Source organism: Mustela nivalis (genome assembly GCF_964662115.1).
Source record: "Mustela nivalis genome assembly, chromosome: 10".
Classification (NCBI taxonomy): Eukaryota; Metazoa; Chordata; class Mammalia; order Carnivora; family Mustelidae; genus Mustela; species Mustela nivalis.
This window is the reverse complement of record NC_139029.1, coordinates 18,318,450-18,457,359: the sequence shown is the minus strand read 5'-3', so window position 1 is coordinate 18,457,359 and position 138,910 is coordinate 18,318,450. Positions and strand designations below refer to the sequence as shown.

The 138,910-nt window shown below is 49.5% G+C and overlaps 5 protein-coding genes and 2 long non-coding RNA genes across 40 annotated transcripts; 4 read left to right on the top strand and 3 right to left on the bottom strand.

Moving 5' to 3' along the window:
- Window positions 1-13,626: 13,626 nt before the first annotated feature.
- ZNF683 (zinc finger protein 683) lies at window positions 13,627-23,027 on the top strand. Of its 8 annotated transcripts, none has more exons than XM_082684824.1 (6): window positions 13,627-13,807; window positions 16,434-16,692; window positions 17,335-17,518; window positions 18,929-19,608; window positions 21,474-21,602; window positions 22,634-23,027. In XM_082684824.1, exons 2-6 carry the CDS (start codon window positions 16,579-16,581, stop codon window positions 22,847-22,849), a joined length of 1,323 nt encoding a protein of 440 aa, XP_082540950.1. In that variant the 5' UTR covers window positions 13,627-13,807; window positions 16,434-16,578; the 3' UTR covers window positions 22,850-23,027. The 8 variants fall into 8 exon arrangements, with proteins under 8 accessions (XP_082540950.1, XP_082540954.1, XP_082540955.1 ...); XM_082684828.1 differs by lacking the exon at window positions 13,627-13,807 and adding an exon at window positions 15,583-15,694 and having other exon boundaries at window positions 16,572-16,692; XM_082684829.1 differs by lacking the exon at window positions 13,627-13,807 and adding an exon at window positions 15,586-15,690 and having other exon boundaries at window positions 16,572-16,692.
- Window positions 23,028-24,335: 1,308 nt separating this feature from the next.
- CRYBG2 (crystallin beta-gamma domain containing 2) lies at window positions 24,336-51,216 on the top strand. 2 transcript variants are annotated; one of them, XM_082684729.1, is made up of 22 exons: window positions 24,336-24,362; window positions 26,654-26,723; window positions 28,255-28,946; window positions 33,360-35,988; window positions 36,436-36,483; window positions 36,592-36,704; window positions 36,868-36,997; window positions 38,890-39,029; window positions 39,816-39,942; window positions 40,185-40,220; window positions 40,545-40,681; window positions 40,840-40,966; window positions 41,262-41,401; window positions 41,499-41,625; window positions 41,843-41,875; window positions 41,970-42,082; window positions 46,178-46,307; window positions 47,796-47,935; window positions 48,297-48,420; window positions 49,431-49,589; window positions 50,767-50,926; window positions 51,022-51,216. In XM_082684729.1, exons 4-22 carry the CDS (start codon window positions 33,415-33,417, stop codon window positions 51,108-51,110), a joined length of 4,647 nt encoding a protein of 1,548 aa, XP_082540855.1. In that variant the 5' UTR covers window positions 24,336-24,362; window positions 26,654-26,723; window positions 28,255-28,946; window positions 33,360-33,414; the 3' UTR covers window positions 51,111-51,216. The 2 variants fall into 2 exon arrangements, with proteins under 2 accessions (XP_082540855.1, XP_082540856.1); XM_082684730.1 differs by lacking the exons at window positions 24,336-24,362; window positions 26,654-26,723; window positions 28,255-28,946 and adding an exon at window positions 33,120-33,229.
- A 1,340-nt stretch (window positions 51,217-52,556) lies between these two features.
- On the bottom strand, window positions 52,557-54,240 carry LOC309842222. Its single transcript, XR_014299569.1, has 2 exons — window positions 54,075-54,240; window positions 52,557-52,941 (listed from the first exon to the last, which is right to left on the bottom strand). It is a non-coding gene; the product is annotated as an uncharacterized lncRNA (long non-coding RNA).
- A 9,362-nt stretch (window positions 54,241-63,602) lies between these two features.
- Window positions 63,603-84,973, top strand: UBXN11 (UBX domain protein 11). Of its 20 annotated transcripts, none has more exons than XM_082684843.1 (15): window positions 63,603-63,848; window positions 67,551-67,656; window positions 68,466-68,494; window positions 69,122-69,220; window positions 71,624-71,724; window positions 72,208-72,262; window positions 72,719-72,795; window positions 75,046-75,172; window positions 81,430-81,644; window positions 81,937-82,014; window positions 82,958-83,075; window positions 83,206-83,309; window positions 84,430-84,503; window positions 84,575-84,715; window positions 84,795-84,973. In XM_082684843.1, exons 2-15 carry the CDS (start codon window positions 67,586-67,588, stop codon window positions 84,955-84,957), a joined length of 1,452 nt encoding a protein of 483 aa, XP_082540969.1. In that variant the 5' UTR covers window positions 63,603-63,848; window positions 67,551-67,585; the 3' UTR covers window positions 84,958-84,973. The 20 variants fall into 20 exon arrangements, 15 of the variants coding, with proteins under 15 accessions (XP_082540969.1, XP_082540970.1, XP_082540981.1 ...); XR_014299204.1 differs by having other exon boundaries at window positions 63,771-63,848; window positions 68,469-68,494; window positions 84,630-84,715; XR_014299205.1 differs by having other exon boundaries at window positions 63,771-63,848; window positions 68,469-68,494; window positions 83,167-83,309; window positions 84,630-84,715.
- Window positions 84,974-85,675: 702 nt separating this feature from the next.
- Window positions 85,676-88,136, bottom strand: SH3BGRL3 (SH3 domain binding glutamate rich protein like 3). The gene is made up of 3 exons (XM_082684946.1): window positions 87,007-88,136; window positions 86,219-86,386; window positions 85,676-86,097 (listed from the first exon to the last, which is right to left on the bottom strand). The coding sequence occupies exons 1-3, from the start codon at window positions 87,052-87,054 to the stop codon at window positions 86,032-86,034; spliced, it is 282 nt and encodes a 93-aa protein (XP_082541072.1). The 5' UTR covers window positions 87,055-88,136; the 3' UTR covers window positions 85,676-86,031.
- On the bottom strand, window positions 85,676-122,321 carry CEP85 (centrosomal protein 85). 7 transcript variants are annotated; one of them, XM_082684798.1, is made up of 16 exons: window positions 122,159-122,316; window positions 115,955-116,030; window positions 112,505-112,657; window positions 104,065-104,381; window positions 103,687-103,809; window positions 102,739-102,872; window positions 102,187-102,304; window positions 101,038-101,223; window positions 97,320-97,472; window positions 96,936-97,087; window positions 95,724-95,838; window positions 94,793-94,843; window positions 91,990-92,097; window positions 90,614-90,839; window positions 87,007-90,107; window positions 85,676-86,097 (listed from the first exon to the last, which is right to left on the bottom strand). In XM_082684798.1, the coding sequence occupies exons 2-15, from the start codon at window positions 116,007-116,009 to the stop codon at window positions 89,947-89,949; spliced, it is 2,052 nt and encodes a 683-aa protein (XP_082540924.1). In that variant the 5' UTR covers window positions 116,010-116,030; window positions 122,159-122,316; the 3' UTR covers window positions 85,676-86,097; window positions 87,007-89,946. The 7 variants fall into 7 exon arrangements, with proteins under 7 accessions (XP_082540924.1, XP_082540926.1, XP_082540925.1 ...); XM_082684800.1 differs by having other exon boundaries at window positions 103,687-103,794; XM_082684799.1 differs by having other exon boundaries at window positions 122,192-122,291.
- A 98-nt stretch (window positions 122,322-122,419) lies between these two features.
- Window positions 122,420-123,873, top strand: LOC309841665. Its single transcript, XR_014299237.1, has 2 exons — window positions 122,420-123,093; window positions 123,530-123,873. It is a non-coding gene; the product is annotated as an uncharacterized lncRNA (long non-coding RNA).
- Window positions 123,874-138,910: the final 15,037 nt, after the last annotated feature.

The following is a 138,910-nucleotide window of genomic DNA, read 5'->3' as shown; positions in this document are numbered from 1 at the left end:
GGACTTGATCCCAGAACACTGGGATCATGACCGGAGCCAAAAACAGATGCCCAACCAACTGAGCCACCCAGGTGTCCCTTATCATGACTTTTTTTCTCATTCTAAATAAATATTCACTAGGGGCATCTTGTTTTCCTTTGTTTAAAGAGGACCTCCTAAATTGTAAAAGCTCCCAGCCCAGTAGACCTGGATCTGCCCCAATAGGACTCCAGAGCCCCGTCTTCTGGCTCTCCCATCTTAACTAGCCCCTGAACCCTTCCTCTCCCTTTGCTCAGTCTCTCCTACCTCTGTGGTCTACACTCCCTGGGTGGATGGCTCATGGGTAATGAAAATGCCAAGGGAATAGAGCAGCCCTTTAGTTCCCAGGGAGAAGCACGTGGAGGGGTACACAGTGCTGAACTGCCCCATCGCCAGCCCCTCCTGAGCTGGTCCCCAGAAGAGGAGCCCTCTCGTACACTCCAAGGTCTTTAGGCTGAAATGAGAGACTGTGGGAGTGCTGCTATCCATCCTCTCATTAGTTCCTTCCCTCATCCTGTTGACCCATCCAGCAGCTCAAAGAGGCCTTTGTTGACTTTGACGTCCGCTTTACAGGTGTGTGCTAGTCCTGAGTCAGAGGCGTCTCAGACAGATCTATTTCCAGGTTGTGCTGCAGACAAAGGGGGCTGAGTCTTACTCACTGGAGTCCTGTAGATATTTTGAGATGGGGAGAGGGGAGGTGAGAATGGTTTGAATGATGTGATTTCTTAGGCTCTGAGCGAGGAGTGCAGCCCCAGCACTGGGGGATACTGATCCTTCAGACCCACAGGGAAGCGCCTTGGGCCTGAAGCTTGGAGATCTGGGTTCGAATCCACCACTAACTTAACAGCCTACAGAAGTACCCTCATTTCTCTAAACCCTTGGACCCACATTTGTAAAATAAGGATGTGGTAAGACCTTCTTTTTCAACTTCTACCTTAAGAGCCAATGAGATCATTGAGGGTCAAATGTTTCAACTTTTTATTCTGAGAGCATTCCAGATTTATAGAAAATCCGCAAGAAGAATAAAAGAAGTCCTGTCTCCCCTTTACTCAGATTCTCCAAATATTAAAAATCTACCTTGGTGTGCCTGAGTGGCTCAGTCATTAGGTGTCTGCCTTCGATTTGGGTCATGATCCTGGGGTCCTGGGATTGAGCCTGGCAGGGAGCCTGCCTCTCCCTCTCCCACTCCCCCTGCTTATGCTCCCTTTCTCGCTGTCAAATAAATAAATAAAATCGTTTTTTAAAATAAAAATAAATAAATAAAAATCTACCTCATTTGATATTTCCTCTCCTCTCCCACATCCTCTACACTTAACTATTTCAGAGTAAATTGCTGACCTCATGCCCATTGTCCCTAAATACTTCAGAGTGCTTTTCCTAAAAATGCAGGGACATTCACAAAGATAATCATAATACAATTATCAAAGTCAACATGCTATCATGCAATCTGCAGACCTTACTCGAGTTTTTTTTCAATTTTCCTACCAAGATTCCTACCAATGTTTCCTACCATTTCTAACAATGCCGTTTCTTGTCTAGAAACAATCCAGAATTTAATTTCCATTAAATTCTCAGACCTCTATCCCTTTAATCTGGAATAATTCTTCGTATTTTTTTGGTTTCTCATGACCTGGCATTTTAAGGTTTATTTTCCACCCCATGTAGGGATCGAATTCACTGAGCCTGAGAGATCAAGAGTCCTATGCTCCACCGACTCATCAGGAGTCCCTCACGACCTGAGACTTCAAAAAATTATAAGCCAGAGGGCGCCTGGGTGGCTCAGTGGGTTAAAGCCTCTGCCTTCAGCTCGGGTCATGATCCCAGGGTCCTGGGATCAAGCCCCACATCCGGCTCTCTGCTCAGTGGGGAGCCTGCTTCCTTCCTCTCTCTCTGCCTGCTTCTCTGCCTACTTGTGATCTCTGTCTGTCATATAAATAAATAAAATCTTAAAAAAAAAATAATTATAAGCCAGAGGGCGCCTGGGTGGCTCAGTGGGTTAAGCCTCTGCCTTCGGCTGGGGTCATGATCTCAGGATCCTGGGATCAAGCCCCACACTGGGCTCTCTGCTCAGCAGGGAGCCTGCTTCCCTGCCTCTCTGCCCACTTGTGATCTCTGTCTGTCAAATAAATAAATAAAATTCTTTAAAAAAATAATAAGCCAGTTATTTTGCTGAATAACTACCCTTCAGTTTGGGTTTGTCTGATATCCCCTCATGATTAGATTCAAATTTTGCCATTTGGCAGGCATATCACAGAAAAGATACCCCTCTCGCAGTACATCGCATCGGGAAGAAAATGAGATTTATTTGAACAATTACATGTTGAATTTGAATTGTTTGGTTGAGGTGTCAGATTTCTCTACTGTAAAATGCCTATTTTTTCCCTCTAATAATTGTGTAGGGACATATGCCAAGATGACATAAATATCTCGTTTAAAGATAAACTTTAGGTTTATTTTTATTTATTTATTTATTTATTTATATATTTCATATATAATTATTTATACAATTATATATAAATATAAATATATATTATTTATATTTATTTATTTATTTATTTATTTTTATTATATAAAGTTTAAAAATAAACTTTTACCCAGTAGTTTCAGCATCAGTTGGATGCTGAATTTTGTTTTGTTTTGTTTTCTTTTGTTTGTTTGTTTTTTTGTGATGGATGCCAAATGGTGATTTTCTTTCTTTCTTTTTTTTAAAAGATTTTATTTATTTATTTGACAGAGAGAGGGAATACAAGCAGGGGGAGTGGGAGAGGGAAAGCAGGCTTCCCACCGAGCAGGGAACCTGATGTGGGGGCTCGATCCCAGGACCCCGGGATTATGACTTGAGCCGAAGGCAGAGGCTCAAGGACTGAGCCACCCAGGTGCCCCCAAATGGTGATCTCCTAATTGCATTATATCCATATTTACTAGGAGAGATTTGCCTTCTCCCTTTGTTATTCACTTATTTGTATCAGAATGGACTCAGGGATTCCATTTTTCAATAGCCTGTAATCTATTTTTATCATTTATTTTGATGCTTAAATTGTCAGTTGGGCCAGTAGGAACTGGTGCCTGGGTCCAGGGTCCCCATCTTTCTTGGAGCACTTCCTTGCTTTTTGGCCCTTCAAGCCTTTCCAGGCTTACGTACACTTTCCCAGCCCAGTGCTGAGATCAGCTATCTCTTCAAGGAGCCAAGTGTTTAATAAACTGAAAGTGATTGGCAGGAGCTGTGTTCCTACTCATTTAGGACATTAAGTTTATAGGACTCAACATCTCAAATTTCTTAAAAAGCCTTTGACCTTAGAAAAGGGCTGAATTGGGGCGCCTGGGTGGCTCAGTGGGTTAAAGCCTTTGCCTTTGGCTCAGGTCACGATCCCAGGGTCCGCAGGGAGCCTGCTTCCTCCCCTCTCTCTCTCTGCCTCTCTGCCTACTTGTGATTTCTCTCTCTCTGTCAAATAAATAAAAAATCTTTAAAAAAAAAAAAAAAAGAGGGCGCCTGGGTGGCTCAGTGGGTTAAGCCGCTGCCTTCGGCTCAGGTCATGATCTCAGGGTCCTGGGATCGAGTCCCACATCTCTGCTCAGCAGGGAGCCTGCTTCCCTCTCTCTCTCTCTCTGCCTGCCTCTCTGTCTACTGTGATCTCTCTCTGTCAAATAAATAAATAAAATCTTAAAAAAAAAAAAAAGAAAAGGGCTGAATTTTCTTTTTTTTTAAGATTTTAGTTATTTATTTGTCAGAAAGAGAGAGAGCACAAGCAGGGGGAGCAGCAGGCAGAGAGAGAAGCAGACTCCCTGCTGAGCAAGGAGATTCCCACTGAGCAGGGAACCCTATACAGGACTCCATCGCAGGACCCTGGGATCACAACTGGAGCTGAAGGCTGACGCTTAACCGACTGAGCCACCCAGCCATCCCAGAAAAAAGCTGAGTTTAAAGTTTGCTTACTGGCTTTAGGAGCCTAGGTCATATGAAACAGGAGGAATAATGCCAAGCCCCCAGAATTGTTGTGAGGTTGTCAACTCCTAGAGGGTAAGAATCATAGTCTGCTCTTGACTATAGTGTCTCCAGCACCTAGCCAGGGCCGGTGTGCACAAGGAGCTTGAAGGGATGAGCTGAGATGACAGGTGTAGAGTGTTAGCATCGTGCCTGGTGCTCAGCCAGCCTACAGGCAAGGATGGCTACTTTGGTGTTGGCATGGTCTACTTTATGGACTGTTTGTCCATGCCTGGAGTTAGAGCTGATGGTCAGGAGTGCGCTGGTTGCCTCGAGTCCTCTGCTCCTTTCAGCCTGAGTGTGCTAGGAAGAAGGCAGGAAGATGGCTGGTGCAGTCCCGGGGAGGCTGCCGGTAGCAATGAGCTGGCAGAACTTCCAGAACTGGAAGCGGTGTGTCAGAGCTGGACCCGTAGCAGAGGACAGGGTGGAGGGCTCTGAGAGAGGCAGACTTCTGGGAGATGGAAAAAAGCTTTGCACTAGTGTTGGGGAAATATGTGGGCAAGGCTGCATTTTGGAGACCCCGTATTAAACCTCAGATTTAATGCATGACACAGAGCCCAACCCTGGGGGACCTCTTCATCCTGAAGGCCAGGACATGACAGTCTAAGAACTCCTGGTTGGATGGGGGAGACACAGACCCCACTCTTGGGGATCTCACACCCCGATCTTGTCACCACTAACCTTGCCCCCTCCTCCTCATTCTGCTTCCTGAGCCCCCCTCCAAATCTGATTGGACCTTCAGACTCTTGTCTTGTCCCCTATCTGTCCAGGAGGCCTTACAATCTTGTACCAGACAACATTTCTTAAAAACAGCCTCCTTCTCTTAGCTTCTGGGGGTTTCCTGGAAACGGGGTGGTGCTGAGTCGGCTTCAAAGTGGCCAGGGGTTGTTTTGGAAGGTGACACCTTCCGCCTGTCTACCACAGCCCCCTTCCAAAGCCTCTACTAGATCTTCCAGCACCCACAGCGGGGACCACAAGTGCAGAAGCTGAGTCATTTTGCTCAGGAAGGCCACAGGGGGAGGGGGGAGGGAGCTAGGTCTCGGCTTGGCATGTCCTAGTGGGCACAAGGTGGGAGATTAAGACCAGCACGGTCTGATGCTACAAAAGTAGTCACAGGGTCATAGAGTTCTCTGCCCAGGAGTCTGTCTCTAAGGGATGCTGAACAGCAGATCCCCAGAGACAGGCATGAGCCTCTCTTCTTTGCACCCATTTTAAGGTATGGAAACTAAAGAAATGACTTGAAGAAGCTCCCAGAGCAAGTCAGTGACAGAATTAGGCTAGCCCCCAGATTCCCACTCTGTCCTGTATCTCCTTTTCACAATCCCAATGATCCTCGGTTAGGAGTCCATGGAATTCAGAATTTTCCAAAACGTTTTTCGAGACTTCATGTAGTATTCTAAAACACAATAAAGGCTAGTGATACCTTTTCCCTTTTAAAATTTATCGGAAAAATATGTCCATAATATAAACGAAACACATTTCCGTGATTGGTCTTGCGGTGACATAATCCTTGCCTTTAATAAATGGTCGTGCATGCCCCAGCTGTAATGGCAGAAATCCCTTGCCACACTCTCTCCAAGTCCACGCTTCCAAGGACTTGCCCCCAGGCAGTGACTGAGGCGGCAAGAACTGGAAGCCGCGGACTTGGGAGATGAGAAGGTCCTCTGATGGGCAACTTTGGATTGTGGACATCCGCTTGACTCTGCCGAAACTTTCTTAGAATCGCACCACAGTCTAAGACTTTTTCTGCCAAACCTTCCTTCCTCCCTTCCTCTGTCCTCCATCCGGGTCTCACGGGCGCCATCTTCTGACAGCTCTCAGCTTCCTCCAGCTCTTTACCCATTTTCCCCGACAAGTCTTTTTCCCAATAAACCTATCCCACATCTAATCCCCTCTTGACATTTACTTCCAGAAAGGCCTGAACTAACACATCACTAACGCATCAAGAATTCCTACAAGTTTCATGAACTATTCCCCAGTGCAGAAATGCACTGTTTCATTTCAACAAGTATTTCTTCCCTTTTCTCTTACTGCATTCCCCAACCACATACTGACTTGCATTTAAGATATTTGATCGATTTACTGTGTCTTACAACTAGTCTTATCGTCTCAGTGATTGTAGTACTCAATGCTTACTGCCTATTCAAAATAGGGATACAGTTTTATCATTTTTTCAAAAAGGGTTTTATTTATTTATGTTAGAGAGAGAAAGCACAAGCACAGGGAAGGGGCAGAGGGAGAGGCAGAAGCAGAAGCAGAAGCAGAAGCAGACGACCCGCTGAGCAGGTGAGCCCTCCTCAGGGCTCCATCCAGGACTCTGGGATCATGACCTGAGCCAAAGGCAGCCGCTTAACCCACTGAGCCATACAGGTGCCTCCATTTTTTATCATTTCTGAACAGCTGTGACAGCTGTTTTGTGAGACTGTGGGATGTCTCCTTTAATCTGGAGGTCATGACCTTTTGGTAGTGTTCTAATATATTCTTACTTTATGAGTGCTCTACGGGAAAAGAATCTGTGAAGAACGGGCCCAAACCCATTGGGAATATGTATATCTTCTCAGTTCCTGACACTGCTCAGGGCAATGGGCTTTAGCTTCTTCTGGTCGAGGGCAGAGTCTGGCATTGCCATAACCCCCAGGGAACAAATTCTTCTAGAATCTGCCCATCCTGGGCAGAAAAAAGGATGATTTTGTCAGCCACCTTGTGTTGACCTTTTTGGTTTTCTTTGATGTGTTAAGAATGACCAAATCTAGTGGTATTAATACCGTTGAATGCCTTGGGGGTTTTGATCAAGATGAGGAGTTCTATTATTATTATTATTATTTTTAGTAAGCTCCACACTCAGTGTGGGGCTTGAACTTATGACCTTAAGATCAAGAGTCACATGCTCTATTGACTGAGCCAGCAGGGTGTGGATGAGAATTTTTTTTTAAAAGATTTTATTTATTTAACAGAGAGAGGAAAGAGATCACAAGTAGGCAGAGAGGCAGGCAGAGAGAAAGAGGAGGAAGCAGGTGCCCTGCTGAGCAGAGAGCCTTATTGGGGGGCTCGATCCCAGGACCCTGGGATCATGACCTAAGCTGAAGGCAGAGGCTTTAACCCACTGAGCCACCCAGGCACCCCTGACATGTAGGTTTTAATGGAGATTTCATTGAGGACTCATTTCTTGGAGCTGCCCTTCCCGCAGGAGGCATTTATGGGAAGCTCCAAGAAGACATCCCAATGTCAGGAAAATAAGGGTATACTCTTTTTTTTTCTTTTTCTTAACAACTTTAAAATACAATACATACATTTTGCAATTCATTTATTCAAAGTGTGTAATTCATTGGTTTTTTCGTGTATTCACAGAGTTGTGCAACCACCACGATCTATTTTAGAATTACTAAAAGTAGACACTCCCATTTGCACCCAAAGCCCCCTACCCTAGGCAACCACTAATCTACTTTCTGTCTCCATAGATTTGCCTGTTCTGGACATTTCACATAAATGGAATTGTATGTCACCTTTGTGTCTGGTTTCTTTCTTTCATTTCACATAATGTTTTCAGTGCTCGTATTGTAGCACGTGTAAACACCTCATTCCTTTTATGGTTGTAGAATATCCCGTTGTATGAATATACCACATTTTGGGGTGCCTGGGTGGCTCAGTGGGTTAAGCCGCTGCCTTCGGCTCAGGTCATGATCTCAGGGTCCTGGGATCGAGTCCCACATCGGGCTCTCTGCTCGGCAGGGAGTCTGCTTCCTCCTCTCTCTCTCTCTGCCTGTCTCTCTGCCTACTTGTGATCTCTGTCTGTCAAATAAATAAATAAAATCTTAAAAAAAAAAAAAAAAGAATATACCACATTTTGTATATCTGTTCATCAGTTCTTGGATGTTTGGATTGTTTCTACTTCTTAGTTTTATAACTAATGTTGTTATGAAAATGTGTGCACAAGTTTTTGTATGGACATATGTTTTCAATTCTCTTAGGTGTATCTGTCTAAGTAGAACTGTTGGGTCATATGGTAATTCTGTTTAACTTAACCCATGCTGGGTGTGGAGCCTGCTTGGGATATTCTCTCTCTCTCTCTCTGCTCCTCTCCCACTAAAAAAAAAAAAAAAAAAAAAAGGAGAGGGAGGCACCTGGGCGGTACAGTCAGTTAAGGGTCAGACTCTTGCTTTTGGCTGGGATTGTAGTCTCGGGGTCATGGGATCAAGTCCTGGGTCAGACTCCAGGTGGAGTGCAGGATCTGTTTGAGAGTTTCTCTCCTTTGCCCTCTGCTCCTCCTGCTTGTTCTCTCTCTCTCTAAAATAAATAAATCATTTAAAAAACTTACAGCCATCCTAGGGTTAGCGAAACAGTATTCATAGGGGTTTTGATTAGCTTTTTCCTAATGGTGTGTGACGTTGAACATTTCTTTATATTCTTACTGGCCATTTGTATATCTTCTTTGAAGAAATGTTTGCATGAACATTTCTCCACATTTTAGTTGGGTTGTTTGTCCTTTCTTTTTTTTTTTAATTTTTTAAAAAGATTTTATTTATTTATTTGACAGAGATCATAAGCAGGCTGAGAGGTCGGCAGAGAGAGAGAGATGCAGGCTCCCTGCTGAGCAGAGAGCCCTATGTGGGGCTTGATCCCAAGACCCTGGGATCATGACCTGAGCGGAAGGCAGAGACTTAACCCACTGAGCCACCCAGGCGCCCCTATTTATCCTTTCTTATTGAGTTATAAGGGTTATTGATGTACTCTGGGTACAGATTTCTTATCAGATATATGATTTGAAAATATTTTTTCCTATTTTGTGAGTTGTCTTTTCACATGTTTAAACACAATAAAATTCTGGGACATCTTGGTGTTTCAGTCTGTTACCCATCTAACTTCAGCTCAGGTCATGTCCCCAGGTCCTGGGTTGAGTCCTGCATCCCATGGGCTCCCTGCTCAGTGGGGAGACTGCTCCTCCCTCTTGCTCTGTCTGCTGCTCCCCCTGCTTGTGCTCTCTCTGACAAATAAATAAATAAAACCTTAAAAAAAAAAAACAATAAAATTCACATCACATAAAATTACCCATTTAAAGTGAACAATTCACTGGTATTTAGCACATTTCATAATGTGCGACCACCAGTTGTATCTAGTTCCAAAACATTTTCATAACTCCAAAGTAAGATCTCTTAGCCATTAAGCAATTTCTCTCCATTCTCTCTTTCCTTTGGCCCCTGGCAATGACCAGTCAGCCATCTCTGTGAATTTATCTATTCTAGACATTCATATAAATGGAATCATATCACATGTGACCTTTTGTATCTGATTTCTTTCACCTAGCATAGTGTTTTGGAGATGTATTCACATTGTAGCATGTATTAGTACTTTGCTCCTTTTTAATGCATGAATAATATTACACTGCTTATGTATACAACCACTATTTATCCATTTATCTGTTGATGGACATCTGAACTCCTTTATTTTTTGCTACTGTAGAAAATAGTAAAAAATAGACTTTATAAAATTAAAAATGTTTGTGCTTCAAAGGATTCTACCAAGAAAGGAAAGAGTAGCTGTAATTAAAAATAAAAGTAAAATAAGTGTTGGCAAAGTTGTAGAGAAATTGGAACACTCAGACATTGTTGGTGGGAATGCAAAATGGTGCAGCTGCTGTGGGAACCAGTTCAGTGGTTTCTCAAAAAGCTAAACAAAGAGGGGCCCCTGGGTGGCTCAGTGGGTTAAAGCCTCTGCCTTCAGCTCATGTCATGGTCCCAGGACCTGGGATGGAGCCCTGCATCGGGCTCTCTGCTCAGCGGGGAGCCTGCTTCCTCCTTTCTCTGTCTCTGCCTGCCTCTCTACCTACTTGTGATCTCTATCTGTCAAATAAATTAATAATAATAATAATAAAAAGTTAAAGAATTACCGTATGACCCAGAAGTTCCCCTTATGGCATATACCTCTAAGAAATGAAAACAGGTGTTCAAACAAGCACCTGTACATACATGTTTGAAGGAGCATTAGGATGGATGTAATTTAAATATATATATATAATAAGGGGAAGCTGGCTGTCTCAGTCCATGGAGCATCTGGCTTCTCTACATTGTTGCCAACACTTGTCTTTAATCATATATATATATATGCATATATATATTTATATATATATACATACATACATTTTTTAAGGATTTTATTTATTTATTTGACAGAGAGAGATCACAAGTAGGCAGAGAGGCAGGCAGAGAGAGGAGGAAGCAGGCTCCCTGCTGAGCAGAAAGCCTGATTTGGGGCTCCATCCCAGGACCCTGGGATCATGACCCGAGCCGAAGGCAGAGGCTTTAACCCACTGAGCTATCCAAGTGCCCCTATACTTCCATTTTTAAATAGTAATCTCTATACCCAGTGAGGGGCTCAAATTCATGGACCTGAGATCAAAAGTCAGATGGGGACATTAGTAATTCTTACTATAGAAGATTTTTTTTTTAAAGATTTTATTTGTTTATTTGACAGACAGAGATCACAAGTAGGCAGAGAGGCAGGCAGAGAGAGAGGAAGGGAAGCAGGCTCCCCACTGACCAGAGAGCCTGATGCAGGGCTCGATCCCAGGACCCTGGGATCATGAACTGAGCTGAAGACAGAGGCTTTAACCCACTGAGCCACCCAGGCGCCCTAGAAGATTTTTTTTTCAACCTTGAAGATTTTGCAGAAGATTAAATGAGATGATTGTCAAGCGGTTTAGCATGTGGGAGTCACTCAGTAAATGTACCCCTTGGCTTTTCCTGGCTGCACAGTATTTTGTTGCATGGATATACATTATATGTAACATTCTTCTAATAGTGGATAGGTGGACTTCAGTTGTTCCATTTCCTACAAGGGTGCAAAGGACATCCATGTGCACGATAGGTAGCATTGCGTAGTGGTTAAGAGTATATCAGTCCTACTGGGTTTGAATCCAGTGCACGTGACTTTTTTTTTTTTTTTTTTTTTTTTTTTTGCCTCTGATCCTCTTGGAATGGTTGAGATGAGAGGATGGGTGGAATGAATGCACATGTTGTTTGAAGACATCTCTTAATTTCTTATACCTTCCCCTGCACCCACCTAGAAGGTCACAGGTGGGTGCAGGGGAAGATACAAGAGTCTTGAGGCCCTTCTGCAGATGTGAAAGCTGGTGCACCCTATCTCAGGATCTCCCCACCCAAGGGTGTGAAGCCAAAGCGAACTCATTGCATTTGACAGACTGTCCAGGGAGATGAGATAAATGGGTGTCGTTGGGGGTAGGAGGTGTCAACCACAGAGCAGGGTGAGGTCAGAGCATGGAGCTCACCACCCTTAACCCTGTCCAGAGTCACCCACACAGCTGCTTAACCCTCTGAACCAATGACAGTCTCAGATCCCCTCTTGACCTAGATTCCTTAGCTGGTGTCCTTCAAAAGTATCCATGAAAAACAAAGCTTCAGGACCCATGCACTGAGCCAGCAAGGAGCTCAGCTGGCTGGCCTCAAGGTTGGCCATGTCCATCGTTGTGGATTGGAGAAGCTTTTGAGGTTTTCAAAGAGGAAGTAGGGCATTTGCTTGTGGTTCCATTGTTTCTCCTTCTTAATGCATGAGACAACTCGAAGCCCAGAGTAGAGTGTGCCTATCCTACTAATAATAAGTCCTGAGAATTGCATCCCACTTTCTATTTCAGCAACATTCAACAAGCCTTCTGATAACTGAGCTGTGAATTTCCAGGGATTAGGTCATATTTCCATGGGTGATAATCCCAGCGACTTGTCCAAGGCCTGAGACATAGTTCTCATAGTCCTGAAAAGAATACAGACTCTATTGTACCACACTGGTGGCTCTTTGTACATCCTCAAGGTGTCCCCCTAGCAATTCTTCTTTGAAATCTCCTTCCTCTCTGGGACATGGCAGTCCCAACTTGGGGCATGTGATCTTGAGTCAGTCACGTTCTTTCTCTGAGTTTCAGTTTTCTTGCCTGTAAACTGGGAATAAAAGCATTCATCTGGAGGGTCCTTGTGCCGATTGAGTTAAGCAAAACATGTCAAAATGCTTGGCAGTGTTCCTGGCACATGGTGAGCACCCAAATGCCAAAAGCTATAATTACTATGGTGTGCAGAGTGGCGTGGAGGGGTAGAACAGCATTGGGTGAGTACAGTGGTCTCCAACTAGGGGCTACAGAATAAAATGGAATGTAGTTAATCTTTCCAGGTTTGACGCTCAAATTCTGGTCCTCCAAAGTGAGTCAGGAACATTTGTCACTTTAACACTATTAGGAAGCTGACTTGCAGATACTTGCCTAACTAGGCAAAGATTAATGTACAATACTAACATTAATCCACATTTGTCAAGTGCTTTCTTTGGGCCAGGCACTATTCTAAGAGCTTTACATGAATTAACTTGAGGATTTCTCAAAAGAACGCTGTGAAGCAAATACTATTATTATCCTCATTTGACAGATGAAGAAAGAGGCACAGAGGGGTTAAGTGACTTGCCATAAGGTCACAGAGCTGGAATTAAGTCCAGCAAAGCTAATATTCTGCATCACTCCATGTATTACTTCCATAAGAAGGTCTTTTCCAGTCTTGCGTGGAACAGGATAAAACTGGGAGTCCACAATACAGGAATGCCACATAGTTTGTCCATCCCTTCAGAGGAACACTATATTGTCAGGAAAAAGGAGAAGGCAGTGGTGTATGTTCTTTTCTTTTTTTTTTTTTTAAAGATTTTATTTATTTATTTGACATACAGAGATCACAAGTAGGCAGAGAGGCAGGCAGAGAGAGAGAGGAGGAATCAGGCTCCCCACTGGGCAGAGAGCCCGATGCGGGGCTCGATCCCAGGACCCTGGGATCATGACCTGAACCAAAGGCAGAGGCTTTAACCCACGGAGCCCCCCAGGCGCCCCAGCAGTGGTGTATGTTCTGCATGAAATGATGGCCATGACAGACAGTTGGATAGAGAGAGCCGCACAACAGTGTATGTATGGTGTGATCCATGTTGTATAAAAATAAAATAAAATAAGTTCATTTACTTGTTTGTAAGTTCATACATAAATGTCTAGAAGGATAAACACCAAAAAATTCACACTGGCCATGGGGATATTGCAAAGGAGAGGAGCTTCCATTTTTGTCTTTTTATTTTCTGCTGTTTGAAATGTTTACCCTCAGTATGTTTTATTTTGTCATTCACAAAAAGAGGAAAAAGTAAGTGTGTATGAGCTGGGAGCCTGATGACCCCTGTCCAGCCTTCCAGCTCTTGTCGGAGTCCTCTCTGGTGTCTCCCGCTGACCTCAGAAGGACATGGAATCCTATTTTCTCTCCACAAGCACTTGCCAATTCCCTCTGCTCCCTGAGGACTTGGCTCAACCCGAGTCCAGGCATCTGTGCAGGTTCCCTGGCTAAGTGGCTGTGGTCCCCTGCCTGTGTCACCCGCCCCAGGGATGTCAGACATGGTGACATCACAGTTTGGCTAATGACATCATAGTGGACCCAGAGGCTGACAGGACAGAAGACCTAGCAGGTCCCAAGAGATGGGGGCAAGGAAGGGGTTGACAGGTAGAGGCTGTTTGGGGCGGGAACTTGAGGGACGGTGTCCTCAGCCCACCTCCCAGGACATCCTAGTCAGGCCTTTCAGGGGTTGGAGATCCAGAAATCTCCAAGGTCGATTCCCTTTTTGTTTCTAATCAAGAGGTTATCCAGACTTTTTTGAGAGTTGGGAGCAGAGTGTGATGCCAGCAGGAGATGGAGTTGGCAGGTGGAAGATGGGAGCCAATCGTGTGTGTGACTCCTCCTCGGGAGATGGGACTGAGGGCTTCTGTGGGTGCTCCCCTGTGATTCCAGCAAAGAGGTAAGGGAGGCAGGCCTGTGGCCTTGGAGGCTGGGAAGGCCCTGGCTTTTGGTGCATGGAGTTTGGGTGGATCAAAACTTCAGGGGGTGCTGCAGGAGGAGCTCTTCCTGCTGATTGGGGAAAGGTAGGAAGCTGTCTGTACAGCTAAGTCACCACTGACTGATCCTCGACTCTTCCAGACTGAAACCTGTGGCTTCATCTTCTGTGCATATATTATGCAGGATTCTCAGTTTAAGCTATAGAAACCCTTTTGGGAGGATTTAGAAAAAGCAATTCATTTAAAAGTTGTTGGGGGAAACTCACAATATCTGGAAAGGCTGCAGAGGCAGTCTTGAAGAACAGGCTGGGTCAGGGGAGGCTGGGAGTCCCAGGACCACACACCTCAGAATCAGCCTCGAGAAGATTCTGCCACCTTCTCTGAACCCCTTTCTCTCTGCCGCCGCCCCAGAAGCCCATGTGGCATCATGTGCAGAGTGGACTCTCCACGAAGCTGTCACTTCAGGGCCACTGACTTCTGATCCCATCTGGACAGGGGCATCCAATCAGCCCAGTCCATGTCATGTGTCTGTATCATGTGCTGGGAGTGAGAGGTCGGAATTAAGTGTGTGGCCACTGTGGCTTTTACTTTTTTAAAAGATTTTTATTTCTTATTTTGGCTTTTATAGTGGGAGTCGCCTTCTGCCTCCCCTCAGACTCATGTCAGGGAAAAGCTCCCCAAGCTGGGCATACAAAAAACCCAACAGATGTCTGCACAGGAAACAAAAATGCATAGACAGTGGTCCCTGTCCTTGAGACACTCCTAGACATGCAGGAGTCAGTTATGTGGGAAGATAATTATGATAGGAAGTGATGGAGGCCACAGTGGAGGTGGTCAGCAGCCAGGGGCTGGGCGGGCAGGGAAACACCGATAACATGCCCTGGCCTATGGCAGACAGTCCAAGATGTCCCCATGTGCTTCAGGCCACCTAGATGGAATGGCTGGGTGGAGTCTGATGACTGGTTGGGGCTGTGTGTCACACAATGCCAGACATTGTGTGACACAGACACACCCACTGGGCAGAATTTGAGTCTCTAGAAATGATGCACCTTTTCTCGCTCACAGAAATAATGAACTTGCTTGGCCTAAAAAGCTACTTCCTGGTTAATGGAGCTTCCCTTTCGCTATCTTGTCATGCCCTACAAGCATTTTGCAATGTCCTTGAATTACCTCTTGTCCCTGTTGGGACCTCAGTGCTGTATCTGGATTAGAGAAAGGCTCTTGGGATAGGCAGACCAGAGTTGGGACAAGAAAGAGGAAGGTGTATCTGCTGCCTCGTGGGTTTCTGCTCTGTGGCACCAGATTCCTACTCTCTACCCCATGTCCTTCTGGGTTACATGCTCTATCTGTGTCTGTGCCCATTCCTGTCCCTGCCTCACCATCACTGTCTTTGCCATCATCACCACTACCTGCCTCTATCTCGGCTGGGCCCCCACCTATAGAGGGACCCCAGCTCCAGCCTTTCAGCCCTGCTCTGTCCCTCTTGGACTCAGTCACATGGGTTCTCTAAGAACCAGACATAGCAATGCCCCTAACTCCCAACCCCCCACGCTGACCTTCCAGTAGCCCCAGCTCAGGTGGTCCAAAATCAGCACCTTGTCCTGTGGAGTTGCCACAGGTAGGCCAGGGCTGGTGGGTGGTTCCCTCTTACCAGGTCCTGCAGGGCCCCCCCTCCCCGGCCTGCCTGCCTACCCCCTTCTTCCTATTTGTGGCGACTTCAAGTGTAACACCTTCCTGTCATCTCTCATACTCCCTTGGGCCCCAGCTGCAGAGGCTGCCCGCCTGCCCACTTCCTTGCATCCCCCAGAGGGAACCTGTGCAGAACTAGGTGACGAGCCTCGTGCAGGCAGGTGACAAGCCTCTGCTGGGCAGGGCTGGGAGGAGTCCAGGAAGAGAAAAAGGAGTCTGGGTTTTGGAAGGCTGAGAGACCGGAGGCTATGTGCTAGGGTCCCGGGTGCGCTGGAGAAAAGAGGTGCGACTCCTGAGAATGGGAAGGAACCTGGGATCACTTGTTGAGCTGAGGTGGTCCCTGTGCTGTGTGGCCTGCAGTGAGAGAAGGTGGAGAAGGGGGCCGCTGGCCGAGTCGGCAGCAGAGGAATCGGCACATCATCCTGTCAGGCCAGTCAGGGGACCCAGAAGGTTCTTGGCCTACTCCCTCGGATGCTTCCTGCTGAGGGACCTGAGCCTGGGCAGTCTGGGTGGCAGGGCCCTAAGGGTCCCTCAGCTGCCCAGAAAAGTCGTGTGGATGATCAAGGGTGCAGGGGCACCCACTGGTGGGGAGGCTGTGGTTAGCAGAGTCACGGAGGTAGAAGCCTTTCCCAGCATGGAAGGGAGTGGCTTCTCAATTCCTGGTATTCTCCAGAAAATCTGGAATGTTCCTTCAGGTTTCTGAGTTCGTTTAGAAGTAACCTCCATGAGGATCTTCCTCTCTATCCTCCTCTTCCCTAGGGATGAGGATAAGGCCTGCTCTGCTCCTCACCTCTGAGTGTCTCCTTTCAGTCCTCTTCCAGCACCTACCAAGAGAGCTGTCACTGGCCTCTACATGTCAGTACAAGCCCTCACAACCTGTCCACCCCTTGTGTTTTGCAGATAGGGAAGCAGAGGCCAGGAGGGGCAGCAACTGGCTCAAGTCACATGATGGCTTGGTGGAAGGGTCAGCTCTAGAAGCCAGGCTCCTCTTTGAAGGTCTTTTCCTGCTCACTGGGACTGACCTGTCTTCCCAAGTAGTGAGGGCATGAAGGGGGAATCTGCTCCAGACTTGCACTGCTGCCAGAAGGCTCAGCCTCTAGGGCAGACAGGGGGCTCCCTGTCCTCCAGCCTGGACTTCCAGCTCTGCCAAAGTGACCAGGTAAGGAGGGATCCCAGCCCCCTCTTTGAGGTCAGCCTGATTATGGAAGGGAAAGGATGTCAGGATGAAGTGGGGAAAAATCTGAAGGAACCAGATTCCCATTGTTCCCTGGTCCTGGGCATCCCTACCCCACCCAGCACATTGTGGCAAAGGGCCCTTGAGGTGCCAGAGGTCCTCTCCCAGGCCCCAGGGGCTGGACTCCTCCTGTGGGGTGTCAGAAGGGATGGGGCCTGTGGGATGCTTGGCTTAGCATGTGGTCTGGGCCTTAGCACAGGGCCACCTTGGGGGCTTTCAGTCTTTGATGATAATTTTCTCCAAGTTCATCTTGGCTCCGTTCAAAGCAGAGTTGATGGTCTGAGACCCAGTGGGGCCAGGGTGGTCAGGAAGGGAGGGTGGGAGAGAGCACATGGCTAGTGAGAGGTTCTGGAGGGGAGGGGAGGGCAATCCTGGCATGGGCATCAAAGTCCCTGAGGAAAGAAATTTTCAGTTGAAGGTTGGGGAAGCCATTTGAGTGACAGACGTGGTGGAGGGCAGCTCTTAGCTTTTCTTCTCCTTTTGGACATCAAACTAGAGCTGGAACCACTCCGGGGACACAGGTACCCCAGCCCCACACCCCGAAGCCCCTTGCCTCCTGCTCTCCAGGTCTTCTCAGCTTGCAGGCCACTCTCTGACACAGTGGACTCCCGTGGCTCATCCTGGGCCAGCTGGTTGCACCCCTTGCCACCGGCACCAGCCCCCCAGGGCCTGGACCTGTACCTGTGGACCCTGGAGCTGACACCACTGAGCACAGCTCCGCAGAGTCTCAGAAGTGATGTCTTGAGTACAAGTAAGCCCAGGGCAGAGGGCCGCACCTGGCTGGAGGTGGGAGGCGGGGGAGGACTCCTAGGTTCCAGGACAGGAAAGGGAGGGGACCCAGTGTCCCCAATGAGGACAGAGCCTCAGGCACGCTTTACTTCCACATTTTGGCCTGGAGTCCTAGCCTTGGTGGGGGGTGGTTTCAGGGTGACACCTGAGCCACAGGCGGTGGACAGGGGCTTTCTCAGGCAGGGAAATCTGGAGTACATGTAGCCAAAGTCCCAGGCATTGACGATGATGCTTTGTTGGCCTAGAATGTGTGAGCGAGAAGGGTCCTTATTATAGGACAGGAGCGCGGATTGGGAGCCAGCGAGCGGAGGTGGAGTCCTGGTTCTGCCCCTTCTGGCTCTGTGACTTTGGCCACATCACTGAGGCCAGTTGCTTCTTGCGGGAGTGCAGGAGCTGTTCTAGATTTGTTGCACTGTAATGCACCTTTTCATTGCACACTTGTGAACTCGGGAGGGTGGGAACCATGCGGCCACGTCCCGCATTTCCCCAGCACCGAGCACAAGAGTTCAGCGAGGTTGGCTGAGTGAATAAACAAGGACCCAAGCAGACAGTCTACTTTGTGGCATTTTTTTCTTTTTAGTATTTCATTTGAGGTCCCTCCTCGCTTATTATCTCCCTTCTCCCTGGCTGTTGCATCTCCATCGCCCTTGCTAGCTCCTCTCTACTTAACCTCCTCAATAATGCCATGCTCCGGAACTCAGCCCAGAGCCTTCTTCCCTCCCCTCCCCTGCTCTGGTCTCCTCTCTCCCCTTCTTTCCCTCCTCTCCTGTCTTGTCCACTTCCTGGAGAGTAGCACGGTCTGATAGAACTTCCTGCAATCAGGGACACTCGTCTCTTCTTGTGCTCTTTGCTACCATACCTCCCGAGCCTTTTAAATGTGGCTAATATGAGCCAGGAGCTGAGTTTTTGGTTGTACTTATTTTAATTAATTGAAATGGGGTCACATGTGTCAAGCGACTACCCATTTTGGACACAGCAGATCTAGCTGACCCTTTGGTGGTCTCATCAGGCAGGGCCCCAGACGTATGTCTTCAGCTTGGACCTCTCTTTTCAACTCTAAACCAGCCAACGAACCAACCAAACTCCAAACCGATTCATCCAACTGCCTACTTGACTTTTCCACCTGGATGTCTAATAAGCTTCTCAAATCATTTTCTCTCCCTAAAACGCTTGAGCGCTGCATAAACACTAGCTTTTGTCGGCAAGTGCAGACCAGGGAGGCTCCGAGAAGGGGAACTTCTGTCCGAGTCCTCCAGCAGGCTGGCAGGCCAGAGAGCTCCCCCGCCCCCAGCTAGCTAGGGGGCCGGATAGATACGGAGCAGAACTTTCCATCAGGCTGCTGGGCCTTGACCGTCTTTCTTTTCCTGCTCAGAGCACCAGCCACCAGGGCTGCAGGCCGGCTCCACTGATGATGAGAAACTCACGGCCAAGTACCCTGCGAGCAGGGACAAGAGGGGAGGCCAGCAGGAAAGAGCTGGCGAGGGGGCCCTCTGCCCATCCCTCTCGCCTTACAGCGGCTCTTCCCCAATCCCCTGGCAGAACAGGAAGAGCCCCAGGCCCTTGGCCATCTGCTCCTGCCCACTGCCTACTCCCATCTCCGAAGAACCCCCATTCTGCCTCTACCCCTTCTATCCTGGGTATCCACTTCTGCCTCCACCTCACCTGTTCACCTATGGGGCCCCACCTTCTGTCCAATGTCCCCCCCTCTTCATGCTGCCCCCAGACCCCTCCTATGCCACCAGCTTGCCGATGAGTGCCAAAGAGGCTGGGCACCCCGCTGCCCAGAGGGAGACCCTGTATCCTTACCCAGGGGCCTCCCAAGCCTCTGGCCAAAGCCAACCTTCCCCGGCCTGGGATCGAGGTCCTGGAACTGCCAGGACTCTCTCCCCTGGGCCAAAGCTCGTGGGCAGGGCGGCTTCAGCAAGGCGGGCGCCCACAGGCTCCCGGCCAGGCACCACAGCTCTGCCTTACCCACTGAAGAAAGAGAATGGCAAAATCCTGTACGAGTGCAACGTGTGCAGCAAGAACTTCGGGCAGCTCTCCAACCTCAAGGTATCCACCTCCCGGGCTCTGTTGCTCCCCTCAGCATCTTTCCATGGCCCCCTCCTATCCTGCTTCCAGAATCAAGGACCTGAAAGCTGGAGCAACTTCTGGGCAGCCCCTAGGCTGTGAGCTAGAATGGTTCCCTGGGTCCCTCACTGTCATGTTTGCAGAAAGGGGATGCACGACAAGATGGCCACGAATGTCCTCTCCACCCTAAGACACTGTCTTTGAGCACATCTCATTTCAGTCAAAAAAGGGGAAAACTGAAGGAAAGGTTTGTCTGAGGTCACTTGGACTTCAGGGTGAGGTTAGGCCTTGATATTAGCCTCTCAAGGTCTACTGCAAACCTCTTTCCTGAACAACTACCTTTTTGGATCTCCTGTTAAGCCTCCTCCTGCTTATTTGTTTGAAGGTCCAGTGGGGGAGTGGGTAGATTTTAGTGAGTCTAGAGCATGGACCTGATGACCTGACAACCAGCCTTTTGCACCCTACAAAGCAGCGTGTCACTGTGGGCATGGTCATCCACATCGCCCGGGGCAGGGGCACCAGGGCCCTTGTCTGTGTGTCAGGGCTCTTTGCATGTGCTGGTCACACTGAAGTTGAAGAACGGCCCTTTGCGGTCCTCCAGGGTGTAAGTTCTTAAGCTTTAATGAGATTCAAACCTGGAGAGCTAGGAAACATGCAGATTCCTAGGTCCCAGCCCTAGAGATTTTGGATTCAACTGGTCGGGGGCAAGGCCTGAGAATGTGCATTTTCCACACACTCCCAGGTGATGCTGATGCTGCTGGTCTGTGGATCACACTTTTTTCCCTACGATTATTTGCATTAGGAGGCACCTGGGTAGCTCAGTTGGTTAAGCATCTGGCTTGGGCTCAGGTCATGATCCTGGGGTCTGGGATCAAACCCAGCTTGGGGGGTGGGGTTCCCTGCTCAGCGGGGAGTCTGCTTCTCCATCTCCCTCTGCTTCTTCCCTCTGCTCGTGCTCAAAAAAATAAATACATGTTTTTAATTAATTAATTAATTAATTAATTTAAAAGATTTTATTTATTTGACAGAGACAACAGTGAGAAAGGGAACACAAGCAGGGGGAGTGGGAGAGGGAGAAGCAGACACCCCACTGAGCAGGGAGCCCGATATGAAGCTCGATCCCAGGACCCTGGGATCGCGACCTAAGCTGAAGGCAGATGTTCAATGACTGAGTCACCCAGGTGCCCCTAAATAAATGTTTTTTAAAAGATTATTTGAGGGGTGCCTGGGTGGCTCAGTGGCTTAAAGCCTCTGCCTTCAGCTCAGGTCATGATCTCAGGGTCCTGGGATTGAGCCCCACATAGGGCGCTTGGGTCAGCAGGGAGCCTGCTTCCTTTCCTCTTTCTCCGCCTGCCTCTCTGCCTACTTGTGATCTGTCAAATGAGTAAATAAAATCTTTAAAAATATTTTTGAGAGAGTGAGGGAGAGCAGGGGGAAGGGTGAGAGAGAGAGTCCAGGCTCTCTGCACTAAGCATGGAGTCCAATGAAGGGCTTAACCCTGAGACCACCACCTGAGCTGAAGCCAAGAGTTGGTTGTTTAACTGACTGAGCCACCCAGGCACCCCTGTGGACCACACTTAGAGCAGCACTGCTCGGGAAAGATCTACATGGGCTATCCCTCACCTAGCTTTCTGATCACTGTCCCCTCCCAGCCCACAGGGCACCAGAAAGAGTAAGAGCATCCTGAAAAAATGGAAGAGAGGCCATGAAGGCAGTGATAGGGTAGCAAGGGCACTCAGAAAACTTGATGCAAAATAGGGGTCCTGTGGGGATGTGGAGAGAGATTTAGACAGGACCTGCTGGAGGCTTCTGGGCAGTTGGCAGCCTTTCTCCCACACCTGGCTCAGGTCCATCTGCGTGTGCACAGTGGGGAGCGCCCTTTCCAATGTGGCCTGTGCCAGAAGAGCTTCACCCAGCTGGCCCACCTGCAGAAGCACCACTTGGTGCATACAGGGGAGCGGCCCCATGAATGCCTGGTGAGACCCTCCTTCCCCCTCCCTGTACTCCTGCAGGCTGGTGAGTAGTTCCAGGCTCTTGGACGGGTGGCCCTGTAGCCTGCTCTCCCCAGGGCTCCTGAGCAAGTGGAGACAGGACTGGAGGCAAGGGTGCAGGCAGTGAGGGAGGTGGAGGGAAGTGACAATGACCCTTGTTAGCCTGGAAGGGCCAGAAAGTGAACCTGGAGGTTCCTCCCTAGGCCTGGAGCGAGGACTAGAGATGTGCGTCTAAGGGAGGAGGATAATAAAGCTGGGAGGTCCCAGGGAGTGGATACCGGTAACCTACTTCCCAGGGTTGCTGAAGAAGAAGAAGGCCTGGTGCTTGCGAAGTATACAAACACTAGAGATAACAGCAGCTGGGTGTTAGCTCCTGCTCCCTCTGAGTCCTGATACATCCCTTGGGAGGTCAGAACAGCAGAAATTCTTTCCCCAGGCATGAAAGAAGCATCGTAGTTCTAAGTCTGGGCTACTTGGGTACAGATCCCAGCTCTCCCTCCAGGTTGTGTGACCTTTGGCTAGTGGCTCTCCTCCTCTGAGCCGCTGCTTTCTCACTGTATTAGAGGAGTTACACGAGGACTCAGTCATGCTTGGGAAGACTCTGTGAGACCAATTCCTGGCATGTGGCAGCTCCCAGTAAATGTTAATGACGCTCACGAAGGCTGTAGGCCCATGCTTAAGGGTCCTGTGTGATGATCTCATTCGGTCCATCATACCTATGAGGTTAGGTATTAATAGTCACAAATTAGTAGTTACCAATAAGGAGAACAAGGTTCAGACAGGAGATGTCACCTATGCGAAGTCACACAGGGAGTAAGAATCATGATACTAACCCAGGTCTGCCTGGCTCCAATGTGCCAGACACTGTGCGTCCCAGGAGAAATCATGGGTCTGGGCAGGCACAGGGAGGTGGTGGTGGTGGTGGTGTGGGGAGGGGTGTCCAAGGTAGGGAGTGGGAGCAGAGATCTGGAGCCAGCCACATGGGCAGAGCTGACACCTGTGCCCATTCTTGGCAGATGTGCCACAAACGCTTCAGCAACTCTAGCAACCTCAAGACCCACCTGCGCCTGCACTCTGGGGCCCGGCCCTTCCGGTGCAGTGTCTGTCCCCGGCGCTTCACCCAGCACGTTCACCTGAAGCTGCACCACCGCCTGCACGTGCCACAGCCTCCCCGCCTAGCTCACGCCCACCTGTCCCTGGCGTCTCTTGCCTGCCTTGCCCGATGGCACTAGGAAGCCCTAGATCTCGTGGCACTGCCATCAGAGAAGCAGATGGGCTGGGATCTGGAAAAGGTCACAGCGGTCCTTTGCATCTGGGGGAAAGTGCGGGCAGCCAGTTTGAGCCCTGGTGCCAGGACTGCCCTGGGGAGGGGGCAGGAGCAGAACAATTAAAAGATTTTCTTTGCAACAAGTTGAGGCCTCTGGGACTTCATTTGCGGAGGGGGAAGCCACTGTGTATCTGTCAGATTCCACACCTCACCTGGAAGCAGGTCACGGAATGCAACCAGAGAGCGCCTGTGATGCCCGCTCATGTGTTAGGGGCTCTGGCATCCACATCCGGCTGGATTTTGGGTCCTGCTCCCTGACCTGGTCCTGGCCCTCCCATCTCAGCTTGCCAGCGGGTGGTCCAGCCTTTTGGGACTCAGCATGGTACAGACTGTGCTGCCAAACACTGGGCACATTGCTCTCTTTCCTGAACAAGGGTTCCAGCACCTGCCCAGATGTACGTCTGCTGCTTCCCACCACTTTCCTCTCAGTTCCTAGGAAGCCAGTGTGCCTGCTTCGCTGGTACTCCCTGCCATGGTCCAGTGGGGTGTGCTTCACCCTCTGTACATGCCAGGATCTAAGCCCCCAATCACCATGGGGGTGGCGGGGCAGGAACACAAGGAGGTCAGCGTCCATTCATAACCGTTCCAGCAAGGGGCTCCGTTCGCGCCCTGGTGGGTATGAGAGGAGCTTCCCTGCAGGGGACTGAGCGACCTTCACGCTCAGTCTCACGCCCTCCAGGTGCGCGCGCGATAATGTTCAGGAGCCCACGGCGTCCAGGCAACAGCAAGCTCGGCTTCGGCCTCCTCCGCCCAGTAATTGAGATCACGGTGTAAAGCCCACCCCATCACCCCTTTGGCCCTGTGCCATAGGCCAACCACTAGGACAAGGCCCCACCCACTCGACAAGACCGTGCCCCCTCTGGTCTTGACCCCGCCCCTGCGTTCTAGGCCCTCCTCCTCGGGGGACAGAGACCCCTGGTTCAGCGCCGCCTCGCTGGCCCGAGGTTCCTCCTTCCCGCCCACCTTGTGCAAGGCCACCTTGGGGGCTGCCGGCACGCGGTGCCCCTGGAGCCTCCCGAGGCCTAAAGAAGTAGCGCCGTCCATGCGGAGAGCACGGCAAGAGCGGGGAGAAGTGGGACTCAGGCGGTGCGACCCCTGCAGAACGCACCCGGTGTCCTGGGGCAAGGACCGCCTCGGGGTCAGTCCCCCGCCCGAACAGACTGCGGGCGGGGCCCCTGTTTGTTCAAGGGGGCGGGCCGGAGAAGGCGTTTCTCTGCGGAGGAGCGGAGAGGAGCGGATCCGGGTGGCCCCCGTGGCCCCAGAGGGCTGTAGTGCCAGGGAGCCCGGGGCCTTGCCCTTGCCATGGCCGAGCTGGACGCGGGGCTGGGGGCGCTTTTGGCCCGCGGCTTGGCCAGGCTAGGGCTGCGGAGGGAGCGCCGGGGGAAGCGGACCCGGGAAGAGGCCAGAGCCCGGGATAGGTGAGGGGGATGGGGGAGGTCTGCAGGGGCACCCCTGGGCTCTAGGGGTGTGTGCGTATGTGTGTGTTAGAGGGTAGTGAGTGTTCAAATAAGCGTGTACGAGTGTCTGAGAGCATAAAAATATACGTGACAGTGTACTACGATTTTGGATATATGACTGTGAATATGGTTTTTATTTTATTTTATTTTATTTTTAAATTTTTTTTCTAAAGATTTTATTTATTCATTTGAAAGGCAGAGATTACAAGTAGGCAGAGAGGCAGGCAGAGAGAGAGAGGAGGAAGCAGGCTCCCCGCTGAGTAGAGAGCCCGATGCGGGGCTCGATCTCCGGACTCTGAGAACATGACCTGAGCCGAAGGCAGAGGCTTTAACCCACTGAGCCACCCAGGTGCCCCTGTGAATATGGTTTTTAGATACAACCTGCGCTCTTTGAAACTTTAAAACAACTTTTGCAATTCCTGAAGTCAGGCGGCGGGAGGGGGGATGACTTCTTCTCCGGAGACAGTTTAAAGGCAAACGTAGGCTCCCCCCCCCCAACCCCCCCCCCCCCCGCCGCTGTGGACTTTGTCACATCCTAGGCCAGCTTCCCTCTCGTCTTCATTCCCTTTGTCATGAGCGTGACAGGCCCCTGAGGTGTCGCAGACCGCGCTACGTTTGCCCTCAGATGGCACGATTTCCCCTGTCGCCCCAGACTGTAGTAACAATAAATCTTTATTTGCCACTTGCTTCTTGCCTTACGTGGGTTATCTCATTTAAATCCTCACAGCAGCGCTATGAGGCAAGTGTAGTTCGTGTGATTCAGATGTGGAAATGGAGGTTCAGAGAGGTGAAGTCACCTGCGCAGTCACACTGCTGGGAGGAGGTGGGGCTAGGTTATGAGCTTAAGCAGTCTGACTCCAGGGCCCATATCCTGAAGCACTGGGCTGCTCTGTTGCCGGGAGAGATTCCCGGACTGCAAGCCGGTGGTGGGGGGCTGGGCAGAGCTCCGTCCTAACCCCAGCTGCCGCTGGCTTGGTCCCCTTGAACATACTGCTTCCTCTCTCTGAGCCCATTTGCTGGTAGCCACCGTCGGAGTGGAAGGAAAAAGGCTCTGCGTGGCAAAGCTGAATGGCCGGGAGGGGGAGAGTGAAGAGGACCCCAGTGGCTCAGAGGCCCCGTATCGGAAAAGAGCATGGAATGTGCTCGCATGGAATGTGCTCGCAGGCACTGGGGTGTTGTGTCTCTAGGTAGTTACCAGGCAATTTGTTCTGATCTTATCATGACACGGCTGTCTTTAGCAGCTGTGGGAGGGGTGGGGTACCTGAGCACCAGGCGCAGAGGGAGAGGAGGGGTTTGTGCTGTTCTCTCACCCCAAAGAGAAAGGGGGAGGGGAGGGCCTAGCCACCCTGGAAAGCCTGGAAGCCTGGGTGCCCCAGGGGGTACCCACACCCTATCACTGCCCTGCCCACCCCAGCAGGGAGACACGCCCTCTCCCATTACCTGGTCTGGCAAGAACCTGCCCTATAGGGCCCAGGTGGCATGGCCCCTCCCTTTCCGCACTCGAGAGGAGGCAGTGTTGGCCTGCTGGTGAGTCAGGGGTTGGGAGGACAGGGGAGAGACTGCGCATGCTCAGGGGCCAGCCTGATGATACAGCCCGAGCGTGTGCCTTTGGACGCGGTTCTCACCAGATGTGGGAGTGGGACTTCAGCACTAAGGAACAGGCCTCTCTGATCCCTGCTGATTGCCCGGGATTGGAGGCGGGGTGCACGGGGGAGACGGTCAAGGCACTTCCCCATCTTGCCCCCATTAGTGCCATGATGTCCAACCAGCCTTTGGAATGGGATGGTCCTAGTGTCCTAACTCCAAGGCTCACCAGCTGTGTGAGTCACTTCATCTTTCTAGGCCTCAGTTTCCTCATCTGAAAAATAGGGGCATAATATCCACCTTCTAGGATTATTTTGAGGCTCAAAGGAGATCACGTAAGCACCATATCTAAGGCTTAGCCTGGCCCCCAGAGGGCCTCAGTGCATGGCAAGCTTTTGAACTATGAGACGCTATACTTTTTCTATATTCTGATTCTACTGTAGACCTAGTCCCCACTCTTGTCCCAAACTCATCTGTCTGTCCTCTCATTTGGGGAGTAGACAGCTGGGGGAGGGAGCAGAGGGGAGGCTGCTGTGTAGACCTTGCCCCACTCCTAAGGTTTCAGAAGCTCAGCCTGCCTATGCGCCCTGGGGAGGGCCCCAGGGTCCAGTCTGAGCGTGGGAGGGGGGAAAGGCTACTTCACTCTCTTTCCTGTGCTTCCTTCCTAGGCCCTGGGGTGGCCGGAGCTGCCCTGACCTGGCCCAGGACCTGGGCAGCACCAGCAATGTCAGTTTTAAGGTAAGAGAGAATCCCAAGAGGTGGGAAAGGAGTGGGGTCAGAAGCTCTGGGAGGGGCCGGGCTGGCCCTGAGAACCCTGACTTACAAGTCAGGCACCTGGAGTTCTCTAATCCTCTGCCACTGATTCACTGTGTGACCCTGCGCAGATCACTCCCCACATCAGTTTCTCTATCTGCAAAATGGGGACAATAATGCTGCTCAGAGTTGTGAGAAAGAAAGCCATAGATGTAGAACATCCAGCAAGGGTCTAGATGTTCTGGAAGCCTGAGCTTCCTAATGCTCAGGCCCTTTGGGAAGCCTGGAGGGCCAGTACCTGTACCCAGGAGCCCCCTTTCTACACTCCCTTGTCTCCTCTCTGGCCTCTTTTCCCCAATTCCTGACTTGCAACCCCAGGGGCAAAGCTGGGCTGGTGGTTTAACCTTCTGGGCACAGTTCCCCGTCTTCAGTGGACCTGAGGCATGGCTCGAGCAGTGACAGGGTGCCCTCTCTTTGGAGGAGCAGAAGGCCTCCTCGAGGTGGCTCAGCAGCCGTATGTCTGTGGTCTAGAATACCATTCGTAATCACTCACATTTAATTGAGTACTCATTAGGTGCTGGTTACTCTGCATGGCTTATCTCATTCAGTCTTCACAGCACTCCCAGGAAGCAGGTACTGTTATTATCATACCCATTTTACACACAGGGACACTGAGATTGTGGCTAGGAAGTAGCTGATCTGTGATTTGAGCCTGGATTGCCTGGCTCCAGGCCCCCACATTAAGTCACGGTGCCCTCCTGTCTCTTGAGGTATTTAGCCCCTGGGGAGCAAGAGGCTGTACCTATTTCTCAAATGAGTAAATTGAGGTATTTGGGATCAAGGGCCCATGCAGAGAGGACTTTTGGCCCCAAACTTGGCTCCTCTGTTGCCAAGTACACAAGCCTGCTCCTGAGAATTCGTGGTTTGGGGAGCAGCGTCCATATGGGCCCGGGATCGCTGGCCCTCTCCCCTCCCTCCCACGGCCAGGCTGGGCCCCAAGGGAAGATAGTAGATGGAAGTTACTCACTTTCGGGGGAACCCTCTTCCCCGACTCCCTTATGGCCCAGGTACATCTCTATGCCCAGGTGCCTCCTCCCGGATGTGCTTAGCAATCTCAGGCTGTGAGGGTCCCAGGGATAGGGGAGGCATCTAAAAGCTCTCTGAAAGCTTGCAGGGGGCCGAGGCTCTAGACACTCATATCGTGCACATGCACGCAGCCTCTGATCCCCAAAGAAGCTGCTGCTAAAGGGCCAGAGGCCTGTGGATGCTTGGGAAGGTGGCAGTTGGCCTGAGAGTAGGGCTGTCACTGAGTGACTTTGGTCAAGTCAGTGTCCTCTCGGGGCCTCACTTCCCTCATAGGCAGAATGGGAGGGCGTGAGTGAAATACTGAGCGGCTTCCCAGAGCTCTGCCCTTTTGTCCAGTTCTCGTGCCGAGGAGGACCGTCCAGCATGTTGAGGGGCGCTGGGAGGGTAAGGAGAAGTGCTGTCACCAGTCGCCTGCCTCTCCTTTCCCTAGGCCCAATCCCACAGCTGCTCAGAATGGGACCTTCGGACAGGGAGCCGTGGTTCCTGGCTTTGGAGGAGACGACACAGCTCAGGGGAGCCCCATCAACCCCTGGGGCGCCTGCAGAGGCCAGCCGTGGGCAGTGCCTCTGACCTGGCCAACTACGCCTCCGTGGGACTGGAGAGCCCCTCATGCCCGGCACTAGCTCCTGGATGTGTGGAGCAAGGGACCCCAGGCTGCACTTGTCTGCAACCTCCGTACCCTACCCCAGGGGTTCCTGTGAGGCCTGAGCCACCTGGCAACCTGGGAAACCTGCTGCCCCGCCCAGCACCCTTCCCCACAGGAGAGGGGGCAAAGGGCGAGCCTGTCACACCGGGGCCAGTCCTGCCCGATCCAGCCCAGACCCTACACAAGTGTCCCTCTGCCAGGAGGACCCGCTACCACATCGCTATCACCCTCCAGGGCCACAGGCGGGCACCTGGGGAGGAGGGTGGAGAGCCTAAACCTGCCCAACCAGCTCTCCACCCCTGCGGCCCTGAGGAATCCAGGGGCTGGCAGGAGCCTCCCCAGGGGCCCCGCCCCATCACGGGGTGCCTGACAGACCAGCCCCAGGAGCCCCGGCTGAGAGCCCCACCGCATCAGGAGGTCACAGCCCAGCAGCAGGAGCACCAGGCCCGCTGGACGCCAGGCTCCCCACACGGACGGTGAGTAGACATCAGGCCCCACATGGGGCGATGACGGGAGGGGAAACTGGCCTGGCTGCCCACTTTTGGGTCTCTGCCTGGTGTCTGGGCTTTTCCAAACCAAGGCCCATTCATTTGGCTCACCAGGCACAAGCTAACTTCTGCCCACTCAGCTCTCCCTCCTCTCCCTCCCCTCACCCACAGGCCACCTTGGGGGAACTGTTGCTGCTCTTCCCTGTCTGCCCGAGGAGAGACAGAGCTTGTCATGGAGGGGTTGGGGAGAGTGACCTTCTCCTCAGTGATACCCCACCACAGACTCAGTCTAGGAATAGGTGCCCAGCCAAAGTGCTGGGTGTCCTGGGACCAGCAGTTTAACCTCTCTGGGCCTTGAGTTGTTGAGTAGATTTGGTAGCTGGAGGTGAGGAAGGAGGAGGTGGTCACAGGACGTGCTTTGAACTCCAGGGAGCTGGGCCACCCAAATAGCAGGAATGCTTATCATTAATGCGGCAGTCGCAGCGATAATGACCCCACCTGGCTCTGGGGTGGCGACCTCGGGAACAGGCACGAGGTTCCCAATCCTTGGTGTTTATTTGCATTGAAATGACTCCCCTGGATCTGCCTCATAGGCCCAAAGGGGGAAGTATGGGCCCCCTGAAACTCACTGAGGAGGGGTGATGTCTCGAGGGTCACCAGGAAGGGGCACTGGGGCTCAAATAGGGCTCTGAAAAGTTCCTAATGATGATGGTGGTGTCTGTTATTTATGGCTTTTTTTTTTTTTAATTTATTTATTTGGCAGAGAGAGAGATGGGCACAAGCAGGGGGAGTGGCAAGCAGAGGGAGAAGGAGAAGCAGGCTCCCTGCTGACTAGGGACCACCCCCCACCCCCATGCAATACAGGACTTGATCCCAGGACCCCGGGATCATGATATGAGCCAAAGGCAGACACTGAATTGACCAAGCCACCCAGATGCCCCATAGCTTGTTTTCTAAGCTTAATTCTTATTTTTAAAATTTTACTGTTTTAAAAGATTTATTTATCTTTGGGCATTCTAGCATTCTAGAATAGAGAGAGCATTCTAGCATAGGAGGGAGTGGGAGAGGGTGAAAGAGAGAGAGACTCTCAAGCAGACTTCCTACTGGGCACAGAGCTTGAGCCCATGACCCTGAGATCATGACCTGAGTCAAAACCAAGAGTCAGACACTTAACCGACTATACCACCTAGATGCCCCGTAAGCATAATTCTTTTAAATCCTCAGAAAGCCCCATGAAGCGGGACTAATCTTATTGACTGCCTTCACCGCAATAGGGAAACTAAGGCTCAGGGAAATCATATCACTTGCCCAAAGTCATGTAGAAAGTGAAGGGGTCGGAACTTGAACCTGGGTGCCTGTGCTTTAACCACTGCTTCCACCTGCCTCTCCCAGAGGACTTGCTGGCCTTATGCCGTCCATGCAGGGTTGACTGGTTGCTGTACAGGGTTTTCAGTGACCCCATGGAAGTGGGTTTGGCAGCATCAGAAGCGCCCAGGCCCCTGAGCAGGAGTCAGGGTAACTTGTCCTGTGGTAAGGGAGGGGGAGAGATGGGACCCTGGGTGGCCCAGCTCAGGCACCCCAGCTGGGAGAGAAGGACTTGGGAGAGAGGGAAGGTACGTGGAGGAGGCAAGCCTTAGAGAGGAGAAGGAAGAAGCAGCAGGTTTAGCTGAGGGGACTAGGGCTCTCCCTGCCACTCCCTGGCTATTTTGGGACCAGGTAGCTAATGACAGACTCTGGTTGGAGGCTAGGGGCTCACTTAGAGAAGCAGGAAGCCGACCTCTGGGGATACCAGACCTCTGTGACCCCTTTCTGGGGGAAGCATTCCCTGGCAGATGTTGGGGTAGGGGCAGGGAGGTGGGACACAGTCGGGGCGGCATGCGGGGCTGTGTAAGACATATATGCATTCATGTGTGGCTGTGTTGAGTGTAGGCAGATTTCCCGAGCAGGGAGGAGGGCTGTGAGTTGACCGTGTGTATTGTGAACATGGGCACATGTCACTGTGTCTGTGTGTTTGTGTGTGTGTGTGTGTGTGTGTGTGTGTGTGTGTCTGATGCATGTGTCCACTGTGTCTCTGAGTGTGTGTAACGCTGTGTGTCTGACCGTGTCTGTCTGTGTAAGTGTGTAGGTCTGTTTTTGTGCCCGTGGGACCCGGTGGGTCTGTGCTGGTGTCTGTCTGGGTGTCGGTATGTGTCTGTGTGACGCAGCATGCGTTTGTGGGCCTGTGGACTGGTTTGGCCTAGTTTGGGGGTGACTCACAGGTAAGCGGGGAGAACCCAGGACTTGTTCGGTTAGACCAGGCTCTTTCCCACACTCCCCCCGCCCCCTCCTCAGCCTCTCCCTTTCCCGGCCCCACACACCTTGTTTGGAGGTCACAGTCAGCCTGCCAACAGATCCATTTCTGGTCTGGGGCCCTGAAGAAGAGAGGGCTCTGGGGCTGAAGACTTCTGCTAGCCTCGGAGGCATCCTGGGCCATGGGAGTGTGTTGTGTCTTCAGAGCAAGGATGAAAGGGGGCAGCTATGGGCAGGTAGATTCCAGCACAGTTAGAAGAACACTCTAGCAGTCATGACTGTCCAGGGATAGGACAGATGTCCTATCAGATGCTGTCAGATGGTGACCTCTGTATCCCCAGAAGTGTGCAAGCAGAAGCCAATGACCACATGTTTATGGAATGAGTGACTGTCCCGGCTGTTGTTCAGGGGCTGGGCTGGCTTGAGAAAGGCGTGGAATTTTGATTGCTGGGAGGTCATTTACAGTATCTGATCTGATGACCAATGGCTTCCTTTGAAGCTGTTCTCCTGTTGCTTTGCCAAAACCGATGTGGTTCTTGTTTTTACGTCCGGTTCTTTGGACCGCAGACTCCTAGAACACCGCCTTTGGGTGAACCAAACCAGGGCCCAGCACATCACCTAACACAATTAGCCCTGAATGAATGAATGAATGAATGAATGAATGAGTCAATCAATCAATCAGTGACTTAGAACCCAGGCTCGGCTACTTAATAGCCTCAGGGGCAGGGAATCTCAGGGAAATCCTAGTTATTATTGCAGAAGTAAAGAGGAAACTCAGTGGGGTGCTCAATGAGAAGGTAGGAATCCCAACAAGAAGGCCATGGTTGTGTTGGAAGAAAAGGGGCTCCTTAGTGAGGATGGGAGAGGGTCATGGCCTCAGGCAAAGGTCCCTGATCTAGGGCCTCAGATGTCTGGCTGTGCCCTGCTCTCAGGAATTCTGGTCTGGGAAAAGGTCTGGGATTCATGTCAGCTCCCTCCCTTCCCCAATATGCCACTCAGACCCTATCATAGCTCCCAAGGTTCCTGGAGTCAAGTCAGGCTTCCCTGGGCCTCAGCCCCTTTCATCTCTGTTCCTCATAAAACCTGAGTCATTGCTAGGGCCACAGAGCAGGATCAAAGTTCTGGGTTCCACTGGCTTCTCAGGCGAGAAGAAGATAGAGATGGGGGAGGGAAGTTGGGGGTAGGGGTGCATTTCTGGTCTTAGCTTCCCTTAAAATGGCCTGGGGGCTGCCTCTTGGGTCCTTGGGATCTGAGAATAGGATTGTCCTGGTCAGCACAGCCTGGAAGTGGGAGTGGGGGCTGGGTGATCCCTCCAGGACTACTGTGACCCCCCTTAAAAGTAAATCTCTAAACCACAGAGCTTGGTTCACCAGATACTTATATTAGGGAGTTTAGTATGGTGGTCAAGTGCTTAGGGTTGGGTTCAAGTCTTGCCTCTGCCACTGTGTGATTCTGGGTAAGTTTCTTAACCTCTCTGAGCCTTCTTTGTCCTCATCTGCAAAATGGGAATGTTTGTTTATAATTGATTCTTTGAGGTATCAAACGCATGGGATTCTTTTAAAGATTCAGAAGGACAATGACTATTAAGCAGTTAGCAAGGTGCCTGGCCCATGAAGCTTGAAGGGGAGAAGTGGCTGTGGCCCAAGGTCATCCAGTTAGTAAATGACAGGGTCAGGGGAAACTTAGCTTTGCCAGAGGCTGTAGCCCATCTTTCCTTTCCTTCCTTTATCATGGCCAGGAACAGGGTCAGAACAGTTGCCTGGTTTTCTAGTTTTTGGTTTCCGGAGGGCTAGATCCAGGGCTCCTTGGGTAGAGTCACAACCCCACCCATATGCTTTTTTGCTCTCTCCCTTCTCTCTCCTTCCAGGCTCAGGCCTCAGCTTCACCCCTTGAAGGACCCTGGCATTGGGGATCATCTGAAAGTGGGGAGATGGTGGGAAAGCTGGGAGTATCACGCCCATTTTACAGATGAAGAAACAAAGGTCCAAAAAGTCCAATGGGTTGCCTGGGGTGACCAAGCCTGAGCTTGGCAGGGGTCGTTACTCTGCACTGCCGAGAGCCACCCTCATCACCCCCTGACCCTGTCTCTCTTCTTCCCGGCACCATCTGCAGGGAGCTGGAGCACAGTGAGCCAAGGACACCTCAAGACAGGTCGCCGGGGCCCAACATGGAGGAGGCAGGTGGGCCCCTGGCTCAGGCTGAGACTCCCGTGGTAAGCACCACGCTGACATGGCGGCGGCCGCCCCCTGCCCACGAAGAAATGAGACACCGTTTTCATAAGGTGTCCCTGGTGTCGGGGGCGCAGATAGAAGACCCCCGGGAGGAGGTGTTTGAGCACAGCCACTGTCGAGAGGAAGTCAATGGCTTTGTGACACGGGAAGAAACGACTATAAATTACCAGGGACCCCGGGATGGGGCCGGCTCCAAGAGCTGTCAGAGCCACGGGCCCATCTTTTCCAAGAAGTACACACTACTCCCCAAGGAGAAAAGGCGAGTGGGAAGGCTGAAGGAGGCTATAGACCAGGGTGATGGCAGCCCCCCCGAGCCCAGGACTAAGCCACCACACCTGGGAGCCATGGCCAGGAATGAGATTTTGGTGCCCCTGCCTGGGCCCCGTGAACCAAGCCCCCACCCAGGTGTAAGTCTCATCAGTGGGAGCCCCCGGAGCCTCGAAGAGCGTCGGGTGACACGCACCGTGCAGACCACCGTGGTGGTGGGAGGGCACACGGAGCGACGGGTGAACAGCTCTGTGACCGTGGGGCCGGTGCTGTCGGGCGAGGCCCCGCCGAGGGGCCGCAAAGTTGTTCGTACTGTGCGGGCAGTGGTGGTGAGTCCCGAGGCCGAGGGCTCACCCAGCCTCAGCCAAGCCCGGGAGCTGCTAAGTAGTCTTGTGCCTGCTGAGCGTAGCCCTGCCGCCAGCCGGCTTCCCAGGCCTACGGCTGTTGTGCCAAGGAGTCCGGGTCTGGGCAGTGCAGGGGGCACAGGCTTAGGGCAGCTGCCTGAGACAGGGACAGCAGAGCCAAAGGACAAAGCTGCTCTGGTCCCTGTGGGCATTCCAGAGGATGTCCACCCACCTTGGAACCAGGATGTCCCTGCAGCTCACCCAGACCAAGACCAGAGCAGAGCCCCTGATGCCAGAGCCCATGAGGTCCCAAGGGATCAGGGAGCCTCCAGGCTCCCCCAGCCCCCTCTCCAGATTTCCCAGGGCCAGGCACTGTCACCTTCCTCTCCTAGACGCCAGACCCCTACCCCCTCCCTGGACCCAGTCTGCCCCTCGGAGCAGCCTGTGGTGCCCACTCACCCCAGGACCCAGCTCACTGTCAAGTCCAGGGGACCCCAGGCACTACACTCTGTGAAAAGGGAAGGGCTCACGGATCCCTCTGCTGTCCCCATCCTGCCCAAGGTGAAGAGTGAGGTGGCTGTTACAGTCCCTGGACAGCCTCTTGCTCCATCCTCTACAAGAAGGAAGGCTGTCCCCAGCTCAGGAGGGCTTTCTGCTCCCTCCTCCCCACCGAATAAGTTTGTTGAAGACTCTAAAAATGTCCCTAACTTCTCCCTTACCCAGGAAGAGGTAGCGCAGGGCCTTGGGGTCCATGCCGACCCATCCCTCGCCCAGAAAGAGGTTGTACAGGGTCCTGGTGTTCCTGCTGCCTCAACCCCCAAGCCCGCCCAGGTTGTCCAAGCCCCAGAAGGCAGCCTTCGCACCCAAAAAGAGGTTGTCCACGGTACTAAAGACAGTCTTGCTTCTTCTCTCAGTAAGGACGAGGCTGTTCGAGGCCTGACTGCTTCCTCTTTCCCATCCCCCCAAAAGGATGAGGTTGTTGAGGGCTCCGAGGTGAGTCCCACCTCATCTCCCACCCAGAAAGAGGTTGTCCAGGATCCCAGTGCTTCTGCTACCCCATTTTCCACCCAGAAGGGGATTATCCCGGATGCTGTTGTTCTCCCTGCCCCCTCCTCATGGGGCGAGGTGTCCCCCAGCTCTGGAGCCCCTCCTGCCCTGGTGCTGATGGTAGCAGAGGCCAGCCCGGAGTCCCAGCTTGTCCCTGACTCTACTGAGGGCGAGATGGTCCCAGAGACATCCCTGGAGGAGGTGGCCCTGGCTGCCGACCTAGAGATTTTCCTGGATACGCTGCGGAGCATGGAGCCCCCTGAGATCCTCCGCACTCATCGGCTGCCACGAGCCCCCCGCTCCTCCTACCTGGCCATGTACGCTACGCTGCCCGCCATCGAGGAGGACCAGCCTGGACCATGGGTGCTGGGACCCAGCCTCCAGGAGGCACCCACACTAGAAGGGAAAGAGGAGGAAGAGGAAGAGGAGGAGGAGGAAGAACCAGAGAATCCCTACCTGAGCGACGATGAGAAGCTCCAGCGCAGGCAGGAGAAAGCTGGGCCCAGGCCCTCCTGGGACTCTCGCCCTGTGAGGCCCCCCCAGGTCTCTCGTTCTCCTCTGGAGATGATGAAGAAACATGTGGCAGATGCCAAGGGTGTCCCCTCAGCGCTGGGGCCAGACTGGCCAGCAGGGAGCAGGCCCACTTCCCGTCTCGGAGGCAGCCTTCTCTTCGGTGGGCTGGTGGCTGCCCCCCAGGAGGGCCCCGCCTCAGAACCACTGGGTACAAAACTATCTGCCCTGCCGCCCCACGGGACGCCGGGACTCAGGAAAGTGCCAGGACAGCTGCCCCTGCTCTGCAGCGAAAGGTCACCGTTGGAGAAGCCTGCTTGTGCCTGGCCTCCGGAGGGTTGGGTAAGTGAGGCCTTGGATGAGCAAGGTGGTGGGAGCAGGGGGGACAGCTGGACTCACCTGGGGCAGGGTTTGAATGGTATCAGGACCAGGACACTGGGAAGAGAGTCTCGAGAAGCCAGAGCCTTGAGTCTGATGTCTGGTTTAGTGTGATCTTATACAAGCGACATTCTTCTGGGCCTCAGTTTCCCTATTCACACAGCAGAAGGCTTGCACTCTGGAGCTCAAAGGGCTTGGTGGCTCTGATCTCTTGGAAGCTGGGGGAAAGGAGTGATAGGCACCCACACCCCTGGGATGGGGTGATGAGCTCCCTGGAGGTTGGTGACATCCTCTGTGGACCAGTGGAGTGGAGGCCAGTAGGGAACATGTGGGATCCTTGGAATGACAGATTATGGGGAGGCAGTAAGGAGGCCACACCATAAGACTTTTTATCACCTCCCTCCATGCCAGAGCCCAGCATTAAAGACCCAGGGCAAGTTGAACATCAGACCTGGAAAGGTAAGGGGGGAACGCCATGTGGGGGTGGGTGGGGGGAAGGCTGTGGCGGGCAGCAGGGGGCCAGGATCTGGGGATGGGGCCTGAGGATTCCCTCTGTGTCCTCTCTAGATGATCCTCTTCTCAGAGCCTGGCTGCCAAGGCAGCCGCAGGGAGGTCTGGGAAGACATCGCCGACACTTCCGGATGGGCCCACGTGGCCTCCGTAAGGGTAGTTCGAGGCTGGTGAGTGCAGACTGCCAGGACGAGGCAGGGGGCTGCTTGTGGACCTGGAGGATGCCAGGGTGGTGAGATGTGCCTAGGCCAACCTGGCTGAAACCCCTTCAGCCACCCTGCTTTGTGGCTACACCCTCTCCCTGCCGGTGACCCTGGGTCTCTGTGCCTACAGCTGGGTGCTCTACGAAGAGCCCGAGTTCCAGGGCCAGAAGCTGGTCGTGGCTGAAGGAATGGTGGATTTAGGAGCTCCGGAGTCTGTGTGGAGCACTCAAGGCATCGGTTCCCTGAGGCGAGTTGTCCGGGTGAGTGGCTGGGAGTGGACACCAGATGCTGCCCCGTCTTCCCCAGACCCCAGCCCTTGAGGATGGGGACAGCCTCAGGTGCCTGGAGTTGGAATAGCCAGGAGAGCTCACATGGTTGAGGAGCCTGAAGGGAGCTCACTATGGACTCGCCTGTAGAGTCCTGATCTCAGAGCTCCACCTGGGGAAGAAAGGAGTTCTGGGGTGCTTGACCTGCCTTGGGGAGGCAGGAGGCAGACAGAGGCCAAGTCCCAGCTTGGGAAAGCAGCCTGGGGAAATTGGAGCTGGCTTGAAGGGTCTCGTGAGAGCAACAGAAACGTTGGGAGTGGCTGCAGGAGCCAGCCCCCCTGCCCTGGGCTTGGGATCTCAGGCCCAAGGTCAGATCCAGGGTGCCACGGATGTTTGTTCATTTGCTCACAGATGCTGGTTAATGTCTGCTGTGTACCAGGCACCATGCCAGGCAGCGGGTGAGCGGGGAAGACCTGCTCTCTGCCCTGTCAGACTCATGGTCAAGCTAGGGTATGAGGGTGGGACCTGAGGCAGGAAAGCCATATAATCAGATTAGGGATTCATAAACATCCCTCTGGCTGTGGGGAGGAGAAATCTGGGACTCAGGAAGACCAGGCAGGGCTGTGATTTCCAGGTGAGGGGCACCTCTGAATTTGGAGGGAGAAATGCGTGGTTTGAACAGGCCCAGTCAATATTATAGTTCCATATCTGTAAAGTGGGGGAAAAAACAAAATAATTTTTGTAACACAGATGTACAGACTACCGAAATTAAGCTTGACAAAACTGTCTTGGCCAGTAGGGAGACACAGAAGAGAAAGCCCAACCCTAAAAGCAGGGCCTATCACACTTTTTTTTTTTTTTTTTTTTAAATTAAAGCATGAGCACCTCCAAGACAGAGCTGTTGCAATCCTCCCAGTAAGAGGGCGAGAGCGGACGAGTCTTAACCAGGGCAGTGGCCCAGCTATGCAAAGGAGGAGATGGTTTTGAAAGCCTCTCCAGAAACACACAAATGTTTGTGGACGATTTATTGTGAGCTTCTCACAATAAACGCATCTTCATGTAGGAGGTAATGAGGTAGAAGAGAAAAAAATGAGAGCTTTGAAGTCGGGCGGACCTGGTTTCATTTCATTCATTCAGCGTGGACTGGGCTCCTCATGTGTGCCAGGCACGTGGGAGGGGTTGGTTGCAACATTGAACACACACTCCATAGGTCTGTTCTGTGCTCTGCTACGTCCGGGCTGGGTGCCCGCAGGCAGGCCGCCCAACTGCACGGATCCTCACTTTCCTAGCCTGTGAGTGAAGTAAGAGCGCCCACTGGGAGGGCCGGCTGAGATGGAGTAGGACATGCCCTTTCCATGGTGCCTTGCCCTCAGCAGATGCTTCATAAGCGTTTGCTGAGGGAGCGAGGGAATGAAATGGTCTTAGCGGGAAAGAAACACCCAGAATGCAGAGAGCATCCGCTGCTGCCTGGGATGAGATGCAGGTAGAAGACAGTGTGGACTAGAGCAGGAATGGTTTACAAAGGAAGAGCCGAAGTTAGACCTCAGGTGACAGCTGTCCATTCCCCTTCTCTCTGGGTTGGATTTTCAGGCTACCCAGAAACAAGGTGAATGGCATGGCACTTGGCAGGCTCCCACTGGGAACTTTGGTCACAGGTACCAAAGGTTCAGTGCCAAAGAGAGGGCTTTGGTCTCAGGCTTGTCTGGCCAACCTTGCAGAGAACACCCCAGTCACCCTCCTGGCTTCTGTGGAGATGGCCACGGAGGTCTCCCAGAAGCGCCCTGGGACTCTGGCTGGACAGGCTTGGGGAAAGCTGTTAGGGGCGGGGTGGGGGGACGTCTCTGAGGGGGGCTATTTACATACCCTTTTCCACCTCTGTCTTGCAGGACTATGTTACCCCAGAGATCATCTTGTACTCTGAGGAGGGCCTCCAGGGGGAGCAAGTGAAGCTAATGGATGCCTTGGAGGACTCCCAGGGCCTGGACAGGCCCCTGCAGGTGGCATCCGCCACTGTCTCTGCAGGACTGTGAGTCTGGGCAATTCTGGAATCCCTTCCTTTAACATTCATTGTGCAGCGTGCTGTGGACACAGAGCTGATAGGACACACTCCTTCCCTCGGGCAGTACTTTACTGGAGGGGACAGGCAAGTAAGAAGGCGGTGGTGATCAGAATTCTGGGATGGGGGAGCACAGAAAAGCACCAAACCAGTCTGAAGTCAGAGAAGCCTTCCTGGAGGAAGAGACATCTCAGCTGGGATGAGTGGGCCACAGGAGAATCTTAGCATAAGGAGAGCAGGGCAGGAGGGATTGCCCTCGTTTTGTTCACCACTGTCTCCCTGATGCCTGAAGCAGGGGCTGGCATGGGGTAGATTCCCCTAAATATTTGTTAATTGTGTGGGGAAGAGTATATCTAGCAGAAGGAATAGCACCTGCAAAGGCCCAGACGCGAGAGAACTAAGCCTCGAAAGTTCAGTCTGGCCCAAGAAAGCAGAAGGTGAGATGTGAGGAGTCAGGAAGGGAGACATAGCAAAGAGCCTCTGTGCAGCTGGACTATATTGTGGGGCTAATAGGGAACTACTGGGGGTCCCTAAGCAGGTATGTGTGCTAGAAAGAACTCTCCAGCTGTGTGAAATTAGCGCCAGGCCAGAGGAAGGGGGCAGATGGAGTGGCTACTGCAAGAGATTATGGAGGTCTGAACTGTCCTTCCGCATCGTCTTGATGGGGGCTTCTTCCCCCCTCTCAACCTTTCCCCCATCACCAATCTGTGTCCCTGGGTCTCTGGGGTACAGCTGTCTCTCTTCCTCTCCCCCCAGGTGGCTGCTCTACCCCAAGCCCTACTTTGAAGACACTCCCTGCATCCTGGAGCCTGGAGAGTACCTCACCTCAGAGGCCTGGGGTGCCTTGGACTCTACGGTGGGCTCCTTGAAGCCCATGAGACTGGTAAGGAGCAAGTGGTCACAAGTTACCTTGCCCTGCAGGTTGTGGGGAAGAGGCAGGGCCTGGGGGTCTCCTGCTAAGAATGGGATTGAGGAGAGGGGGAATTAGCCCAACAGCTGGGACAGAGGGAAGACAGGGGGTTGGCCATTCTTAGGGATCTCAGGACCAAGTAAATCCTGGGTTACCCGTCCTCCCTCTTCTTCCTCTACCTCTGGTTTGGTGTCTAAGCTCTGTCTCCTCTGCAGGGCTGCCCAAATGTGGAGAAGCCAGGGGAGCCCAAGGTAAGAGTCTGGGCTGCAGGGTCGAAGAGGGCCTTTGGGTGGGGTGTGTGGGATTTGCGGGTGGCTAACACAGCCTGGACCGGAAGACAGGGGAGGAGAGTGCGGGGGAACGGAAGCTGGGTTTGGGAAGGTGGAATCTTAAGGGCTCGCTGGAAACTGGCTTTTGATGTAAGAAGCAGGTCAGAGGTCAGAGAAAAGAAACAGGAGTTACCTAAGAGAATGGAGCTCAGTGAGAGTGGGAGGACTTAGCTCTGGGCTAACTAAGGCAGGGCCTCCCTGGCTGGCTGGCTCCCCAGCGCCCTCACACCACCCGCTTTTCCCCAGGTTGTGGTTTACGAAGCCACAGGCTTTCAGGGCCAGAGCTGGGAAGTGAGCAGAGACATCTACAACCTTCAGCAGCCAGAGGACAGCCAGAGCCCCCACCTGGCCTCTGTGGGGTCCCTGCGGGTTCTTGGGGGCTGGTGAGGACTCAGAACCTTTCCTCCTCTTCATCCTCCCCTCTGGCCTCTACAGTGGGGCCTGGGGAATGGCCCCGTCTGCGTAGGGGAGGGGGGCAGCTGTCTTACACAGCCATGGGCCTTCCATGACCAAGTCTGTTTGTCCCTCCGCCTTCCCCCAGCTGGGTGGGCTACCAGAAGGCAGGCTTCCGGGGCCACCAGTACCTGCTGGAGGAGGGGGAATATGCTGATTGGTCACACTGGGGAGGCTATGATGAGGCGCTGACCTCCCTGCGGGTCATTCGGACGGTAAGCAAGAACAACTGGGCCATCTCTCTGCCTGTGGCCACAGCCAGGTGCCCCCCACCCTCGCCCCCAGTACAGTCTGTTGAAGGAAGAGTTTGTGCCATCTTTCCCAGTTCTCCAGAGCGCCTGGAAGTGTTCCCTGAGGTCTAGTAGCCTCTTGCCTTTCTGCTGTTTTTTTCCCAAGCCATACTGATCGCCTCACTCCAAAATCCCCTGGTGGGCTGCGTCCCCGAGGTCTGGGCACTCCTGGGGGTTTCCGTGGGTGGGCAGGAGAGATCTGACTATCCCTGGGGCCCAGGACTTTGAGGACCCGGCCGTGGTGCTGTTTGAGGCCATGGATTTCGAGGGGCATGGAGTGGAGGTGAGAGAGGCATTGCCGGACGTGGAGCTGGCGCGACACGGCCCCCACACGCAGGCCATCCACGTGCTCAGCGGCGTGTGAGTGACCCGGGCTCTGGGAGCGCTGCGGGCCAGGATCGGGTCCCGCGGAGGAGCCGACCCCGCCCCGCTGACCCGCGCCCCGCCCTCCCTGCAGGTGGGTGGCCTATGAGAAGGTGGGCTTCTCCGGGGAGCAGTACGTGCTGGAGAAGGGCGTGTACCGCAACTGCGACGACTGGGGCGCCGGCAACAGCGCCCTCGCCTCGCTGCAGCCGGTCCTGCAGGTGCGAGCCAGCCGCGCTGGGCGGGGCCCTGGGGGCGGGGACTTGGGTCTTGGGGAGGAGCCCACTGCTGGGGGGCGGGGCTGGAAGGGGTGGGCTTGGAGCGCGGGGCGGGGCCTCTGGAACGGGGGAGCTACCCGAGAGCTGTGAAAAGGGTCGGGAAACTGAGGCTAGAGGCTGGTACCCTCCCTAAGTCTCGAAACTTTGGGCCCTCCTTTAGGTCGGCGAGCACAATCTGCACTTTGTCTCAAAGGTAAGGAGCTGGTGGGGGCCATGTCTCCTCTTCCCATTCTCTCTGTCCCACTCCATCGCCCTCCATTCTCCTCTCTTCGTGTCTCTGCCTGCAGATTCAGCTTTTCTCCGGCCCCGACTTCCTGGGCGACCACATCTCCTTCGAGGATGACCAGGCCTCCCTGCCCGCCTCCTTCCAGGCCCAGTCCTGCCGAGTCCACGGGGGCAGGTGAGGACATGGGGAGAGGGTAGAAGTGGGGCCCACTTGCCCAGAGCACTTAACTCAGCTTGGAAATCCAGGCTGTAGGAGGGTCTTTCTGTGAAATGATTTTTCCTCCTCGAGATTAGCTATTCTGTCCCGAATCATTCAATCTTAAAGCAAAATAAAGTTTTGGGTTTTTTTTTTTTTTTAAGATTTTGTTTATTTATTTGACAGAGAGAGAGAGAGAGAGTCACCAGAGAGAGGGGGAAGCAGGCTCCCTGCTGACCCGCTGAGCGGAGAGCCTGATGCGGGGCTCAATCCCAGGACCCTGAGATTATGACCTGAGCCAAAGGCAGAGGCTTAACCCACTGAGCCATCCAGGCGCCCCAAAGCAAAATAAAGTTTTAATGGAAAACATAAAACTTGTAGATAGTATAGCATAAAGAACCCCAATCTTGTTTCATCTATCTCTCTGCCTTTTTTTTTTTTTTTAGTGGAACATTTTAAAATCCCCCGACCCAACATAAAATTGCACAAGCAAATACTTAAATATATATCTCTAAAAAAAAAGGACCTTCCCGGGGCGCCTGGGTGGCTCAGTGGGTTAAAGCCTCTGCCTTCAGTTTGGGTCATGATCCCAGGGTCCTGGGATCAAGACCCACATCAGGCTCTCTGCTCAGCAGGGAGCCTGCTTCCCCCACTTTCTCTCTCTGCCTGCCTCTCTGCCTACTTCTGATCTGTCAAATAAATAAATAAATAAAATCTTAAAAAAAAATAAAAGGACCTTTCTTGGGACACCTGGGTGGCTCAGAGTGTTAAAGCCTCTGTCTTCAGCTCAGGTCATGATCCCAGGGTCCTGGGATCGAGCCCCACATCAGGCCCCCCACCCCCCTGCCTACTTGTGATCTATGTAAAAAAAAAAAAATAAATAAAATCTTTTCTTAAAAAAAAAAGGACCCTCCCCAACCCACACAGCCACAATTTATTATCACATCTAATAAAATTAACAGTAGTTTGTTAATATTACCTAATGTCCAGTCCATGTTCAGATTTCTCCCACTGTCTTTAAAAAAATGCCTTTGTGAAATGGGTTTGTTTTTCTCAGGATTCAAACAAGGTCCACACACTGCTTTTGGTCAATTTGATCTTTAATTTATAGTGGTTCTCTCCTTTCTTTTTGTTTTATACCATTTATTTGTTTAAAGAAACCCAATAAGGGGTGCCTGGGTGACTCGGTTGGTTAAGCCACAGACTCTTGGTTTTGGCTCACGTCATGATCTCAGGGTGGTGAGAGAGAGAGCCCCACGAGCCCAGTATCTGGTTCCATGCTGGGGATGGAGCCTACTTGAGATTCTCTCTCTTCTTCTGCATCCCTCCTTCTCTTAAAAAAAAAAAAAAAAAAAAAAAGGAAAGAAAGAAAAGATAAGAAAACCAATAATTTGCCCTGTAAGTTTCCCTTCTTCTGAATTTGGCTTATTGCTTCCTTCTGGTGCCTTTTTCCCCTTTGTGTCCCGTATTTCCTATAAACTGGTAGGCCTGGACGCTTGATGAGGGTAAGGGTGTTTTGTTCCGTTGACAAGAAGACTGTATAGGTGGTACCTTGTACTTACTGCATTATGTCAGGCACATGCCTGGTTGTCCCACTTTTAATGATAATAAGATCTCTACATTGCGGGTACCTAGGTGGCTCAGTGGGTTAAGCCTCTGCCTTCGGCTCAGGTTTTGGTCTCAGCGGGAAGCCTGCTTTCCCTTTTCTCTCTGCCTGCCTCTCTGCCTACTTGTGATCTCTCTCTCTCTGTCAAATAAATAAATAAAATCTTAAAAAAATAATAAAATCTTAAAAAAAATCTCTACATTGTAAGATTTGCCATGTAAAAAAATAAGATTTGCCATTTCTCTCTCATGTAGTGGTTTTATTATCCACTGATGATAATTGCCTAGGTCACAAAATGATGATTTTAAGATTTTTGGTATTTCTTCTACATGTGTTAGCTGGAATACATCTATAAAGAGCATTCCCCTTTCAACTATTTGTTTACCCAAAATAGTTTATACAAAAAAGGCAGTTTGATCCTTTGCCAAGGATCAATTTCTCTTGACCAATTTTCAGAATAATTTCTGGATTGGTGCCCTAGCAACCTCCAGAGCTGACTAGGGAAATATTTTTTTTAAAGTATTGTTATGAACTCATGGATTTATATGTAATTGAAATGCCTCCATCCACTGGAGTAACTAATTCTCTTGTGTGCCCTAATCATTCTGTCTTTGGCAGTTGGGAGCCCCTTCAAATTGTCTGCTTTTGATATGACTCCAGCAGTTTTTTTATAACTTCCTTGTTTTTCTGGTACAATAAGATGCTCCAGGATAATTTTGTACATTTCTGCCTTAAACTTGAAATCAGTTATCTACCAAGGGATTCCAATTCCAGTGGTATTTATATGGAACCCAATAATACGAATATTACTACTAACTGTGAAAAGCATTGAATGCTGTTTGAGGTTTCTCTGTGGTTCTTTTTGTCCTCAGGACATTCACCAACATCCCACTTCAAAATATCGTTGTTAAGACATTTCAAATAATACTTCTCGTGTGTGTGGTTATGCCATACTGGTATATGCTCAGGTTCCTTAATTTAATTTATTTAAATTTTTGGAATACTTTACATTTCTACCTATTTTTTTTAATTAAATAAAAAATTACAGTGTCCCTTTCTTAGCTTGGGCTGCTACAACAAAATATCATATTCTGGAAGACTTAAATAACGAGAATTTATTTTCTCACAGTTCTGGAGACGGGGAAGTGGGAGGTCAAGGTGCAGGCCCATTCTCAGCTCTTTGGGGAGGGCTCACTTCCTAGCTAGCAAAGAGCTGATTTGTTCCTATGTTCCCATGTGGTGGAGAAAGTGCTCCTGTGTCTTCCTTTCCTTTTTTTTTTTTTTTTAAAGATTTTATTTATTTATTTGACAGAGAGAGATCACAAGTAGGCAGGGAGGCAGACAGAGGGAGAGGGGGAAGCAGGCTCCCCACTGAGCAGAGAGCCCGACTCGGGGCTTGATCCCAGGACCCTGAGACCATGACCTGAGCTGAAGGCAGAGGCTCAACCCACTGAGCCACCCAGGTGCCCCTCCCCCTATTTTCTTACACAAAAAGATGTATACTCCAACCTGGCGAATATACTAGAGACCACGGAATCGTACACTTGAAAGAACGAATTTTATGCTATGCGGGTTCTATCACAGTTTTTCAAAAGGGAAGCATGCTACAGACACTGTTCTGCCCTTGTTTGTTTTCCCTTAACAGTGTGGAGATCTCTTTATATCCCTTTAAGAGCTCGTCCTCATTCCTTTTCACTGTTCTGTTATTATACTCTACATTCTTAGTGGGCTTTTGTTTTGTTTTATTTTTTGGTGGGCTTTTTCGGGGTGCAGAATAGCAGTTTATTAAGGCATGGGGACAGGACCTGTGGGTAGAGAAAGCTGCTGATCTATATTCTTAGTTTAATTGACTGTCCCCTCTTGATGGGCCTGTGGGCTGCCTCCCCACGGCCACGGCCAACAGCGCTGCACAAAGAATTTTGTGCAGGTGCCATCTCAGGTTTTTAAAGGTTTCAAGATTGCAAGAAATGGGATTGCTGAGTGACTGTACATAGAGCTTTGCTTCGTGTTGCCTGATTTTCCTCCCTAGAGGCCGTGCGATTTTATGCAGTCATTTCTGAAGTCTTTTTGTTTTTTTTTAAAGATTATTTATTTATTTATTTATTTATTTGACAGACAGAGATCACTAGTAGGCAGAGCAGCAGGCAGAGAGAAAGGGAGAAGCAGCCTCCCCTCTGAGCAGAGAGCCCTATGCGGGGCTAGATCCCAGGACACTGAGATCATGACCTGAGCCGAAGGCAAGGGTTTAACCCCCTGAGCCACCCAGGTGCTCCATTATTTCTGAAGTCTTGACTTCAGTCTCTTGCTGCAGGGCCTGAACACCCTTGGCCTCTCATGAGCTTGGGGGCGTGGGGGTCACAATCAAGTCTGCCTCTACTCTGCTGCATGTCAGAGGGTCTGGCAGGCCAAGTACAGGATGGGCCAAGCTCAGATACCTACTCACATCCCCCGTTCTTCCCCTTCCCCAGCTGGATCCTGTTTGATGAGAAGAACTTCGAGGGTGACCAGCACATTCTCTCCGAGGGCGAATTCCCTACTCTCACGGCCATGGGCTGCCTAGCCTCCACAGTCCTGGGCTCTCTCCAGAAGGTACCCCTGGTGAGTCACCTTGTCTGGGTCCAGGCAGCCCCTGAGGCAGCGGGGGCTGCTGGGTGCCAAGTCTCTTCTCACTGTGGGTGAGGTTGCCAGAGCTTGGAGCCAGTCTTCGTCAGAACTGCCCAGGTTCCCCTGAGCCTCTGGCTTCAAAGGTAGTTTCCCTCACTAGAGATTTATGGAGGGCCCACCATGATAGGTCCTGGGGACGCTGAAATGAATCAGACCCAACCCTGCCTTCCTGGAACCCACAGCCATACTGACATAAAGAAGATTGCAGAGTGGTGTGTCCAGATCTAGAGGTGGTGTGGGGACAGGAGGGAGCAGCACTCGGGTGGGCTGGGGGCAGGGCCTGGAGTGCAGACTGGGGGTTCTGTGCAGGGAGGCCTACGGAGAGCCTGTTCTGCTGTGTGGGGAGGGTCGGTGGGTGGGGACGAGGCAGTAGGGCTGCTGCTCCCGTAGGCAGGAACAAATGATGATGTTCTGGACCAGGGAGGAGGTGGACGGATGTGGCCCATCCACAGTAAGGAACCGGAGTCTGGAGGATAGGGTGGGCTGGCCGTGGCAGCACCGCGGAAGCTGACCGCGGAGCACAGACTGGCTCCATGCAGCGTTTAACAGGCTTCCCCGGCACTAAGGCATTTAACCCCGTGAGGTTCGTTACTGCCATTATCTCCCTTCTCCAGATGTGCATCTGAGGCACAGGGAGGTCATGCAACTTGCTCCAGGCCACAAAGGTGGTAACAGGCAGAGCCGAGTTCTCCCAGAGGCAGCCCAGCTGCTGAGTCCAAGCTCCGCAAATATACACCGGGTTCTGAAGGCAGACAGATGTGGTTCTGAAGCCCAGCTCTAGGGACTTGAGCAAGGGGTTTAATCTTCTCCAAACTCAGTTTCCCTTCTTCTTTTTTTTTTTTTTTAATTATTTATTTATTTGACAGACAGAGATCACAAGTAGGCAGAGAGGCAGACAGAGAGAGAGGAAGGGAAACAGGCCCAGGTCCCAGGACCCTGGGATCATGACCTGAGCTGAAGCAGAGGCTTTAACCCACTGAGCCACCCAGGCACCCCGCTCAGTTTCCCTTCTGTTAAGCAGGGATGATAATATTAGCACCTACCTTAGAGAAATGTCGAAAAGTTGTAAAGAAATCAGGGAAAGCACGTAGTGCAGAATCCAGCCAGTGGTTAAGCCCTAAACACGTGAGAATTGCTGTAATTACTGCTGTCATCACTGTCCTTAGAGTGGCATTCACTGGCACTGGGATGAGATTTGAGGGGGCGGTGGGGTTCCAGTCTGGCACCTGCTGCATCTGAGAGTCTGCGGGACACCCTGCCGCCAGTGTCCGGGAGTCCAGGGCCCTGTGGGGCGGAGCTCAGGAGGGAAGAGGGCCTGAAATGCGGATCTGGGAATTGGAGTATCTGGAATTGGGGGCCAAGGCAGGGGCCGGGGCTCTCTCGGCCTCAGCCCTTCTCCATGCCCCCACCCCCCGGCCCCAGTACTTTTCAGAGCCTTCCATTTTCCTGTATGGACTGGAGTGCTTCGAGGGGAAGGAGATTGAGCTGGACAGGGAGGTGCGCAGCCTACAAGCCGAGGGCTTCAACAACCACGTGCTGTCCGTGCGGATCAGCGGGGGCATGTGAGTGTGTTGAGGGGGGCTCAAGGGTGGGGGCTGCCGGGGAGTGAGGGCTGGGTTTCTGGCCTCTTGTCCCCTCCCTCTTCCCTTCCACTCCCCACCCCACAGCCAGGAGGGAGGGAGTGGGGTAGTGGGAGGAGGGCCTTGGACCCCCAGCCTGGATCCTCTAGGACCCTCCTTTGTCCTGCAAACCCCAAATCTACTTCCCGGCACCCCCTCCCCACACTTGGGACCCTAATACCAGGCAGAGAAGCCTCAGTGTGAGAGGAAAGGAGGTAGAGAATGTTCTGACATCTGTGCCTCCTCCTCTGTCTGTCTGTCTGTCTGTCTTCCTCTCTGCATCTCCGGCACCTGTGGGGCCCAGCTGGGTGCTGTGTGAGCACAGTGACTTCCGGGGCCGCCAGTGGTTGGTGGGCAGCTGCGAGATCACCAACTGGCTGACGTACAGCGGGACGCAGAGGGTGGGCTCCCTCTACCCCATCAGGCAGGTCAGTAGCACGTCGGCTCACACGTGCCCGTGCCGCTCTGTCGCGCCATGCCCTTCCCATGTTGCCCAAACTCAGCACTGGGGTACTTCTGTCACAATTTTGCCACATCGTTGTGCCTCTTCAAACATTATCTACTCAGTATTTTTTTCTAAACTGACTCACTTTTTGTTTTCCCTTTATCCTCCTTCTAAAGAGTGATACCCATAAAATCATGGGTGTGATGTGTGTGTGTGTAGGATTTTTCTTTCATTGGCATTATAATAAATGCATTACTGTTAAATTTTTAGCAGTACATTTATCCACTTAGGACTAAAAATCTCAGGTGCAGAGATTGCTTACAAACAAACAGAAAATCTTAGGAAAGAAATAAAATGGGGATAACATATGTGATGGAGTTGTCTTAAGGACTGAAAATAAATAATGTTTGCAAAGCCCTTAGAAGGGTACTCGTGTGGGTAAGCATTCAGCACCCGTTAGGTGCGGTTCTTCTGTTAGTGCCGTCACCACAATTCAGGACCCCTGGCTGATCTGTGGCAGAGCCTGGTCTGATGTGTGACAACCAGGTGTCCGCCCCACCATGGCTCTTCAGCCCAGTGTGTGTGTGCATGTCCATGTGCCTACCTGCGTCTGTCCTGTTAGCAAACATGGGGTGTGGAGTCGGCTGGGGGGTGGTGGGCTGTGTGTGCATGGCTGTGTGTGTTGTGTGTCCGTGTGTTTGTGGCTGCTGCAAACCTCTGCCCAACCACGGGGACCTGGGGCGTCTCTGCCAACATGTCCCCGAGCACGTGGCCGCAGGTGTCTGTGGTCACGGGTGTGTACCTCGGCTGCCCCTCTGATACCCATGTGTGAGAGAAGAAGGGGCTTAGAAGGAGGGGTTCTGGCAGGGAGGAGGGACTAGAGGGCTGGGGATCCTTGCGGCTCCCCAGCTGAGGGTGTCAGGGGCCCAGCTGGGAGCAGCCCTGCTGGGGGGGGCTCTCACTCTCAGCTTCTCCGCACCCCACCCCCCCCAGCGCCGGGTTTATTTTCGCCTCTGGAATGCCGCCCTGAGGGGATTTCTGGCAGTGCCAGACCACGTAGAGGACATGAAGGCGGGCCGTGTGGTGGTCTCCGAGCCTCAAGCGGGAGGCAGCTGCGTCTGGTACTACGAGGATGGGCTACTGAAGAACCAGGTACCAGCTGAGGGGCTGGGAAGGGGACCCTAGAGCCCCAGGCCCTCGAAGGCTCCTTGTGTGGGGAAGTCCCAGCCGGTGGGGACCTGCCATCGGGCCAGAAAGACAGAGAGAGACACACACACCTGCCAGGACCCTGGGGAGGGGGAGACGGCAGGCTCTGCTCCCCTGGGCCGTTTGGGCTCTTCTCTGAGCCTCCGTTCCCCATCTGCAAAACAAGAGTGTAGAACCAGACACTTCTAAGGGGACTCCCAGCTCTGATATCCTGGGACAGAACTTGGATCCTATTAATAAAGATAGATTCACTCCGCAAACATTTCCCGAGCACCTACTATGAGCTAGGGGCCCGGAATAGAAATGACTCCTGCCTTCCAGAACTGACATCGTAGTGGGGAGAGACCGAAACCATTTAAATGAGTAAAACATCTCCATACGTTGGGGGGCAAGAGGTGCACTAGGGGAAAAAGAAATGAACGGGGGCTGGGAAGTGGCTGTAGCTCTGACAAGAGAGGGCCTTTCCAAGAAGGCAGCATGTGAGGTAGGCTGCCATGTCGGTGTCCGCAGGAAGCGCTCTCCTGGCAGAGGAAACAGCAGCAGCAAGGCCCTGAGGTGGGAACCCGCCTTGCAACAGGACCAGCCAGCTCACATCATGGGAGGGCTAGGGAGGGAAGTAGCAAGGTTATAGGGCTCTGGGTCTTTGTAGGCCACTGAAGGAGTTGCGCCTTTTATTTGAAACAAGAGAGAACCTGTGGCAGGTGCTGTGGTAAGCCCTTCACACGAATGCCTTGTACGATCCTCAGAGGGCACAATGAGGCAGGTCTTGCCATACTCTCCATTTTATAGATGAGGAAACTAGAGCACAGAGAAGTTAAGTAACAGGCCGAAAGTCACACAGACAATAGTAGGTGAAAGCTTGTCTTATGCCAAGTCTTATGCTTTGGGAGTCAGTCATGAGAGGCTTCCTGGAGGAGCCATTTTTCCAGACCTTTCACGGTTTTTCACATTGAAGGCTTGCAGCAGCCAGCGTGCAGAGATTCCCATCCCCAGGGAACCCAGTGCTCAGAAGGATTAAGAGATTGACCCAGGGTCACAGTCTGTGAGAGCCAGGATTCAAAGCCGGGTGTGTGCTAAGGGTATGGGGTTTGGCGGAGTCACTGATGACTTCCTGGGGCCTCAGGTGGCCCCAACCATGAGCCTGCAGGTGATCGGGCCTCCCAGCACGGGCTCCAAGGCGGTGCTGTGGGCTGAGAGCCGCCTCCCCCGCCAGACCTGGAGCATCAGCGAATCGGGCCACATCTGCAGCCAGATGTTTGAAGGGCGGATCCTAGATGTGAAGGGTAAGGGGGCCGGTATGTGGGAGAAGGCACCTGAGGGGAGCTGTGGCCACTGGGGTCCAAAGAAGCATCTCCCCATATCTCCCTCCTTCTGCCAGGTGGCCGGGGCTACGACCGGGACCACGCGGTGCTGTGGGAGCTGGCCAAGGACCGGGCGTCCCAGATCTGGACCGTGCATGTACTCTGACCGCCTCCCGTTCCCCAGCCCTGGAGGCTTTCCATGGGATGAAATATTTTTTGTAGATTTTGTTGTTGTTGTTGTTGTTGTTGTAACATAAGCTGTTTTCTAATATGCTCCCAGGTATCTTCATCTTTGTGCACCTTGATATTTGGGGCTGGGGTGAGGATTTGTTCACCTGCCTCCTTTCCCACGTGTGTGCCCTACTTCTTTCCTCCCAGCCCTGGTTCCATGGCTCAGGTGTAAGGCCTCCCTCGGCCACCAGAGGGGGCCCTGGGCCCAGACGAACTGTGAGAGTGTTCACCTGACCTCAGAGATCTCACAGGCTGCTGAGGGTTGCAACAGGGAGGGTGATACACTCAGCAACAGGATAAGAAGGGAAATAGAGGGGGTACACAGGGGAGGGATGGGAACCATTTAAGAGCACAGGGCAGGGTGCTGGGAAGAAGGGATAATCGGCTGGGATGTGGAGGAAGGGCAGGGAACAGCTAGGTTAGGGGGTGGCAGAGGAAGAGTGTTCTGGGATGCAGGTAAGTCAAGACATGAAAACTTGGAAGCTTGGTGTGATGGGGTCGCAGCGGATCAGGCAGGAGAGCTGATGGGAGACCCACCCCCAGGGACCTTGCCTACCAGCGTTCCTCTTAATTTCCCCCAACTCCAGTCTCAAGGCCCACACTTTTTCTGGCCTCTCAGTCGAAGAAGCCAGGACAAGGGGTCTGGGTTCTTAACCCAGCCTAGAGAAGGCAGGACATCGAAGAGGAGCAGCTCCCTCCATCCCCCAATCTAGCAGGCACTTCTCAGCCCCTTGGCCAAGGTCCTTTAGGAAGAGACAGAGAAGGTCAAGGCCCTTGGGGCTTCTCTGGGGCTCCCTTCCCTCCTCGCAGCTCCCAGGACCAGCACTGCAGATCCAGGAGCATAGAAGTGGTTAGAGCAGCTGTGTGTCCTTCCTGCCTTCCCAGCCTGGGTTCGGTGGGGAATCAGTGGACGGCCTTCTCTTCATCCTTCTCAGCACCCCTGGTGGACGAGTGTCCAGTGTCCAGTGAGGACAGGAGGGCTGTCTCCCAAGGGGCGAGGCTGGGGGCTGAGACCCCAAGAGAGGCTGCGGGCGGGTGCTTCTCTGAATCTGGTGTTCTGAACCCACCCAGGGATGAGCCTCTGCCGCTTGGGATGGCCAGGGGCAGGATGGGAATGATCCTCTGGGACCGTCATTCCCAAACACCCAGAGATGGGGGAAGCAGATGCAACTAAAAAGGGTGGCAGATTCGGGGCCATGTCCCTGCCAGGTGAGCCTGAGGGGAGAGGCCTCCGCCCTGGAATTTGGGAGCTGGAACACCAGGGTAGGAGCTCTCCAGTGCCATCGTTCCTGCTGACGGGGCGAGGGCAGATCCTTGGTGCTGCTGCAAGCCAGGCTCTCGGAGCCCAGCGATGTCCAGTGACCACACACAAGACCCTAGGCCAAATATAGGACATCTTTATTGACCCCCAGCTGGGTGGCGATTGCCCCTATGTATGAGTACCTCCCTGTGAGGGTCACTGCCTCCAAGGCACTGCCTCTCAGTTCCTACAGCCTGGTCATCTCTGGCATCAACCCCTCCCGGGGACGTGGTGGCGATGGTGGCGGGGGGAGCTTCTCTTGCTAGTGATGGTGGCCGCTGTCTCAGGGGGCCTGGGGCTAGGGCTGAGGCATGTCACCTCAGCTGAGATAGAAGAGCTGGATGAAGGTGTTGGCCAGGAAGAGAAGGACACCGCCACCACCCAGGCTGCTGAGTGCTGGGGTCGCACTCTTGGGGTTCCTGGTGGTCGTACTGGTTGTATTGCTTCCCAGGACATGAGTTTGTATCTGCAAGAGAAGTGAGGGCAAGCTCAGGGGCTTTCGAAGTTATGTAGAGACCTAGTTCCCCTACTCTGATATGACAGATCTCCGTTCTCTGTCCCCCATGACCACAACTTCTGCCACAAGGTCCTATGGGGACAGGACCTTCCTGCCTTGACAACAGGCAGTTTCAAAAGTGGTTCCTCTTCTGCTTCCAACGGAACCTTCCTTTCACCTCCGCCAAGCCACCAGCTCCTCCAGCACGTAGGAGACAGGAAACCCGTGGTTTCAGCCCTTGACCTGACTAACTGGGCTAGGGGGCTTAGCCTCTCTGAGCCTGCTTCCTCGTTTCCTGAATGAGCCCATCACAGTCTTGAGGTCGTGTGGGACAGGGCTGGGGAGAAGACACCGGCAAAGTGTGGGCAGGCGAGGAGGTGGGGAGGGTGTGACCTCTTGCCTGAGGAAATTGCCAGATGGTGAGCAAACTGTTCTCAATGCTTGATGAGGCTACAAGTAAAGTTGCCCCTGATGGAGATGAAGCTGTTTTTGATGGTGATCAGGCTGTTCTTGATGCTTGATCGAGCTGTTCTTGATCTAGAACTTGATGCCTCTAGTCTCCTATGTGGACTAGCGCCATGAGGGCACATGGGATGTTGCCAGGGCTGCCTCCTGAAACAGCAGTTGACTTTGAGAATCCAGCTGTTTCTGGAGTGGGAGATTTCTGTCTTCTTTACATTCCCAGACACACAGGCTTTTCTCCCTGGGGTGTCCCCGATATCCAGGACCAGCTCTGGCTCCACTTGAACCTATCTTGGCCCCTTCCCAACAGGGCCACTTCCCCTGCTTTCCCAGGGGTCAGTGCCATCCTCACTCCCAGCTGTCTCCCCAAGCCTCGTCTTTCCTATTCCATGTCAGCCCACTGTGTGCCTCGCTGTGCCCGGCATCCCATCAATACCCCCCCCCCCAAGTAGTCTGTCCTAGCCAAAAGGGCCGGAAGGCTGGGACCAGGGCCCCTGAGTCCTTGATTTACCTGCTGGACCTTGTGTTCCCCCTGGAAGGAGGCTGAGTGCCCAGGAGCCTGCATTTCCTCCCTCTCCTGCCAGGCAGGTCTGGGGAGTCATGGGTGGTGGTGTCAGGGGGCTCCAAGGGGCTGTTCTTACCTGAATCATAACCAGGACACTGATGGTAAGTAGGAGGAAGAAGAAGCCCTTCATCTTTGGAGAATCTTGTGGCTGTCTTGGCAGCAGTCTTTTAGAGATGAGCTCAGGCTTGTCTGCAGGCCTCTTGGCTTGTCTACTTTTGAACCAGGAGGCAGAGGAGGCGGGGTAGAAGCAGGAAGAAGGAGGGCCCAGGCTGTGGGGTGGGGTGCTTCTACCTTTCTACAGGCCTCATGATTGAGGACAACAGGCCCTAGGTTCTAAGGCCTTCCGTAGATGGTAGGTTCTAGATAGGGACTGAGGCACGTGTCACGATGGGAGGTAGGCAAACCAAGGGAGCATCTGTGGGACAGCAAACAGGGCCCTGGGCTTGGAGTCCAGAGTGGGAAATAACACTCAGGGAAATAACCACCTCTCAACCCGGAGACCTGGGCTAGCAACTGGCCTCTTTGAATCTTTAACACAAGAGCTGTCAGAGGACTGAAGGTAATAAAATTAGGAAGATTGGAGCAGGGGACAGGAGCTGAAAAGAAGGCTGAGATAGGCTTAGGTTTCAAGGTAAGGATCTAGCTGGGTTCACAGGTTCAGAACAAACATTTGGGGACCATGAAAACTTAGCGTTAATAGTTCTCTGTGAAATCAAAGGGGATCCGGAGACCTAACTTCTGGGTGAGCCCATTCCCTCCAGGTCTCATGTTTCACCTTTCCAGTGAGAAGACTGGAATGGATGATTATTTTAAGGCCTAGAATTTTGTGATTCAGATTCAAAAATAGCAGATGGGTTGTTTGTAGACTTTAAAAATGAAACCGTTATTCGATCAGTGAAAACAGGTTTATTTGGGAATAGCAGAGACTTGCAATTCCGGACCAGCAAGGTACCCCAAAACCCAGAGGCTAGCCCAACAAAGGAGAGAAACCTCATTTAATGGAGAATTCTGGAGGAGGAAGTTGGGAGGAATTGTTTTGACCAGAAGTTTAACGGAGAGAAGGAGGCAAGTCCAGGTGGTGATGATTTCTCATTGGCTGCGCTGGTGGGGTGGTCCGCTACTTGCAGGAGTTTGTAATGAACGGCTTTTCCTGTTGGGGTCTGTAACGGACAAATCTTTTTGTAATTGAGGTTGAGCGACATGGCCTGAGAGCTCCTCCTGGTGGCCTCTCCCTCCATTTTCGTGAGGTTTCCTTTTCTTTGCACATTTCCTCCTTTTCATCCAGATTTTTCTCCAAAACTATCCCTTATCAATAGTCCGGTTTTCCTAATTCAGTGGCCTTTTGTCCCACGGTGCCAGGAGGGGCCTTCCCTAAGTGTTATTTCCCAAATCGGTAATTGTGCCGATAGGAAATTCCCATTTGAGGAAGAAGGAGGGGAAGCAGAACTCTCAGGCACTTCCCGCTTACAGTTCCCTTAATCAGGATCGGAGTATCAGAGACCATCTCCTTGTTGGGCACATCGTTTTAGAAAGGTCTGACAGGCAACAAGTACAGAATCAAAAGTAATATGACGATTCCAAAGATACAGTTTGTGGCTCCAAAACCAGGCTCTGAAAGCAGCCAACTGAAAATACTGGAACTTATGCCAGCATACGGGAGAAAAGTTCTCCCAGTGGAGGCAAACCCCCAGTGACCTATGCCTTCTGGACGTGCCTGTTTAACTCAGCAGTGAAAATACTGCAAGCGTTCTTTGAAAGAATTCACTGAGGACATTGGTGAAGATACAGTGCAGGTATGACCATGGAAGCAAGTCTTTGGTGAAGTTTTTGCAAAATAGCAAAACTTCAAGTATGTTTTAAAACAGCTATTTTTTTTTTTTCACAGACCTGTACCCCTGGGGATAAAAATACGTTATATGTTTATTAAAACAAATAAATAAATTTTTAAAAAACACAGGTTTTTTTAAAAAAATTTTATTTTAAATAATTTTATTATTTATTTGACAGACAGAGATCACAAGTAGGCAGAGAGGCAGGCAGAGAGAAAGGGGGAAGCATGGGGCTGGATCCCAGGACCCTGAGATCATGACCTGAGCTGAAAGCAGAGGCTTAACCCACTGAGCCACCCAGGCACCCGTTAAGAATGGTATTCTTAAAAGAATTCTTTGACATGAAATGTCAGTAAACCTGTAAATTCAGAAAATGTGAATGTGAAAAAGAATTCAGAGTATTCTGAACAGTCTGAATAAGAATTCAGACTACTAGTTAGTAAGTTAGTAGTCCACATGAAAAAGAGAGACTTCGGTGAATCCTGAACCTTCTAACAGGCCTAGTGTGGACTTCTTGGGAACGTTGTCTGTTGGATGTGCTCTTCTCTGATTCTGGGAAATCTTGATTTTCAGGTCACCAGGTGGTGCTTTCCTTACTTGTGTCATGTGAATCCAAGATTCTAGGCCCAGGAATTTGGCTAGTGACCCCTGCGAGGGGCTTTTCTGGCAAGGTTGAAAAGTCTTTCTGGAGGTCTCATTTCTAGTGGACAAAATCTTCAGGTTGCAAGGAGTGGTATTTAAGATCTTAATCTCCCAAGAGTGCAAGATGAAAAGATTGCTCTACCAATGCATGGTTATTTGTTTATTTATTTATTTGTTTGTTTGTTTATTTAGAGAAGATGGGGGGATGGACAGAGGGAATCTTAAGCAGGCCCAGTGGGGCTCAGTCTCACAACCCTGAGATCATGAACTGAACCAAAATCAAGAGTTGGATACTGACTGAGCCACCCAGGCACCCCACCATGGTTATTTTTAAAATTTAATGAAATTAATTTAATTTATATTCAATTAATTAACATATAGTATATTATTAGTTTCAGAGGTAGAGTTCAGTGATTTATCAGTTGCATATAACACCAAGCACTCATTACATTTCAAGCTCTCCTTAATGTCCTTCACCAAGTTACCCTATCCTCCAAGCCCCCACTCCAGCAACCCTCAGTTTGTTTCCTGTAAGAGTCTTTTATGGTTTGTCTCCCTCTCGGATTTTGTCTTATTTTATTTTTCCCTCCCTTCCCGTATGATCCTCTGTTTTGTTTCTTAAATTCCACATATGTGTGAAATTGTATGATAATTGGCTTTCCCTGATCGACTTATTTCACTTAGCATAATGCCTTCTAGTTCTATCCACATTGTTGCAAATGGTAAGATTTCATTTTTTGATAGCAGAGTAATATTCCACTGCATGTATATATCACACCTTCTTTATCCATTCGTTTTGTTGATGGCCATCTGGGCTTTCCTTAGTTTAGTTGTTGTGAACATTATTGCTATGAACTTTGGGGTGCAAGTGTCCCTTTGGATCACTATTTTTATCTATTGGGTAAATACCCAGTCATATAATTCCTGGGACATAGGGTAGCTCTATTTTCAACTTTTTGAGGAACCTCCATACTGTTTTCCAGAGTGGCTGCACCAGCTTGCATTCCTACCAACAGTGTAGGAGGGTTCCCCCTTCTCTGCATCCTCAGCAACATCTGTCATTTCCTGACTTGTTGGTTTTAGCCATTTTGACTGTTGTGAGGTGGTATCTCATTGTGGTTTTGATTTGTTTTTCTCTGATGCTGAGTGATGTTGAGCATTTTTTCATGTGTCTGTTGGCCATTTGTATGTTTTCTTTGGAGAAATGTCTGTTCATGTCTTCTGCTCATTTCTTGACTGGGTTTTTTTTTTTTTCTTGAAGTATTGAGTTTGATAAGTTCTTTATAGATTTTGGATACTAACCCTTCATTTGATAAGACATTTGCAAATATTTTCTCCCATTCTGTTGGTTGTCTTTTGGTTTTGTCAACTGTTTTCCTTGCTGTTCAGAAGCTTTTTATCTTGAAGTCCCAATAGTTAATTTTTGCTTTTGTTTTCCTTGCCTTTGGAGACGTGTCAAGCAAGAAGTTGCTGTGACTGAGGTCAAAGAGGTTGCTGCTTGTGTTGTCCTCTAGGATTTTGAAGGATTCCTGTCTCACATTTAGGTCTTTTATCCATTTTGAATTTGTTTTTGTATATGGTGTAAGAAAAGGCCAGTTTCATTCTTCTGCCTGTGGCAGTCTGATTTTCCCAACACAGTTTGTTGAGGAGACTTTTTTCCATTGGACATTCTTCCCTGCTTTGTCATAGATTAGTTGACCATAGAGTTGAGGGTCCATTTCTGGGTTCTCTATTCTGTTCCACTGATCTGTGTCTGGTTTTGTGCCAGTACCACCCAGCATGGTCATTTTTCATGGAAGCAATTGCACCTTTACCATATTGAAGTACATCTTTTATTAATTGTGGGTCAAAGGAGGCAGGGGCCAAGAGCATTGGACCTACTGTGACTATCTCAAAGGGTGAGAGTCTACAGGTTCTCAAGAAGGTGGATCTGAGATTTAGAAGGAACAGTAGCAATACATCAGGCTAAGGTATTTGGAGCATTTCTACAAATTTGCTAATTGAGTTTTAATAGTGCCACATTAATGGGGCACCTGGGTGGCTCAGTCCTTCAGTGCCTGCCTTCGGCTTGGGTCATGGTCCAGGGGTCCTGGTATTGAGCCCCACATCAGGCTCCTGCTTGGCAGGGGGCCTGCTCTCCCTTTCACACTCCCCTTGCTTGTGTTCCTTCTCTCGCTGTGTCTCTCTCTGTCAAATAAATAAAATCTTAAAAAAAAAAAAAAAAGTGCCATGTTCAGCTAGCCCTGAGGATTGAGGATGGCATGCACAATGAAAGTATTGCAAAACTGACCACACAGCAGACTTGTCAAAGCACCTGTCCAGTAAAATGGGTTCCCCAATCACTGTGATGTTCAAGAGGGGTTCCCCTGGCAGGGATAATCTTTTCTAACAGGATTTTAGCCATAGAAGAGGCAATGGACTGTCTATAAAGGAAGACTTCAATTCAGTGAGAAAACACACAAACCATGACTAAAACGTATTTATGCTGATGAGATGGGGCAAGCTGTATGAAGTCTATTTGTCAAAACTCAAAAGGTCCATTAGGCCATTTAAAGTGTCTGGAAGCAGTGCCAACTGATTTCCCTGGATTTTTATTTCAGACAGGTGGGACAGGGGAGGTAGGCCCTATGGAATCTGCCAATATCAGTTGAAGATTTTGCCCATAAGAAGGGTGGTACCAGATCTAATAGGGACTAATGATCCATGTCCCCGGATTCAGCCATAGTGTCATTAGAAATAGAGCAAATTTAAAAAGTCAAATGGTCACTTATTTCACTTGCTTGGCTATTTTGATGGCTACTCTCAAATTCTAGAATTATTTCCCCCTTTTGGGAGAAGAAAATCCTGGCCTGATACTTCTCTAAAGAAATCTTGGCCTGATAGGGCACCTGCGTGGTTCAGTTGGTTGAGTGTCTGATTCTTGATTTAGGCTTAGGCTTAGGGTTGTAGGATCAAGGCCCATGTTGGGCAATGTGAATCTGCTTGTTCCTCTCCCTCTGCTTCTCCCCCCAACTTGTGGCCCTTCTCTCTCAAATAAATAAAATATTAAAAAAAAATAGAAATCTTGGCCTAATGAATGAATAGGGACAGAAGAACTTCAGAGAAAAATGTGTGTGTATCTCAAAGAGCCTAAATGAAAGAGAAAAGGAACAGAGATGGAACCTGTTGTGATTTATTAGAGATCCTTCCATGTGAGCTGTTTATTTCTCCTTGAGCAGGGGCCTTTCCAATCTCCCTATCATTCCAGTTTTAGTGTATGTGCTGCCCAGGTGAGCAGACTGATTCAGCACTCCAAGGCAGGTGCTGTTTTATTGCCGTGGGGCTGAGCACTGGTCGTGTAGGGCTGGTATCTGTAAGGACAGAGATTCCCTCTCATTCTGGAGAGTGGTTTCTCTGAGCTGATATAGAGGAAGGGCTGGGAAGAGCCTCTGTAGTTCCTCAGAGCCCCAACCCTGGGAATTGGGAGGACACTGGAAAGGCTGCCTAGGGGGCTAAAGATGCCTGGAGCACTTTATAACTATGTTTTGTCCAGTGTCCTGGCCCTTTGCCATAACAGCAGAAACTAGGACGTTTTTGTTTTGTTTAGGGACCTTGATATGCCAGCATTGAAAATTAATTTTAGCAGTCTTTCTTTTAGGTGCCTCATCTAGGGTGCCAGCGACCTGGTTTGCCAAATTAACGAAGTCTGGGGTGGACATAGTTTCCTGTTCCATCCTGGTCCTTTTAACTGAAAGAGAAAGATCTTGCCTCAGCCCATGAATAAACTCTCCCCAAGAGGATCCAACATCTAAAGGAAGACCATAGTTTTCTTTGAAAACAATGTGAAGTTGATTATAACGGTCATGAACAGGTTCATCAGATTTTTGTGTGCAAGCCTGAATTCTGCTCCAATTAACAGACTGAGGGAAAGCTATTGCAATTGCTCGGTGGAGGTTTTCAGCAAGTGTGCTTGCTGTAAGTTAGGGGCTTGTTTTTTAAATCCTGTTTATAATGTGCCCATCAGGCTAGTTTTAGCCAAGGGTTAGCTTGGTCCTCAGCAACAAACTAACTGATACAAATCTGAGAAACCAGGCTGGTAAGTTTGAATAGCTATTAATTCTTCAGCAAACCCATGAGGATCCTCAGTTAGTTTCATAAAAAATTCTTTATGGCTCACAATTTGGCCTTCCTCCAGGGAACAGAAGACATCTGGGGGTTATTCGAATCCTCAGAAGACTTAATTTTAAAGGGACTGTATGTTTGGAAACAAAGGAAATGGGGGAGGGAAAAGAGAGGCCTCATAAGTCCTTTTATTTTTAGTTGTTTGTTTGCCTCAGTCCAGAAAGTGTATTTTTCAGAGAGGCAATTTTAGATTCCTGATAACATTTGGAAGCTTTAAGACATCAGAAGCAGCATCCCATGTCATTTTGACAATTTTTAAGCCATGGTTGTTCAATTCAGTTTTGAAAAAAGTAAGTTTGGGGTGATTGAAAGTTCCCCATAATGAGCATTTGTGTTTTAAATTACTTTTGGTTACGTGATTTAGTTAGATATGCATATGAAAAGGGACTGAAATTTTTAAAAATAAAACCAGCCGGGGTGCCGGAAAGGGGGATGCACTGTCAAAGCATTTTGATTCCTGGGATCCCATTTCTTACAGGCTTTTCTGGGCGGGGGGGGGATAAAGTCCTAAATAGCATAGTTTGGATAGGAATAGCCTGGTTCCCCAAAGAAGTCAAACCAAAAGCCAAGTACTCTCAGAAAGGACAAATCCTTGAAACAGATCCTGAATAAAACCTGGAGAGCACAGAACACAATGAGAATGGAGTTCGAAGTCCAGCAGAAAGACTCAGTAAGAGTCGTCTCTGGATCCCACTTCTGACACCAGAGGATGTTAACCTTGAAAATAAAACTGTCAGTTATTTTACCAGCAAAAATGGGTTTATTTGGGCATAAGTAGAGAATTACACTTTAGGACAAACAAACTACAGCAAATACCATAGGTTAGTCCAACAAAGGAGAGAAACATTATTTTATGGAGAAGAAGGAGAAAGTTGGGAGGAGTAGTTTGGAAAAGTCCAATGAAGAAAAGCACGAGTTCAAGGTGATGACAGTATTTCATTGGCTGAGTTGCAGGGGTACTTGATTTCTTGTAGGAGATGCAATGTACATCTTTTCATGTTTGGGCCTGTAACTGATGATTCTTTCTGTCCACAGTTCTTCTCTTGGGGTCTGTAATTGACAGGTCTTCTTGTAATTGGCCTTGAATGGAATGGCGTGAGAGCTCCCCCTTCTGGCCTCCTGACCACACTTAATGAGGTTTCCCTTCATTAATTTTCAGACTATCAATCTAGGATGGATGGGAGGAGGGCTAGGGGAGGGCAAGCAGGTGACTAAACTGTAGCGGAAGAGATTTGGAGTGGGGATGGTCCTCAAGTCTCAGCAAGGGGTGGAGGATGAGAAAAATCACAAAGCTGCTTTGATGGTGCTCTGTTCTTTATATATTTATACATTCTTTCTATTCTTTATACATTCTTTATACCTTTATACATATAAATATATACATACATTTATATACTTTATTCTCTCAGTGGGGCTCTGCAATAGGTTTTCCAATTATCCCCATTTTCCTGATGAAGAAACTGAGGCTTAGATATTCAGTGACCTGTTCAAGGTAGTAAATGGTGGAGTCAGCCTCATTTGAACTTGAATACAGGTCTGTCTGAAGCCACAGTCATGTATGTAACCTCGGGGGCTGCCCTCGTAGTCACTGATTCCCTGCCCCTCTTCCTCTTAGAGGACACAGTGGTTGTCTCTGAAGCCCAGCTCTAGTCTCACCCACTCACCCTTCCATGGTCTCTTTTTGCCTCATTTGCATGCCAGGTAGTAAAAGAAACCCCCTTCGCTTCCCTTCTTTGGTTTTAAGCCTCCTGTTGCTGATCAGAGCTCCAAGCCCCCCAAAACACTTGGCCCAGCATAACCTAATGGTTTATCAACACACATACTTCAAGCCTCAGAGAAATTTCTGGGAGAAGCTCAGTGGCAAGAGGGCTCTTCCACCTCCCACTTCCAGTCACCTTCCACAGGAACCCTTCCCTTGGCTGTGGGCCTGTACCACCTGCCCCTCAGCCTATCTTTGTCTGCCCGTTTCACCAAAGTGGGAGCTTCTAGAAAGAGCACAGATTCTGGAGGCAGACAGTTCTGGATTTGAAACCACTTTTACTGATTACCTGCATGGTCCCGAGCAAATACCTTCACTTCTCTGAGCTGGTTTTCTCATCTGCAAACCTCATACTGTTGGCATCCAACACTTGGAAGGCACTCATTAATTCGTAGCTCCCTTCAGCCTCCAATTGGTTCATAAGGAATGCCTCAAGGAGCTGGCCCTCCCCTGCATGCGGCAGACCAGAAAGTCAAATGGAAAATATTACAAAGTGCAGTCTGTGATATGCAAGGGTTTTGGTGGTTGAGCCCAGGCCTAAGGAAGTGGGTGCCTGCCAGTAGAAGTCATTGATTTTTAGACCATCACCGCTGAAAGGTTGAGAGATGATGATAAAGATAGTTAAAAGCAGGAAATGTTTTTGAAAACTTACTCTGTATGGGTGTTGTGATTGTTACTGTGAATAATTATTTCATTTAATCCTCAAGACAACCCTGTGGGGTGGGTATTATCCCCATTTTACAGATGAAGAAACGAAAAACTTGCTCAAGGACGCACAAGTCAGGCGCCAGGACTCCTGAGGCCAAAGTCCATGCTCTTAATTAAACTGCCTCTAGTTCTTCTAACATTTTACTTTTTTAGATGAGGCTGGGGAGGGTAAATATCTCACCCAAAGTCAATGTCTTATCCAAAGGCAAAAGGAGTCTCACCTGAACTTAAACACGAAGGAACTAGGATTTGAGCATCCCTGGTCACGAAGTGAGCAGAGAAATTCGGATTTAGGAAACATTTATTAAGTACTTGGCATCATTTCAATTCATGTTCAAAAAAGCCCCGCGATGTACTGCACTGATCGGATGCAGAAACAAGAGACTCAGAGGGCTAATCTCCCCCCAAATAAATTTAGCAAAGACGGCTGCTCTGTCGGATTACCCATTCAGGATTCAGAGGCTTCGGGAATCTAACCCCAGCTTCTCTCCTTTTTCGAGGTTGGGGAGTGGGAGGTATAATTGAACCCTCCACTTCTCCAGACACCGAGGGCGTTACACGGTGGTGGATTCTGGGATTTGAGGTATCCCGCGAAGAGTTTAGACTCGTGGGCCAATAGAATTCGAGCACAGGCGGTGGCACGCCCCCATCCGCCTAATTAGCCAATGAGAAGCGCATGGGTTCTGGTCGCCTGGGAAACCGCGTGACAACAAGATGGCGGCGCCGTGGGACGGCTCCGTGGCACTACGCGGTGAGTCCCGGTTCAAAGTTTTGCGGCCCTGGAGTCCCCTACGCAGGCTGGGGCCCTCGCCCCGAGAGCCCGAGGACCCGCGAGTCCAGCGGTTGGGTGGCCCAGCAGGCTTCCGCGTCATGGGAGCGGCTTCAGGTCCCCGCCTACGTGGCTACCGGAGGAGGCGGGAGGAGGCGACGCAGCTCCCGGGGAGGGGTTAGGTCGTGACTGAAGTCGCGTCGTGAGCGCTTCCAGCTGGAGATGGAGGGCTTGAAGGCGTGCAGCCTGCCAGGCCTTGTCCGCGCGAGAAAGCACTGGGCCTGGGCTGAACTGTGCAAATGGACCGCGTAGGTCTGCTGGAGGAAATAATCAGTCAAGCACCGCCCTGACTTGGGTCTTAAAGATGTAGGGGCATGGGACACAGCTTTCCTCTCAAAGCCCCAGCCTGAAGGGGACACAGTCCAACCTGTAGGCGTCTCCAGCTTGAGGGGGAAGTCAACAGTCAGTCCCTGGAAGCCCCCATGTGAGGGGAGTAGACGTGGCTCTATCCTCAGGCCCACCTCTGCCCCGGGTCTCAGGAAGGAGGAGACCCAGCCCCAGAAGTCAGGGGTCTCTTATAATCCATGGGAAAATTAATCTGGAGACAGTGTGCTGGTCTGAAGCGAGACAGGAAGCATGAAGTCACTTGCCGGCTATCGTGACAGCCCCAAGGAAGGTCCCTGAGAGCCCCACGAGGATGACCAAAGTGGGCATGGAAAGAAGGAGCTGTGTGAGAGACGTTGTAGAGTTTAACCTGCAAAGTCTGGCGATGGATGGGATTAAGAGAAGAGGAAAGAGAGGACAACTTTGTGCTTGGATGATGGGGTCGCATTAAGAAGGGGGAAGTGGGAGGAGCTTATTTTGAAGGAAGATGTTGAGTTTGGTTTGGGGACTGGGTCCCTTTTTTTCTGAACTTTGTTGAGATAATAATTCCCATAATATATACTTCACCCTTTGAAATATAAACTTCAACCGTTTTTCGGATATTCATGAGACTTGGGCAACCACCACTACAATCAATTTAGATATTTTCATCTGTCTAACAAGAAATTCTATACCCTTTATCAACTACACCATATACCCTCGAATGGCCTCCAGCCCTAGGCAATTACCAATCTATTTTATGTCTCTAGATTTGTCTATTCTGGACATTTTATATCAATGGGTTCATAACAATATGTGGTGTTTTGTGACTTTCCCTTAGCATAATGTTTTCAGGGTCCATTCACGTGGTGACCTGGCTTCCATTTCTTTTTATTGCTTTCTAATACTCCATTGTAAGAACATACCAGAGTTATGTGTCCCTTGGCTGGTGGACATTAGAGTTGTTTCCATTTTTGCACATTATGAATAATGCTGCCGTGAACATGTAGGTGAGTTTTTGTGTGGATATAAGTTTTCATCCTGTGTAGATCCCCAGGAGCAGAACTGCTGAGCCATAAAGTAACCTTCTGAGGAATCGCCAGACAGTTTTCCACAGCTGCCACGCCATTTTCTGCTCCAGCTAAGATTCCAATCTCCCCATCTCCTCACCAACACTTGTTCACTTCTGTCTTTTTTTTAACTAGTTTCTTTTGAGGGGCTGTTATGGTGATGAGAATTTGGAGAAGGGAGGGGTAATTGGGGCCAGAGGAAACTCATGTAGAACAGTGCTAGCTGGGAGAGGAACATCACCTGTTAGCATGATGGAATGTTCTAAAGATTGACTGTGGTGATTGTTTCACAACTCTGTGAATATACCAAAAATCACTGAACTGTACTCTTTTAAAAGGGTTAAGTATGTGAATTAGATCTCAATAAAGCTGTTTTTTATTTAAAGGTAAATACTGTATGTTTCCATTAATGTAACATTCCTGAAGTAAGAAAACAGTAGTGGTTGCCAGGGTTGAAGATGGTATGGGTGTAACCGGAAGGGGCTGGTATGAGGGAGATCCTTGGGGTGAGGGAATCTCTGTGGTGATGGAGTAGTTCTTTTCTTAAATTATTTATTTATTTATTTAAGATTTTATTTATTTATTTGACAGACAGAGATCACAAGTAGGCAGAGAGAGAGCCAGGGAAACAAACTCCCTGCTGAGCAGAGAGCCCAATGTGGGGCTCGATCCCAGGACCCTGGGATCATGACCTGAGCTGAAGGCAGAGGCTTTAACCCACTGAGCCACCCAGGCACCCCGATGGAGTAGTTCTTTATCTTGACTATAGTGGCGGTTACCTGGAATGTCCATGGGGGTGACAAAGCATAAAAGGATACAGACATGTAGTGTAACTGTTGGGGAGTATCTGGGTGAAGGGCACACAGATCCCCTCCATACTATTTTCCTAATTTCCTGTGAATCTATAGTAATTTAAAAGTAAAAACTTAACATATGACTAAAGGACAGACAAAAACAAAGAAAAAAAAGAGGAGTTAGCTCAACCGAAGGAAGGGGGCAGGTCGGAGTGGGGACTCCATTCTAGGAAGGAGTTCTGGGCCAGGGGAGCATTTGAGGTCGGGCAGGTTCAAGTGTAGGAGTGAGGGGGAGTGAGGTCAGGAGATGCAGGCAGGGACCAGATCATCTCTGTTAATTTTGAATTTCTTCTTTTGAATTTCTTTTCTCTGGGCAAGAAGGAGCCACTGGGAGCTTTCAGCAAGGTGGTGACATATTGAAAAAAAAAAAAAAAGGAGGTGACGTATTAGTTTTATGTTTCTGAAGATCCCTCTAGCTGGAAACCTGTGCAGGGAACCAGGAAGGGCTGTCACACTTGGCCACACAAAACAAAAGGATGCCTGGACAAGAAGGCAGGGACTGGGGCAGGCCAGGGACAGACTGGGAAGGCCGATGGTGGGAGTGAGGAAAGGCCAGGTCTGGGGCAGGAGTCCCAAACTCGAGTGAAGACAGAGTAGCTGCCTCCCAGTGGCACAGCTCCCTTTGCTGGGCAGCTTCGGGGCAGGGGGGAGGCCATGCCACACATTTTCAAAGGGCAGCTGTCTTGGATTTGTCCTAAAAAGACTTGATTCAGACCCTGATGGGCCCCTTTGGTTCTAGGATTTCTAAATATTAGCCACATAATATATTCAATTCACTGAATAGAGTAGTGGCCTTTAATTCCATCCCTGACGTGCATTCATCTTAACAGAAGAAGAGAGAAGGAGGGGGACAGACATGTATAAGTGTCCTCAGTGTATAGTAACAAAAGCCACAACAGCCACATTAAAAATTTTTTTAAGATTTTATTTATTTATTTTTAATTTTAAATATTTTTATTTTTTATTTTATTATTTATTTATTTATTTATTTAATTCTCAATCAAATGCAGTGCATGATCCTAGGACTTGAGCTTTGTGTCAACCAGCTCCTTGAAGGATGGAGCCAGGACACAAGTGGGGGAAAATCCCAGGCTCCTGGCCCATCTCTGGACCTGGACCCCCCAACTCCCATCACCCTTTCCCAACCAGGCCAGGGGCCTCCAGGGTCAGAACAGAGAACAGGATATCCAGAGGCTCAGGCCAAGATCAAGCACAAGGATCCTGAGACCAAGCTGCTTCCAGAAACCTCTGCAGGGGTGGTGGGAAGAAGTGAGGGGCGCTGCTCCCTGGACAGTGCTTCTTCCTGGGAAAAGAAACCATGGAAGAGGAAGTTTCCCTGGTCCCGAAGCCCTGGGCCCCCTCTTTCCCCAAGGACTGACTTTCTTCTTTCTTTTCAGGGAGTTCCTGACAGCTAGCGTCTCGAAGTAGAACTATGGGCTCACCTTTGGCCTCCCTTGGCAAGACCCGAAGAGTGCCCCTGCAGTCAGAGCCTGTGAATCCAGCGTAAGGAACCTGCCTGGGGCGAGGGGGAGGGGGTTGGGGGGTGCGGTGGGGGGATCTTTGTGTTGGTGTCTCTGCCTTTTGGCCCCTGTGGACTAGGAGGACGGCTCCTAGTGTCTTAGGGCAAAAACCAGGAGTTACATAACCTTCCCTGACCACTGGATCTTTCTCTGTACCACTTCCTCGGAGAGGCTCCATAGCTCATCGGAGCAGACGCTGCCTGGGCCCTCTGCCAGGGTGTGGGCTGGGGGGGAGTGGCGTGGCCCCCAGGTACACAGAGTTCTGGGGTCGGTTTATCAAAACCGATGGGCAGCTTCTCTGGCCCGGCCCCGTGCTGAGCCCTCGGTAAGGGGAATCCTTTACATCTGCCTCCCGTTTTTATCCTTTTGAAGCATTTTTTACCCCTCTCCTTGCTCTTCTGAACACCACTTTGAGTCATTTGAAGGCCAGGGAGATCTAGGGCAGCTGAGCGACAGGCCTGGGGTCCCACAGCCATTTCACAGCGGAGCTGGGGCTGGGCTGTTGGGCTTGGGAGTGCTTGTGTCTTCCATCCAAACCCCCTGCCCCTCCGCCCCGTTCAGCCCTTCCCTGCCCTTCCCCACTGGGACAAGGGGACACCTCAAAGCCTGTCCCTTGGTTTGCCCCAGGGTCAAGGATGGGATCTGGGGAGGAGATTGCCTCGGGAGGCAGAGTCCCAGCCTCCATCTCGTTTAGGCTTGGCTGGGCCCCTAGGGCCGGAGCCGCTCCCCTGATGACATTCCAGAGGGTCCTAACTTGTCTGTCTTCCTTCTCCTTCCTGCCCGGGTTTCCAGCAGGCGAGGGATAAAAATCTATGGAGATGGTAAGTGTGGGCTCTGCCCTCATGTCCCCTCTCCTCACACCTCTTGGGTGTCCCTGGGGTCGTGTAGATGGAGAGAAGGGACAAGATGGCGGCCACTGTCAGAACAGCTGGCCCACCCACAGGGCCCTCACGCCCTCCTGAGGACAGGACCCACAGCAGCTCTCTGATTCAGAGGCCCCACACCCTGAGCAGAGATGTCACTGCTAACATGGGAAGCCCTCCACTCACTGTGGGGTTGGCCAGTGGGTGCCAAGAAGCCATGGGGGTCAGACCCCAGCAGTCCTTCCCCTGACAGCCTCCTCCAGCCCATCCTGCCTTTCCCTCCCAGAAGCCCCATCCTCCCTTGGCTGCCCCGCCAACCGCAGGCTCAGACCTTTGCATCCCAAGCCCATTCTTGCTGCCACCCCTGGCTGGCATCGGCTACTCAGGTCCTCCTGGGAGCCAGGCTGGGAGAATTGCAAGAAAGCCTGCTCTGATTGGATCCTTACTCCCTGACATCCCACGTGTTCTATTCGTGTATACTTGCGGGTACAGAGTACAGGCTGCTTCATCTGGGCCAGAGCCCGGGGCCCCAATGTTCTCTGGGCCTCAGCCCCAGAGCAGTGACCTGGGCATCCCTGTCTGCAGAAGACGAGGCAGACGTGCTGAATAATGGACTTGGCCCAGAAGAAAAGATCGCTGTCCCTTCCTGCTATGGCGGCATTGGTGCGCCTGTGAGCAGACAAGGTAAGAACAGAGGCCTACAACGGGTCTGGTCCCCAGCAGCAGGAGAGGGTCTCAGGGAGGGGGTGAGGCCCAGAGAGGCATGGACCTACTCTTGCCTGCTGTGGGTGAGCCCCTGGTCCGCAGACAGCGCTCCTCGCCTGGCCTGCGCTGTCCCCAAAGGACCATGGTGACACCGATCTCAGAGGTGCCCAGAGGGGCCCACTGGGCAGCTTCCCGGTGGAGGGTGGAATGGGCCCGGGCACAGGGGAAACCTGGGCAGAGTCGTCAGAGTCGGCTGCAAGCCCAGAGGAAGTGGGGACAAGACTAGAAGTTTCCACCAGCTGTAACACCTTGGGTAAGCAATGTTCTATCTCTGGGCCTCCCATTTCCTTGTCTATGAGTGGGGAGACACTCCTCCTCTGAACCCCGCCATGGGATAGAACAGGGAATTGAGGCTGTAAAAGGAAGCCAGAAGAGCCTGGCCCCACAACCATACAGGCACAAAGTCTGGCTCTCCTGCAGCCCGGCTGGGGACACACTTGTTAGCAACCCCAGTACCCAGCTCCTCCCCTTAAGGAGCTGTTCCATGTGCTCTTTGCCTCTCCCCCTGGCATCTGCTCCTCACCCTACTCTCAGCCAGTGTCTGTCCCCACCGAGGTCACAAACAAGGACTCGCCTGTCCTGTCTCACTTCTCTGCACAGCAGCATTCCACAAGGGTCACCGTTCCCTCCTTCTCACATTGCTCTGGGCTCTTCGCCACCATGACGCCACTCAGTCGGGTTTCTTCTGCCTCCCAGGCTCTTCCCTCTCTTCGCTAGCTTTTTCTTTTCCTCCTAGCTTTTCAGTGGGGATGCTTCTCCCCTGGGTTCTCTCCATCTCTCTCTCTCTCCCCCTGCTGCCTCAGTGAGATCATCCGCGCTGTAGGCATGGATGGGGTTCGGAGGTCCGTAGAGCCGTTATAGGACTTTGACTGCAAGGCAGAGAAATCCCTTACTCAGCTAGCACGGACATTGAGGAGGACTTACTGTCCCGCGTAGCACGACATCCAGGAGGCAACTCCAGGGTTGTTAATCCATCCCCTCAAAGACATCATTGAAAGGCCAAGTTTTGGGGTGCCTGGGGGGCTCCGTTGGTTATCAGTTCAGGTCATGATCTCAGGGTCCTGGGATGGAGCCCTGAGTCGGGCTCAGCAGGGAGTCTGCTTGTCCCTCTCCCACTACCCTTTCCCCTGGCTCGTGCTCACTCTCTCTCTCTCACTCTCTCAAATAAATAAATAAAATCTGAAAAAGAAGTTCAGGTTTCTCTGTCTTTCCACTGAGCCATCTTTGGCCTGTCTGCCCACATGGCTGTGTGGCGACACAAGCAGTTCCTGATTCACGCATAGGGCAGCGGGCCAGGGAAGGAGAGGGCCCATTCCTCCCCTCTGGGTCTTCCTTAGTTTCTTTTCCTAGACTTTATTTTGGAGAATGTCTAGCCTATACAGAAATTAAAATAATAGTATAGTGAACACCTGTATGTCTGCCAGCTAGATGCAATAGTGAGTGACATTTTGCCACTAATTTGCTTTTTCTCTGTCCATATACACATATGTATGAATGTAAATGTATTTTTTTGATGAACCATTTAGAAGTCAATTTCAGATATCATGACATTTCACCTCTAAATGCTTCAGTGAGTATCTCTTCCGAATAAGGGAACCCATGCCCACAGGACAGGGACAGCCCCCGAGAATGTGGATGACTCGGAGACGCCCTCCAGCCCCTCTTCTGCACTCAGATTACCTATATTCCAAAATTAGCTCCTGGCTATTGTTTTTCCTGAGCTAGGTTCTAATCTGGGTCAGGCATTGCGTTTGATTGTTATACCTCTGTAGAACAGTGTCCTTGCCTTTTTATTTTTATTTTTTTAAAGATTTTATTTATTTATGACAGAGAGACACAGTGAAAGAGGGAATACAACCATGGGGGAGCCAGAGAGGGAGAAGCAGGCTCCCTGCTGAGCAGGAAGTCCAATATGGGGCTCGATCCCAGGATGCTGGGACCATGACCTGAGCCGAAGGCAGACGCTTAACAACCGAGCCACCCATGCACCCTTGTCCTTGCCTTTTTAAGATTAAAATGAAACTGACTCTGAAAAGTCCGGGCCATATGTCCCTCGGAGAGCCCACACACAGATCCTGGTGCTTGCTTGTCCTCTGTGCTGACTCGTTCCCCTATCTGCTGCGTTCCTATAAACTGAGGCACACTGTGGGGACAGCATGAGCTGATACAGGCAAAGTATTTTGGACAATCTCTAATATCTAAGTGACAGCTTCTATTACTACTGTTCTTTCTGCTTCTGGGAATCCCTACCGCCCTCCACTGGACCCCCATACTTCAGCCTCCTCTCTAGGCCTGGGCTCCAGGACTTTGTCTGTTTGGCAGTCCCCGTGTTCCGTGACTCGGAGCTGGTGGCCACCTTGACCAAGAAGATGCGGGATCTGGAGCGGCAAGTGAGGTCTCAGACTGATGAGCTGCTGTCCAAGGTGGGACCCCAGTAGGGACAGGGCCAGGGTCTGGTCTGAACGGTAGAGGGGCCCAGGCTGGGGAGGTCAGTGAGTTTACTACCATAGTAGGCCAGGGCGGATGGGTTCTAGAACCGTCTCTCCCAATGAACCTCCCAGTTCAAGCCCCAGGTATGGCCTGGGGCTGATCTGGGTCCCTGTGACTTGAGCAGAGAGGCTCACTCAGCTGTAGAGTGAGGCCGGTAGCCTTGGACAAGGTGGTAGCAGTGGCTGCTGGCTGTGGGGCACTTGGAGGTGCTCCCTGCCTCTCCTCACCACAGTGGAACCACAAGGGTATCTGAGGGGTAGGAGCAGTGGCTGTGCCAAAGGGGGGCAGGGACAGGGTCTTTAAACTCCCCAGTGTTCTACAGAGGCAAGAAGTCTGGGTCTTCCCATCTAGAAGGGGCTCCCTTGTGCTCTGAGAACCCCCAGGTCTGCCTGTCCCTCCTTGTCTTGCTGCTGCAGGATCGGAAGATACGAGCCCTGGAGGAAATGGTGCAGAACCTCCAGGAGCACCAGGGTAAGAGGCTCTCTTGGTCGGCTGCTCAGCCCTCCCGGGACACCTCCCCTGGGCTGGTGGCTGCTGGGCAGCAGGGCTCCATGAGCATCAAGCCCTCATGGGTCCTGGACAGCTGAGCCCAGACAGTGGTTATGATACACCAGGACAATGATGTCCTCTGTGGGACTGAGTCCCCAGAGCACATCCGTAGCCCAGCCCCGAGCACTGGGCACGCCATCGAAAGTGTGGAGGAACACAGCCCCCTCGGGAGCCTCAGGGGGCTGAGGTTGGGTGGTTGGTCTCCTGAGAGTCAGTCCGGGCCTCCCCTCTCAAGGTCGGAGGAGAGGCCCAGAGGCAGTTTTCAGGGGACCCCTTGAGTTCTCAAGGGGCAGCTACTCCAAAGGACAGTGAGGGCAGAACGACAGGCAAGGCCAGAGGTGGTCCGGCAGCCTCCCTGCTGCTGATCTTTCCCTGCAGGCCAGGTCAGGACGCAGCAGCAGCAGGACCTGGAGACCACATGCCTGCGGCTCCAGCGCCAGGTTGAGGAGATGGAGGTGAGAGAGGCAGTGGCCCAGAGCTATCTGGCCCTCAGGACCTGGCTCTGGGTCCTCCAGCCCCTGCACGCCCCATGGTTCCCTCCTCAGGACTAACCCAGAGTCTGAAGAGCCGGGGAGGATCTAGCGCCCTGACCCCGCTGGGCCCCCTGACCTCCTCGTTCTCGCTGGGAGCCTCTCGGCTCCAGCCACGGGCCTGCCTCTGGTTCCCTGGACACCTTGAGCTCTTCCCACCACAGGACCTTGGTCCATGCTGTTTCCTCTCCTTGAGGAGTGTTTTTCCACCTTCCCCTGGTGGGTCTTGTTAGTCATCGTCAGTCTCACATCAGGGGAGGGGGCCCTTCCCAGGGGGCCTCAGTCTCCCCTGTGGGACAGTGAGCTCCCACCAAGGCAAGGACTGCTTTCTTCCTGGTCGCTGCTACACAGCCAGGACCAAGCTTAGCGCCCGGTCATGTGTGGTTACTGGTGGGTCATGGCCATCACTTGCCTTTGAACATGGCATCTCACCCACCAGGTGCCACCTGTTGGCCCTACTGACTTATCTATTCACAAGCCAGACTTGAACTGTAGGGACCATAGGCCCAAAGGAGGGTACTAGGTACACATGCCTCCTCAGTGCCCCCCTGCCCCTGATGACTGGTGCTCCCCCACCCCCAAAATCTCTCCCTCTCACAGAGCTGGCTTCCAAAGCCCCATCCTAACTGAGACCACAGAATCAGCGACCAGGCCACAGCTGCGGGAGGGCCCTTGGCTCCCGGGGCCTATTCCATACCCTGGGGCTGCCTGAACTCTCTGCTGAGAGTGCTGGTTGGGGGGCCTGGGGGGGCTTCTCTGAACTGCTGCCACAGGGGGTGAGGGCCACGCCCACAGCTTCAGGGCAGAAGGTATCTTGGCGGCTCCCACGTTGGTGGCCTTCACACATTGACTCCTTCATTTAACTCAAACAAAGCATCTCTGGGTGCCAGGCAGCCGGCCAGGTGCCGGGAAGTAAACGTGGTCCCTGTCCCTGGGGCTGGCAGGGGACAGAGACATAAACAAGGACGTGGGTACACAAATATTTCTGTACTTAGCTGGGTGACAGGATAGGGGCGAGCTGGAGTTTGGGCCGCTCTGCGGGGTGGCATCAGGCAGATCTGGAGAATAAAGAGGTGATCAGGGAATGAGGATCAAGGCCGAAGAGATGCCACACAGACTCCTGTGGCCGTGGAGAGCAAGAGGGAGAAGGAGAGACGACAAGGACCGTCGGGGGAGCCTGTCCACCCGTCACGCGGGGCTGGATTCTGTCCTCCAGGATGGGAGGCCACGGGAAGGTTTCGGAGGCATGGACGGGGAGGCCTGTGGAAGAGCAGTTGGAGTCGTCGGGGGATGCGGGGTGGGGAATGGCCGGGGCTTGAGCAAGGTGCTGGGGCAGAGTGGAGGGATCCGAGTCTGAGTCACTGGTGGCGCTCAGAGGCCTTGCGGGTCGTGGCCGAGGTCCAGGTGGAGGGGTGCCATTGACTGAGACTGGAGATCTGGAGGGGCAGAGGTTTGGGAGATGGGGACAACGGAGTTAAGGCTGTTGGGGACGAGTTCATATTGAAATGCCTGTGAGACCTCTGAAGTGTGGCCGGCGGGCTGGGCACAAGTGAGAAGGAACGAGACGTGTTGGGGGGCTGACGACAGAAACCCGCTGGGTTTGGCACTGGGCGGGCTGGGCCGTTGGTGGTTGCACCTGAGCAGTTCCAGTCAGTAGTGAGACGGGGCTAGAATGGGGTCAGGAGAGAGAGGGAGTCGAAGAAGCAACGACAGGAAGTGTAGACAAGACAGAAGTTTTCCTGTGGCTGGGGGGATGGGAGGCCTAGCCCTAGAGAAGCTGCATGTGGCTCACAAAGTCCTCTGGGTCCTGCACAAGCCCGTGTCCCTGCCCTTCCTCCACTCAGGCCAGATGCACCGGGTGCCCCACTGCCATTGGGGCCACCTTCAGTGAGGTCTTCCTGGCGCCAGACACTGTGCTTTAAGCACTCTATGTGAGTGATCTTAACTGAGTCCTCCTCGCATGCTTCTAGGGGAGGGAGAAGCCTACAGCTCTAGAAGGTGAAATGGCTTCCCAAGGTTCCAGCCAGGAAGTAGCCAAGACCCCAGGGGCCCATCCCTTCTGCCCAGTGGGCGCTGGTTGCTGAGGCCTGAGGCTGGGGACCAGACTGCTGCTGGCTGCTCCCTGGGGGGGTTGAGCTGACCACGCCCCCCCATCTGTTCCTTCTCTCCATACAGCGGTTCCTCGGTGACTACGGGCTGCAGTGGGTGGGTGAGTCTGCGGACCAGGAGGGCTCAGACAACCAGGCAGACTCAGAGGATGGCAAGAGGGACTGGATGACAGCCAAGAAGTTCTGGAAACCAGGTAGAGTAGGGGGTCTGCCCCCAGTCCCTCCTACAAAACGAGTTCTCCAACACTACTCTGGGCCAGCAGCTGTCCAGAGGCAGTCTCATTCGCACACTGACCCAGGAGCAGGGAGGACAGGCTCTGCCTCCATCACTGAGCACCAGACCTGCCACCATGTTCTTCCTCTGGTCTTGCCTCAGACCCCCTGCTTGCTCATCTTTCAAAGGCCTGAGAGACCCAAGAGATACGAGACATAAGACAACCTCACTTGTGTTGGGCTCCATAGTTTACAAAATGTCTTCCATCCCAAAGTTTTAAAAAAACGAGTCCTCTGCTTTGGAAGCTGCCCTCAGAGCCAGGCTTGACCCCCCTCTTTGCGTTCCCTTTTCAGCCTCGCTGTAGCCAAGCCATTGAACTCGCCCTATTTCTCTGGGACTCCTCCATTCTTTTTTCTAAACTTGACCGTTCCTGATCTAGAGGAATGAACTCCACACATGTGGAGCTGTAGATCTGGCCATTTCTGAAAGTCCATTCTCTTCAAAGAATGGAGGTGATTGCCCTGAGGTACTTCTCCAGGCTCTGGAGCTGGTCAGAACTGGGTGCTCGCCTCCATTCTACTGCTCACTCCACGTGGGACTTGGGCGGGTGACTTCTGCTCTCTGAGCCTCCAGGTCCCCCTCAGGAAGTGGGGGTGCGCTCTTCCCTGCGGAGTTGAAGGGATCAGCGGGGTCGATGCCGAGCATCTGGCATTCACCTTGCACGTCATCAGCCCCACAGGCGGGGCTTTGCTTGTTTTCCACGGTGACGTGCCAGTGGCAGCCTCCCGGGAGCGTGGGTGAGCATGGCTCCCGAGGGGAGTGTTTGGAAAGTGACAACACCATCTTGATTTCATAACTTTCAAAACCTGAGAGTGCTGCCTCCCATTCAGGCCTGAGCTTTGGCCAGATCCCCCTAAATCTCAGGGCACAACTCCCCCACTGCTTCTTCTAAAAACATCACTTCCCACTTGTACAATATTTGTAGCTTTCAAAGCATTTTCATCAACAGCCTTGACACAAGCCACGGGTTGTTCCATTTTATAGACGGGAATCACTTAAGAAGTCTGGAGACTGTTGAGCCAAGGGAGCAAGACTTAAGGCTCAGAGCCCGTTTAGGAGGTGGTCCCAGTCATCTAGGCAGGAGATGAGAGGCCGTCCAGAGGCAGGGTGATCCTGGCGGGCACCGTGATGAGGAGCAGGGCAGATTTAGGAAGTGGAATCCATGGTCTTGGAGACTGTGCATCAGGGAGTGGACAGGAAGAATCGGGGATGGCCCTGGGACACCCCTTCCCGGGTAGGCAGGGAAGTCCTGAAAGGCGACTGCCAGATGCTCTAAGAACATTCCTGGGGTCTAGCGCTAGGGATCAGCCACCATGGCACCCTGGACCGCACGCATGCCCCTGCCGGCTGGAGGGCAGCCTTCCTCCTGGCCAGGGGGGGACCTCCTGGCTCCTTTGGGGGTCAGCCCAGATAGCTGGCTTCCGGACCTGGCTCTGTGGACTCCTAGAACAGGGCAGCCCCCGCTCTGCTGTGTTGTATGTTTACGCCCAGAATAAGCTGGCTCTGAAGCCCAGTGCTTCAAAGCTAGAGCAACTTGTGAAAACCACTGTGTGCCCTCCTCCTCTTTGCTTTCTGCTTCTTCAGCATGGAGGGGCCTCAGCTTAGCTTTGCTGCCAGCTGAACAATGAACACTCTTCTGGAATGAAATGAACACTCTTCATTTCCAGCAGCTTTTCCTCCTGGTGCCGCACCCCCCGCCCCCGCCTCCTTGGCTTCTCCCCCACCCTCCCAGCTTTGTCCCCAGGTGCCAGGCTGCTGCTGCCCCAAGGGCCCTCAGGGGCATGAAGCCAGCCTCTTGCTGTGGCCCTGATGCCCTGGCTCGTTGCTCTGGCTCTCCTTCTGTTGGCCACCACTCCCTGTAGGCCCCAGGCGGCCGTGGAGGTGGGCTGGGCATCTGGATGGGGTAACTGGTCCAGAACCAGGACTCTTGCCCTGGGGAGAAGGGTTCTCTGTCCCACAAAGGGGACCCGGCCCAGGGGAAGCCTTGCAAGGATGTGGCCTCCGGCTGGATCATTCACCCCTCCCTGCCCTCTCTACCCGTGAACTGAGCATTAACTAGGATGCCAGGCCCTCCAGGGTGTGCGGGGACTTGAAAGGGATGGTCCTGCTCTGGTGCAACCCAGTTGCCAGGTGTTGAGCCTCAGGGCTGAGAGCTCCTTGCTTTCCCTTCATCATCCCCTCAGAGCTCCTCACTCTCACTCAGCTCTGTCCTCTCTGAGCTCCTCCTTCCCCATCCCTGTCCCCTCTGAGCTCCTTGCTTTCCCCCTTCCCTGTTCCCTGAGCTCCTTGCTCCCCCTTTCCTGTTCCTTAAGCTCTTCCCCCTCATCCTTGTTCCCTCTAAGCTCCTCCTCCCCCTCATCCCTGCCCCCTCCGAGCTCAAATGAGGAGATGGGTGTGTTAATGCTCAGGCCGCTGAGAGCACTGAATGCCATTGTGCACGGGGTGGTTTCTTGCAGACCACTGATGGTGGATGAACAATGACCGAGCCATGGTTACTTAGCCCCTGCCAGGCTGCAGAAAACCCAGCATGGAGCCTGGCCCAGGGGCCAGGGCATTGGGCCTGTGTGCCCAGGCCTGCATGGTCCGGCACATGACCTGCTGCACAGGGCAAGGTGGGAACAGTGGGAACGGGGTGCACGGTGCTCAGCTGCGGAGGCCAGAGGATTGGCTGTGAGCCGGGAGGGACCACACTCTCAGGGCCTGATTTCTTTCCACCAGCCCCGCTGAGAGCAGAGCGAATGTAGCTCCCCCAAGCAGGGCCAGGCTTGCGGAGGTCTGGAGACAGCAGTCTGGTTCCTGCTCGGCCTTTGCGTGAAGCGGTGGGGACAGGCATGCCAGGGCCCCAGGGCACCGTGGTGGTATTGCAGCAGCAGGTGGCCCTGCCTGATGTGTGAGGAGCCAGCCCAGAGCAGCCCCACCACTCCCCTGCTGAGTGCGGCCCGGGCTGGCCCTCCTCTGGGCTCCGTGGCCTCTGCAGCGGTACTAACCACGTGCATGGTCATTGCGGTCACCCTGTCTCCACTCAAGTATGAGCGTGAGGAGGGCAGGACTGTGGGTGTGGGCACAGCCATGATTCTCAGGACCCAGCAGGGCTTGGGCAGTCTGGACATATTGGCAGGACCGAGGGAGGAAGGAATGGATCCAGTATGTGCTTCTTGAACTCCCACTCCGGGCCAGGCCCAGGTCTCGATCCTGTAGCCTGTGTTCAGGGAGTGCCCGCTGTGGTTGGAAAGACAAGCAACCAGGAAAGGACAACGGCCTGGGATACGTGTCGTGCTCCCCAGTGGGCCTGAGGGCTCCAGGAACTCAGGAGGCTGAGTCTCTGAGGCGGGGGCTCCTGGCAAAGCCTCTCAGAGGAGGTGGTTCCCTGAGCCGGTGGGGAGCAAGAGGGTAGGGTGTCAGTGACAACAAAGGCCACCTTCTGCCAGGCACCTCCTCTGAGCCTCACAGCCACCTGTGAAGTAGAGACTGTAACTGTCTTCATTTCATAGAAGAGGGGGCCCAGGCCCAGAGAGGTCAACCCACTTGTCGAGGATCACACAGCTTGGAAGCAGTAGCCCTGGGAGGACGGCTCCAGAGAGTGATGGAGGAGCAGGCCGAGGAGAGGATGGGGAACCTGGGTCCCAGGGGTCTCAGGCTTTAGGCCAAGGAACTTGGTTTTGATCTCCATGCTTCCCCAACTCTCCACTTTTTTAAAAAAAGATTTTATTTATTTGACAGAGAGAGATCACAAGTAGGCAGAGAGGCAGGCAGAGAGAGGGGAGGAAGCAGGCTCCCCATCGAGCAGAGAGCCCGATGCGGGGCTCTATCCCAGGACTCTGGGATCATGACCTGAGCCGAAGGCAGAGGCTTTAACCCACTGAGCCATCCAGGCGCCCCTCCTACTCCCCTGTTTAATAAACTTACGGGTGCTCAAAGTTGGATGAAGGCTCAGAGATGATCTCTCCCTGCACCACACCCCTCCTTAGAAAGGGAGCCCAGGGAGCAGTGTCCCAGAGGCAGCCTGCATGGTCACTGAGAATAGAGGCATAGGGTCACCTGGGCCCTGAAAGCTGCCTGAGCAGGAGCATGTCACCTTACAAGGCCCTGTCCCCTCATTTCTAAAACAGGAGCGGTAATACCTGCCTCTAGGTGCTCGGCACGAAGTAACCCTCACTGAGTCGTCCTTACAGTCAGTCCCCCGCAGCTGGATCTTGCTGGATGGGACAAAAGTTCCTATTCTCTCCCATTCCATGGACGGGAGAGTTGCAGCTCTGAGAGGAAATGCCTCAGCAGACCTCTGACCTGCCTTACCCCATGTGACCTGGCAATGGGCCAGGCTTCTGTGGCACACTCCCTGCTCTTTGGTGCCAATGCCAGGCTTGCTGCCTTGTTCTCAGGCCTGTTTTGCCTGGAGCTGCAGTTGTATCCCAGGTCCCTGGACTCCCTGCAGGCTGCTGCCGCCGCGGGCGCCCGCCCGGCCCACCGCACGGTGACTTCCCCACGCCTTAGCCCCACTGGCTGAGAGCCTCCAGGGCTGACTTTCTGAGCAAACTCTTTTCCCTCCAGTTGCTTCTTGGCATCCTCCCCTGGGCCTCCACCTGGCCCCTCCCTGTCCATCACCCCGTGTCCTTCAGCTCCTTGGAAAAGCCTTGGCTCCCGGATGCAGCTGGATCTGAGTGGATTTGAGGCAGCGTATCTGAGTGGTCCTTGGTCAGCGTGGTGTGGTTTGCGTGGGCCCAGTCCTCTGACCTTTCTAGGCTTCACTTTTCCCGTCTGTAAGAACATAGGGGTAGAGGCAGGGGTTCAAGGAGATGAGCTTTTCTGATGCCATTTTTAGGTTTACCAGTGTGTTCCGAATGTAGTTCGTTGTTAAAGAGAAAAGTGCCTTGCTATTGTTCTGACTCATGCCGGGGATGCCCAGGGTGTTCTGTGAGTTTTTCTTGGGCGTCTCGGGAAGTCCAGGGGACCCTGGAATGAGGTGGGAGGCAGGTGCAGCCCGTACCACCTGGCAGATGTAGGGGAGGGCGGAGTCCCGCTGGGGCCTTGAGCAGCCACAAAGGCAACAGGAAACAAAGCCACCCACATCGATGTTTCCTCGCCCCGCCCCATAGCTCCAGACCCCCCTGTCAGTTGCTGTGAGGAAAGGGATTGGGGCCTTGCTGTCCTGGTGAAAACAGGAGATTTTGTAGGGCTACGCTCCAGGGGATGACGGACTTGGGAGCTAGATCCCTTCAAAGACCCACAACAGGCCCCGGCCTGGCCCCTTCCAGCATCCCACCTGCCCTCCAGCCTTTCTGTTCTGGTGTCTGTTGTGGCTGTCCCCACTACCCCCTGAAGCTTAGGCACACCTGTGTGTGCAACACATTTTTCAGAAGAGGGGGCCCAAATGTCTGTCGGCTTCTCAGAGGGGTGTGTGGCCCACAAATAGTGGCACAGGCCAAGGTCTGCCGCATATGTGTTCTGTCCAGCAGTTGTCCCAACATGCCTCCCTACCCCCCAACAGCCATGCGTCCCTACCCCAACCCCCGCTTCCTGATGGTGCAGACCTGGGGCAAGTCATTTTTCATCTCTGTGGACCTGTTTCCTCATGTGTCAAATGGAGATAAATGACTCTTGCGTCATAGCCTCTAGGTTGGCCTGAGGCCCGTTGGCGCAAGGCAAGAATTGGTAACAATAACCCCCACGGCAGAGGGCCTGCTCTGAGCGGGCCCTCTCACGGTCACCTTCCCGGACCCACGTAGGAGGGGAGGCCGTGGTGCACAGCTTTTCATGTCTTGACCAAGGTCACATAGGTAGAAGCTGAAGAGCTGGGATTTGAACCCAGAGGATCCCCAGAGCTGACACAGGTGTGGAGCTGGATCAGATCCCACCCCTGCTCCATTAAGAGCAGCCGTTAGCCTTCTCTAACTTGTGGTTTCCTCATGTGAAGAATGGGGGCGATCACAGCCCCTACAGCATAGGGGTTGTAGGACAAGAGGGGCACGAGAGATCTGGAGCCCCTAGCACAAGTGAGGAATCAACAAAAGATGGCTGTTCTGCAGGGCAGTTGTTCTTCTCCCTCTTCCCCCCGGGCGAGATGGCCACTGATGGAGATGCCAAGGCCACCGCTCAGCCAGCCGGGGCCATGGAAGTCAGGGCTGCTGGAGCGTGCAGCTGCCCAAAGAGGGGCTCATGACTGTTTATCCTCTTTGCCAGGGGACTCACTGGCGCCCCCCGAGGTGGACTTTGACAGGCTGCTGGCCAGCCTGAAGGATCTCAGTGAGCTGGTGGTAGATGGTGACACCCAGGTGACACCAATGCCTGGTGGAGCACGGCTCCATGTCCTTGAGCCCATCCCACTGAAGCTCTATCGGAATGGCCTCATGATGTTCGATGGGCCCTTCCGGCCCTTCCGTGACCCCTCCACACAGGTAGGAGTTGTGGGGAGGGGAGACAGGCCGCTCTGGTGGCCTTGCCCTGCCTTCCCTGACCATTAGCTGGAGATGGGGGGGGGGGCAGCTCAACCTACCCTCTATAGGTACCCAAGTCCATGTGCAACTTGCAGACTGTGCCCCCCCCCCCCAAGTCTTGGAGCCCTGAGAACATCCAGAGTGTGATCCACTGGGTAAATCCAGGGCCCAGGGCTGGCTGTCCAGAGGGGAAGCAGAGCAGGGGGCACAGCACTGGTCCAGCTGAGCCTCACTCTTTCAATCCCTGCCGCAGCGCTGCCTCAGAGACCTGCTGGATGGCTTCTTCCCTTCAGAGCTCCAGCGGCTGTACCCCAATGGGGTTCCCTTTAAGGTGATGGGCTGCTCCTCACACCACCCTGTGTGAGGAGTTTGGAGGGGGTGGGGGCGTGCCCTAGTCTGAGGTGGGAAGCCACTCTCCTCCCCCCAGGGAACCCTAGTCTGATGACCTCTGGGAGAAGGGTGAGCCTCAGCCTGGCGGAGATGGGAGTAGGGAGCCTGCAGGGGTCTCAGTTGCTCCCTCAGCGAGGGCGCAGGCTGGAGGCTAAGCAGCAGGCAGTGCCCCCTGCTGGCACCCTAGAGGCACAGCCTTCAGCCTTGCAGGGCCACTGCCCCTCTCCAGCATCCAAGATACCTTGACGGCCCTGGGTTCCCGAGGTTCTATGCAAAAGTGGCCTGGCTCGCCCTGGAGGCTCCCGAAGCCATCTGTTGGTTGTGGAAGGCAGTGCTATGGGGGACAAACGTTGGGACTAAAGGACAGGGCATGTGCCAGCCCCCTGCTGGCAGGGGTGGGTGGGGGTGAGCCGAGCGGTGTGGTGGTGGGAGCATGGGGAGGGGTGGGTGTGGTGTGTCACTGCACAGTGAGGGTACGCGAGGGCATGTGCGCCACCACCACCTGGGCTTGGAAAACCGTGAGTCATGACCGGGGGTGTTTGAGGCAGTCCATGTCAAGACGGGGCTTTGCCCTCTCCTAACACTGTGGTGCCTTGTTTCCTGGCTGGCTCCCGAGAGGGGCTCTCTGGGAGCATGCAGCTCCAGCTGGCGTGCTTGCAGAAGCTGGGCCCAGGTTGGGGACAGTAGCATGAACTACAGCTCTCTGCTCTCTTGGGGGCCTCAGTTTATCTGTAAAATGGGGATTGCTTCAGACTGTCCCTTGAGCCTATTCCTGGGGGGAGGGTGTGGCGGGGGCTGGTGTGGGGAGGCCTCTGTTTGGGCAAGAGTAGGGTGGAGCCCAGGGCTGAAGGTCTAGGCCCATCGCTGCCCACCCTTCTTGCCAGGTGAGTGATCTGCGCAATCAGGTCTACCCAGAGAATGGGCTGGACCCATTCCCAGGTGAGGGCCGCGTGGTGGGCCGTCAGAGGATTCACAAGCTGCCGGACAGGATGGAGCACCCAGGTTAGCTTGGACTTGAGGCTGAGCCTGGTGGTGGGACACGGTGTGGGATGATCTCCGGGTAGCCTCCTCCACCATCATCCATTCCTCACAGCCCCTCCCCAGGCCAAGGCTCCCAATGCACTCCCTGCAGGCTCCAAGATGACTCCTGAGAAGTTTCTGAACAGGCTCCCCAAGTTTGTGATCCGGCAAGGCGAAGTGGTTGACATCCGGGGACCCATCCGAGACACCCTGCAGGTGAGGCCAGCCCTAGCTCCCCCAGCCTTCTTAGGCTCCCTGGACCAACCTGCCCGAGAAGAGGCTTGTCTGGAGATTCGGGTTCACGGGCTGTGGAGGAGGGCCTGGACGGAGAGATGAGGCTCTCAGGGCAGTTTCACTGTCTCCTGAAAACAGTCTGGGGAGGGCTCTGTGCTGGCACCCAGAGAGGGGCTGGACTGGCAGCCTTGTGGCTATGAGGCGGAAAGCCAAAGTCTAGGTCAGGCATGAGCCCAAGGACTAGGCCACCTCCTCAACGTCCAGTCCGGAATATCCAAATCAGTCCTGGATTCCCCTTCCCGGTCCTTAGAACACATCATCCTCCCTCCTCCCTCCCCATCCTGCTGCTCCTCCCGCATCTCCACCTGTGAAAGGTACCAAACCTCAGTTTCCTACCACTCTACCTCCTCCAACTCCTGTTTGATCTGTCCATCTCTAGCACACCTCCCAAATCCATCTCTTCTCTCCTTTCCCTCTGCCCACCTTCCTAGCCTTAGCCCCCGAATGGCTGTCTCAGACACCTGTGGTAGCTTCTCGCTGACCTGTCACCCCCACTCCTGCCTTGCCTGCTGCCCTCCCCCAGCAGTCTGTGTGTGTGTGAGAACATAAATTGGAGCTCTCATCCTGGCACTCAAGGCCCACCATCCCTTGCCGGTCCCCTTGCCCTGTCTAACCTTTTCTTTCTTCCAGCTCAACCTGATTCTCAGCTTCAGCCACGTGAACAGCTAACACTTTCTCAAATATATCATCTCCCAGAGAAGGCTTCTCTGACCAGGGCTTCTTTCCCTGCATTCCATTTCTGCAGCCTCCTCATCCTTAGTCATGGCTTAGGGTGAAGGGAAGGCCTTCCCTGACCCACGCTGGGTTAGGCCTCCAGCCCAGTCATCGTGTGGGGTTCTGTCTCCCCCACTAGCCTGAGGGACCTTAAGGCTTCTTAGGGGAATGATGGGGCTGCGTCCCAAAGCTTTCCTTCCATTTCCTCCCCCTTTAGCTCACTGGTCTCATCCACCCTTGTCCAGGGAGAAGTCCCCTCTAAGGGTTGGGGGGAAAGCTGTCTCTGGCAGGACCCAGGACTCTGTCTCCTTTCATCGATGCCTTCCAGAACTGCTGCCCATGGCCGGCCCAGGTCCAGGAGATCGTGGTGGAGACACCAGCCTTGGCTGCTGAGCGTGAGAGGTGAGGGCAGAGTGAGGTGAGGAACTTGGGGTTGGGCCACCAGGGGGCACTGATGGCCTTTAGGCCCACAGGATCCAGGAGTCACCCGAGTCACCAGCGCCTCTGCTCTCCATGCTGCGCATCAAGTCTGAGAACGGTGAGAAGGCCTTCCTGCTGATGATGCGGCCTGAGGACACTCTTGGTGATGTGCGCACCCTGCTTGCAAAGGCCAGGTGGGTATGGGGCAGGGCTGGCAGCTACAGGGGTCTCTGAGCCCAGGACTCAGTCTGATCCATTCTGCCCCGTCCCCAGGGCCGTGGACACCACCAGCTTCGAGATCATCAGTACCTTCCCACCCACGGTCTACAGCGACAACACAGTCACACTGCAGGCCGCGGGCCTGGTGCCCAACGCAGCACTGCTGCTTCGCACAAGCCGGGCCCCGCCGCCGGCTCCAGGCCCCAGCTCCAAATAAAGAGCCCGCTCCCACACAGGCTGCTCCATGAGGCTCTCTTGGCCAGGCAGACCCGCTGGGCGCCAGGGAAGGCCGGGGGCCCAGCTAGGCTGGGGCGGGGGGCGGTACCGACCCGCCCCCTCTGTAACATGAGCCCCAGCTGGCAGGCCTGGCTGCTGGGTCTTTGTCCTCTAGGTTCCTCTTTCTTCCCAGAAGGGCTAAGCAGATCCAGTGGAGGGAAGGCGGGCTCCAGCTCAGCCTCAGCAGGCTAGAAGAATCTCCTGTGCAAGTGTGCCAGCGGCGGATCCCTGTGCGCAGATGGGGACACTTCCTCAACACTCTGCACAAAGCCTCTGCACTCTGCACTGTCCCCAAACTGGGTGAACCCACTTCCATGAGACATGCACTCAGGGCCAGTTTGTTGGAGCCCTGGTCAGCGGCCACATGGCACAGCCACATTACCAGCTGGCACACAGATGTGCCACACTCACCAAGCCAGGTGTGTCAGGACACCATCCCTTGCGTGTGAATCAGGAGGTGACCCACCCACACTGGTTCCAGAAACACAGGTCTGCATGGGTATGCATGTGCCAGACATACACCCACAGACATGCACAATCACACACACGGGTGCCACACGGGAGACCACTCAGGTGAGCTGCCCTCAGGAGCTCAGCACCGTCCCGTCTACCAGCCTCGCTCAGAGCAAGAGCCCAGGTCATATCAAACAGACATGCTGTCAGTGGAATGGGACATTTAATTGTCTCTAGGGTGCTCCCAGGACAGGGAATGCGGGGCCTTTGGCAGAGCCCTGGCTAATGGAACCAGCAAAGGCACCCATCAGCTAGGGCCAGGCAGGGTGGCAGCCTCAGGGCCTGGCTGAGGACAGCCAGCACTTGGGCTGTTGCTTAAGACAATTTCTGAAACTAGTGGGTAAGGAATGTTGCCTTTGAACAGGGAGGGGAGGATAAGGGGCTTGGGTTGGGGGGAAAGATTCCAAGGTCAGAAGGTTTTAGGATAACAGGGAGTTGGTCATAAGGTCCTTCATGGCCGGGCGGTGGCTGGGGGGCATGTGGTGACGGGAGTCCAGCGGGCTCAGGCCAGCTTCAGGAACTCCTGCAGTGTGTTTTGTTCCACAGCCTCCACGAAGAGCTCATAGTCCTAGGGGAGGGGAGGGGAGAGGCAGTCACCTGAGTGCTGGCATTTTGTCTCAGGTCTGACTCTGACTTCTGACTCAGAAGTCCTCCTACACTTCCCCACTCCCAGCCCCCGGGGCCCATACCCCACAGTACTGGTCCCCGTTGACAATCTGGGGTGGGGTGGCCTTGGGGTTGCCCGCCAGGGCTCGCATCTCATCCCGCAGGGCGTTGTCCTGGGAGATGTCCACTAGCTGGTACTGGATGCGCTTCCCATCCAGGATGCGGGTCACCTCGCTCTGCTGGGACTTGATCTGGGGGTAGAGGGCGGGCAGGGGTTAGTGAGCAGACTGGAGGGCTGACGAGGGAACCCCGGGCAGAAAGAAAGCGGCTGTGGCCAGTAGTTTTTGTCCCCCTCCACAGCGTTCTGGCCACTAGGGAGTTAGGACGATGAGTCAGGCTTGCAGTGGTGCAGAAGAGGGACCACCATGCGGAGGAGAGTCAGAAGAAGGAAAGTGGGATAAAGTTCGGGGGGGGGGGGTGCGGGGGAGAGAGGAGCTCAGCGAGGGGAAGGCAAGGCACGCTTGGGTGGAGGCTGGTAAGGGGCCACCCCCACCCAGGTACGCACAAATTGGAGGTGACGAAGGGCACCATCAGGACGTGATGGGGTGGTAGTGGGGTTGCAGGGAGTGCGTGTGGGAGCAACGGGATGGGCGTGGGCAGCTCGCGCTGGGGCTGCTAAGGCTCCAGGATGCCCAAAAGAGGGGTTCGAGTCTGGAGCCCACCTCGGGACCGGACCCCAGAGGCCGAGCCCCGCACCTCGTCACCCCCCCCCCCCCCCCCGTCCTGCCCCCGCCCTGGGGGTGGGTCTCGGGAGCCGGGCCGTAGCGCCCAGACTGCGCCGGCCGCCAGCGCGGCCCAGGCGTGCACTCACTTCGCGGGAGCCGGTGACCGACGTGCTGTAGACGCGAAGGCCGCTCATGCTGCGGGTGGACGGGCAAGCCGACAGGCGGACGGACGGCTGTAGCGGGAGCTGCACGGCCTAAAGACGACGCCGCGGCGCTCGGGAGCGGTTTCCTTCCTGCTCAGCCCGCGAGTCACCGCTCTCGGGACCAATGGGCGGCACGGGTAGGCGTGCGGCCGGGGCGGAGCCTGCGCGACCCCGCCCTGCGCGCCGCTGTCCCCCTCCCCTCCCCCTTCAGTGGCCGGGCTTGCCAAGGACCCCAGGGCTCAGCGAGGCCCCCCCTACGGCTTTCCCCAGATCTGGGGCTCAGTGTGAGGCTGGGGAGTAGCCTGGGTGGCCGGAAAGGCCAGGGAAGGGAGGGTGAGGGTGTGCAAAGGCGCCTCCTCAGCCTCCCCCGAGTTAGCTGCACCCGGCCATCCACCCCTTGGTGCCACGATAGCGCAGCCCAGCTCAGAGCTTTGAAGGCTTGGGCCGTTTTGGAACGTACAGTGCCTTGGCTAGGGGACCTCACTCTAAGGAACCCCCTCCCACAGTCCCCAGGGTGACACACCTGGGTAACCCTGTGGCACACCAAAACAGGGACAGCACCTCCCCTCCCCCCCAGGAGATTTCCCCCAAAGTTCCTCTCTACTCAGGCAGGTTTAGACAAGGAAGGGTGGTGGCCAGAGACAGGGCCACACCCTCAAGGCACCAGATGGAGGCCAAGGTAAGAGGCTGCTAGCTCTAGAAAGGGTGGAGGCAGAGGCTGGCCAGCACTCCTGAGAGCCTGGCCCACCCTCGTGAAATACCCACAGATGATCTTAGGGTGGCCCTAGCTCAACCTCAACTCCAGATGGCATTCTAAAGCTGCTCCTGCTCCCAGAAAAAATGAGAAGGGGTTCAGACAGAGCAGACTCTAGCAACCAGTCCAAATCTGGAGGCTTGGCTGGCTGGCTGGGGTGGGACAGGATTCCCCTCACAAGTCCTCCCCAGGTCCAGGGCTTGAATGGCAGCCCAGGAAGATAACCCCAGAGCCCTAAAGCAAACAGTGCCCTGCCTGGCTCCAGAGAAGCCGCCACCTCACAGCAACCTAGAGGCAGCTGACTTCCTCTCAGATGATTACGAAAACTCTTTCCAATGACAGACTTGCTCAATGACTCGGGCAACTTCACCCAATAGAAAGTCGTGTGGGAAGAGCTCTTATTTGTCCCCACAGAGAACAGAGGAGCGGAAGTGGTAGAAACAGCCGTGAGACTGGACCTGCCAAAGGTTCCTCCTTGCTGCCATCTGGGGAACTTGGCTGAACACCCAGCCCTTGGCCCCAACAAGCCAAAATGAAGGGTGGAGTAAGGGATGGTGGTGATGGTGATGGAAAACTGAAGAGTTTGTTAAATATTTTATTTTGTAATCAAAATAGGCAATACAAACGAGTTGACATAACAAGGATTCATATAAATAACTGCTTATAAACTTTGAGGAAAAATACCCGTGAGCATGGTGGCTGGGCTCCCAAAACAGGGTGGAGACCAACCAGGCAGCTCTGCTTTTAGGAGGCAGGAAGGAGCCCAGAGGCTGAGGAGGACGGCTGGGTGGGGCTGTTCTGAATGGAAGGGATACATCACTCCATCAATAAGACACAGATCTGTAAAAACACTTAAGGAGTCTCATTCAGACCCAAGAGTGAGGTTCAGGATGCTTCTCTAACTGCTCAAGGCTTACCAACAAACTCCTGGTGGCTGGCTCTGGGATTGCTCTGCTCCTGCACACCCTTCCAAGGCCCTGGCTGGCCTGGCTCCAGATCTAGCGCAGGTCTGGGGCCAGCCCAACAACCAAATACGAACAATTGTGTTGAGAGATGCCCCCTAAATGAGGAGGCAAGAGAAACCGGAAAGCAGAGGGTCCAAAGGCCCCAAACAAAACCCAGCAAATAAGCTATACCTTAGAGCCAAACTATACTGGGTACTCTGAACTCTCAAGAAGCCGCAGAGCAAGAAAAGGAAAGGACCCTGCCACAAACAAAAGAGAGGCACAAGTCAGGGCTGGGCGCCAGCCCTTAGACACCAGGAGGAGGAGGCAAGCAGCTTTTGACAGTTGCCCCGTGGTATTCTAGGGGAAAATCCTGCTCAAATCCAGAACCATAAAGAAGAGTTTGCAAGGGGGCTACCTGACTGGCCTGAGAACAAAAGAGAAGGGAGCTATGCTAACCACATGGCCAGGCCCCCAAAGGACAGGGCAGCTGGAGAGTGGCGCATCCTACAAAATGGCATGACAGCACAGATGGAGGAGACCTGGACAGAATCCTTAGGCCAATTCTAGTGGGTACTTTGCTAATAAACAGATCACCCTGAGGTGTCTGTGAGAACAAGAGCCCTGAGGAAGCAGCAGTGGGACCATGCCTAAGAACACCCAAGAAAGCCAGCTCAGATCCCAGGCAGGCTGGCCTACTGGCCTGAGAATTCTCACATGGCTATCATGACTGGTACTTAGACTTTCCAGGCCCTTTTACTGAACTCTGCCATCAGCGGGACCAAGGTATGGAGTGGGAATGAATACGGATCCATCCCAGAGGATGGAAAAGGGAATTGAGCAGCCTGTTTAACTTTGACATCAGCCAGGGGCTGGAACAGTCTGTGAGGACTTATCAGGTAACCTGCAGTTAATTAGTAACTCACCCTCAAAGGGTAAATCCAATGACAGGACAAATGCAATCCAACAATGCAAAGCCAGTGTGGGGCAGGGTAGGCACCGTTCACACCGTTCCTTAATAAGCCCACCGCCCCAGACGCAGGTTCTTAACCCCCTCCACCCCTTCTCTCTGGGAATAGCAGCAGACAGGAGGCAAGAGATTGTCAGGGCAGAACCTGGCAGACTGGTGCTCAACAGACCAGATCTTCCCTGGGGGAACAGAATGTGTGCCACCCCCAGCATTCTTCACTGTGTAACACAGTTTTCTCCCATATCCTGGGCATATCTGTCTGACATGGTGGTCCTTAAGTCCTCGATATCACGGCGCAGCTGTTGAACCTCTTCTAGTTTCCTCTTGATCACATCTGGCTTCTGCAAATCCAGCTGAGTCCCCGGGTGATGTGCAGCTGAGTAGGAGAGCATTTCAAGAGAGTGTTAGTGAGTCAGTTAGGAGGTGCTTTCATGGAGGGGACAGTAAGGATAAGTAGTTCTCTGAGGCCCATGATCTGGGAACATGGCACATTGTTTCAAGCAGGCTCCATGCTGGACTTGAACTCATGACCCTGAATGAGATCAAGACCTGAGTCAAAATCAAGAGTCGGATGCTTAATCCACTGAGCTACCCAGGTATCCCAGGACACAGCATGCTTTTACAAAAGCAAATGGAATAGTGGGCTAAAAACTTGCTGCCTCAGGGCCATTTTTTGTTTGTTCTGCATTCAGGTATCCAATCTGTTTCCAAAACAGATTTACTGTCTATTCTGCTAAACACGTTAGTTAACTCCCAGCGGGCAGTGACCAGGCCTACAAAGCCTAGTTCACACATTACCATAACTGATGGGAAAGTTGGGTGGGGGTTACAAGAGAATGAAAACCACTCTTCCCTGCATCCCAGACCAGCCTGAAGACTCACAGTGAATGCCCAGGAGCAGGGAGAGATTGGGGTCATGGCCCTGGGCCCTCTGGGTCACAATGCTACAGACAGCCTGCAGATCTTGAAGGCAACTGGCCAACTCGTGGTGCAGCTCAAATGCCAGCTGGGATGTGTCTGGTGAAGACGGGGACCCTGGTTGGGCCTGGCGCAGGTGTTCCTGGAGTGTCAGATTCTTCTCAATCAGGTCCTGGTTCTGCACTGAAAGCTGAGCAGATAGATGGGCAAACATGTTAAACCACGCCCAGGGCAGGGCAGAATATCTGTACCTGTGTGTGGCTATGTATGAGTCACAGGTGATACCCCCTCCTAAACCCTTACCAACAGGCTTAGCACTCCCCCAATCCCAAAATTGGGCCTAAATTCTCCCGCAGGTAGGTCGGGCCTGTAGGGTTCCAGCACTGGAGAGGAAACCACTCCTCAGCAGACTCTGAGTCACCAGCCTCCAGGTTTCTGTTCAGGAACCAGAGAAGATACTCCCGCCCCTCGGAACTCTATCTGAAGCCAGTCCCTCAGCCAACTCTGTTAACCAGGCTATTAGAGAAGGCTTAACGTGAACTGTGAAATCTGAGGAGACACTGGTTTCAATCTCTCCCTGCCACCCTGACAAAAGTGGCCACCGGCCAGCCCGATCAGAGTGTGTGAGAGGAATAAAGGGGGCAAGAAAGACAACAATACAGCTAGCAGCCAGCCACTGGGTGGGGGTTGGAGAAACCAGAAAGCTGGAGAACACAGTGCTAGAAGTGTCCTGCCTGCCTTTTCACACCTTCACCTCAGTAGAGTCCGGCTTCTCTATAAAGACCAGCTACTCATGTATGTCCAGGTCTCCTTCCCTCCCTCTCCCTTAACACCTTGACCCATTCTCCCCTCCCTACCTCTATTCTGATTTAAAGACACTGAATACAATTCCTTCTCCAGTCCCAGCCCTTCACCCTCACTGAGCCATGTGACAATCCCAGCTGGGAGATTCCTTTGTAGGTCAGTGAACTTGGTCACCCCTTGCTGACAGCTCTGTTTATTCCATGAGGACACCAAGCTCTCAGTCTTCTTGAACCCTTCCCCGCCAACCCCACAAACCTGGGGCTACAGAAAGACAAAGGGAGAGAGACAGACTTCTCACATCTAAAAAGCATTCCTGGGTAATTATGGCCATTCTAAGATGGGATTAATATTAATATTATTATTAATATTCCCTTAATATAAAGGATAGTGCAATGTCCCTTCCCATTCTTCTGCCAAAAACCTCAGGAGGGACTGTCAGACATGAGGGCTCTTGTGGAAGTAGGGATGGGGGGCTGGTTCACAGAGCAATCAGGATCGTGGAGGCCGTACCCAGCAGCGAAGCTGATGCCGCTCACCTCCTTCACCGCTGTGCGTAGCTGCTGCAGAGCTGTCTCCCTCCGCTGGGCCTCCTCTTTCAGGGCCTGGCTTGTTCCTTCTTCCTGAGCCACTTCTTGCTCTAGGGTCTGAATGGTAGGATTACATAGGAGTAGCAGCAAATCTGGTTCAGACGGTATCACCTCTGGCCTGGACTACACAGTAAAGCCCCACCCCACCATAAACACACACACATACACACACACACTGCTGGGAGACGACCTTAGAATGGCCCTGATTTGCTACTTCCCTTTGAAACCCTCCTGTAGTTGCTGACCATGAACTCACTAGAGGCCTGCTTCTCAGCAAGGCATTCCAGGCCAGTTTGGCCCTTAACCTTCTTTTTTAGCCGTATCTCTTTCTACCTTCCCCACAGCCTCCACTCCAGTCACATCAAATGACTGGAAGCCTTCATTCCCAAAGGCTCCAGCTCCAATGCTGTTGTGTACTCTCCTTCCCCTTTGCGCAGGCTACTCTTCCCTGCCTGTCACCCAGGAAATCTTCAAGGCCCAGATCTGCAAATCAGATCCTCCTCCCTGCTACTCATACCTCTGTCATGGTTCTTTTGTACATTCGCTGGCTGTGCATGTGATTCCAACCCACCCCCATAACTTTCTTTTTTTTTTTTTTAAAGATTTTATTTATTTATTGGACAGAGAGATCACAAGTAGGCAGAGAGGTAGGCAGAGAGAGAGGAGGGAAGCAGGCTCCCCGCTGAGCAGAGAGCCCGATGTGGGGCTTGATCCCAGCACCCTGGGATCATGACCTGAGCAGAAGGCAGAGGCTTTAACCTACTGAGCCACCCAGGCGCCCCACCCCCATAACTTTCTTGAGGGCAGGAAATATCCATTCAGTTCAGCTCAGTATTTACTGAGCAGTTATTGTGACACTCACTGAGGATACTAGGATACAAACAATACCTGTCTTTGAGGAGCTCATAGCCAAAGCCCTTGAGAATACTGTATACTACATGCTTCTGACAGAGATAAAGGGAAGGAGAGCGCTCCCACAGGCACCTAATCTAGTTGGGAGGGAGGGAGGGAGGAAGAGAGTGTGTTTGTGTAGGGATGTTCAGGGTCAGGGAGAGGGAGGTATTTATGTTTGCTATTTTTTTGCCTTTCATTCTATTCATTCCAATACCCTCCCCCAATTTTGAAACTTATTTGAATCAAGTATTTAAAAGTTTTCTGAATTTTCAATTTTGTATTAATAAAAAAATATAACTGCCAAAGAACATCTCATCACCATGAAATACCCTAGGCAGCCATTTTGAATCTATCCAATTCCAGCAAATTCACCTGATAAACCCTAATTTGCCTGAGGAATTTCACCATGGGTAAATGTACCACTTAAGTGTTGGGCTTTTTCAACCTTTGTGGAACCTGTGGGTTCCAGGAAATGTATCTGAGATCCATTAGAAACTCTACCAAGAATCTGGGATTTTATATGGGTATAAACACTCACTAGGCTTGACTATCCTTACAGGACTTGAAATAGGGGAACTAGACAGACACAGCCTGACCCACATGATGGCAAAGGCAGAACTGCAGCTTTGAGCTGTTCTCAGAGTGAGTGTATTTCAGTTGTTTTGATGTGAAAACCTTTTTTGGAATCCAAAGACAAACTGAGTGAACCTGCTTTACCTAGGATATTTTGCTTGCTTTTTTTTGTTTGTTTTTTTGTTTTGTTTTGTTTTGTTTTAAGATTTTTTAATTTATACCTACCTAGGATTTCTTGAGAGAATCCAATTAAGAACACCCCCCTACCCAACACACACACACTCTGGTCAAGAATAGAAACCAAGAGTCATCTTTAATTTTTCCTTATTCTTTAACTCCCTACATCTTGTCAATCACTGATTCCTCTCAATTTTACCTTCTAAAATTCACTTAAATCTGTTCCCTCACATCTCCTCGTTATGCTGCCTTGTGCCAGGTTCCTTCATCTCTCACCAGGATTTGCAATATTCCTCCAGCTTCCAGCCCTGTCCCTCTCCAAATGCCACTCTTCTTTCCACACTCAAGCCTGAGTTGCAAACCTAATTACATCACATCCAAATTAAATTCTATACTAGATTCCCATGGGACGCCTGGGTGGCCTCAGTCAGTTAAGCATCTGGCTCTTGATTTCAGCTTAAGTCATGATCTCAGAATCCTGGGACTGAGCCCTGCATCAGGCTCCACATTTAGTGGGAAGTCTCCTTGGGATTCTCTCCCCCTCTCTCCCTCTGCCCCTCCTCTTGCTTATGAAATAAGTAAATAAATCTCTGAAATAAATAAATACATCTTTATAGTAGATTCCCATCACCTATCAAAAGAATAAAAGCAAACTTAGTTGGAAAGATGAAGCCCTCCCATAGCCCAGTTGCTATTCACACCACCTTACTTCGACAATATCAAACTGCTTGTCGCTCTGTGTGCAAACTCTGTTTCATGCCTCCATGTTCCCATCAGTACTATTCCTTCTATCTGGAATTCCAAAACCAACCTATCCAGCTCTTCTTCTTTGCCTGGCTAACTCTTCCTCCTCCCAGGCTCGTCATTTCCAGAAATCCTTCTTTAACCTTCCCTGCTCTGATGGACTCTTCCATGTTCCCCCAAAGTAACATGACACTGAGCTCACAAGACTGCTAAAACCCCTTCCCAACAATGACTGTAGCTGAAAAGCATTGATCGGGTCTCATTCTTGCTATACTCCCAACACTGAGCAAATTGTATGACACAGAATAAAGAGTTGGCTAAATTCTAGAGTCCTGTGTACCACATCACAAGGACACCAGCTCACCTGTACTTGTAAACGCAGCTGATCCATTTTCTGCTGTTGCTTCTCCACAATCTGAAAGGCAAAGTTATCAAGGAAGGCTATAAGCACGGGCTGATGGTGAGGTCGGACTGCAAGAAGCTACACAAGGATCTGTAGTCTGGCTATTAGCCCACTGGCTATAGGCAATCAACAGTGAAACCAGGGTGAAGACAATTTAGTTCTACTTACAGAAGTATAATCCAGACTCCCTGTCCTAGCTAACTAGCTTCACATTTCTGTGTTCTACTCACAAAGAGTTTTAAACAGGAATGTAGTGTGGACCTATAACCACTACTGCAGGGGAGGGGGATCCCACCCTGATGAGTGGAATGAATTCCATATATAACCAGAGAATATTCTGGTTCTTCAGTAAAGGACATGACTAAAAATTCAGTTTAATGAAATCTATCCTATCCAGGGCTGTGATGGATGCTATTATTTATAGCTTTGGTCACAATGACTAAGGAGAGAACCTGAACAGGCCCAGTTTCCTGTCCTCTGAGACCTCAGGTATTCTCTGAACAATTTCTGGATCTTATTTTTTGCTAACCTGACATCAATCTCATCAACAGGTTTGGAGACTTTCTTCTCTGCTGAATTAGGGCCACCTCACTGGTTAGAACTCTGCCCAATGAAACAGGTCTGTATGGGGCCTAAACATGAATGAAATGCACCAAGCTTCAATGCACCATTTTGGAGCATCTGGTTTGGATGTTCAGAAGCATATCCTCCCCTAACTCTGCTTGCCTGTTATAAGGATAAATCCCTAAATGAAAGATTATGCAGGGGTGACTTCTCAGAAAAGGGAGGAAAGCTCTGGCCCAGGGCCAGAAATTCATGGTTCCTTTCCAGGACACAATCTTTTCTTTCCTCTCAGCCTGCCCTCTATTGCTCCCAGGACATGCTCGATCACCTTTCGAAGGGAATCACATTCTTTCTGCCAGGACTCCACTTCCAACTTTGGACCTTCTCCCTGTTGGGCTGGACCTTCTCCACTGGCCTCCTCCACACTCTGCTTATCTTGCAGGCTGAAAAACAGTGACCTCTTTAAGAATTTTAGTTGGACGGATGTGGTTTTGACTCCGGATTCCATTATTTACTGTATATTTTGGGCAAGACACTTAGGTGCTTCCAACTTGTAGCTGGGCATAATGTTAGGTCTGTTATAACATAGGGTGTGTCACACACAAGCTGCCTAATGCGTTAGTTCCCTTCCCTAGAGGCCAGCATCTATCTAATGTGCTACCAATTCTCTACGTGCCCAAAGCTCTTTTATATTTGTTTTGATATTTAAAAATAAACATTCATCACATGTATTTAGATTATAAAAGTCATACATGTATACTGCAGAAATTTTGGAAAATCCAAAAATAACCTTTTTTCTTGGCACACAAAGTCTAGGGCAGACTCGACTTTGACCCCAACCTCTCTTTTGACTCCAACCAATGGTCTCCTCCAACAGATCCCCACAATCACTTTCATCATGGTTCATCTGCTGAGATAAACAGGGCCACTGTGATAGAATATGGGATGAGAAATCCAATCCACCCCATTAGAAAATGGATTTGGTTCAAGAGGCTATTGAAACACAGCCATCACATTTACAGAAATGGCAACTAATATGTAAGAAGCTCTCAAGACACCCTGAGAGAGTACATTATGGCATCTTGTTTTGTTCTTAGAACCTGTTGTGACCATCAAGAACAATCCCTAGGGCTGAAGAGAAACAGATGTTCCTGGTAGCCTTTATCTTATAACCTTCAAAATGTAGATAACCCCCTCCTTTCCCAGTTCTTAACACCAGGATCTGCTTTGCAAATATACGGATAGCTTATTTCCCAGTTTATAAAGTGGTTCCCCTCATTCAACACATACATACTCAGAAATTATTACCCAGTATTATGCCGGAGCACTAAGTTGGACCTTCCAAAGGATATAGTAACAAGCCCCCACTGTACCACTACATCCTCCCCTCTCTATCCCAAAGACCTATTCCTTACCCATAAGCAGCTTTCCTATTACTCACATTCCAAAGAAAAGTAAAGCGATTTGCCCAAAGTCACACAGGTAGTGAGTGGGGTAAACTTAGCTCTGCTCCTTTCCTCAGCCACACTGGCATATTTACCTATGTCTAGTGGAGAATTCTGCTCCTTTCTGTCTTAGGCTTTCCAGTTGAACCTCCTTCTCTCTGCAGGCTGCCTGGGTCTCCTCCAGCAAACTCTCCAGCTCGGTCACTCTCTCCTGCAGCTCTGTACTCTTCAACTCAGAATCCTTAAGCTGAGAGATAAGATTCCATGCTTAGGTCAACAAGCCAAGGAAGACTGTCTGGGTATCCCAAAAACTTTGCAGTTGAGTTGCTAACTTGACACATGTGAGTCTGGACATAACTCCTTTGGGTTTTTCCTTTCAGGAAACCACAGTGTTAACTGTGTACTGGAGAAGCTGAGAGACAGTGCCCCCGCTTGGCTACTCCCTGCTTGCCCCAGATATGCCCAGATATTGCTGCTACCTGCTGGCTCTGCTTCCGATGGTCTTCCAGGGTGGGCAGGTCAGCCAGGTAGCGTTCCAAGGTCTCAATACGCTGCTGCTTCTCCCGGTTCTGTTCTGATTCCTTCTGACATTTCTTTTTCAAATTATTGATATGTTTATCACGACCCTTTACCTAGGGAAAGAAGTGTCAAGAATCTGTCTTTACTGACTCCTCTAGGACTCTGAACATCACATTTTTTCTGAAGTGACCACTGTCTCTGCCCTTAGGACTGTAAATGTTCTACTACAATGAAGGCAGGGAGGTGATCAAATTTTACCATTTAAGATTGGGGCAGAGTTAACTGCAGAGTTAACACACCTGAACTTTCCAATCAAGGGCAGAAAAGGAGGGATCCTTGGGCAGTTTTTAAAAACTGGTCACACTTCTATATACAGGCATACCTGGGTGACACTGCAGGTGTGGTTCCAGACCACTGTGACAAAGTGAACATCACGATAAAGCAGGTCAAATGAATTTTTTGGCTTCCCAGTTCATGTAAAAGTTATGTTTACACTATTCTCTAGTCTATGAAGTGTGCGGTAGCATTATATCTAAAACAACAATGTACATGTCTTTAAAAATATTTAATTGCTGGGATGCCTGGGTGGCACAGCTGGTTAACCATCCAACTCTTGGTTTCAGCTCAGGTTATGATCTTCCCTTCCTCAGGGAGGGCTCCCTGCCTCTCGGACTACACGGTTGGCTTCTGCCTAGTGCTGTGTACTTCTCCAGCCCACACTTCTAAACTCTTAGAATTTCCCAAATAACAGGAATGTCTTGGTTATTTATAGTGGTCTGGTCTGTCCTGGTGTCCCCAAACACCACACGATATAAAAGTTAAGCAATCATCTGGAAGGGTTAATGAGACTCTAAACTTCTAGAAGAAGGAACTGTGTCTATTTTGCTCATTATCATAGTCCCAATATGATGTGCCAAGCACGATGCTTGGCACAGAGTGGGCACAAGTCTCCAGATTTGCTGAATGGAGACTTTTCTTCAGTATTATGTTTTTTATTTTGGGTTATGAAAAAAGGATGCTGAAGGAAGCAAGAGAAAGCAGAGAAAATGCAGATCTCCTGATATCAAAAGTAATCAAAGACCTGATTTAATCCAAAGATAAGAAAGTACTAAGAGTAGATACCTGAAAATCAGCCAAAGGCTTTACTCCAGGTATAACCTGTACCCTTTCGAGCTCTAAACCAGTGATTCCCACATTTTAATATGCTTCAGACTCAACTGGGAAGCTTATTGAAAATGCTGATATCCTTGAGAAATCTCCCTCTTCTGATTTCTCCAGAGAATAAATATCCAGTTTCCTGTTGGGGAAATCTTTAATTTAAAAAAAATGGTGGACTGGGCACCTGGCACTTGGTGGGTTAAGCCTCTGCCTTCAGCTCGGGTCATGATCTCAGGGTCCTGGGATCAAGCCCCACATTGGGCTCTCTGTTTGGCGGGGAGCCTGCTTCCCTCTCCGCTCTCTGCTTGCCTCTCGGCCTACTTGTGATCTCTGTCGTTCAAATAAATAAAATCTTTAAAAAAAGTGGTGGATTACTCCCACTGGATGGATTTACATCTCTAAAAAGGAAATAAAATACTAATTTTAAAAAGTTAATAGGAGACACAAGTGTATGAGAGATTTCAATGTGTTTATAGAAAATCAAAGACAGCAGATAAATTACTTAAGAGAAGGGTTATAACCTGCAGTGGGAGTTACAGTCAACTTGGTAAACAATGTGCCCTTCAAACCCCACAAGTACCTCTGTATTTGAAGTACCAGGTATGTCTGTGGCAGGTATCAGCCATAGATCTGAAAACAGGGCACTCACTGGAAATCTACATACAGTTTAGCTGGATACCATTTTTACCATAGATTTTCCCAAAAGGAGACTGGTGGAGATTTATTCTCTGGAGAAATCAGATGAGGGAGATTCCAAACACAGGGATATCAGTCACAGTAGAGAAAGTGCAGCACTGGGTTTAAAGTGTAAGTAAAAATCTATGTACAGAACTGGGGTACTCTAAGCCTAATCTCCTTCTCAGTATTGAGATCCTAAAGGCCAAAAGCATTCTTGTCCTTGGCCTCCCAACTAGGCAAGAGGCTGAAGATTTATTTTTTTCTGGACAGAGTTGTTTAAGACATTCAGATACTATTATTTGTTGGTTCCCAAGTGAGAAGGCAGTCTAAATCTGATTATCCTACAATGCAGTCCAGGAGGAAATTACCATGAACCCAGAGCTCCTATCCAGCTTTCAAATATTTCATTCTTAAACATGAGTGCCCATTCATTCAAGGATCACCAAGCCTCTAATACAAAAGATACTAAAACAAAAGAGCACGTTCTAAAAACAAAACAAAATAAAAAAACAAGAAACAACACTATGAGCAGAGGCAGACATCCCAAAAGATATAATCAATGTCATCAGAGAGAGAAGATACTACACCCATGAAACAAAAATAGCAAAAACCTCAAGAATAATACTCAGAAATACAGAGGTTTATGACAGGAGAAAAAGAGTTAAGGATGGAAATCTTTGTGGAGTGGGGTTGGGTACAGAGCTAAGTTTTATTATATTGGTATTAGATTATTTAACTTAGATACATGTATTTTGACTAAAAGTTTCTTTTTTAACAAGCCTCTAAATCCTTGATATACTAGTGACACCAACAACACCTGGGAGCTTGATAAAAATGCAGGACCTCAGGCACACCCCACCTTAGAGTACTAAATCTGGATCTGTGTTTTATTTTATTTAAGAAAAAAAGATGTTAGGGGTGCCTGGGTGGCTCAGTGGGTTAAAGCCTCTGGCTTCAGCTCAGGTCATGATCCCAGGGTCCTGGGATCAAGCCCCCGCATCAGGCCCACTGCTCGGCAGGGAGCCTGCTTCCTCCTCTCTCTCTGCCTGCCTCTCCACTTACTTGTGATCTCTGCCTCTCAAATAAATAAATAAAATCTTAAAAAAAAAAAAAAAAAAAAGATGTTATTTTAAAGCAATCTTTACACCCAATGTGGGGCTCAAATTCACAACCCTGAGATCAAGAGTCATACGCTCCACCAACTGAGCAGCCAGGTGCCTCTGGATCTGCATTTTAAACAAGATAACCCAGTGATTCTTCAGCACATTAGAGTTTAAGCAGCACTGCTGTTGATTTTCATGCACGTGGTCCAGAGCTAAACATTACTAAACTGGCCCTCCAAGACATCTGCATTACAGCAAGCTATGAAACAGAAGCAAATCAGCTCCTTCTATGACCAATCTTACCCTAAGGCGATTCTAAGAGCCTTGGAAAAATGTTAAAAATTCCCAAAGTGGCTGCACACACGGAATTCTTTTCTACTTTTTAGGTAGAATAAGGGAAAACCAGGCTGGATGATGTAAATTTACCACAGATGTTTAAACATCTTACAATAGTACCGTCTGGTATGACTGCCCAGGCTGGTTTTCTATCCAGGTCAGTTGGAGGCCCATCACAACCCGGGGCAGTGAGGGACTTTGTGGCAGTTTTGTGGAGATAAAGCAAAAAGGAGGAGTGCCATTTCTAACAGACCAGTCCTGCACGAAAAGTTAATGTAGGATCTCACCCAACTGGTTCCTCCTAGTTCCAAGGAGGGGGGCCAGAAACAGCTTAGGATTTGGCAAGAGAAGGCTGACTGCCAACTCCTTTGTGAATTAGAAAGCTACCAACTCCTTAGCTCACCCTTTCTTCCTGTTTCTTCCCTTCCTCTGAGTGCTTCTGCAACGCCACTTTGAGTGATTCTCTGATGAGCTGAATTTCAACTTCTGAAGCAGAGAGTTTCTTTTCAAGCTCGATCTTTTCTTTGTTCAGGGCTTCTGTCTTCTGTGCAAATTGTGCACGTAAGAAAGTGTTCTCTCGCTGCAATTCCTGCATAAAGATTCTCAATACATAATGGTTCCTCACCCTTACAGTACCATGTACTTTACTTATCCTCGATCTATTTTGTGGTCAAATATCATCTTTCTCTAAGAATTTCCTCAAGCAGTGCTTCTCACAGTGTGAGGACTAACATCTTCAACAACACTTGGGGATTTGTCAGAATCCAGAGCCCAACTCCCAGCCCACTGACTCAGAAACTCTGGGGATGGGGGTCAACAATCTGTGTTTCAACAGGCCCTCCAGGTGATTCTGAAGCACACTCACATTTTCTCCTCTACTCATTCTCTATATGATCTTGGGCAAAAGTTCTTTCTCACTTTTGGGCCTCAATTTTTTCACCAGTAAATTAGAGGACTGCACCAGATTTTATATAAGGGTCTTTCTCACTCTAACATTCTGATTCTATAAGATAGAACACTGTCTTGACAGGCCCACTACATGGCAAAGACACTACTATAATCTGTTTAATACTCATCACTCAAAAGCCCATATTGCAGAAGAAGTAAGCAAAGCAAGCTTTTCTAGGAGCCACTGCCCTCAGTGAAAATATGGCTACCTTTACTTGCTCCTAGACATGGAAAAATTAAAAATGAGAATGGCTCTAAATCCCATTACCTCTGCCTCTCCCTCCATTTGGCTACAGCTAGTAGATTAAGACTTATCAGAACATCACCCAGTTCAAGAAGCTTACTATGTACCTTGCTCTGCCTTCGTTTTTTTCCCAAGTATGTCCTGATACCAAGGCATACCTGATTCTACCCTTGAGCCTTTTCTGCCTCCACAAAGGCAGAATGAGGGATGTTTTATAATTAGGATGCCTACCCTTTTAAGGGCAAGGGCACCTTATATCACTTGATCCCTTTTCTATCTCCTGGATACCTAGTAGTACCAAGCAAAGGGAAGACACTGAGTTATGACAACCAGAATGCCATTCTGGCTGCCAATGCTTACCTGCAGCCTCAGCAAGCAGACATCCCCAAAGGGGGCAGGGCGGCCCAAAAGGGCACTGTGGACTTGCAGTTCACTTTCTCGTACTTTCTGCTCCAGCTGAGAGATATGTTTCCTCTGCCTACAAAAGCCAGTAGAATGAGGTCCAGGGTACTGACATTAACCCACTGGCAACATGAGCCCCCACTTTCCTTAAGTGGATACAATTCATACTATGTAAACCAAAAAAGGCCTTGCATCTGGACAGTACTATCTTGCTGAAGGAGGAAGAGCAAATAAGAAAGCTGACTTGGGGGAAATGAGGAAAGATCAGCTACAAAGGACTGGCTGCCTGCTTTGGGCACTCCCAGAGTCCCTCCAGAGCATACACAATTGGCCTATCCCATTACTCAAATACAGAACTAGGTTGCTTGTCAACCTAGCCTGACCATGAAGGAAGGCACAGACCCAAACAGAGAGGGATGTGCTACCCTTGGAGAGACCTCATTAGGTGCCCTCAGTGTGGGCTGGGAGAGCAGAGTCTGGTACTAGGTAGGGCACCCCTTGACCTCTTACTTGTCAATGAGGAGCTCCTTTTCCTTCAGAAGGTGTTCATTACTGTTTAAGATGCTGATCCACTGCGCTGGTTCTAATGTGGGCAATGATGGAGCAAAAGCAGCAGGATGGTGGCAGATGGCTCCATTCTGAAGCTGGAAGACAAGGAGGCCCAGAGGGGCTTAATCTTGACCCACAGACACCTGGAAAGCACCTGAGCAGTAACCAGCTGGGTCTCTAGTCAAGGCTCACTTTTGGCTCAGCTGAGGTGGCCCAGTGTTCATGAAATAATTTTAGCTCTGATGCATGACTGGAAAGAACCTGCCAGGGAGACTTCTGCCAATTGGACACTCCCTGCTCATGAAGGCTCTAGTTTCTAAGAAAAGGTCACTTATCTTTCATTATCTGGCAAGAGAGGCAAAGCAGGAGCTAAGATGTCCTCACCAACAAGGAAAGGAGAATAAGTCTTGCCTTTTTCCTTCCCACTCTTAAGCAGCACAACACTTTTTTTTTTTTAAAAACACAAAATTAGTATAATGGAAGAAACTCGGGTTCAAAGATGGTTTTTAAATCCTAGCTCTGCTACTTACCAGCTTTGTGACCCTGGAGAGATTACTTTTTCTAAGAACCTGGTAAATTTCTACATTTACCTCATCAAAGTGCTACAAGGATTAAATTAAGATTCCGTATGTGAAAGTAGCTAGCCTATTGATACATAAGTACACAGTCAGGGTTAATGTCACACCTTTTGGGGTCTTGTTGTAACTCTCTACTCTGGAGGACCCATCTGGTGTTTAATTAGATGACCAACATATTCAATGGCATTCACAAGCCTTCATTTCCCATCTATAAACATCTTCTGTCTGTCTTACAAATGTTTTCTTTAGAGTCAAAACTTATGGGACTAAACCTATATAGTTCTAAGATCTGCAAAGAACCCACAAAACCCAATGAAAGAAGGGTCTCTACCTGCATTTGTTCCATCTGTAAACGGATCATCTCCAGCTGCTGCCGACAGGTGCTGAGCTCACAAGATCGCTCACGTGGGTGCCAAGGGTCAGGGTTCGGCTGCCATACCTGAGAGGGTAGAGGCTTGGAGAAGCCAGGAGCAGGTTGGAGTCCCAAAGGGAGCACTCCACTGCTATTAGGGTGAGGTCCATTCCGCTCACATACCACCCCACTGCCCGGTGCCTTCTTGGTCTCAGGCAACACTTTGTATAACTCCTTGTTCGTGTCAACTCTTGGGTTGTGAAAGTGGACTTGGTAGTGGGGATCAGAATAAAGTGTCTCCATCATTGCTGACTGATTTAGGGTAGACTCCATATTGGGAATATCAAACTTCCTCACCTCTTCATCTCTTTCATGGCCCACTGTTGGAAACCAGGACTGCTCAATTCCATTTTCTCCAGTAGCACCACAAAGATAAGTGAAATCTCTAGACAGGCCAGGAGAACGTTTCATTGCACCAAGGTCTCCATTTCTTGTCATCCCCACACTTTCAGCCAGCCCTGACAAAGGGAGTTTGGAGGAAGAGAGTCCAGCAGGTATAGAATTTGGCTTGACAGGAGAGGTCCCCAAAGTGGAAGGTATCACATGGGCTGTTGGAATGGTTATGTGGCTTTTGATGGGCTGGAAAGAAGGGCTGCTACTTGAGCTACAAAAATCTGCAAAGAGAATAATCTTCTGTAAGTCAGAACTGAAGCAGGAGGATTTCTTTCTCTACCTCTCTTTTTAAAAGATCTTACTTATTTGACAGAGAGACAGAGAGCACAAGTAGGCAGAGCGGTAGGCACAGGGAGAGGAAAAAGGCTCTCTGCTGAGCAGGGAGCCTGATGTGGGGCTTCATCCCAGGACCCTGGGATCATGACCTGAGCTGAAGGCAGCCGCTTGGCGACTGAGCCACCCAGGCACCCCAGCAGCAGGATTTTTTGAGTCTGGCTGCTATGCCAGATGTTCTCTCCTGACTGAGACCAAGCAGAATAGATAACGATCATCGTAAGTATCAGGCAGAAAGGCAGCCTAACTGAGAAGTTAACATGTATTCTAGGATCTCAAATGTCATTCACAAGGTAAATCAACAAAAGGCAACAATAGCTTTATTTTTAACTTACACTGTCCTTTTTATTTGAAGAAAATCTTGCCAGTCAACAAACAAAGCTGAGAAACAAATTTAAAACCAAAAAACCACTTACTTAACGGAAATGGATTAGGTCCTAGTCTTCTGGGAACTGGGCAACTCTCAAGCTACAATCCAATCCAATAAAAATATTCTTTCCAAGGGCTGCTAGAATTCTCTGTGGCCTCCAAAAGCTTCCCAGTGAAGGTAAGCAATGAATCTATCCGAAGAATAGGCAAAGTGGATAGATAGTGCTGCTCTGAATCCAGGACAGGGAGTATAGCATCTGAATCAGGATTCTATTCTCTCCCCCACACCCCAGACCTGACTGCCTGGATATGTGAAGTTATTCTTAGTAACTCTCGGGTTTCACTCTAGCACAGGGAGCACTCTCAAGTGGGTACACACTGAAATCCTCTATTTTATATTTTGCCTTTCACTTCCCCCTTGTTTATATCCAACTGTGGCTTTTCACTTTTCGTTCATACTCAATTTCTGCTTCCTTTAGCTCTTGCCTGGTTTTGGAGGACAACTCTCTCATTAGACCTGCTACAAAAGGTACACATTTCTACATTATTTCCAGCTTTCAAGTGCTACTCTGAAAAAGACTATAGGATCATGGAATTAATGCGTCAAGGCAGTGGGCTGCAAACAAACAAGATAGTAATGTCAGGAAACATACCTGTTACCTTTTTTTTTTTTTTAAAGATTTTATTTATTTATTTGACAGAGATCACAAGTAGGCAGAGAGGCAGGTAGAGAGAGAGAGTGGGAAGCAGGCTCCCCACTGAGCAGAGAGCCCGATGTAGGGCTCAATCCCAGGACCCCGAGATCATGACCTGAGCCAAATGCAGAGGCTTAACCCACTGAGCCACCCAGGCACCCCTACCTATTACCTTTAGCAGGGAGTAAACGGCCAAGGAATATAAATGTCTTCCTTTTTCTTTTTTCCTTTTAATTTATTTGATAGGGAGAGTGAGCACAAGTAGGCACAGTGGCAGGCAGAGGGAGAGGGAGAAGCAGGCTCCCTGCTGATCAAGAAGCCCAGTGTGGGACTCAATCCCAGGACTCTGGGATCATGACCTGAGCCGAAGGCAGCTGCTTAACTGACTGAGCCACCCAGGCACCTGTCTTCCTTTTTCAAATATGTCCAATACTCTTTCCAAACCAAGCACATCTACCATGAAGAGTGGCCAACCAATTTAATTCATTTTTTTCTTTGCATCAACCAACACAGAACACATTCAGCTAATGAGGACAGATACTATAATCTTTTCCAGAATTACTACCATCAGCTACCATCTTCTCATATGGGTTTGTAAGTAGCTCTTTAAAACCATGGACACCTGGGTGGCTCAGCTGGTTGAGTGTCAACTCTTGATTTTGGCTGAGGTCATGATGTCAGGATTGAGGGTCTGAGCCCCGCATCAAACTCCACACTCAGAGCAGAATCTGCTTGAGATCTCTCCTTCTCCCTCAGTGCCCCGCACCCCCGCCCTGACCCCGCCGCTCTAAAATAAGTGAATAAATATAATCTTAACAACAACCAAAAAAAAGGCAGCACCTGGATGGTTCAGTTGGTTAAGTGTCCAATTCTTGGTTTTGGCTCAGGTCATGATCTCATGGCTGAGGGATCAAACCCTGCAACAGGCTCTGTGCTCAGCACAGAGTCTGTTTCAGATTCTCTCTCCCTTTTCCTTCCATGTACATGCTCTAATAAAAAATCTTTTAAAAAACAAACAAACTGGGGGTGTGTGCTTTGGTGAGTACTGTGGGGTGTGTTGACCTGGCGATTCACAGACCTGTACCCCTGGGGATAAAAATATATGTTTATAAAAAATAAAAAATTAAACAAACAAAAAAAAAAACCAACCAAACAAACACAGAAACAATCACCCCCCAAAAAACCAAAAACCTTGGACATGCCAAATTATCCCTTATAATGTATGGGATAAGGCAAAGTATCTAATTTCCTATACTTAGATGATCTTGGGGATATATATAAAAGGCCATACTAAAACAAAACAACAGTAATTTCTGATAAATGTGTCTGCTTCTAAGGACCAAGAACATTTCAGAGGCTAAGGACACAGTTTTTGATGTCCCATAACTTATACACAGGAATAGGCCACAGGCTAAAGTAGACTGTGGTGATGAAAACTTCCAAGAATAGCAAGCTCTCTACTTGAAACCCTCTGTAACGGCACCTTAATATTCACTCTCACCAAGGGTCTCTGCTCTCAAAGTATAATTATGGAACAGAAGATCATGAAGTTGTAGCATATGAAGGACTGCTATTGTGCTGAACTTTGTAAACCCTCCTTCCATTCTCCATCTACAGCACCACCTACTCTCAAGACTCACCAAATTAAGTTTTGAGCCCATAACCCCCAAAGTAGTAATGCCAAAACCAAAGCCTGGAAAGGTATCAAATGACCCAGGACTTCTAACTTTCTAGAAGTGTGGTTGATCCACTGATAAAAAAATAAAAATCTTTTTCAGCATGTCACTTATCTATTAAGCTTATTTATACTAAGAAAACTGGCATTCTTTTTTTTTTTTTAAAGAATTTATTTATTTATTTGACAGAGAGAGAGCACAAGTAAGCAGAGCGGCAGGCAGAGGGAGAGGGAGAAACAGGCTCTCTGCTGAGCAGGGACCCCAGGATTCTGGGATCATTTCCTGAGCTGAAGGTAGCCACTTAACTGAATGAGCCACCCAGGGACCCAGAAAACTGGCAATTCTGACAAACTGCTATAAAATGTCAAGTTACACCTTAAGTCTGGTTTGTATTTTGAAACATTTTGAAGCAAAACAGCAAAACTCATTTTTCTTTAAAGATTTATTTATTTGAGAGAGAGGGAGAGAATAAGCCCAAGCAGGGGGAGAGACGGAGAGAGAGAAGAAGCTGAGCAGGGAGCCTGATGTGGTACTCAATCCCAGGACCCCTGAATCATCACCTAAGCTGAAGGCAGATGTTTAACCGACTGAGCCACCCAGGTGTCCCACAAAACTCATTTTCAAAAGGGCCACTTATCTTCTACAATTTTCAAAGACTCAAAATTTAGTGTATGGGATATGTGATTTTTAAAGAAATCTACAGTTATCAGAATATTGGGGTTTTGCCACTTTAAGGATATTCATATTTCTAAATCTCTACTCTCTTCAACCATACCTTCTGCCCCACTCCCTAATTCTTTCTAAAAACCACGCTTTCTTAGTGAGGGGTAGATTTAGCTATTATTAAATCTTGATCACTTCTGTCTATATCCCTTACTGGTTTATGAAGTAAGGGAGTCTGAACTAAGCCAGTTAACTACTGCAGTCTTTTTTTTTTTTTTTTTAAAGATTTATTTATTTATTTATTTGACAGAGAGATCACAAGTAGACAGAGAGGCAGGCAGAGAGAGAGAGAGAGAGAGAGAGAGAGAGAGAGAGGCTCCCTGCTGAGCAGAGAGCCTGATGCGGGACTCAATCTCAGGACCCCGAGATCATGACCTGAGGCGAAGGCAGTGGCTTAACCCACTGAGCCACCCAGGCGCCCAATTACTGCAGTCTTTAGCAAAAAGCTGAAAGTCTTCTGACGTCGTCAGTATCCACCCCTACCCCATCCCTTACAATTCTTCAAGGTAAAACTTTTTTTTTTAAAGATTTTATTTATTATTTGACAGAGAGAGAGAGAAAGACACAGAGAGGGAACACAATCAGGGGGAGTCGGAGAGGAAGCAGCAGGCTTCCTGCCGAGCCGGGAGCCCAATGCGGGGCTCGATCCAAGTACCCTGGGATCATGACCTGAGTTGAGGGCAGACGCTTAACAACTGAGCCACCCAGGTGCCCCTCAAGGTAAAACATTTTAATGAAGGGTAGAATCAAAAGCAAACCTGTTCATTTTAAAGATGAAAAAAAGAAGATGCAACAATGAACTATATTTTATACTAGTCATAAGGGTTCTTGTCAACTGGGCTCCTAATAAAACCAAGCTAGATGGACGGACACAATAAGCAAGGGTTAAGATAAAGACCACTGTACATAACAAACATGGCAGAGAAGACATCTTGGATCCTTTATTTTTTTTTTCAAAGATTTATTTATATATTTATTTAGAGGGAGTGTGTGTGTAGAAGTAGGGGGAGAAGGAGAGAATCTCGAGCAGAGTGCACTGAATGTGGAGTCCGATGAAGGGCTCAATCTCACAATCTCACCCTGAGATCATGACCTGGGCTGAAATCCAATGTTGGACTCTTAACTGACTGAGCCACCCAGGTGCCCCACCTTGGATCCTTTAAAAAGGGAAAAAAAAAGGCATCACATCAAGGCTACTACAATTTAAAAAAAATACACTATACAGGAAATATATTTCCCCCCTCAAAGGAATAAAAAGCACAGAATCTGTGTAACAACATGACTGAATTAAATACAGTCACTAAATTCAATAGGGGGAAATCTAGACCATTGTTTGATTTTTTAAAAGAACTATTTAGTCAAAATGAAAAAGGTCCCATGACTGCAATGTAGACAAAACCTTAACAAATAACTAAACTGAGAATAACACTTGATTACAGAAGTGACAGAAAAAATACTACAGCTGGGAGACCTGAATCTGACTAGTTGTGTGACATTAGGCAAATTACTTAACCCCTTGGAGAATTTTTGTTACTCACCAGCAAAAAGGAACTGAATTAAATGACTTTCAAAGTCCGTCTACAACAACATCTATGATTCAGTTCTACTCAACATTTATGAGCACCACGTCATATACACACAGCTATCAAACTATTAAATGCCAGGTGTCTAAGGGTCAATACAGTAGATAACTGGTTTGGTTTTTTTTACCCATTTCTATTTTCAAACATTTCTATTCTTTTCTTTCTTTTTTTTTTTTTATTTATTTGACAGACAGAGGTCACAAATAGGCAGAGAGGCAGGCAGAGAGAGAGGAGGGAGCAGGCTCCCCGCTGAGCAGAGAGCCCGACTCGAAGCTCGATCCCAGGACCCTGGGATCATGACCTGAGCTGAAGGCAGAGGCTTTAACCCACTGAGCCACCCAGGCGCCCCTATCCTTTTCTTTAAAAAACAGCTTAACTGAAATATAATTCACATAACATTCAATTCACCCACTTGAAGTGTACAATTCAATGGTTTTTATTATTCATTGTTGTGTAACCATCACTATAATTAATTATAGAATATTTTATTATCACAAAAAGAAACCTCTTACTCTTTAGCAGTCACATTCCATTTATCCTAACTTCCCTAGCCTTGAACAACCACTCATTTTCTGTCTCTCTGGATCTGCCTATTTTAGACATTTCATATAAATGGAATCATACAGTATGTGGCCTTTTGTGTCTGGCTTTACTTGGCATAAATGTTTTAAAAGTTCAACTATTTTGTAACAGGTATTAGTACTTCATTTCTTACTGTGGAATAATATTCTATTATATGGATATACTACATCTGACTCATCCATTCACTAGCTGATAAACATCTGGGTTGTTTCCATTTTTTGGCTACTATGAATAATGCTGCTATGAATATTCCTGTAACAAGTTTATGTGTGGATATATGCTTTCATTTCTCTTGGGTATATAGGTAGGAGTAGAACTGTTGAGTCATAGGGTAACTCCATGTTTTACCCTTTTGAAGATCTGCCAAAATGCTTTCCAAAGCAGCTTCAACATTTTACACTCCCACCAATAATGTATAGAGGTTCCAATTCCTTGACATTCTCACCAAAACTTGTTATTATCTTTTTGATTATAGCTATCATAGTGGGTGTGACATCTGATAAAGTACTAAAGTGACTAGTTTTGTAACTTTAATCAAGTAATCTAATCACTTTGAAATTCAGCTTTCTCCAGGTGCCTGGGTGGCTCAGTTGGTTGAGCGTCCAACTCTTGGTTTTGGCTCAGGTCATGATCTCAAGGGTTGTGGGATCTAGCCCTGTGTAGGGCTCTGCACTCAGCAAGGAGTCTGCTTGAAGATTCTCTTCCTCAGCCCCTCCTCCCACTTATGATCTTTCTCTTTCTCTCCCAAATAAATATCTCTTTGAAAAAAAAAAAAAAAGAAAGTCAGGGATGCCTGGGTGGCTCAGTTGGCTGGGCCACTGCCTTCAGCTTGGGTCGTGGTCCTGGGGTCTTGGGATCGAGTCCAGCATCAGCCTTCTTGCTCAGTGGGGAGCCTGCCTCTCTCTGCCTCTGCCTGACGCTCTACCTGCTTGTGCTTTCTCTCTCGCTCTGACAAATAAATAAATAAATAAAATCTTAAAAAAAAAAAAAAAAGCAATTCAGGTTTCTCAGCTATAAAATGGAAATAATATTTCATAGCATTCTCAAAGATGTTAATGAAAAAATGTAGAAAAAATTTAGTATAGTATCCATCAAAAAGTATTTAATAAATAGTTATTATTACCATCAGTTCCTCTGCCCTCTAGGAACTCACTATCTAAATGAAAAAATAAAATACACTTGTGATGCTTGGCTGGCTCAGTCAGTAAAGCATGGGGCTCTTCATCTTGGCATGTGAGTTCAAAGCCATATTGGGTATAGAGATTACTTAAATAAATAAAATTTTTTAAAAAAGAAATACTCTTGTAAAACACTGTCTGACAGTTATTACTTAATTTAAGTGCCCCTCAAATGACAGATACAATGAAGATTACAAGATGGCAGAGAGGGAGGGGTGCCTGGGTGGCTCAGTGGAATGAGGGTCTGTCTGCCTTTAGCTCAGGTCATGATCCCAGGCATCACATAGGGCTCCCTGCTCAGCAGGGAGTCTGTTTCTCCCTCCCCCTGCTTTGTTCTCTCTCTCTCTCCACCCTCCCTCTCAAAATAAATGAAATCTTATTTTTTTTTAAAAGATTGCAGGGCACCTGGGTGGCTCACTTAGTTAAGCAACTGCCTTTGGCTCAGGTCTTGATCCTGGAGTCCCAGGACTGAGTCCCACATAGGGCTCCCTGCTCCACAGGGAGTCTGCTTCTTCCTCTGACCTACCCCCCTCTCGTGCTCTCTTTCTTTCTCTCTCTCAAATAAATAAATAAAATCTTTAAAACATTAAAAATAAAAATAAATAAAAAGATTGCAGAGAGGGAGATGTAATGGGTGGAAGGGATGGGAAAAGTCTAGTCAGACACTTCACTAGATTTTGAAAAATAAGATCAGCACAGCTGGGAAGAGCAAGAAGAGGTGGAAACAACAAAAATGGGCCTGGATTAAAGAAGAAAAGAGCTCAGATATCCAAAACAAAAACAACAAAAAAAGTTTCCATTGCATAGTAAAACACCACACTCTGTAACAGTAAGAAATATGTCTGATTGGGTGGGAAAGCCAGATCACAAAATGAAGGCCTCTGAACTTTATCCTCCAAGTAACATAAGCAGTCGAGGATTTACAGGAAAGGGAAACCATAAAACCAGGCTTTTAGAAAGATTAACCTGACAGTAGAGGGAAAAAGACTTGAGGATAAGAAACCTATGAAAAGTTATTAAAATAGGACAAACAGTAAAAACTGAAAGAAAAGGGCCAAATGTAAGAAACACAGAGTAAAAAAAATCAAGCAAACTCCTTGGCTGAAGGGCCCAAGTCATGAATATTCTGGAATTGACAGTATACATGGAACACAATCTGAAAAGGACAACACATACTAGTAATCAAAACAGTAATCCAAACTTACCCTCTGCAATGTCTGAGCATGATGTGCCAATGGCTGTGTCTCCACTGTCAGCTACACTTGAGCAGCGGCTGAAGCGACTCCGAAAAGCCTCTGAGATAACTGGGGTCTGCCATTCAGTTCCCAGGGAACTACCCTTTTGAATTACACCGGAACCTGAAACAAGCGGCATTTCCCATCTTTAGTGTGAACCAAGACTGTTTAAATAAAGCACTTAAACCTATGAAAAAACAGCATCATTCTCTCTCCTGTGCCTTTTTCAGCTTCTCAAAATTAGTTAATTTTGAATGGAAATAGCATGAGATGTGAGAATGTTCACAGACAGAAAAAAGACTTATCAAGAACCTAGGAATCTATCAGTAGCTACCATTTTTTGAAATCTAGAAGTCCTAACACTTTACCAACATGATCTCATCTACTTACTTACTGAACAGAATCATCACCCCAAATCTTAGACAGAGCTAAGATTTGAACCCAGGCTGTTTTGATTACAATATCCACATTCTTTCCTATTAAAGGATTTCTCAGTAGGTGCTTCTGGCATACTGGGCATGACAATTCCTCAATGTGTAGTCTATACATGTCAGGATGGTTTAGCATCCCTTGGTCCCTATTAAATGCCAGTAGCAGCCCTAAACCTATTCTACCATCACTATGAAACATGAAAATATACCATATGTTTCCAAATGCTCCTTAGGGTAACAGGCAGTCCAGTCTCTTGTTGAAAACCATTGCTTGGGGGTGCCGAGGTGGCTCAACTGATTAAGTGTCTGACTTTAAGTCAATTCATGATCTAGGGGTACTGGGATCAAGCCCTATGTTGAACTTTGTGCTCAGCAAGGAGTTTGCTTCTCTCCCTCTGCCCTTTACCCCACTCGTGTGCATGTGGGCTCTCTCTCAAATAAATAAATTGAAGAGAGAGAGAGAGAGGAAGGAAGGAGAGAAAGAAAAAAGAAGAAAACCGTTGCTTGACTAAACTGGGATACCTAGTGGGCAGGGTGAATCCAGATCAAGGTTAAGCCTTAAAAGTCAATCTGAAGAGTTTAACACTATTTTGAGTGCAATGCAAATAAACCACTAAAATTTCTAAGTGGGTAAGACAAAACTAGATTGAGGACATTTTTTTTAAAGATTTTTATTTATAAAAAAAAAATTTAAAAAAAATAAGATTTTTATTTATTTATTCAACAGAGAGACAGAGAGCAGAGAGAGAGAACAAGTAGGCAGAGTGGCAGGCAGATGGGAGGGAGAAGCAGGCTCCCCACAAGGGAGCTCAATCCCAGGACCCAGGGATCATGACCTGAGCCGAAGGTAATCCTTTAACCAACTGAGCCACCCAGGTGCCCCAATACTGAGGAGATTTACTGAACTTTTTTTAGGTTGCTACTTGAGGGCCACAGGTAGCAAGCATTCAATAAACACTTGATTTACTAGTATTTATTGTTTAAAAAAAACTATAATTTTTCTAAACTGTATCTGATGATCCATGTAAACAAATGGACAAAAACATAATGATGGCTACTTATCCATTTAAAATGTCAGAGTTTTAGCTGAAATCAGAAAACAAGGTTCTACAGACTCTTTATGGGAAGCAAATGATATTTGAACACAAATCACCTTATTCTCTTCTTCCAATTATAGTGCTTCTCCCATCTTTTTAACTCACTTTCTTCTACTTTTGCTACCCTCTGCCTTCTACTGAAGGCACTCTAACTTTCCCCAAGGACTTATTCTTGGGGTCACAGTGGACTGCCTGATGTGAAAGAATCTATATTCATGCAGTAATCTATAATAATCTTTCATAAGACATACCCAATGATCAGAGCATTTGATTAGCTAAGATTAGCTGGTGTTACTATCTGTACATATAAGCATAATTCTAGCTAGAAGGAAAGAAATTTGACAAATTTCCAGGCCTTCTAAAATACTGAAAATCGATTGAGGGCCTCTATTACCATCTTTCTGGCCTCTTACTTCTTGTTACCACTACTAACCTTCCATTCTTTACCAGTACCACTTTTCTATCTGCTCACTCCATACATCAATTCTGAAGAGATATTTGCTAAAATAAAAATGTATTTTACATTTTTGTAAATGTAAACTGACTGGCTAAGTTGGTAGAACATCCAACTCTTTATCTTGGGGTTGTGAGTTCAAGCCCTATGCTGGGTATAGAGATCACTTTTTTTTTTTTTTTTTTTAAGATTTTATTTATTTATTTGAGAGAAAGATCATAAGCATGGGGTAGGGGTAGAGGAAGAAGCAGACTCCCTGCTGAGCAAGGAGCCCAATGCAGGACTTGATCCCAGAACTCCAGGATCACCACTCAAGCCAAAGGCAGATGCTTAACGGACTGAGCCACCCAGGAGCCCTAGAGATCACGTAAATGAATAAAACTTTTTAAAATGTATTTTGGTATAGGTACAGAGGCTTATGCTTATTTTAAAATTCAAGTTTGAAAGCTGAAATTTTTTTGTTATGTCATATGTCCTATCACTAACATCTTTTTAATCAAAATATTAAGACTATTATTAATCAAATGAAAGACTACTAAAGACAAAGTCATCAGAAAAGCAGTGAGTTTTGTTAGAAATTGCTACATCCCCCAAATTTGTGTGTTATAACATAATTGTCATTAGAAATTATACAATCCAGCCCTAAAACAGTGAATGGCATGTAGCAGACGTTCAATAAATATTTGCTGAAGGTATCTTGAACTGATTCAACAAATGTTTTTCAAAATGCTTAATCTATGCAAGCAGCACTCCCAGGAGAATACAACAAACATCTAATACATGCTGTAAGGCACTGTAGGATTTTAAAGTTAAATAAAATATATCCTTAGTTGAAAAAAGGTACCCCTCTCTTCATAAACAACTCAGAATTCCAAAAGCTATTTTTCTATCCTACCTTCTATTTAAATATACCACATCTGTGTTTATTTACATATTTATGTATATTTAACATATATATTTAATATATCCACTTAATATATCTACTGAGCTTTCAAAATCTTCTCAATCCATTCTAAAGATAAATTCCTGAGTCTCTAGTGACAACATAACTGAGACTGTTGGCATCCAAGAAGAATTCCAATCTTTGTGGGCTAGCAGATGACTGACCCACCCACAGGACTACAAAGACAACATAGAACACAGTAATTTATGCTGTGTTTTTCTGATTTCAAATGGAACTATGTTCCAAAGTCATTCTGTTCCTTAATGTGTCCTCCCCTCCCCATCAATCATGTGGTCTTCTTGGAAGCCATGAAGGACCAGAGATAAATAGTTGTTCTTTTGGAGAGGCCTGTTTTTCTATTCAATATAGCCTCATATTATTTTTGTTCTTCAAGTACCAGCATTTTAGTGAATGTTTGTTTGCTATGTATTTCCTTTAAAGGATATTTCTGTTATGAAAAAACACAGCAAAAGTCAGAAAACTCTGCTTACTCACCTGGTGAAGTGGCATGAGAAATCCTCTCACTTGGGTATTTCTCCTGCATGGCCATCAACACCGTTATTTGAGCCAACTGTAAAATGAAGGAATAACCATTCAGAGCTCTCCATTATCTTTTAACTCCTTGTAACTCGCTCCCATTCAACTGAAACTGTCAAACCCACACAGGATTCGTCTTCCACATATTTTACTCCTAAAGATACATATATTTTTTCTAAAGATTTTATTTATTTATTTGACAGACCGAGATCACAAGTAGGCAGAGAGGCAGGCAGAGAGAGAAGGAGGAAGCAGGCTCCCTGCCGAGGAAAGAGCCCCCACGTGGGGCTCGATCCCAGGACCCTGAGACCATGACCTGAGCCAAAGGCAGAGGCTTTAACCCACTGAGCCACCCAGGCGCACCCTAAATATATATTTTTAAAAAATATTTTATTTATTTATGTGAGAGAGGAGAGAGAGAGCATGAGCCGGGGGAGGGATGGAGGAAGAAGGAGAAGCAGACTTCCCTGCTGAGCAGGGAGCCCAACACGGGACTCAATTCCAGGATCCCAGGATCATGACCTGAGCCAAAAGCAGAGGCTTAACTGATGGAGCCACCCAGGTGCCCTTCCTACAGATATTTTTTAAGGCAAAGCAACTCCTAATAATCCATCCTACTTCTCTTCCTAAAATGAGAGAAAATCTAGAACCAAATAGAGATTCTCAATACTGATCCTATATGTCCTAGAATTCCTCAACTGTTGCAAAAATTAAAAATAATATTATTTTCATTTTATTTTTTTAAAAGATTTTATTTATTTATTTATTTGAGATCAAGAGGGAGAGGGAGAGGGGCACAGGCATGTAAGAGTAGGAGGAGGGGCTAAGGGAGAGGCAGAAGCAGGCTGTCCAGTAAGCAGGGAGCCCAGTGACTCTGGGCTCAATCCCAGGACCCTGGAATCATGATGTGAGCTGAAGGCAGACACATAACTGACTGAGCCACCCACGTGCCCCATAATATTACTCTCAATTAACACACTTTACCACAGATTTTCTTAGCCATGGAAGCAGGATGAGAGAGTAGGGCAGAGAAAGAACTAAATAACCAAACCAACAGTGTATTATTAAGACTCAATTATCAACATAAATTCCCCAATTCCTCCAGTAATGAAAGTTAATTATAAGATGCATAAAAAAAATAAATAAGATGCACAAATAGAATTCTTGGTCATAAGAAGAACCCCAATTCGCAGCTGGGAACACAAGATTTTCTTCCCATTTATATTTATTCTAATGGTAGGCTGTGAAAATTCAGCAAATGTCTGATTACTATCTGTGTAAACAAAAGCCTTAAATAACTGTAACTAACAGTAGCAAATAATATCTTATATTTGCATAGTACCTGAGAGGCATGGCAATACAGGGAAGTGGTTCAGAGTATGTACTTGTGATCAGACAGCTTGGGTTTGAAGTCTGACTTCATTAGCTGTGTAATGCTGGGCAAATTTTGTAGTATCTCTATACCTCAGTTCCTTCACATAAAAATGAAGATGGGGGCACCTGGGTAGCTCAGTTGGTTAAGCACCTGCATTGGACTCAGGTCATGATCCTGGGGTCCTGGGACTGAGATTGAGTCCTGAGTCGGGCTCCCTGCTCAGCAGGTAGTCTGCTTCTCCCTCTCCTCCCCACTGATGCTATCTCTGTCTCTCTCTGTCTCAAATAACAAAATCTTTAAACAAATAAATAAAAATGAGATGGAGGCACTTGGGTGGCTCAGTCAGTTGGGCATCTGACTCTTGATTTCCACTCAGGTCATGGTCTCAGGGTTTTGATGAAGCTCCACGTTTGGCTGCGCATTCAGCAGGGAATCTGCTTGAGATTCTCTTTCCCTCTCCGTCTGTCCCTCCCCCTGCTTGTGTGCATGCACTCACTGCCTCCCTCTCTCAGATAATTAATAAGTAAATCTTAAAAAAAAAATAAGTGAAAATGAGGATAGGAGTGGTTGGTTGGGTCTGTCAGTTAAACGTCCAACTCTTTTTTTTTTTAAGATTTTATTTATTTGGGGACGCCTGAGTGGCTCAGTTGGTTAAGCGGCTGCCTTCGGCTCAGGTCATGATCCCAGCGTCCTGGGATCGAGTCCCACATCCGGCTCCTTGCTTGGCGGGGAGCCTGCTTCTCCCTCTGCCTCTGCCTGCCACTCTGTCTGCCTGTGCTCGCTCGCTCTCTCTCCCTCTCTCTCTCTCTGACAAATAAATAAATAAAATCTTTAAAAAAAAAAAAGATTTTATTTATTTGCCAGAGAGCACAAACAGAGGAAATGACAGGCAGAGGGAGAGAAAGAAGCAGGCTCCTGTTGAGCAGAGAGCCCAATATGGGACTTGATCCCAGGACCCTGGGACCATGACCTGAGCTGAAGGCAAAGGCGTAACCCTCTGAGCCACCCAGGTGCCCCTAAACATCCAACTCTTAATCTCAGCTCAGGTCTTGATGTCAGGGCTGTGAGTTCAAGCCCTGTGTTGGGCTCCATACTCGGGGTGGAGCCTACTTAAAATAGTAACAATAAAAATAAATAAAAATTAGAATAAAGACAGGACCTAATTCATGCCAATTCATTTAAAATTAACTCACAACAGTGCCTGACACATGTAAGTGATTAATTATGTTTTCATTATTATTACTTGGCAGTTTATATCAATAAAAAAATGAGATATGATCATCCTAGGAAGATACAGTTTAAATTTGGAAACTGATAAGAATTTAGAAACTTATAAGAATCCCTAAAGAGTCTGGGACAAACTCAATTGGTAGATCACAATTCTTAGAAGTGAAATTCAACTTTGGTGAGAAAACAAAGGCTATACGGGTACTATTTCTCTAATGTGCTTTACTGACCTCTATAGTTTTCTCTTAGTAACAACAACACAAACCCTTACTAATTCAAGGCATCTATAAACAGAAATGGTACCATCCCCTGACATCCCAGTTCTTCACATAGTGCGTAAGAAATGACTCTTCAGTAAAAGTTTCAATTTATGGCTATTATCATTTAGTATGTTAATGGTGACACAGAAGGATTAGATTATCTACCTAGCAGTGGTATCAAATGGTCAATATCAAAATCCTTTTCTTCACTTATGAAGAAAGTGGATGGCTCAGTGGGTTAAAGCCTCTGCCTTCAGCTCAGGTCGTGGTCCTGGGGTCCTGGGATCGAGCCCCGTGTCCGGGTCTCTGCTCAGCGGGGAGCCTGCTTCCCTTCCTGCCTCTATGCCTACTTGTGATCTCCGTCTGTCAAATAAATAAATAAAATCTTAAAAAAAAAAAAAAAAGTTACTCTGTAACTCGGAAATTCCATTCCTAAGTATATGTTCAAGAGAAATAAAAACATGTTCACACAAAATTTTGTACATGAATATTCACAGCAGCATTACTTATAATAGCTAAGAAGCAGAAAAAACTCAAATGTCCATCAACTGATAAACAGGTAAATTCCATTTATATGAAGTGTCCAGAACTAGAAAATCCATATACACAGCAGATTAATGGTTACCAAGTACTAAGAGGTGGGAGGTCAGGGAATGGGTAACAACTACTAATGGACATGGTGTTTCTTTCCAGGGTGATCAAAATCTCCTGAGATTGGATAGTGGTGGTGGCTGCACAACCTTGTGAATGTACTAAAACCACTGAATTGTACGCACATAAAACCGAATTTTATTATACATGAATTTTACCTCAATTAAAAAAAAAAAAGAAAAAAAGACTCCCACAAGGAGTAAAACCGTATGGAAAAGATAATTCTCTTTTTTCTTAAGTAGAACTCCAAGCCCAGAATGGGGCCCAATATAGGGCTCAAACCCACAACCCTGAGATCAAGACCTGAGCCAAGACCAAGAGTTGGATGCTTAACCGACAGCCACCTAGGTGCCCCTGGAAGAGGTAATTCTTGAGTTTTTCCTACTAAGTTCAGAAGTAGATGAGCTACTGATGGTTACTAGGACCACCTGAAGGACATAAAGATTTCCTGAGATAAAAGTGAGAGAAATGAATGTATAAGAAGTAACAAAAATAACCGATTACACAGCCAAGAAAGGTAGGAGTGAATGAAGCAGACAGAAAAAACACCCACATTGATGGTTTCTATCTTCAAAGCCCTTTAAACTATTGAAGTATTCATTCAACAAATTTAACAAGTACTGAATATTTACTACCTACAAAGCACTGTGCTAAACACTCTATTACAGGTATAATGTCTTATACTTAATGCTCACATCAAATCTATGAGGCAGTTATTATTACCCTTATTTTATGGATGAAAAAAAATGAAGGTTGAGAGAAGGGAAGGTCATATAGCTAGGAAGAGGCTTCAAAGCCAGGACTGTGTTCTAATGCTACAGAGATTCTAGTCTGCATTCTTTCTCTGTGTGACAAAAAGAAATAAAGGTAGTTATGAAGGCACCATAAGTTGGGAGTTTCTGCTTCAGACACAGCCAGAGCTGAAAGCCCCAAAGTAGTTAGAAGCAGGGACAGCTCATACAATACAATTTCTTCATGTTGCTCTTGGTCATCACCCCGGCTCTATTTCCCAAGTTGCCTACCAAGAATTAGGTTTTGATTGTTATAAGTACTTCTCCCCTTGAAGAATTATGTTAGTGTGGAATGTCACACTTTGTGCAGCTGTTGAGAATCCACATCAAGACAGGAGAGGATATGAAGGGATACGCAGCTGACAAAAGCACATTAAGAATCTCACACCACTGGGGTGCCTTGGTGGCTCAGCGGGTTAAAGCCTCTGCTTTCCGCTCAAGTCATGGTTTCAGGGTCCTGGGATCGAGCCCCACATTGGGCTCTCTGCTCAGTGGGGAGCCTGCTTCCTCCTCTCTCTCTGCCTGCCTATCTGCCTACTTGTGATCTCTAATAAATAAGTAAAATCTTTAATAATAATTAAAAAAAGGAATCTCACACCCTGGCAGTATTTTCATGACCTTGATCATTCATTAAACCAGACCAAAAGAAAGAGAAGCCAAATTCTTCCCAAGAAGTTGCCTTTACAAAGTCTTGAGACCTACACCACCACCAGACCATTATAAAACCTACAAGGCCTAGGGGCAAATAATGAGGCACGATTATCTTAATCATCCTGGTATCACCGCCCTTCCGTACCTAGCACACAGTATTCGATTCATCAAACAAAATTTACTGAGGGCCTACTATTCGCCTGGCTCTGTGCCATGTGGTGGAAATACCCTGATGTAAAAGGCAAACGGGGTTCTGATATTCCTGTTTTAGCGCGATGGGGTTCTGATATTCCTGTTTTAGCGCGATGGGAGTGCTGAATACCCTTTATTGAACAAATTCGCTGTAACCCACTAAACTTGTGGTCCGTCCAAAGCACCAGCTCCTCCTTGCCTCATCTAGAGCAGGGTGGTCTAGACAATCTGGATGCTCTTGACATTTTAGGTCAGATAAATCTTTGCTTGGAGGCCGGGGGGGGGGGGGGTGGGGGAGGGGTGGGGGGGGGCTGTGCTGCACAAAGTCGGATGTTTCGCAGCGGCCCTTTCTATCCACTAGTACCAGGAGCAATCCCTGAGTTGATGCAAATGAAAATGTCTCCTGACACTGTCAACTACTAGTGCGGGCTGGGAAACTCCAGCCTAACGCCTTCACGAGAGCTGTCTCCCAACCCTAAGTCCCCATTCATCCTGTAACCCCCAGCCCCAACTTCCCTTCCTCAGGGAGGGCTCCCCGCCCTCTCGGGACTACACCGGCGCCTTCTGCTTAGTGCTGTGTACTTCTCCAGCCCACACCATGCAGCGCTAACCGAGTCGTCACCCGCTTCACGTCTACTCTTCTTTGGGACCGTCCGCTCCGCAAAGGCAAGCAACGCGCTACCCGCCGTCCCCTCCCCCGGCGACTGGCACAGGGCCTACCCTTTACAAAGGTAAAGCAACAGCTAGGGAGTGAACGTTGGAGAAAGCCACATGAAGAGGGCAGAGAGGCAAGCGAGTCGCGAGGGGGCGTGTGCGGGGCATTATTTTAGGAAGCCCAGCGGGTGAAAAACCCAGAGGCGACGACTTAATAGCTCTGCGCATGCGCTTCGCTCTCCCACGGCCCCCGAAGGTAGGTCATGAGTGTCTGGGGCTCCTCTGAGGCTCCTCCCGGGCTCCTCAAGGTGGAGCGGGGTGTCCTAGCCCGAGAAAGGCTCCCGAGGGGAGCAGGACTTACATAGGGCCGAAAGCGGGCGGCGAAATCCCTTACCCAGGGACGCCGAATGCGGCCACCACGTCGGCCGCGGGCGACGGTTCACTTCCTCAGCTCGCCTAACGGCCGTTACATACCCGCCAGGCCGCGCGCCTCAGAGCGCGCGCCGCCCCACCCCGCCCCTTTCTGCCCGCCTGTGGCCAATCAGGAATCTGGCCGCGCCGGTGTCCCGCCCACGCACGCTGCGCTCCGCGCCGGGAGCGGCCGGATCTCTCTGCGCATGACCCCTCCGCTCCTCCGAACCTCTTCTTCAGCCTCTCGCCAGGTCTCGCCTGTGGGCAGAGTCCTCGTCTCTCGGGTCTGGAGTGGCTTGCTGGGCTTGGGCGGTTGGAGGAGCTGGAGGCCAGGGAAAATCATTTGGGAGCCCCATCCCCAAACATCTGCCTCACCCTTCTCCCATTCCCCAGGGCCTGTCAGTACTCCCATCTGAAATGAACCAGGGGGTCAGTCAGGTAGTGTTCCCGAGTTAGTGTGTGGCCGAGTCGCTGCCATGTCAGGGTTAGTGCTGTCTGTGGCTGGGGTCACTGGTCAGACTGTGACCAGAACTCAGGTTGAAGGATAACTAACAGATCGATCTTGCCTCCCTACCCAACCTCGGCCCCCAGGAAAAGAACTAAGTTCATTTGCATTCATATATTCTTAAGAAGCACACTGGGGAATTGTTAAAAAGAGGAACAAAGCCATCAGCCAAAGGATAGTGATAAATTCCAGGCTTCTGGAAACCTGACTTGGGAGGAAGAGGCATGGAAAACTTGTGTGATTTCTTAACTTTGAAGAACCAGACTTAAAGAGAGTTAATTACCGGATGAAATTCACTTCAGAGTTAGGACTCTGGGGATGTGCTCCAAAATTCTGCTCCGTTCCCCCACCAGGCCCCCAGCTTCATATAACATTTTAAGGTAAGCATATAGAAGGCATAAAATAGGCTTAATGGGTAATGAATCAGGGTATGATGTGATAGATGCATTTAGGGGGTATTCTCTGAAATTAGGACCAAACGCTTTTTAAAAAACATAAATGGTAAGGATATGTATCTAAATGAATGAATTTGTGGACTAGTGGGTAGGAAGTAGACTGATGGGTGGTGGAAACATCTACTTGATTGCTTCTGTTTCTTTTGTGAGAAACATCTGTGAAGAGGGAGGGAACAGGGACCTGTAGAGGTCTGAGAAGAACGGGTAGGATTTGAAGAGCTGATGCAGAGAAGGGAAGACAAACCTAATTGGAAACATAGTGGTAGTGCTAATATTTAAATTTACAAATGGCAAATACTGCATTTGTACAATTTACTCCAATGTATTTTTTAAAAGATTTTATTTATTTTTTATTTGACAGAGATCACAAGTAGGCAGAGAGGCAGACAGAGAGAGAGAGAGCGCGAAAGAGAAGCAGGCTCCCTGCTGAGCAGAGGTTTGATCTGGGATCATGACCTGAGCCAAAAGCAGAGGCTTTAACCCACTGAGCCACCCAGGTGCCCCTCCAGTGGATTTTTTTTAAAGATTTTATCTTTAAGTAATCTCTACACCCAAGAACTCACAACATGATCAAGAGTCGCATGGTCCAACTGAACCAACCAGGTGCCCCAGATCTCTGTATTTTATTTCTTTTTATTAAAAATACAGATCTCTGTATTTTATTTCTTTTTATTTATTTTTAATAAATCTTTAAATCTTTAAAAAGATTTTATTTATTTGATAGAGAGTGTATGAGCACGCACAAGCAGAGGGAGCAGCAGGCAGAAGGAGAAGCAGGCTCCCCATCGAGCAGGGAGCCCAACTTAGAACTGGATCCCAGGACCCTGGGATCATGACCTGAGCCAAAGGCAGATGCCCAACAGACTGAACCAGATATCTGTATTTTAAAAGTAACTCCATTATCATACTACTAATTTTCAAATGGGATTGAGTCTTCATATTTTTACCACGATTTGGTGTTAATTTCAGAGAATATTCACAATCAATTTTTAGATAAGAGGTAGTCTTAAATCTTCAGTTACTCTATTATTTTAAAAAGACTTGCTGAAAGGGGTCCCTGCATGGCTCAGTCGGTTAAGTGACTGGCTCTTGATTTCAGCTCAGGTCATGACCTCAGGGCTGTGGGCTTGAGCCCCAAACTGCTCTCCACAGCTCAGCAGGGAGTGGGCTTGAGATTCTCACATCCTCCTCTTTTCTCCCCTCCATGCTTGCTTGCACACACACATGCACGTGCATGCTCTCTCTCTCCAAAATAAATAAATCTTAAAAAAAAAGACTTGCTGAGAATTTAAATGTCAATGGAAAAAAATAAAAAATAAGATGTCAATGGAACTATCACCTGACATGACTGAAAAAGGTTAGCCAGATATGTGCCACCTCAGCTTAATTAAAGAACATGAGAAAACCAACTGCATTTTAGTTATATCATTAGAGCTACCACTTTTCACATGCATTAGTGGCTTAATTTATAAGCATCTATTGTTACACAGCACAGAGGTTTCTTTCATGCGCTCAACCAAGTATAGTTCAAGTTCAATAGCTTCCTTGTTTACTTAATTTTGTTTCATTCTATTTTCTTTTGGAGATATTTAGTATAGTATAGTCATAATCTTTTTGCCTTTATCCTCCAGGATATATTTTATTTAATTTTTAATTTTAATTTTTATATTTTAAAGATTTTATTTATTTGACAGCCAGAGATCACAAGTTGGCAGAGAGGCAGGCAGAGAGAGATGGAGAAGCAGGCTCCCTGCTGAACAGAGAGCCCGATGCGGGACTCCATCCCAGGACCCTGGGATCATGACCTGAGCCAAAGGCAGAGGCTTTAACCCACTGAGCCACCTGGGTGCCCTAATTTTTTATTTATAAAGATTTGTTTATTTAATTGAGAGAGTGGGAGAGTACGGGGGTGGGGGTTGGAGGGGCAGAGGCAGAAGCAGATTCCCCACTGAGCAGGGAGCCTGACAGAAGGCTCAGATCCCAGGACCCTGAGATCATGACCTGAGCTGAAGGCAGATGCTTAACCAAAGCAGACATTTAGCCAGCTGAGCCACCCAGGTGCCCCCGGGTATATTTTAAATAAGAGCATGGGTTAATGCCCTCACCAACAGGTCTATTTAAATAGTCTACTCATAAATAAATAAACTACTCCAGACCCATAAAGTGAATATGAATTCCCAATGAAATGTAGTTACTTGCGTGCTGATTTAATGAATGTGTGATTTTGGTGTACCTAAAAATACAAAATGTATTGATCATCCGACTTAATTATTTTCAGGAGCTGTGAAAGCATTAAATGACAAGAAAGATTCTTGCAAATGAAACATCAGGACTGTTAAGTTTAGCTTTTATTGTTTGTACCAAAATATTTTCCCAAGAAATTAATTTCCAAAATGATCACAGATATCAATCAAAAGTAGTATTTCAAAAACAAAACAACAAAAAAGAGGCCTTCTTGTGATTTTGTGAAAGATCACCTCTGCCAGCTTACAAAGCCTATCCTATTTCCTGGTCCATATCACCTACTTCCTGGACTCACCTGTCCTTTCTGTAAGGTCCAAAGAGCATGTCTTATGTACTGTTTAATCCCCAGGGCTTAACACAGGAACTGGTACATAGTAGATTCCAGCCCATTTTTGAATGGATAAATGATAGTAGCACAAACACTGCTCCCTATATCCCCCTCTACTCGTAAGGAGAGGGGGATTATGAGGTCGGAAGTAATTAATATGCACGATAATATATCATATGGAATCATTTAATCCTAATTCTGAAATTGAGTGTCCATTCCACCCATTCTGCAGAAGAGAGGAGACAGGACCAATTGGCCAATGCCCAGACACCTTCCCTGGAACCAGTCATTCAGTCCCTGCGTTGAGACAGAGATGATCTGGTCAAAGTCTTTCACATATAGAGGAACCAGAAGCCATAGAGAAGAAAGTGACTTTTCACATATATACAAGATCTATAGTCAGATTACACAGAAAGGGAGGTCAAAGTAGAATTCCTTGCTGTTTATTGGCCATTCTCTTTGCCTAGCCCTCTACCACATTGAGCAGCCCAGCCCTGCCTTTGGAAGAATTCCAGAGCTGGCAAGGGATGGTGGGATGAGGAAGCACCGCTCAAGGCTCAGCTCAAGATAGTAGAAGTACCAGACAGTAGTTGGGAAACACAGGGGTTCCATCTCTACTCCCTAAAAAAAGGACAGACTACTTCCCTCTCCCTAAGTCTTCCTCCACCCCACCCTTAGCTCAGACAATGAAACTACAAGACAAACGCTAGAGTTGGGGGAAATATCTGGACAGGATTTTATTCCAGCAGCAAGCCTAGCAGAAGAAAGACAGTCATCCAGGCTCCTGCAGGAAAGAAAGAAATGATTACAAATAGGGTTCAGTGGCTTTGGGAGCCTGGGAAACTTTTTAGGCTTAAATATTCCACTTTGGGGGATTATTTAGCCATCCAGTCAAGCATTCTTTCAACAAAGCTTTCCTGGGTCCCACTGTCCCAACTGTCTGACAGTCCCTCCCTTAAAATGGGGGTGAGGCAGATGGAGTATAGGGATGAAATGCACTCTAGTTCAATGGGGACCCCACTCAGCCTCCCTCACTTATTACCTGTCTGGCCCTAACCCCCTACTCTAAGTCATTTCTGGATAGTCTTAGGTTCTGATGAGGTGTAAAGCTCTGTGACCACCAACAACCCCACAGTGACAACTCTGCCATATTCTGCTGAGTAAGCTGAGAATTGGAGAGGGTAACTGACTTCTCCCAAGTCACATAGAGTTGAGCAGAGACAGGATCCAAGACCAGCACCATCCAGAACCCAGTGTGCACCCCCAAGGCCTGGTGCACCTACCAGAATTTCACACCAGTCCCTATGCACCAACCTGCTAAGCACCATCTGCTGGAGGCATTGGACTTCGAAACCCCCAAAAAAGAAAGACTGAGCTTGAGGAACCATCCTGACAGAATTCCCATTGCTTCAACAAGATAGAGAGAAAGGGCTGACCCTTTGTTGAAGCAGGGCCTCAGAAGTGTGTAATGATGACCATTTTGCCTCTAATTAGAACGGACTTCCTAAGATAGGCTTTCCCCTGAGGGTCAGCTCTCATGGAATAGAAATGAAGATGGAGGGGCGCCTGAGTGGCTCAGTGGGTTAAAGCCTCTGCCTTCAGCTTAGGTCAAGGTCTCAGGGTCCTGGGATGGGGCCCACGTGGGGCTCTCTGCTCAGCGGGGAGCCTGCTTCCCCTTCTCTCTCTGCCTGCCTCTCTGCCTACTTGTGATCTCTCTCCGTCAAAAATAAATAAATATAATCTTTAAAAAGAAATGAAGATGGAATGGAATAGAAAGAAGAGACTGTTCAGACTAGCAGGAATATGCAAAAGCAGACTGGCGCAGGGACAGACTAGAAGAGTGAACTGGTGTGGCAGGAAAGGTGGGAATGGAGGAGGAGTAGAAGTTGAATGAGAACAGGATACGTGAAGGGAGGGGACGCCTCCAGAGCAGAGGAGAAGCTGAGGATATAGATTTGGTGGGGATATGAGCCTGGACCGAGGGAGGAGTGTAGGACAAGGAGGTTAGGGACCTCAGAGCAGGTCCCTGGGAGGCTCTGCAAGGAGTCAAGAAAGCTCCTAAATGACCCAGTAACCGCTTATCCGGTTGGGCCCGCACACCATCCAGCCTGCGCCGCTCTCCAGGAACTCTCGGGCTGGGGTCTCCCAGGTGAGGTCTTCTGCCTGCAGGTCTGCGGAGGACACAGCATAAAGGTAGCAAGGTCCCTCCCAGCCTCAGCCAGGGAAGGCCTTTGCGGGAGACAGCAAGGAGCTAGGTGTTTTCTCCAAAATCCCGTCCCGTGGGACAATCCACGGGCCCGTGCTCCACAAGCCCCAACCTTGGTTACGCCCCTGGCAAGATAAGCCAATCCCCAACTTCGCTGTCCTCCAGGCCCCTCCTTAGTCCCGCCCCCAGGATGGCAGCATTGGTATATTGCTAGGCGTCTGGCTCCCTAGTGGCGGTGCCCAGTGGCCGCCCCAGCCGCGACGGCCTGGAATCTCCAGGGCTGCCTGCTTACTGGTTGGCACAGGTATCCCTCTCGCTCGTCACACAAGGTCACTTGGCTGTGCAGGTAGAACGTGTCGTTGGTCACGAAGTGGAACGCGTTGAATGAAGGCCAGCGTCCCTGGCAGAGAGGTCCCCTTGGCCCGCAGCCTCTGAGCAGCCAGTTGCTGACTGGGCAGCTGTGAGGGAGACGCAGCGTCTCTCACTGTTTGGAGTCCCGGCTTGGGCTGGCTCTGTGGGCGCAGAAACATGGATTTCCCCCTTTTCTCTTGTGCTGTTTGAGTGTAGATGCTGCGTCTCCAACTGAGAACTTTACGTGCATTATTTCAATCCATCCTCGAATCAATCCTAGGCGGAAGATTATACTTTTGCCCCTTCCCTTTCTCTTTCTCTCTCCCCTGACTCTTTCCTCCCGCCCTCTTTCTTTTTCTCCTTTCTTTTTTCTTCTTTGTTTCTTCCTTTTCTCTTTCTTTCTATCTTTATTCTCCTTCTGTGTTTTGGTTTCTTCTTCTCTTCACTATTACTTTGGTGGTGTGGTGGTGATAATTCATGGCAAGATGATCTTTTAGTTTTCTTTCTCCCACCAGTGGGAGGAGGAGCAGAGCCAGAGGGAGAAAAGAGGACTCCCCGCTGAGAGTTTCTACCCTACCACCCTGAGATTTTCAACCAAAACCAAAAGTCTAATGTTGAACAGATGGAGCCAGCCTAGGTGCCCCAATCTTTTCATTTTCTTTGTCTTAATTTTATTTGTTTTTATAAGGCTCTCTTCTTTCGGTAAAGTTTGCTTGATTGGGCATAGTTTATCAATCATCACTTATTAGCAATAATTGCTCCAAACTGGAAAAAAAAATTAAAAATAAAAATAACCCTCAGTTATTGGTGGCAATGTAGGGATTGGTGGGCAAACTCTGATAGACATAGAAAATTCTGAGCTGGGGCACCTGGGTGGCTCAGACCTTAAGGGTCTGCCAGGTCATACCAGGATACTGGGATCAAGCCCCACATTGGGCTCCTTGCTTGGTGGGAAGCCTGTTTCCCCCTCTTCTACTCCCCTGGCTTGTGCTCCCTTTCTTGCTGTGTCTCTCTCTGTCAAATAAACAAGCAAAAAATTTTTAAAATAATTTTTAAAAAAAGATTTTATTTACGTATTTGTCAGAGAGAGAGAGAGAGAGTGCACAAGCAGGCAGAGAGGCAGGCAGAGGTGGAGTGAGAAAGAGGCTCCCTGCCTAGCAAGGACCCTGGCATCATGACCTGAGCCGAAGGCAGCAGCTTAACCGATTGAGCCACCCAGGTGTCCCATCAAAATCCTTTTAAAAAAGAAAGAAAGAAAATTCTGAGCTAAGGGATTAGGAAATAGTGGTATAAACTGTCCACACTATTGTCATGGTGACTTTTTTTGAGGTGACAGTAACCTAAATGTAAACCCTTCTATAACCAATAATATTTGGATCGGCCTGTGCTGTATAGTGCATGGCAGAAAGAAATTCTTACTATATATAGACTCTATTCTGGGTCCTTGGGAAAATTTGGAAACATGAGTGAACAAAACAGACCCAAACCTCCCATTCTCTAGTGGGTAAGGGCATACAGTTAATAACTTTTCTTTCTTTCAATTCAATTCAATTAGCCAACATATGCTAGTATATCATTAATTTCAGATGAATAACTTCATTTTTAAAAATGCAAATGATCTCATATAATATGGCATATAGTTAGGAGGTGATACATAAAAGAAACTGATCTAGAATGGATGAGTGGAGGGTAGTTGCAATTTTAAACAGCATGGGTGGGCTGGGCTTCATTGAAATGGTCACATTTTAGCAAAGACTTGAAGGAGATGAGAGTTTTCTCTATGGGTATCAGGGAGTTGAGGGTTTCCAGGAAGAGAAACCAACCAATGCACAAGTCCAAGGGACAGCAAATTACTTACCCACCAAGTACCTGTCTGCACAGATGCTACCTCCTGTGGGCATTAGGGGATCACCTGTTTAATCTCTGTCTCATGTACTCCCTGGGACCCTTTTAATCTTTTTATCCCATGGTCTTTATTTCCAGGGCTCAAGCTCACCATCGGTAAATCCATTCCAAGTTCCACCCTGACCCTTTCTTTTTGAAGGAGATGTGAAAACTGAGGCTCACAGAAGTTAAATAGGTTGCTGAAGTCTCTTCAGTTAGTAGCCTGGTTGCTGTGCCCACCCATACCTTTAATCACTGTTTTCCATTTCTTTCTGACCATGGATGGATATAAAGTCATGACTGGCACCAACCACCTATTTTGCAGTCCCCTCCACATCCCGCCTCTCCCCCAGAAACTCCCCCATTCTTGTCAGGCAGCTTGCTTACAGAGAAGCGTGGTCCACAAGTACCCTCCTTCTTCTCCATCATGGAAACCCACACATGGCGACAACCCTCCTCTGTCTTGCCAACATTGAGACATCCTAAGAAGGCACCTTCCCTCTGGATCCAGCAGTAAATCTTCAGCAAGCGGCTGCCTGTCTACGCGGGGCCACCTACACCAGGGACAGGTCTGGCAGGAGGACCAGAGCCAGTATGACATCTCAGAGCCTCCTGGGATGATGACATAGGAAGGGGTACTATTCTAATCTGGGTAGAGATGTTGTGGGGGTATTGGAGGTGAAACCCTTACACCATGATGGCCCTGAGGGACCCTCATCCACTCACAATCTCTTAGGAACTAAACCTAAATTAAGAAGGTGGTATGGGGCACCTGGGTGGCTCAGTGGATTAAGCCTCTGCCTTCAGCTTGGGTCATGGTCTCAGGGTCCTAGGATCGAGCCCCGCATTGTGCTCTCTGCCCAGCCAGGGGCCTGCTTCCCCCTCTCTCTCTGCCTGTCTCTTTGCCTACTTGTGATCTCTCTCTCTGTAAAATAAGTAAAAATTTTGAAACAAAACAAAACAAAAGAAGGTGGAATAAAACTCGAGATTCTGAGACAGCCATTCTCTGTCATGTGTGCTAAGAGGTGGAGGAGCCAGTGTGTAGAGGGAGGAACAGAGCAGGTTCAGGTAAAGAATGGGAGGAGAGAGAAGGGGAATTCCCTGATTCCTTCCACTTGGACAGTTCCAAGTCCTAGTCTCTGGAGAACCTGCTTGGAGCCTATCCTTGGTCTCCAGGAGACACTTTTTTTTTTTTTTTAAAGATTGTATTTATTTATTTGAGAGAGAGAGCACAAGCAGGGAGAGCAACAGAGGGAGAAGGACAAGCAGACTCCCCACTGAGCAGTGAGCCTGAGTAGGCCTTGACGTGGAGCTTGATGCAGGACTCAATCCGAGGACTCTGGGGTCTTGACCTGAGCTGAAGGCAGATGCTTAACCTACTGAGCCACTCAGGAGCCCCCAGGAAACACCCTATAATAAGTTCTCCTGTCTTTACTGAGCAGCCCAGTTGGGTTTCTGTTACTTGTCTGGCAAGGTTGTTTTTTTAGAGATACTAATTTGATTTGTTCTTTGATTTCTCTCTCATTCCAACAGGCAGTCTGGGCTTTGGGGTGTTTGAAGGACCCAAACTGTTTGAAGTCAAGGGCTCTTTTTGTCTCCTAAAAGTCGAATCTGAAGCCTGGCACTAGGGTGCCGGGCTGCTGTAGTCGTGGAATATGGGGCTCTTGATCTCAGGGTTGTGAGTCCAAACCCCACGTTTGTTGTAGAGATTATTTAAAAATAAGATCTTGAAACAAATGAAGAGACAACCCTGAGGGAGGGAAGGGAGAGGAGTAGAGGGGAAGGAGGGAGGAGGTGGGGAGGGAGTCACTCTCACTCTGGGAATCAGGAGGCAGGGGCGTCTGCATCTTCAAGTCCTGTTTAGGACATTTTAGTTTCATGGATCAACAAATTCTGTTTTATTTTTTTTCACGGTATCTATCTATCTATCTTTCTATCTATCTATCTATTTGACTCAAGCCAGTCAGAGTTGGGTTTTCTGCCACTTGCAATACACAGTGTCCTGATACATGTCAAACAGTGATGCTTTTGGGGTGATGAAAGAGAAGCTCATACTTAACCCTTCCCTTCTTTCTGTGCCTGCTCTTTCCGAGTTTTTTTTTTTTTTAGATTTTATTTATTTATTTAACACAGAGAGAGCACAAGCAGAGGGAGCAATAGACAGAAGGAGAGGGAGAAGCAGACTCCCCATTGAGGAATGGGATGTGGGACTCGATCCCAGGACCCTGGGATCATGACTTGAGCCGAAGGCAGATGCTTAACCAACTAAAACACCCAGGCGCCCCCTCTTTCCACACTTCCTACTGAATTTGGGATGAACTGTTTAAAAGTCATTAAAAAGCAAAACATAATGGAGATACTAGTGTTAAATGCATCTGGTCATTAAAAAGCAAAACATAATGGAGATACTAGTGTTAAATGCATCTGGGCTTATTATTTTGAATTTAAAGACTTTTCTCCTTTTCCTTTTTAAAAGCTCACTGTTTTCTGTTTTGGCAGGCAGGTTTGGTTGGAGGATTGGGTTATAATTTAAGAGCAGGTGCTTTGTACCAATATGTGCTCGGTGGGGGCAGGGTGGGGGTCAACTCAGTCATATAACTTTCTGCTGTTGCAGTCAGCAGTATCTTGTGATACAGAATGCCAAATAATCATATCAATAAAGCTAACCCTCATAAACACAAATGCTATGCAGTAAACATGCTCTTATTACTCCCAGCAGAAGAAAATGAGGCGTAGTTCAAACCCAGACAGTCTATGTTGCAGAGTCCATGTTCCTACCAACCCGGAAAAAAAATTAACACCAAAACAAAAGCTGTCTCATTCTCAGTGCATGAAAACACAATGATATACTTCCTAATTTCTAGGGAAGGATTTTACAGCATTTTGCAAGTATCTCACCAATACGGTTTGTTGACAAATGGACAACCTTCTAATGCACCAGCACATACTCAGGGCTTTACTAACCCCCACCCCACCCCGGGTTGGGCTGGTCACCCCAGTCACTTCTGCCTGCTCCACGCTGCTCTACTTTCATTTGAATTCCTCTCCTCTGCAGCTGGGTATATTCCAAGGGGCTGCATAAGTGTTCCTCAGAATGAGGAGTCTAGGAACAGATACTCTGGGGAAATGCATGCTATGATCTGCTTTAAAAATATTATTTTTAAGGGAGTCTTGGAATATTAAAGGCTCTGAAAAGTCCTGCAGTCAAGAAACTATTTTGTTTAATCTGGTATTTTCCCAATATATTTAACAACAGAACCCTTCTGAGTGTGTGAAACATCTGTTGAAATCCAACATTGAAATCCCATTCTCTGGTCAGCTGGGGTCCCAGGGGTTGGGGGCTGATGAATTGTCCATTCTAGCTCTGCTACAGAGTGAATTTTTATGTTAGGTTAAATCCTAACACTGAATAATGATGGTATTAGGAGGTAAGAACTTTGGGGGTGATTAGTTCATGAAGACAGGCCCACACGGATGGGATTATTGCCCTTATAAAGGAGACCCCAGAGAGCCCTCTTGCCCCGTGTACTACGTGAGGACACAGAGAGAAGACTGCGAACCAGGAGGTGGGCTCTTACCAGATACCTAATCTGCTGGTGCCTTGACCTTAGACTTCTAGCCTCCAGAACTATGAGAAATAAAATTCTGTTCTTTAAAAGCTGCCCAGTCTGTGGTATTCTCTCCCAGCAGGCTAAACCTACTGTCACAACATATGCTCGGCTGCTTGTCCTCTTCCTAGAAAATCACCTCTACCCAACGGACTCTTCAGATGCCAGTGTCTGGCCAAACCTCACTGGTCCTCCCATAGTCACTGGACGCACATTTTGTCTGGGCCTTCCCAGAGTTACAGTGTCCACTCTGGCCCCCGCCTCTTCTTTGCTGTAAAGACATGAGCTGCTCCGACTCACCTGAGTGGGCGCAGTAGTTGTCCTTGCACGTATAAACACCCCCACCAGCTGGGTACTCATCCAAAGCATGGGCTCCTGCTCCAGGACTACTGCTCTCGGTGCATTTAGGGACACCTGACTGGACCCATTCAAGTCAGAGGACTTTGCTGTCCCTGAGGAGCTGGGTGATGAGGGCTGTTGAGTGAGCAGCTACTGTCTCAGGTGACTAGGCTGCTGCAGCACCAACACTCGGGCTGATTCCACTGGCCAGGAAGGTGTCTGTGTGGCAGCGCTGTGATGTGTTTTGGACAGTATGCTTATCATGAGGGCTATTGTTGGGGCTGGGTGTGCAGCTGTACTTTCCCCTTGCTGAGTCCCGGACATGCTTGTTCCAGGAACAGTTATCCCTAGGATGGTCAAGGCTAGTGAAGTGGTGTGGATGACCGCACTGGTTGTCGTGGGTAGAGATTCTTTCACATTGGTGATCTTGTTCAGTGTGGTTGGGGAAATCATTGTAGCTTACTCCTCAGACACAGTGGCTGTCATGGACCCCATTGATAGGTATGCTTAATGCTGTTAGAACTGTGATCGTGGCTGATATCTGAGAGTCGGTGGACACTGATGATTCCAATCCATTGATTATGGAGCTTGATGCTAATGGGGCTCTGATTGGAGCTCTCTGATTTTGTTTTAGTGCTTAGCTGAAGTAGCTGTTCTAGATGAGGCTGTGCTTCTGGATCTCTCATTTGGAGTCTCAAGTATTGGGGTAATCTGCTCAGTGGACCCAGCAGAGCTGTTGGCTTGTGGTAAAATGGGAGGAGTAGCTAGTGGTGTACTCTTCTGGACTCTGACATTACTGTCCTCCTGGTTGTTGGTGAGAGGTTAAGGGGAACTGCAGAGCTGTTGTCTCTTCCATTGTTGGATACAGCCAAGGTTTCAGTGAGCATGCTGTAGGTCCCTTAGGCACAGAGATTTTTGTGGAGTCTGCTGTATTTGATTCAACCCCCTGAGTTGTAATAGTGCCTGTAAACAAACAAACAAACAAAAAGAAACCAATACACCTGTTCCCTCCACCAATCCAGAGTTTTCAAATGTTCTGTTGATGAATTATCTTTATTTGAAGAGTCAATAAAAATCTTATCAACACCAACTACACTATTGCTGACTCACTTTCATTTATGTGCCAGCCCTGTGTGAATAGATCTGAACTGATGCATGATCTTCATTCCTCTTACAGATGAATTTCACTAGTGCTGGCAACTATGTCTCCTGTTCAATGACTACTCTAGAGACAGAGTCAGCAAAAGATGGAAATCTGCAATTGCATTTGGTCTTCAGTATCCAGATGACTTTCTTTTTCTTTTCTTTTTTTTTTTTTTAAAGATCTTATTTGACAGAGAGAGAGAAATCACGAGTAGGCAGAGAGGCAGGCAGAGAGAGAGAGGGGAGGAAGCAGGCTCCCTGCAGAGCAGAGAGCCCGACGTGGGGCTTAATCCCAGGACCCTGGGATCATGACCTGAGCCGAAGGCAGAGGCTTTAACCCACTGAGCCACCCAGGCGCCCCTCCAGATGACTTTCTTTTCTTTTCTTTTTTTTTTTTTTAAAGATTTTATTTATTTATTTGACAGAGAGAAATCACAAGTAGATGGAGAGGCAGTCAGAGAGAGAGAGAGGGAAGCAGGCCTCCTGCCGAGCAGAGAGCCCGATGCGGAACTCGATCCCAGGACCCTGAGATCATGACCTGAGCCGAAGGCAGCGGCTCAACCCACTGAGCCACTCAGGCGCCCTCCAGATGACTTTCTTGATGTGAATTTCCTACTACATTGAATATGGTTCTAATATTTAAAGATATACATTTTTTGGTATAATGTGATCCCTACTTGCAATCCAAGTGCTTCATTTAATGCAGTAGCTGTCCAGGATAGTTTTGACATCATTCAGTTTTCACCTTGACCAAGTAAGGTGCTGTTCCATTGCACAAGTATTGTTGCATTTAATTCTCACAAGAAACATGAGGTAAAGATTATTATTTCTATAATAATGAAATGATGAAGAAACTGAGGTTCAGACAGGCAAAGAGAACTGTGCAAGGTCACACAGCCAGGAAGTGGTGACACTGCATTTGAAATGAGGTCTGTTAGATTCTAGAGCCCAATGTCTTCCCTGTCACACTCTACCACCCTGCAAAAATGTAGCTTCGTACTCCTGGTTGAGTCAACCACTCTAGAGAGAAAGTCCCAAATCAGCTAAGAGCTGGGTCTCTTGGAAACCTTCCTCTTTCCCCTGGGCGATGGGCAGAAATAGGTCCTTAACCCAATGTTCTCTCATTGCATCCTTGGCACAGTCATCAAAGGACTAATTCCAAAAACTGGAAGTGGCCCAACCCAGGTGTTAGGCTCATCATCCTTCCTACAACCTAGCTTTGAAGAGGCACTAACCCTTGTCTTCAATCCTGCCCCCATCTGGCACCTGCCCCCTCCACACCTCACTTTATTCTAGCCTTGTGCAGAGCTAAGGGGTCACAACAGGGCAGGAGAGCTGGCCAGAATGTGTGGAAAGAGTAAGAAGACCTAGGTTCTAGAGCTGGCTCTATTACTGACTTGCTGTGTAATCTTGAGGAAGACCCAACCCTCTTCATGCTTCCATGTCCCCCTCAAAACAGTGAGGGGCTTGGGCTCAATATTGTAGAAGTCCTTTAAGCTCCAGTGATCTGGGAGTCTATTTGCAACAAAAATCCTGATTGTAATGAATAGAGGCCATGCCACAAATTTTAATTTGCAGGGAGAGACGTTTCCATTGGATCTGATTTTATGGGTTTTTTCCCCCTCATGTATTTAACCAGTTGTCCCTGCCATGCTATGGTAAAGTCCATCCTTCCCTCACTGATTTGTCATGCTATATGTCATTATATATCCAGACCAATTTCCATGCTCTTTTGTTCCTTTGGTTCACTTGTCTATCACTGCACCGACACCATATTATCTTACTTTAATGTAAATCTCAGTATCTGGTAGAGTGAGTTTCCCATCTTGCTCTTCAAAATTATCTCAGCTATTGTTGGCTTTTAGTTCTACCATATAGTTTAGAATCTGTTTATCAAGTTCTACAAAACCCCTGTTGGGATTTTGGTTGGAAGTGTGCTACAATTATAGATGTGGTAAGAGTGGACAACTTTATGATAATGAGGTTTCCCCATCCACAGCAGTATTTTTGAGAAGGAGTGGGGTGTAGGCTGGCCTCTGAAGTCTGACCTGGGATAGAATCACGTTCATGAGCCTCAGTTTCTTCAGCTATACAACAGGGATATTAATAGTACCCACTTCGCTGATGGTCATGAGGGTTAAACGAGAAGATACCTATAAAGCACTTAGCATGGTGCTTAGCCCATAGTAGGTGCTCAATAAGTAGAGCCTGCTACTAGTAATGATTATCCCCTCTGTTCCTTTCACCAAGATCGGTATCTGCTTCCTGGGTGCTCGCCAAAGATACTTCTCTCTGGCAAAAGTTATAGATTCATGGGAGCAATAAGACATCTAATTTCCTGCCACCTCCCAAGATCTTCCCCCATACTGTCCTAGAAGCTCAGGACCCAGGGATGCACTCCTATCTGGGCTCAGAGAGGCTTTGGAGATGGTCGTTGTTCTTCACTGGAGTAGGGCAGGGGAGGGCAGTAGGGGTCCAAGGCCTCCAGTCTGGGCCATCTTAAGAGGGAACTACCCAAGCTATTGGCCTGGCAACAGATGGGAAGGACAGAGAGCAAGGGAGAGACAGCTGGGCTGATAGACAAGATGGAGGGAGTGGACAAATATAGCATCCTGGGAGAGGATGGATGAGCAAAGCCAGAAGTCCCTTGGAGGTTATCCTGTCATGCTCCTGCCTCCAAATTCACTGGTGTCCCAAGCCATTCAGACAACTTAGGGTTGGGCGGGGGATGGCTATACTCACATTATATGATCTTCTTGGGGACATTACCTTCTGTCTCTTCTTTTGACAGCTTCTTCCCCTCTATTTGGGTCTGTGAGAGCCCCCAGAGCAGGATAGATGGAAAAGGTATAATGTGGGTGCTCACCAGGAAGATTAAGGTCTCCTTCCAAAGAGATGGCAGTAGTCGCAAAAATCACTGGATACCCATGGCCCTGCTGTTGATGGTCCTGGAGAGCACTGAGCTCAAACAGGGGAACAGACAGCAGGTGATCCAAGACAGCGAGGCGCTGCTGGCACTGGTGCCATCTCTCTTCTGCTTGAGTATATTACCACCCCTGTCCCCAGTTGTCCAGACTCCTTCCTAGCTGGCCCCAAGGGACTTTACAGGGCTGGAACCAATGCAGACAAGAGGTGGATGGAAGGTGAAGTTTCCCACCAGCTGCAATGAGTGGGCCTTTGGGGACTCCCATTCCAACTGGTAAATATTCCCAAGGCCTCTGTCAGCCTTTGCTGACCAGCTGGGCAGAACTCTGGGCCTTCCAGCCTTCCCCCCAGCACACCACCAGGGAATCTGAGTCTCAATGACATGGATGATCTTACTGGTCTCCCAACTCTTGGGCTAAGAGCTGGCCACTTGATTTTAGAGCTGCAGATCAATTTCACCATCTCTCCACTGCACAGCTGGGGAAAATGAGGTCCGATGACTTACCCAAGGATAAGAATCCAGCCCTCCAGGGCAGGTCTTCTATGGGGCAGCCTATGACTGCCACAGCTTTCTTAGATTCCTGCATTCCTAGCTCAGGAGCTTGCTGTGGCTCTCGATAGTCTTTAGTGTGAAGGTCCCAAGGAGACCTCTCAGGTCCCAAGTATCCCACCAGATCTCATTCATCTGACCCACAAACTCTTTCTGCGACCTTC

Coding starts and splice junctions, on each gene's coding strand:
- ZNF683 (XM_082684823.1), top strand. CDS start 16,579: ATGAAGGGGGAATCTGCTCCAGACTTGCACTGCTGCCAGAAGGCTCAG. Junction 17,519..18,928: donor AAGTGATGTCTTGAGTACAA/GTAAGCCCAGGG, acceptor TTTCCTGCTCAG/AGCACCAGCCACCAGGGCTG. Junction 19,609..21,473: donor GGCAGCTCTCCAACCTCAAG/GTATCCACCTCC, acceptor CACCTGGCTCAG/GTCCATCTGCGTGTGCACAG.
- CEP85 (XM_082684796.1), bottom strand. CDS start 116,009: ATGGCCATGCAGGAGAAATACCCAAGTGAGAGGATTTCTCATGCCACT. Junction 102,873..103,686: donor TACAGATGGAACAAATGCAG/GTAGAGACCCTT, acceptor CTTGTCTTCCAG/CTTCAGAATGGAGCCATCTG. Junction 90,108..90,613: donor CCTGCTCCTGGGCATTCACT/GTGAGTCTTCAG, acceptor TCTCCTACTCAG/CTGCACATCACCCGGGGACT.
- UBXN11 (XM_082684842.1), top strand. CDS start 67,586: ATGGGCTCACCTTTGGCCTCCCTTGGCAAGACCCGAAGAGTGCCCCTG. Junction 81,645..81,936: donor TCCGTGACCCCTCCACACAG/GTAGGAGTTGTG, acceptor TCCCTGCCGCAG/CGCTGCCTCAGAGACCTGCT. Junction 83,076..83,166: donor GGACAGGATGGAGCACCCAG/GTTAGCTTGGAC, acceptor CATTCCTCACAG/CCCCTCCCCAGGCCAAGGCT.
- CRYBG2 (XM_082684730.1), top strand. Junction 39,943..40,184: donor CCTTGAAGCCCATGAGACTG/GTAAGGAGCAAG, acceptor TCTCCTCTGCAG/GGCTGCCCAAATGTGGAGAA. Junction 40,682..40,839: donor CTGCGGGTTCTTGGGGGCTG/GTGAGGACTCAG, acceptor GCCTTCCCCCAG/CTGGGTGGGCTACCAGAAGG.
- SH3BGRL3 (XM_082684946.1), bottom strand. CDS start 87,054: ATGAGCGGCCTTCGCGTCTACAGCACGTCGGTCACCGGCTCCCGCGAA. Junction 86,387..87,006: donor CGGTCACCGGCTCCCGCGAA/GTGAGTGCACGC, acceptor CTCTACCCCCAG/ATCAAGTCCCAGCAGAGCGA. Junction 86,098..86,218: donor ACGGGGACCAGTACTGTGGG/GTATGGGCCCCG, acceptor CCCCTCCCCTAG/GACTATGAGCTCTTCGTGGA.